This window comes from Squalius cephalus (genome assembly GCF_949319135.1).
Source record: "Squalius cephalus genome assembly, chromosome: 4".
Lineage (NCBI taxonomy): Eukaryota > Metazoa > Chordata > Actinopteri > Cypriniformes > Leuciscidae > Squalius > Squalius cephalus.
The window spans coordinates 9,109,289-9,243,154 of record NC_137125.1 but is presented as its reverse complement, the minus strand read 5'-3'; the positions used below and the strand labels follow the sequence as shown (position 1 = coordinate 9,243,154).

At 38.3% G+C, this 133,866-nt stretch overlaps 1 protein-coding gene and 2 long non-coding RNA genes across 4 annotated transcripts; all 3 read right to left on the bottom strand.

Moving 5' to 3' along the window:
- Positions 1-28,422: 28,422 nt before the first annotated feature.
- Positions 28,423-29,279, bottom strand: LOC307157210. Its single transcript, XR_013820896.1, has 3 exons — positions 28,863-29,279; positions 28,624-28,757; positions 28,423-28,539 (listed from the first exon to the last, which is right to left on the bottom strand). It is a non-coding gene; the product is annotated as an uncharacterized lncRNA (long non-coding RNA).
- A 6,320-nt stretch (positions 29,280-35,599) lies between these two features.
- LOC307156662 lies at positions 35,600-36,097 on the bottom strand. Its single transcript, XR_013820766.1, has 3 exons — positions 35,955-36,097; positions 35,708-35,855; positions 35,600-35,623 (listed from the first exon to the last, which is right to left on the bottom strand). It is a non-coding gene; the product is annotated as an uncharacterized lncRNA (long non-coding RNA).
- Positions 36,098-62,832: 26,735 nt separating this feature from the next.
- Positions 62,833-127,763, bottom strand: LOC307157230 (protein NLRC3-like). 2 transcript variants are annotated; one of them, XM_079869076.1, is made up of 9 exons: positions 127,683-127,763; positions 104,806-105,090; positions 104,607-104,699; positions 102,041-103,856; positions 101,656-101,829; positions 99,912-100,085; positions 81,723-81,896; positions 69,537-69,583; positions 62,833-63,934 (listed from the first exon to the last, which is right to left on the bottom strand). In XM_079869076.1, exons 2-9 carry the CDS (start codon positions 105,068-105,070, stop codon positions 63,420-63,422), a joined length of 3,258 nt encoding a protein of 1,085 aa, XP_079725202.1. In that variant the 5' UTR covers positions 105,071-105,090; positions 127,683-127,763; the 3' UTR covers positions 62,833-63,419. The 2 variants fall into 2 exon arrangements, with proteins under 2 accessions (XP_079725202.1, XP_079725203.1); XM_079869077.1 differs by lacking the exons at positions 62,833-63,934; positions 69,537-69,583; positions 81,723-81,896 and adding an exon at positions 95,321-96,515 and having other exon boundaries at positions 127,683-127,762.
- Positions 127,764-133,866: the final 6,103 nt, after the last annotated feature.

Below are 133,866 nucleotides of genomic sequence, written 5' to 3'. Positions count from 1 at the left end.
CAAATAAAGAAATTCTGGAGAGGCTTTTGGATGTGACCCTCCATTTAGCCTCAAGGAATCTCGCATTCAGGGGAAAAACATCACATTTAGATGATGTCTCTAATGGCAACTTTCTTGGTACACTAGAGTTGCTATCACACTACAATCCCCTTTTACATGAGCACTTAGAAAAAGTGAGACAAAAAAAACCCTCACAATTAGCTCATTATCTAAGTGCTGAAACACAGAATGCGTTCATTGAACTCTGTGGCAGAAGAGTCCTCAAAAATACCCTAGCAGAGAGAAGGGACGCTATCTATTACTCTGTGTTATACCATGGTCTGGGTGAATACTCGATTCTGATTGGCTGCAGGGTGTCCGTTAAAAAGTGATATAGGACACCTAAATTAACCGCCAGGCGTAACCAAGGAAACCAAGTTATTGTTTGTAACTTGTAACTTTAGATTTCGATTGTAAAACTAATTAAAATATAAACTAATGTTTTAAAAATGTGTTATTTGGCAAGTGACCATGGTATAAGCGGGTTAATGCCCTTCGAGGTGTCCATTGTCAGGTATTAATGGACTTCGGCGGAGTTGCGCGTCGGACGGTTCACATCGTCGTCCATTAATACCTGATAATGGACACCTCGTCGGGCATTAACCCTTACATATGCGACTCATCACCAGATATATCACACATAGAACAGAATGTGCTTATGGTGAGATATGTGTATGAAGACAAAGAGAATGGTTTGTGGAAGACTATTGAGAGGTTTATTCAGTTTGTAGACTTCCATAAAAAGACTGGCAGGGAAATTGAAAAACAATGATATATCATTAGGAGACTGTAGAGGACAAGGGTACGATAATGGAGCCAACATGTCAGGGAGGGTGAAGGGTGTGCCTCATAGCCTCAACCTGGTAGGTGTGCATGCAGCTGAGTCTACTCCTGAGGTCTCGACATTTTTTGGCTCTATCAATCGGTTGTACAATTCTTTCAGTCCAGAGCGGTGGTCAATCTTGAAAGAAAAAACAGGCTGCTCTCTACATCGACTGTCTGACACTCGATGGAGTTCCCGCATTGCCAGTGTTCGTGTGGTGGCATCCCACTTGCCCTCTGTCATTGAGGCAATAAAGTCTGTCTTGACCACATGTAATTTAACCAGTGAAGCCAGGTCTGAAGCAAATGGGCTCAAGAAGTACTTCAAAACGTTTGATTCTATTGTCCTTCTCACTGTGTGGGTAAAGATACTACAGTGCATTGAGCAAAGAAACATCATCCTTCAAGCAGGAGATATTTCTCTCGATATCGAGGCAGCAAATATCAGAGCACTGCTAGATGAAATGCAGGGCATCCACAATAAATGGCACTCCTTGCTGGCTGAAGCCTCCCTAGTTGCACAAGCATTGGAGATTCCCGTTCAGTTCCACAAGGCAGACAGACGTACAAGAAAAAGAAAACACATGGCAGCTCTCAAGATGATGCAAGGGAAGACAGTGCAGAGACGGCTTTCAAACACAATGTTTTCTTCGTTGCACTTGAGCGCATCATTAGTGAACTGAGCACAAGGTTTCAGATCACAGCAGAAATATGTGAAGCGTTTGCTCCCATTCTGAAGCTGACAGCTCAGATAACTGAAGAAAATACAACAAAGACCTAACTTCTGAATCTGAAGTCAGTATATTCTGCAACATTTCCAACTACTCTGGCCCCATTTGAGCTTCTTAATGCCCTCTTTAAGATGCAACTGCAGAGTATTTTTGGAGAAGTGTGCATTGCACTGAGGATTTTCTGCACTTTACCAATAACTGTTGCAGCAACACATTCTCAAGCGACAAGCGAACAGATGATGAATGAATGAACTGATCCTTATGTGGCATCAATAACAGGAAGTGACATCATTGAAGTCTTCTGACCAACATTGCATGCAGACACAGGCAAGTTACCACCATGTTTTATAATTATAACTTATTCATATTGTGATATTGTTGTTGTCAAGCTTAACGACTCAACCCCGTTACATCAAATAAAGATAGAAAACTATTACTTGTGAAAATTATCTTTGTTATTTCAACAATATACACAATTTCTTAAAATCATGCATGCCATGTGCTCTCCTGTCATTCACTACATGTAGAGCAGTGGCTATTTTGAGCAAAAAATCACAACCCCGTCACACTCAACCCCGTTACTTATTTGATCATAACGGGGTTGTGAGATTGTGATGGGGTTGCGTTTTTAACTCTTTGGTTCTGACGTTATCCAGTAATTTAAATGAATTAATATATTACTGCCTAGATTTTCACACCTCAGTGTTAAGTAAATTGCTCTGAAAGAATTTTTTATTTAATGATATCAATTTAAACATCTACAGACATCTATGAGTCTGTGATGGCACCGACAACAGCGGCGGAAAGGCAGAGGCAGTATCGTGCACACCTAAAAGCTGATCCTGAAAAAAGGGAGAAATACCTGCAAAATGAACGCCAGAGATGGAGAAAAAATGTAGAGACAGGAAAAAAGAAAGGTATAAATGAGCTAAGTGGAAGACAACAGCAGCTGAAGCGTAGAAAGTGGAGAGCAGCTTACAAAAGCAGCAAGGAGAAGAGAGATGCACTGAGAAACGTAACTACTCCTCCACAAAGCCCAGATCATCCCCCAGAGCAGTATCCACAGCAAGGATCTTCAAGGTAGAGCAACAGTGAGCAGTTAAGAGTTTAAGAAAATGACTAGGCTGAGTGTTAGAAAATTTGAACACTTTAGAAAAAAGTGTAGTTAATTTAGTTTGCATGTGATAGACTGAAAAAAACATCAGATTTATGGCTGCTTGCTGTTTTGGCAGATAAAGATTTGTCAAGACTTTTTACCCGTCAACAGAGCCCTGATTTCTTTCATCCTTTTCCCTGTGTTATTTCCTCAATTATCCTATCATATCCATTTCTCATCATTATTGACCAATATATTGATTGATTGTGTTTGTAGGCAACATGTTGATGGGTTAGAAAGAAAGAAACAGGCTGAAGAAGAAAATAGAAGAACTTCAGGAAAGCCTGGAAAAAGAAAGAAAACAGAAAGAAAAATACAAAAAAAGGTGCCAACGTTTAAAGAAGCATTCTGATTCACCACGGTCAAAGGGGAATGAGCTAACAGCAAATTGCCCTGTAAACCCCAGAATCAGGAAGACGTTGCTGTATCACCAATCACTAATTAAAGACATCAGTAACAAATATCAGCAGACCAACAAAGAAAGGGATAGTGACAAAGTGACAACAGGGAGAATTGTCAAAAAATACAGGTTACAGAGATATGCTGAGGATTCCCTTGGCTTTTCGAGTAAGCGTTGGCAGCATAAGGAGAGTCTTAACTTTGAAAGGAAGAAGACAAACAGGTACACTGATGAATTCAAGAACAGAGTGAAGATGTTCTGTGTAAGAGATGATGTCAGTAGGATCACAACAGGGACCAAACAAACACTCACAAGGAACAAAGTCAAGATGCAGAAGAGGTTCCTGGTGGATACACTAAAAAATCATCACAGAAGATTTTTATCAGAGAACTCTGATGAAAAGATCTCATATTCACTGTTTTGCCACCTTAGACCATTTTGGGTTGTTAATCCAACAATCTCAGAACGAGACACATGCATGTGTAAGTTGCATGAAAATCTGAGCTTTGTGGCTGAGAAGCTCAATCAGCTGAAACTTATTGAGACTAACAATCTTGAAAACTTGGTCGAGAAGGTGTGCTGCAACTCATCCAACAAGAGCTGTATGTATGGAGAGTGTGTAGACTGCAAGGACAAGAGTGTCCCAATTTCTAGTACATATAGCAGTATGACCAAAGTATCTTTCACCCAGTGGGTAACAGAAGATAAAGAGATGGATAAAAAGAAAGAGGGAGAAGAGAGGTCAACTGTCAAGGTCACCATCAAAAAATCTGTGGAGGGCACACAGGAGAATCTCACTGAGCTGTTCCACACCTACATACAGCGGTTCAAACAGCATCACTTTAGCAGTATCAGCAGTCACATCATCACATCACATCACATCACATCACATCAGCAGTATGCATCACATTTAGCATCACATCAGCAGTATGCCTTCTCCCGCGAGCTGAAGAGGAACATGTCAGGGGAATAGGCCTTGATACATATTGACTTTTCTGAAAATTACAGCTGCAAATACAGCTCCCAGGTCCAAGCAGTCCACTTTGGGGCTTCACACCAGCAGGCCACTCTGCATACAGGGGTGTTGTATGTTGGTGGAAAACCAGAGCCTGTGTGCTTCAGCACCATCTCCCCCTGCAGACATAAAGGCCCTCCAGCAATATGGCAACACCTCAATCCAGTGCTGGATTACCTCCAGGCCACACATACACAAGTGTCTGTGCTGCACTTTTTTAGCGATGGCCCCTGTACTCAGTACAAACAAAGAGGAAACTTCTTCCTTTTTAGCACAGAATTAAACAGAAGAGGATTCAAGGCTGGCTCTTGGAATTTTTTTGAGGCTAGTCATGGCAAAGGAGCCCCGGATGGTGTAGGGGGAGCCTTAAAAAGAACAGCTGACATGATGGTGGCAAAGGGGCGTGATATCCCGAATGCACACGAGCTGTTCAAGGCCTTGACTGAGACAAACACAACAGTGAAACTGTTCTTTGTAAAGAATGAGGATGTTGAGAGGGCAATGGAAAAAATGCCAAAGCAAATACCAGCAGTCCCGGGAACCATGAGAATCCACCAGGTGATTACTCTGGCTCCAGGAGAACTGATACACCGTGATGTCAGCTGCATGTGCACAACACGCAAGCAGTTTAACTGCAAGTGCTTCAACACCCAGTGTTTCAGTTTTGGCCAGGAGATACCAACTGCTGTGCCTGTGCCGCAGCCAGCCAGTGAAGGGAATCCACAGACACGGGCAGAAAAGGAAATCCAGTGGGGAAGTCCAGAGCTACTTGGGCAGTGGTGCATGCTCAGATATGATCAAGAGCTGTATCCAGGCATCATCCTTAGCACAGATGAAACACATGTCCAAGTGAAATGTATGCATCGTGTTGGGCCAAACCAATTCTTCTGGCCGGCTCGGGATGATATTCTCTGGTATCTGTTTGATGACGTCCTTGAAATCATTCCACCACCAAAGCCTGTGACAAAGCGCCATGTGGAGATCTTGAAAGAGGTGTGGGCCAGACTTTGAATGCCACATGTACATGCACTCACTCACTCACTCACTCACTCACTCACGCACAAGTTATATGATTTATTTTGAGGACCTATTTAATCAGATTATAATGTTCTAATGCAGCGGTTCCCAAACTTTTTTTCCTGCGCACCCCCTTCTATGTCCTAACCGGGTTGGCGCACCCCCAATCCCCACTTAAAAAAAATAACGCAACAAAGCTTTGTTTTATCGCCATATAAAGACTCATGTTTAATCATGCGCAAATAACCAGAACACGCATGACAATAGCAACATCAACATCAACAAAGTTTCAATATAATGCAACAAAGCTACGCACAAGCTTCCACTTTTAAGAGGACGAGTGACAGACACAGGCTCAGTAACAGAAAGCACGGTTATTTTCAGCCGCGTAAAAGAAACATTGCAGCAATATTAAATTGCCGTGGAGCTAGCATCATCATCATAACACAACGGTTATGGAAATTAGAATGACAGTACATTGAATTAAATTGCAATGAAGTTACAAACGATCCACAACATTAAAGAGAATAGGCTCCGAAATAGATAAAATAAATAAAAACGAGGATCAATCTGATACTTTTCAAGTGCGACAATAAAATTAGCCTTCACACGATCCACAACATAAGTAACAAAGAGCATAGGCTCAAACATAAAATAAACATCAATATTTTGAACAATATTTTATATATATATATATATATATATAAAGAGCTCACCAAAGCTGAATTTGTTTGATCAAAAATACTGTAAAACTTGTAATATTGTGAAATAGTATTACAATTTTAAATCTTATTTGAATATGTTTCAAAATGTAATTTATTCATGTGATGTCAAAGATGCATTTTCAAAATCATTACTTCAGTGTCACATGACCCTTCAGAAATATGAAAACAGCTTAATATTTTGGAAACTATAATTTTTTTCATGATTCTTTGATGTATAAAATTTTCAAAAGAACTTCATTTACCAGTCGAAGACGGAGCCACTTTCTGCTCTTATGTTTACTCCGTGCACTGTCAAGGGCTTCATCATATTTGTCGTGGCAAATAATTCGTATTCGTCGTGGTCTTTGCAGCAATTATTTTACCGCAAATACTGCATCGCGCGCTGTTGGCATCGAGCCTGGAGAAATGTAGCCATACTCTTGATCGACTTTTCCACATCTTTATGATATTGTGTGTGTGTGTGTGCTCGCGTCTCATATGAGTAAGTGCGCGGAGAGTTTGTGTGTGTGTGCTCGGGACACATTGAGTATGTGTATGTGCGCGAGTTTGTGTGTGTGCTCGCGTTTTATAAGTATGTGCGTGGAGAGTTTGTGTGTGCGCGCGCTCGTCTCATATGAGTATGTGCGCGGGGAGTTCCGCGGGTCTCGTGTGTGTAGAGTTTGCTTGTAGGCCTATGTGCGTGAGCGACTTTAGGTGTGTCGTTGTGCATTTCATATGTATTTGTTTTATCAAAAACTAATAAATTATAGTTTTTTTATTTAAAATAAAAGGAAAAGGAATTTACAAAGGAAATGTTTACTGTTCATGTTTTTTATTGTATGGAAAAATCCCACTTAAAAAAAACAGACCGCCATTACATTTTTCCTCTCGCGCACCCCCTGGTGGTAGCTCGCGTACCCCTGGGGGTAGCTCGCGTACCCCTGGGGGTGCGCGTACCACACTTTGGGAATCCCTGTTCTAATGTATAGGCCCTACTGTTACTGTTGTTTTCATACTCACACACACACACACACACACACACACACACACTCACTCTCTCTCTCTCTCTCTCTCTCTCTCTCTCTCTCTCTCTCTCTCTCTCTCTCTCACACTCAATGTAAAACTCAAAACTCATGAATGATTGAATACATTTCACCGGTGAGCTGTAACTGTTGTAACCGGATTGAGTTGAGAACCAGATCAGTCTGATTTGTCAGTTTATAATGTTCTAATGCAGCTGTTATTGTTGTTTTTCCTGCAGTCGGGTTAATAAAACACAGTTCAATTGTAATTTATATTTGTTGTCTTTCTTGGTAACATATTGAAATGCAGTGTTTATAGAAAATCTTACAGTGAATTTGAGTAAAAAACAACTATTTATAAGTTAAACTGTATTTGTCTCTTCAACCCCGTTACCATCTTCAACCCCGTTACCCTAGTCTCAACCCTGTTACACTTAAGTTTTTATTATTTATTTTTTTAAGTTTATATAAAAAGTAATTTAATGTTTGTTGAACTCAGTCTGAAATGTTCAGAGCAATAATAAGAATACTGATTTTAGTTCAAATTCTGAAGTTAAACCACAACTTTGGTAAAAAATGATGAGGTTGCGGCCACAAAAAAGTGACCATTTCAGGCTTTAGTATAGCAAAAGTGAGATTTAATGTAACTTTTATATTTGCAATTATTGAATTAGTGTGAGGGACATCTGAATAAGAGGAAAATGTTGATTTCATTACAAATACATTTTATATTCATATTCAGAGAGCTCCCATAGTGTCCATAACGGGGTTGAAGATTAATAGTGCCCTTACCTTAAAATAGTAACCAATAATAAATAGGGATTTGATGCCTGAGGTGGGAAAATATTTTTTTCTGGAAGTTGAATATGTCATTAATGTTGTGGTGTGTTCAGAAAAGTAATATATATAGGTAAAAAATCTAAAAATGTTTAAGTCCAAATCGTACCGGTTTCGTGGAATGACTCCTTTATTGACTATGTTTCAGTTTACAAATAGACCTAATTTACATTTCAGTTTTCAGAGGTGAAACTCAAGTGTGGATTGATGACGATAGATGCTTTAGTACTGACTCAAACAACATCATAATAATAACATGGCAAAAAGGATTAGATATAATGTTTTATATTTTTGATGCAAATAATTCATTGGCTGTTTAAATAAAAACTAAAACTTATGTAAGCATGATTGATTGGCTTGTTAGTGACATTAAAATAAAGAATAACAAATTTTATTTTTTAATTATTGTGGAAAGATTTAAGTCATGATGACTGACATAGTGTACTTTGTACTTTTAAGTCTACATGAAACTGTAATGGAGTAATAAGTGTTGCATATTTCTTTCTTAAAGACATTGGTGAAGGTGAAGACAGGGCCGGAGTGGGGGAACTTTTCAGCCCGGGAGTTTCAGGCCCAAAACCGGCCCACTTTTTCCATGGTGAAATTCCAAATTACCACTTTTTCCAAACTGGATAAATGAAGCAACAGTTCAGCTCTTACTATTGTGTAGTTTTTATTAATACCATAGTTCAACAAATAATGTAAAGGTTAAATAATAATTCACTTAAACTGAGAAGTTAACAAAAAATATTCCACTATTCCACAAGGATAGGTTGATAAATTAACAAAAGCAGAAAGAAAAAAAGAAAAAAAAGAAAGCAAGCATTTGAAATGTATCCCACTATTCCACAAAGAGGCATATTGAACTAATGTTTAGATTTATTTGTATTAAAAAATATTCAAAAATAATGCTTTTTTAATCAAAAACGGTGATACTTACTCTCAGATAAATGTAGATAGAAATATAAAACCAGTCCTAATTAAAAGAAAACAAGTTGACAAAAAGATTGAATCCAATATTCCAATCCAATATCAACAGTGCAAATTTTTTCATATCTTGAGTTTTGTTATCATCAATATTAAATTGCATAATATTTGCAAAGTCTATGAATCGACATGTATTGGGTGACACAAAAAGGCTATTCTTTTAATTAAATTTTATATTTTGCTTGTGAATAGGTTGACACCGCTACAACAGTAGGCTATTAGCCGAATAATTACGTTGCTAATGCTAATCATTACTAGACCTATCTCTCTTTACCTGTTGCCAATTGTGTTTGTCCTCTTGAAAATAAATCTGTAAGCTTGGCACATTTGGCAGCATCCTCCTCCAATGCCTTTCTTTTTATCAACCTAGCTTTTTCAGCCCCTCCTGGCCTCTTCCTCCCATCCATCATCCATAGCCTACCACGTTTGAGCATTTGATTTGCCATTTTCGATGTGCATTTGATTTATGATTTGAGCATTGACTTATAGATTTAATTATGACAGGTTTATACTGGGTTGATAATGAAAATTAAAAATCAAATCCAAATGAGGAAATGAAATTGCATTTGAGCATTTGATTTATAATTTGTGCTGCCATTTTGAGAGTTTGATTTATTATTTAATATTTTGACCATTTGATTTATCATGTGAACAGTTGTTTTGAGACTTTGATTTATTATTTGATCTTTTTAAGCATTTTAATTTTAATTATGTTAGGAAAACACTTCCATAGTTAGCGACGCGTTTTATGAATTCTGCCAATATTTACACTTGAACCGATCGCTAGTATGGGCCTGCATCATGCTATGATTCAAATTTTAGTTGCTATAGTGCTATAGCATTCTGCAATCTGCATGTATCGATCTACACTCCCCGAGCTCTCTGTCTGTTGAGAGACGAGGCGAAGTAACAGACTTTTGCAGAGAATTTCTGTGCGAAACTTGAGACTTTTAAGCTGTTTTCTGGATTTCTGAGAGGAGACTTTTATTCTAGAAGGACATCGGAGGATATATCCTTTTTATAGAGTTACATTTTTGAAAGCGCCATACAATTTCTGTCATATAATTATAGATATTTTTTTCAGGGGAGTATTTCCGAGGAGATTTTTCTTTTGTATTGTATTTTGTTGTATTTTGTATTGATTTTATTGTAGTTTGGAGGAGGTCGATGGCTCGCAAGCACATGATGGGTGAAAGAGGAAGTGAGTGCTTTAATTTTTCATTTGCTATGTTTTGTGGTGTGATGTTGTACAATGACTGACTGATCCAATTTATTTGATTCATTCGTTGCATGTGAAATAAACTTGAATTGAATTTGAGTAACTTAACTTAAGTAAAAATCTGTAATTGACCACAGACATTGATTATTATTATTAAACTGTGTGAAATGTGAAATATTCCATCCTAAGAGCACTCCAGATCCAGGAGAGCTGCGGCTGGTCAGGAGGTTTGGAGACCCGTTTCGGATGACCGAGATCAGGATCCGCTGCCCAGAGATGGACAAAGTAAGTTACACAATTTCCTTACTTGAGTGAAAGTAAGTTACAGATACTACTGGTCAAATATTACTCAGTTACAAGTAAAAGTTGAAAAGACAGATTTTTACTTGAGTAAAAGTTCAGAAGAAACTTTTTTTTTTTTTTTGTTAATTTAATGATTTAATGTTATACCTTGACAAACTATACATCATTAAAAAGATATACGACTCAAGTTTGAGTATTTGACAACTATTGTATTCTAAGAAACTTATAGTGGCAGTTATGTCTTAATTTGTTTCAGGAGTTATGAAATGAAAAAATGCGTAGATACCTTTAATATGAATTATTCGCGTCATCCTCTCCCATTCAGAAAAAAAAACGTGCTGTTGTCATGACAGCGCTTGACAAAACAACGTCCCTCAGGGCTTTTAGCTCATTTTTTTTATAACTCATCCGTTTAGTTGATTAATATTTACATTTCTCCATTTAAGGGTGTGGCCACTTGAGTGACAGGTGGGTTGTCGCTGATGTCAATGCTAGCCGTTTGTCACTTCACCTCAGCAAATGTTGCTGCTGAACTTGCTTTCGCTGCAGTGTTTGTGCTTTTTTTTCGGGATTATTTCATACAATTGAATACACCCATTACTTTGGTACAAAGCCCACAGCCTTGGATTCCGTCGTTGTCGTTGAGTAACGTTATCGTTCGAGAGAACAACCAGCGCTGTATTTCAGTTGTTTTCCTCTGTGAACATGCACTAATGGATGTCTGACAATTTCGTTGCTTTTTGGAGTTTTCAAATTTAAAAACGTCAATAAAGGCTCGTTCGTTCTGCTCTCACGGAACAGATGGATTATAGTAGGCCTATGCTTATGTAACGTCAGATGAAATCCTGCAGGTGTCGGCGCTTTCTCCGTTCATGCTATAAATGCACATCCATGAATGAGCGCGCATTTACTTGAACTTCATAGGCAATATATCTATGGTTTGGGTTCTCAACCTTTTGCAAGCTGGGCCCCCCCCCAAAGCTGGTTCATTGCAGTAGGGGCCCCCCACCCCCCAGACACAACCCCTATTACACCACCTTAGATAGATAGATAGATAGATAGATAGATAGATAGATAGATAGATAGATAGAAAATATGGCACAATCAATAGTGCATAAAAACATATAATGTATAATGAACTGACATTAAAGGTCCTTGCACACAAATTCTCTTCCGAAATTTTCGCACGTTTAAAAAATAAATATGACCTCACGTTTTATTATTACATTTGCAGACTCTGAAACTTCCGTCCGTCATAAAAAAAATGTATTCGGATGGTTTAATTTTCTGCATTTTTTGCATCCGTAGCAAATATTTTGAGGGGTGTTTTCAGGGGTGATTCTAGGATTGAAATTTTAGGGGGGCTCAGCCCCCAATGAGGGTATGATTTAAAAAAAGTAACACTTTAGTTTAGGGTCTAATGCTCACTATTAAGTTTCATTAACATGCAGCTGGCAGGGGTTCGGGGGATCCGAGGAAATTTTGATTTCTCTGATCTATTATGTGCATTTTAAGGTGTTTTGAAGGCCAAAAGAAAAAAAAAAAGGATAACAACAGCTTTAAAAACAATGGGCAGTCTGTCAGTGTAAACATAGGTCAACTGATAGGGTAGATTTATGAATATTTTTCTTAGACGTGTTCATTTACTGAAAGCTACTAGGAAATCTAGGTAAATAAACTTTATTAAATTCATTCACAATATGTAGGCTACACATTCATCATTGATCTTATGCCTAATACAGGGCCATAGACAAGGCTTTATCATCAAAGACGTCCTAAATTTGAGGTTGTTATGAGGTTCACATTTTTTTCTGATATGTGCATTTTAAGACGTTTGAAGGCCTAAAAAAGGATAAGAAATAACTTTAAAACCATGTCAGTGGGCAGTAGATTAGTTTTCAATACCTGCTGCTCTCTCCTCTTCTCCATCTCCATCACCCTTTCTTTTTCTCTCAGTCTCCTCATCTTGCTCTGTCTCTTGACCGTAAACTGAAGCGTTGAGTCGTGAAGATAACAGAATCTGATTAACAAACCTGAAGCGAACACAAATTTGTGTAGCCTACACTTTATCACACATTTATAGGGGGGATAGGCGGGTGTTTTTGACAATTGAAAGCCACCAAATGACGAATATGAAAAAACGAATACGACAGTTTCGGACTCGGTCAGTGTGCACGGACCTTACTGCTAAACTTTTGAGGCTCGCGCAGCCTCTCGAGGAGAAATCAATCAAATGAGCGCCGAGTCTATGAGCGTAACACACACAAACTCAATTAACATACTGCGGTTAAATTTCTAAATGGGGTGTTTTTATATTTATAACATTTGATACAGTTCAGCAACATCACACGACCGATCACTTAAAGGTATAGTGGAGGATTTTTTTACTTCCGGGTGGATCACCTATACTATTGGTCCTCTTAATTGTCAATCATTCTGTTAAATCAATCAAACTTATTCAAAAAGTGGAGAGGGCGGGTCTTATCTAAAATTCGGAAAGATCCTCCACTATACCTTTAATTAACCATCACGAATGAAAATGTGACACTGATTTCATATGACAGTTCAATAAACAAGTAAGTTAATATTAAGTCACTGAAAAACTTTGAAGCTATTTATAACTATTTTTTTCATTATGACAATAATTAATTCTACATTTACAATAAACTGCCAGCTGTCAGCTTTCAAATGAGATCATACTTGACGTCAGAGATGGGTCTAATAGTTGTTTTCATTTCAGAAAAAGCTCCAGAACATGAGCAGAGACCTGGTCTTTGCCTCAGGCTCAGGAATGCTACGAAGGGTGTTTTCAGCTGCTGTTTCCAGTAGTGCTGTGAATGTTGTGGAGCCTTTTATTCCTGAACCATCATCACCACCTGCTGCAGATCACTCCGGAGTCAAGCCAAATAATGGTAAATCATTATTTCTCCAACATTAAACAGTATTATCTTGTTTTCCACTCAAAATAAGGATAGTTTTTTACAGAATATTAAAATTATTTCCCTCATTATAATATTATTTTCTCGACCAGAGCTGATTTTTTAAATAAAACAATGCATCTAGCAACAGACACTCTACTGAAAAGAAGTAACTTTTCAACTACATGTCAACTTGTTCTAACCCTACAAGTCTACTAATACTGTAATGAGAGTTAGTAGAAATGTTGGTGCAATGTTACTTATAGACAACTGAATGTCTGTTGGGAGGAGCATCACAATAAAGAGTTTGCAGAGGGTCTGTTGCACTATTAAGATTTGAATTGTAAAATGTAAGTTAAGTCATTATATCATTGCTTAATTTGACGTCAGAGATGGGTCTAATAGTTGTTTTCATTAGTTTTTTCTTCATTTCAGAAAAAGCTCCAGAACGTATGAAGAAACCTGGTCGTTTCCGTAAGCTCTTGAAGGGTGTTTTCAGCTGCTGTTCCAGTAGTGCTGTGAATGTTGTGGAGCCTTTTATTCCTGAACCATCATCACCACCTGCTCCAGATCACTCCGGCGTCAAGCCAAATAATGGTAAATCATTATTTCTCCAACATTATTTTAAACAGTATTACTTCAACAAGTATAACTTGTTTTCCACTCAAAATAAGGCTTGTTTTTACAGAACATTAAAATTATTTCCCCCATTGTAATATACATTTCTTAACCAGCGCTGACATTTTTAAAATAAAACAATGGAACAGACACTCTACTGACTATAAGTAACTTTTCAACTACATGTCAACTTATTCTAACCCTTACCAGTCTACTAATACTCTACTAATACTCTAATGAGAGTTATTAGACATGTAGGTGTGTTGGAAACTCAGAATCGAAGACCAGGAGATGTTGGGATCGCATTAAAACAGAAGTTCTTCTTTATTGAGCGTGGCTACAGTCCAACAATCTAACTAAGGGAACGTTCTCTTACAGTTTATATACATTTAGGGGCAGGAACCAAAACTTTGTGATGAGACAGGTTTAGGAACCTGTTCTAGACTGAGAGTGTTGCCAATCCTAATCCACTCAGCATTTCTATTCAAATGCTGAGATTTGAGTACAGGACTGGCAGGACTCTCTTGCTAAAACACAAGCTCCAAAACCATTAAGAGTTTCAGTAAAACAGGACTGGCCAGAGTCTTTTGCTAGAAACTCTGATAATCATCACCTTAACATGCTAAATTCAATGTAAACCTAAATTAAACATTTAATAAATTTGTAATACAACAGGTGCAATGTTACTTATAGACAACTGAATGTCTGTTGGAGGAGCATCACAATTTTGCAGATATCAAGCAGAGGGTTTTCATTTGTTTTTTCTTCATTTCAGAAAAAGCTCCAGAACACAGGACCTGGAGCTTTCTGGAGACCTGGATACCTGATCGTTTCCTCAGGCTCAGGAATGCTACGAAGGGTGTTTTCAGCAGTTCTTCCAGTAGTGCTGTGAATGTTGTGGAGCCTTTTATTTCTCCAGCAGATCCTGTTCCTGAACCTGCTGCAGATCACTCCGGCGTCAAGCCAAATAATGGTAAATCATTATTTCTCCATCAGTATTTTAAACAGTAATATCTTGTTTTCCACTCAAAATAAGGCTTGTTTTTACAGAATATTAAAATTCTACGCAATTCTTCTGCAATGTTACTTATAGACTTATAGAATGTCTTAAAGGGACCAAAATAAAGTGAAACCAAAGTAACAATTTGATGTGATCGCTAACATTGATTATTAATATTATAAAAAATAAATTAAAACAAAAACAGTTTTTGATGTCTGAAATATTCCATCCTCAGGCCGCTCCAGATCCTGGAGAACTGCTTCCACAGATTCTTCTCCGGACATCTCGTCATCTTTAGCTTGGTCACTCCCTGAGGTATGCCAGGGTTTGTCTAGGTCTAACAGAGTCGAAGGGTTTCTGTCTTCTCCGCTGCCGGGTCAAGTTCCAGTCGAGCCAACAGAGACATCAACTGGCCGAACTGCTCAGGGTGCCGTGAAGGCTTCTCCAGTGAACTTAAGTATCAAAAGTAAATTGTTATATTATTGTTGTTTGTAATACTTACAGTACCTAGTGAGATTGAATAAGTGCTCTCAATAACGTCCACAATAGTTTCGGGCTGTTCCCTCAAATAGTGCCCTATTTAAAGTTTTTTGGCTTTTAGTATGAATATGTCAGAACCCACATTTAAAAAAGTAAGGAAAATAACTAATACAAAAAATAGATGCATAATAAACCTATGGAATATTTGTCATAATAAATTAATTGTGCATTTCACTCTGTAAATTCAACACGTAAATAATTATATAATTCAAAATGAATGATTTGTGTATGTAATATTTAAACTATTGTAATAATATCTGAAATGTGTACCTTTATAATCATCACATCACAGGGAAAGAGACAACCATTCATCAAAACCACCGAAATTACACAGTGAGAGTATGAGCAATCCCGACGCTCCTCAGCATCTGATACCATGTAACGCGTGCGGTCGATGCCTTTTTCCAGACCGGGTGGAGAGACACACGAGAGTGTGTGAGAAAACGAGGCCTGAGCGCAATCTCTTTGACACTTTCTTTCACAGAAACATTGGAACCACCAATGAAAGGTTCATGAAAACCACCAACATCTGGAGCAAAATGCAGGAAGGAAAGAGAAGCACCACATCTGTGACCCTGACTCTGGACTAGAGACCTGCAGTACTGAGGGAAAATTTTTACTAATTACTAATAAAGGTAAAACTATCTGGCCAGATTGAATTGTACTTGAGTAAAAGTAAAAAAGTACCACATTAACTCTCCTCCGCCACGGTTTGACTCTCCTCCGCCGCGGTTTGACTTTCTGGTTGCTGTGCTGTGGAGGTTGCTATAATACAAGTTTACTTTCATTAAAATCTGTACATATTAACAAAGAAATATAGATGTATTCTAAATATTCATAATTTCTAAACCAAAACATTACTTACATTTTGTCAAGAAAAATTCATAGGCCCTCCGCATCTTCTCCAAAAGAATTTTAGTGACAGGAGTGGGGTGCAGATGGGTAATTAATTCTGCAACCCATTTATTCGAAGCCCTTTTATCTGGCTTGCCAATAAATAAGATCGGCTTGTATCCCACAGCTTCAAGTTTACTCACCTGAAATGAACAAAAGCAGTAATAACACATTAGTTAAACAAACCGACTGAATTATTCGAAATATCAGTACTGTATAAAGCAATTTTAATTTAAGGACATTTAAGGGAGTTGGAGTACAATGCAAGAAAATGTGTTGTAACTTGTTTCATTATAATTATTTTAGAAGAAACATTACTGAATAATGAACTGTATACAATCAATGGCCAGTTTCAGATAAAGCCAGAGGTACTCCTGCAGTTTCTGCCATTGCCATCATGACTTACTTACTTGACAGAGAACACAACTTATTGTTACTCTTTAGCACAATTTATAGATTCATTTATAGCTTATAGATTCCACAAGATGGATTCTTCTATGCATTAAATAATAAGACTATTTTTTAAAAGGCCAGATCACATTGGTACTTGTCTGATATTCAGAATGAGAAAAATACAGGCTTTCAACTTCACTTCACGTAACACTAACTTATGAAATATTAACACTTTTACTTACTGCAATACGGGCAGAATCAATTATACGCCCAGCATTTCTGCTTTTAAGGACAGATTTCCCCCACTGGCTATCCAGTGACACCACTTTTTCTTTAATTTTCTTTTTGGTGGACAGGCTTGCAAAACAGACATGACAAGTTTTCCTGCTTGCCTGATTGGGAGTCTGGCAATAAGGGCAGGGCCTGAATTTGGGCCTTGTCATGACTAGACACCAAAAATACACAAAAACAAACAGACAGAAAGACTCACAACAAAGAGATGGACAGATAAAACAAATATATATATACAGTACCAGTCAAAAGTTTGGAAACGTTAATATTTTTAATGTTTTTGAAAGAAGTCTCTTATGCTCATCAAGCCTGCAGTTAATGATGGAAACAGTTGTGCTGTTTAATATATTTTTTTGGAATACTTTTTTCAGGATTCATTGATGAGTAAAACGTTAACAGCATTTATTCATAAAAACAGCATTTATTCAAAATAAAAACATTTCTAACAATATAAATCGTTACCATCACCTTTTATCAATTTCACGCATCCTTGTTGAATTAAAGTACTAATTTCTTAAAAAAAAAATAGTTATTGTTCCCAAACTTTTGAACGGTAGTGTATATTGTTACAAAAGATTTCTATTCTAAATAAATACAGTTCTTTTTAACTTTTTATTCATCAAATAATCCTGAAAAAAGTATCTCAGGTTATAAAAAAAATATTAAGCAGCACAACTGTTTCCAACACTGATCATAAATCAGCATATTAGAATGATTTCTGAAGGATCATAAGACACCAAAGACTGGAGTACTTGCTGATGAAAATTCAGCTTTGCATCACACAAAATAAATTACATTTTAAAGTATATTAAAAAAAGAGAACCATTATTTTAAATTGTAATAATATTTCATAATATTACTGTTTTTTTTTTGTTTTTTTTTTAACTGCAGGCTTGATGAGCATAAGAGACTTCTTTCAAAAACATTAAAAATAGTAGCGTTTCCAAACTTTTGACTGGTACTATATATATATATATATATATATGTGTAAACAGAGAGAGAGAGAGAGAGAGAGAGGGGGGGAGAGAGAGGGGGGGGGAGAGGGGGGGGGGGGGAGAGGGGGGGGAGAGAGAGGGGGGGGGAGAGAGAGAGGGGGGGAGGGGGGGGGAGGGGGGGAGAGAGAGGGGGGGGAGGGGGGGAGAGGGGGGGGAGGGGGGGGAGAGGGGGGAGAGAGAGATAGCTACAGAGAGACTGATGAGTACAGGTTAACAAGATGGACGTGGCTCTTAAAAGTGCCTTTGTTTGTTTGTGTGTGTGTGTGTGTGTGTGTGTGTATATATATGTGGTGGGGGGTTAGAATAAAACGAAATTGAAGCTGCCAAATTTGAAGGACCTAAAGGAAAAAAACTAAACAGATTTGAACATTTTACACCAGTATTCTCTTCATCGGTGTTGCCAGAATGGGATAGTGATATTGATTTCATACAGTTCAATAAACAAGAAGTTAATATTGTTAATTACATTTTAGACCAAAAAAATTAATAATGTAAATTTTGCTCTATTTCGCCAAAAAAAGCCAAAGCCACAGCAGAACTTCTAAATATATAAGTTATGACAGCATTACTTATTACATTAATTATACACATTGTTTTATTTCATATTGAAAACTTGTGATGAGCCACAAGGATGTAGTTATGAATTAATTTGTATTGTTTATTATAGATATATTTGGGTGTTTACTGTTTATTATATAATTTTGTGTGGATTTTAAACAATTACTGGGCTGTAAAACAAACCATTCTGGCAACACCGTTCTTCATCTGAACATTTATAATGTTGGATAATAGTTGTGGGCTAATGTAATACTGGAAATCTTACATTCCCCTATTTGTACCTTGCATGATTATATGCGACAAAAATTAACTTTCAGTATTTGATTAGCTAACTTTGCTAGCCTGCACATTTGGTGTAGCAAGAATTAGCAATAATTTGTTGCAATAATGTCTTCTATAATTTACCGTCATAAGAAAAAATTGCCACCTTACACGTCTAAAGGTTCTAAACATAACTTATTGTCCTGATTCAAAAGTTTTTGATGTGTACATTTAAGAATAGTGTCCATCTCTATCAATTAACTCTTCTACTTACCGAGTGGAAAATCGCAATGGACCTTGGGATCGCCCCATACAGTGACGTCAGCGTTATTAATTAAGAGGATTTATTAACATCAACAAACCTCCGATAAAAATACGTTATCCAGCATGCTCTAGTTAAAGCAGTGTCACTGGTATATTTATGGGGTGGCAAGAGGGGGGCAGGAATTTTTGAGGGGTGGCTGGCAACATATGGCAGACGTATATATACTGAATTTAAATCACAGTTAAATTGGCCATAACTTTTAATTGCTGCCAGGGATGGGTATCGTTAAGGTTTTAACGGTATTACTACTTACCGATACTCCTTATCGATCCGGTACTTTAACAGTATTTTTATCGGTTCTTTTTTGTTATATTAAAAAAAGGGGGGAATTTCTTTTAGAAAATTAATATTGCTTTATATTTTGAAATGTTAAATAAATATCTATAGCAAAAGAAAAAAGTAATGCTTTAACAAAACAAATAAAACATGCATCAGAAGGGTGCAGGCTTTTGTGCTTTATATTCAGAAGACATAGGACATCAAAAACAAAGTACAAACACACGGTCAAACAAAAAAAGTATACAATTAAACAAATTTACAAATTGTATACCCAGTGCTTTAATTTCAGTAATGTCTACTGACATTACTGTTCAGGAGTAATATGGGCTAAAAAGACATCTAATAAAGTCAGATTTAAAATAACACTGCATAGTTTATCATAGATAGATTAAAGCTTATATCATTCCAGAGCTGTGACTGATTTTCTCTTTGCCTTTTGTTGTTTGATTCACATTAATGGAGCAATCGTCAGCAGGTTTATTAGTCTGCTGCCTCTTTAAGACCAAAAGCAGATCTAATCATTATTACGCATCATATTTTCTCCCAACTATTAACGACCAATTATAAACATAAACTGTATTTAAGTGAATAAACTGTTTAAGTGAATCTCCAAGACAGCCATTTTGACATATTTGATCGTTTAGATGTGCACACGAAGCCCAAAATATACGTTGCTTGTCTCGTTGCGGTGTGTTTCGGAGCGCGCGCGTCAATTCTGGTACTTTTAATAGCCTTTTATTATCAAACGCGTCCCGCAGTTTAGCAACAGTATAGACTACATTTATTGTGTGTTGTAACGTAACGGCGACCATCAGTAAATGTTATGGATACAAACAATATTTTTTATTTTTTATTAAGTTGTTCTTGTCTTTACTTACGTACTGCAGACAGATGCACTGTGCAACCTGCCCTGCTGCCACTGGTGGTGAAATTTCGCGGGGGTCGCTGTGCTGGTGATGGGTGAAACCATTGTGAGGGGGAGGGGATTCTAAATCGACGATTTCTGTTTGAAAGGAATTTGGTGCGGGTCTCCTTGGCCTTCAAGGTGTAGGCTATGAACATAAAATATACTTAAAAAATATTATCTGATTTATAAATGGGGTGGCAACAGGGGTGGCAGACTGTATCCCAGGGGTGGCAGCTGCCACCCTTTGCCACCCCGTAGATCCGCCCCTGACCATGAGCGTTGTTAAACTCACCGCTGAATGCTGTTGCTCACCATGTGCGTTGTTAAACTCACCGCTGAATGCTGTTGCTCACCATGTGCGTTGTTAAACTCATCGCTGAATGCTGTTGCTCACCATGTGCGTTGTTAAACTCATCGCTGAATGCTGTTGCCTATGAACGCGCTAAACCTTTGCGCAGAGGGCACTTTGATATCAGATTGCGAGAGGTTTTAAACATCAAAAACCAGTTGGAGGGCCAGATAAAGATGATCTGGGGGCTGCCATTTGACTAGCCCTGGCATAGATCATTTATTGTAGCCTATTCCTTTTTTTATTTTTATTTATTGTAGTCTCGACCCATTCACCGCAGACAACGGGCTGCGTTATGCTTACCCAAGACGTCAAATTTCAACGCCGCAGGCTCCAGTTCAGAGTTCTATAGAAGTCTATCGGACTACCCTGCACGTTGAAAATTGACGCTAAAGGTATACCCAGGTCGTTGAAAAGTGACGCCAAGGGGTCCTGGCCATGCGTCCATAGCCTATGTGACGAGTTGGGAGTGAGAATGTGTTGGTTGCAGGGGGTGAGCGAGCTTTTAGCAAGTTGAGACTGGTGAAAACTACCTGAGATGATCAACAATGTCTCAAGATAGGCTAAACAGCGTGGCACTTCTCTCCATCGAAATCCGACTAGCTAAGAAGTTGGACTTCAAAGACCTAATAAGTGACTTTGCTAACATGAAAACTCGCCAGTGGGCTTTGTAAATGAAATCTCGTGTAGGTGTCAAGGATCTAGCATAAGATTTAAAGTTTATTTAGCATTATGTTTTTTATTTATTTATTTATTTTTATTTTTTTGGTTGCTTGATTCAAAGTATTTATGCAGGTCAGGTGTAATATATTTATTATGTTAGTATTATATGAATTTGTTGATATGTTAATGGTTTCTTTTTGACCCTCTGAATTTCACCTTGTGAAAATAAAAAAGAAGTTTTGAATAATCGTGAAAATAAAGCAGTCTTGGGTGTTTGTGGTGTTGTGAGGGGCCCACTCCTTGGTTCTGTGACCGGGGCCCAACATTTGGTGCTACGCCCCTGCCGCCACCTACTGTATACCTGACACATCTTCACTGGTACTTATCCTAATCAACAAAGTAGAACATATAAATACATGTTAATGTAGAACATTTCAGCGTGTTTCTATGAGGATGTTAAAGGGGTGGTAAAACACCTTTTTTCGAAGGCTTGATTGTGTTTGTGGGGTGCACTGTAATATGTGTTCATGCTTCGTTTTTAAAAATTCACATTATTTTTCGCATATTTAACCATTGTTCTACACTGCTCTGTCCCTCCTTGTAAAAACGGTCGGATGATTTCCTGGTTCTATGAAGCCCCGCCCTCAAAAATACGCAATGGGCTCAGATTGGTTAGCTGGCCCAGTGTGTTGTGATTCGCTACTACCACAACAACTCTTTTTCAAAGCAACATAAAATGGCCCTGCCCCCTTTATGTATTGTGTTTCCAGAGGAGGGGTTTATGTAAATATTGGGCTTAGTGATGTCAGCAAGCCCACAGGAATGTCGTGTAGTCCCTATCAGCCGTTTCTGTAGTTCTTAGAAATTGATTTCTTTAAAAGCAAATGTCTCCCTTTGCTTTAAACTTTGAACGTTGTAACTTTGCAGATGTTGTTTATGCTCAAACAGCAACATTACACACTAACTAAAGTTAGACAAGTGAAATCGTGTTTTACCACCCCTTTAATTATTGTTCATATGAGATTTTCAATGAACAAACTGACTTTTTTATTTTGATGCCTGTAGATGTTTGTGAAGCAGGATCAGGCAGACACTGCAGATGTGGTAATTACCCTAAGCATATTTTAGAGTACATTTGTATTTATTTATTTATTTATTTAGCAATATGAATCAGGTATACATTCAATGTACTATAACTGTCTTTATACAACTTTCAATTTTATTTTTAGTATAATCTTTTTTTAACATGTTAAAGATTGTACATTTGAACAGTTTAATTAATGAAATTACTTTTCTTTAATTTGGTGAGCACAGATTACTGAAAAGGAAGAGGAACAATCTAACCCATCTTCAGAGGTAATAACACTAAGCCTATGAACTTTTTTGGAGTGTTGCATAATAAGGTGTACCTGCACTTCATTAGCCTCATAGCATAATTGCCTAAGGCATTTTTTTTTCTTTCTAAGTCACTTAGGCAATTATGCAATGAGGTACTTCATTAGTGCAATATTTTTGTTAACATTAAAGATTGGACAAACTTTTAATAAAACTGCCTATTTACTTTGATGGCTAGAGATTATTAAGGATCAGGATGAACAGTCTGACACATCTTGAGTGGTAATAATCCTAATCCTGTGCATATTGTTGTGATGCATTATGAGAGTTTATTTATTGCAATAAAGTAGAACATATACATACATGTTAATGTAGAACATTTCAGTGTGTTTCTATTAGGATGTTAATTATTGCTCATATGAGATTTTCAATGAACAAACTGACTTTTTTTATTTTGATGCCTGTAGATTTTTGTGAAGGATTTTTGTGAAAGCACAGAGTACATTTTTATTTATTTATTTAGCAATATTAATCAGGTATACATTCGCTGTACTATAAATGTCTTTATACCACTTTTTATTTTATTTTTAGTATAATATTTTTTTGTAACATGTTAAAGCTACACTGTGTAGGAATTACTCCCATCTAGTGTTGAAATTTTATATGACTACAAACTGAATATTACTTCCTAGCCCCTCCCATTTCGAGTGAGTTTTAACTCATACGGTGGCCGTATTATGGTGCGTTCAAGTCCTCCTGGGAGGTTCGTACGTACGAGGTGGGAAGTCGCGCTTATAACGACATGTGCGTTCAAGTCACTTTCATCGGAGCAAGATGGCGGAGTACTTTCTCTTAATTAATTACACAAAAATACAGTAAGGTTATTAAACTCTTGTTCTAGAAAATGAAGAACAAAGAAATGTGCATCAGGTGTACTTTGTATTTTTATGTTTTTAAATAATTTATGAAGCCACTGCAACTCATCGTTACATGTTGCATTGTTATATTATAATACTATCATATTCTGTGTTGGCGATTAGCTAACTGCTCTGTAAATAGAAAAGCCTGACAATATCACAGCTAAATACCTTTACATATTGTGTATTCCGCCATGTTAATCACTGACACGCCCCCAACTCGTTCAGATCGGGGCTTAAAGAAAATCCCGAACTCCCCACTGGTATTTACGACATTGTGGTGGCGTTCAAGTGCGTTCAACTCGTAAATACGATCTATACGAGATGACTTGAACGCACCATTAGTCCAAGATTAACATGGCTTCCAGTTCGCCTTCGTCCCCCGAGTGTTCCTTCAAGTGATGAGGGTACTTTAGAAAACTATTATAAATTGCACTTAGTTAACATGTAGGTTATGCCTCTATGTGATCATCTATGTAAAACAAATAATTGTTTTACGTTTTCGTTATTTTGGTACCATTTCATTGCCAACATCAGCTATTAGGTTCCCAAACGAATGCAAGCTAATCTTAGTGAAGTATGCTATCGTTATTCTGTGTATTGTACGAGATTAATCGTGTAAGGCAATGTTTACAGTGCTACACAATTTTCTCTGTGAGCAGTCGGAGATCAGTTGATCAGTGTCATAGTATAACAAATAAATAAAATATATTTGGAAATTGCCCTTTAAAACGAAGGCTCAGTTTGTGGTTCACAATTATTTGATTAAAAACAACAAAAACAATAAAACAAAGACAAAGTCACTTATATTAAACACTTTTTTATTTATGTTTTTGTTAACAGAAGTTATATCTTGCGCCTTTAATTGCCTCCGCTATCGTCCTGTCAATCATCTGTCTCATTCTTGCGGGTCGCGGATAATTATTAGTTTCAGTAAAAATGTATTTCACCATCATCGGTACCCACCCTCAGCCGATTGGCATTACAGTATTTGCAATCACCATCCCGTGGCAAAACGGAGCGTCTGACTGCTGACTGGACACTGGTCAGTGAGCCTCTCCCGCTCGGCGCTGTCAAGCGCAGCTTCACCACACACAGCTAAATAAAACAGGCTGGTGGCAGACTAATAATTAATATCTCTGATGTAAAGATTTCTGTGAAACGTGTAAAGTTGCACAGAAGAAAGCCCGGACCTGCCCTGTACAGTGTAAGAATCTGTAGCCATAGTAGAGGACTATTATTTTGTTGAACAGACCTGACCTGAGCGACAACTGATGACGTCACATGCTCAGATTTGCTTGACCAATCGGCGGAAGGGGGCGTGTCAGGCCGCCCACATGTGGAAAACCAATTTTGAAGTCATTTATTCGTTTTTTGCCTGTGACCTAAAAAATGAAAAATCAAGCCGAAATCTTGTTTTTGAATAAAGGCACCGTTTTCTCGTTTCTGCTTATTTCATTTCAAATAGGAAAACAAACTACCAAAACGCCAAAAACGAAAAACGGGCCGTTTTTAATTGGTTTTTCGTTTTTTGATTCTGACACCAAAAACGGTTAGCCTATTTGGTTTTTCGTTTTGAAACAAAAAACAGAAAAACGGTATTTTCGTTTTATAATTACAAACGAATTACGGATTATCCAGAGATCCCCTGACCCTAGCCACATCCATGAGTAACTTACATGCCATAAAAGCGGGAGCACTTTCTATGGTGTAAAATCACCATAATATCTTCTCTGACGAAAACTACACAATCAAACATTTTCCAGCAGGAATCCTAAACGAAGTCGAGAAACATTAACAGCGGCATTCAAGATTCCAGGTGTAATGGCTCCGGTAAGTACTCCGTGTAACTGCTGTTTATAAGTTACCTGTCTTATAACGTTGGCTGTTATCTTAGTGCATGAAGCGTTAACATATAACGTTATTCCGTTTTATGTTTGTATTTGCAGGTAACATTACACTTGTTAGAAATCACATACAGATCACAGAGAAGAAAACATTTGTTTAGAGGAGATACAGAGCTAACGTGTTAGCGTGTAAACATTAGCTAGATGTAATTTTAGCAGTGTATGTTAACATTAACGTAAACACAGTTATTCTATCAGGCTGTAGCGCCGTAAATTAGGATATGAAAGACGATTACTAGACAGAGATTAAAGTGATACATCACCTAATAGCTAGTCAGGGAAGAGATAACATGTATTTTAAAAACATTACATTACAACATTTATCCTTACTGTTATACATTTTATCATCAAACAACTACAAAGTAATTAAATTAAATTTATTTTACATTTCTATTTCCACTTACTAGAAAGACGCCTACACTGATACCTAATTTGGGAAGTTCTCACAAAGACACATGTCTGTACATGGGAGCTCGTTCAATTTGCATGTGCATCTCCCTTTGACACATTGTGTTTTTTACAGGAGCAGTACACAAGCTCCAAGATGCCGACAGGGGCTGGGGGAAGTGTCATCCGGTCAATCCTACAGAAGTCTCCCTCAATCTTCCAACCATGGGTCGTTGGTGGGGGAACATCAGGCTGACTCTTCAGGGACCTCCTGTATATGGCTGCCTGGTAGTTTGCCCGCTGGGTGTGGTTATGCAAGGCATCCCTGTTTGGCGGTAGACTTCTATCTGTGCACTTTCCACTCTTGAACAGCTGAGACCTTGCATAATTGACATCCCTACAGTCTTTAACGTCATAGATTGCACAGGTAAATGCTTCTGTAGCTTCATACAGATCTGCTGGCAGTTGAAAAGCTGTTCCCAGCCTACTCATTGTGGCACAATGGTCCTCGTTAGAAAGTAAAAGTAGTAAGTAGAAGTAAAAAAATATATATATCCTTAAAAAAAATTTTTTTTTTTTTAAACTTACAGGATTCCTGTAGGTTATTATTTTTTTTAAGGACAACCGTTTAATTCACACCTAATTAACATACGGATGCACTTTGCACTTCTCTTACAACACTGCATTTTCAAAATTATTTTGCTTATTGGTAACTCGCATATATCGCCACCTATGGGTTTTTGAATAATGTATTATGTTTCCCATCTCTTCCAGGTACCCAACACTGACTGCACAACCGATTCATTTTAATTTGTTAATTACTTTAGTAAATCTAGCCGATTTAGTTAACATATTTATATTCTAAAGTTTAGAACTTATATGTACTAAATTATTGTGGTAAATCAATTTTTTTCAAGGCAACGCAAGGTATCATTATATAAATGTACATTTAAAAAATAAAATAAAATAATATACATTTGTGCGCGTGCCAAGCCCGCGAAACCTGCCAGCGGGGATATATAAGAAGGGGTTGTGACCACCGCGCGCAGAACCCGGTTTTTATTAGGGATGTCCCGATCAGGTTTTTTTGCCCTCGAGTCCGAGTCCGAGTCATTTGATTTTGAGTATCTGCCGATACCGAGTCCCGATCCGATACTTAATACATAAAAAAAAGAATAAAGAAGAGCGAAAAAACAGATCCAGGATGTTCCTTATTTTTTATTTAATTCACCTTATTTTAACATTCAACAACTCTGTTAACAAACAGAGCACTTCTGTGAGGTAGCTTGAACAATCAAGTAATAAATAAATTCTTCACTTTTGGACTTTAGTTTGGACTTTAGTGCAACAGTAAATATAAAAAAGTCTAATATATAAACAAATAGCACCTCAACTTAAAATACCCGGCAGGCATGTGAACAAATAAAAAATAAAAGTGCTACAGTGTTTGCAAAGCCAGTAATGTGCTTTTAGGAACTGCACTCCTAACTCTTACGCCGGTTTCACACTGCACTGTTAGCAGAGCGTGCAGTGCAGCGCGTATTTTTTTCGCCGCCCATGTTACCAGATTAAACCAGGCTTTAAAGCATTCACACCGCGCGCAGAGGCGGCGCGGCAGTGCGTAGCAGAGCAGAGCAGGAGTGCCGCGATCGTTTCGGCGCCGAGTCTATTTTTGCTGCGCCGCTTTTGCTGAATTAAAGTGACAATACATTGATAATGGCCAAAATACACCGCAGTTTTATCCAAAAAGTGCATTGATGATATCTATTGTGTTTTAAACAGTCAATCAAATGACCAACAGCAATTTAAAAAGAAAACAAATGTCCAAAAACAAACTTGTTGCCATGACAATAAAAACAAAGATGAACAAAAAGCTTCTTAAAATAAGCTTCTTGACAAGTCTTTATTCTTAAATGTATTTGAAAACGAAAAAAGCAATGCCAACTTATCCATTATAGAGTAGCCTACTCTGTCTGTAGCCTGCCCTACACAACCCGCGGTTCAGCCGCGCGTGACAAAAGCTGCCAGTGTGAAAGCAAAACGCACGTGTCCTGCCCCTGCCCTGCTCACCATATGAACTGCTCCTGCGCTGCTTACACTCTGCTAACGCGTGCAGTGTGAAACCGGCGTAACTCTGTGCCACCGCATAACTATAGATGTGTTAAAAAATAATGAGAATATATATACATATATATCCGAGTCCTGATCGGGAGGTAACGTCCGATTCCGATCGAGTCTGAAAACACGTGATCGGGCCCGATTTCCGATCACGTGATCGGATCGGGACATCCCTAGTTTTTATTCTAAGAGGACATCCATATCTACCAGCATTTCTGAGGTAAAATACTTTTTATTTAAAACCGATTTAGGTACATTACTTTTAAAACATACGAACCCCATACAAAGGTAAATGACTTAAAACTTTGAAGTAAATAATAAAATCGAATTATAGTAGCCTACTATAATTCGATTTTATTAGCCTATACTAGCTATAAGTTCCCTACTCGGCATAAGATAAATAACTGCCACTTTCACCCAATAAACATTTTTAATTGTCACAAAATGTATTAACTGTGTTTTCCAGTAAATGTACCACTACTTTTCACATAAACAATGGTTACCATCGATGTGCCATAAACTGTTGGGTGCAGGGACTGAGTATTTTCTACGCCGCCGAGGGTTCAGTTGAAGACTGCGCATAAGGACACCCTGAGGATCCACCCGTCTCATGCATTCTTGAACACGTTGCCCTAAAAAAAATTTATTTCATTTCTATTTTACATGCTTTTTACTCAAGGATGCTAAATTATGTCAAGGTACAAAACCCGCCTTACTCTGTACTGGAATGCCCTGTGCACCGAGATGTCCAACCATCATTTTGTATCCGGCATTTGGGTGGCGCTTTAGTGCATCTTCTACCAGAGCATCCAGTTCAGCGTCCTCCAAAGTTAAGAACAGGTCGCTTACTCTATGAGAATAAAATAAACCCATTATCAACCACACAACACACAAATATAAACACTAATGTGAAAGCTTAGTAGGTTATAAGGCTATGCTACTAGGAGCTGCTTACCTTAAACCATGATGCGCCATCCTATTCCGGATAGTTCTTTCAGAGACACCAAACAATTTTGCAATGTTTACAGCAGTTTGACCCATTGAGAGATAAGTTTCAATAGTACTTATCGGAAGCAAGTACGATGGACGTCCCGCCGTAGTACCATCTGACTCGCACAGATTTTGAATGTATTGGGAAATATTTTGCAAAGAACCTAACAATTCAGGCTGTTCTTCGACGTTCATGTCGGCAAATATCTCTCCTAAAACATCGATAAGCACATCTAATCTAAACAACACATAGTCATTTGATGAGTTGTTATCAACTTCATTTGCTAAGCTGCGCAACTCTCTAGCTATTTGTAAAACGTCCGCCATAGTACACACCTGTCACCACCACCCAACGTCACTACAAAGCCAGAGTAATCGAGCGAGCGCCTCAATCAACGATGAACCAATGGTAAGCAAGACCAACCCACCTAATTATCATACAAGAAAAAGAAATGAATCAATGAATAAATAAATAAAATAATAAATGAATGCATAAATAAATAAATCTACATGATAAATGTAAGAATAAATATAAAAATAAATAAATAAATAATTAACGAATAAATAAAAGTTAAAACGATTTTAAAAAAAATGTAAAAATGTATAAAAGCAGAAAATAATACATTAAGGGGAAAAATAATACAAAAATTAATTTGATTAAAAATGAATCATATATATATTTTATCAAGTCGTTTATATCTTTCTTTATTTTCCTATTATCACATTTATTTATCTATTTATCACATTTATTTATCTATTTATCACATTTTTTTTATCTATTTATCACATTTATTTATCTATTTATCACATTTATTTATCTATTTATTTATTTATTTATCTATTCATTTTTAATTTCTGCAGGTTTGGTCCTCCATACATTTGGGATAGAGAAAACCCGCTCAAATTGAAATTAACTTTTTCGTTTCATCAGTCATGTCTGTGATGTTATCTTTACTGTAAAATAAATAAATTATACAATTATTAAAGGGTTACTTCAGGATTTAGCATTAAGCTTTGTATTAGTAGAAAACCTGTAGTATTTTCGAATTACCGTGCTTTCCACCTTCATATCCCCCTGAGACAAGAGATTTATGTATTTTTTGTCTGGAAAAAATCCTCCGATGACGCAAAAATCGTCATTTTGCGTCATCGGAGGATTTTCTGGCCAGAGGCTAAAGACTACAGCCAGTAGATGGCGTTGTTCCGCATGTTTTCAGCCCGCCCATACAGGGAGGGATCTCACTCACAGAATGTACACAGTGTCAGCCGTTTTTCTTTGGAAGCTAAGCTAGCAGGCTCTTGTTCTGTGGAGAAAGCTGAATAGTAGGAGAAAGCTGAGTAAGTAGGGAAAACCATCCTCCTTTTCCCGGACTTGTCCGGCGGGCGAGATCGTTCAAAATGTCCGGGATTCAGCATTTGCGTTCTGCGGTCGCCATTCATTGTTTAACGTTACATGCAGCTCACCTTTTGTTTCAATCTAACTGAATTCATTCCGATTGGTGAATCTGAATGCAGTGTTTACATGAACGCTAAACAAGTGATCGGTTGATGTGCGTTTTACCCTTGCTAAGAAAATTCCCGCTCCTCCGTGAGAGATGCGAGACCCGGCGCGTCTCAGTAATGACGCCATCGGCCTCGCGCCGTTCTCCCGCGGCCGTCAGCTTCGTCCTGCTCGCCACAGTAAACATAATGAATGGCGACTGTAGAACGCAAAAGCCGAATCCCGGACATTTTGGGCGATCTCTAGAGATCCCTGGCAAACTCATCACGTAGGCTTGTTGTTTTCAACTAGTGCGCACTCTTACCGGTAGGCGTGGCCTCCTAAGGCAGCGAAGCAAGTGCATTCTGGGAGTTGTTGTCTTTCATCCACATGAGCCAAAAATACATGTTCTGGCTTTTCTCAGTCTAGAAAGCTCCAAATTCAAAAATTTCTTCACATTTCTTCTACTTAAATGACCTATTTTAAATACACATTCATCTTCCCAGAGGTGAAGTATCCCTTTAATAATACTATCTTTACTTTTGTAAAGATACTTTGTATGGATTTCCATACTTTGTATGCTTTGTTTGTATGCTTTGTATGGAAAGGGCGTTGCTAGGCTACGAGCGCGTGAGCGCACAGTGTGTACACGCCAGCTCATAAGCCGAGAGCGAGAGACGTGCATGGCTTGTAAAGATGAGATCAGAAATAATAATATAATGAAATCGGCCATCCGTCTTGTAATACTATTTATAGCCTAAATATAAATATTGTTTTAGAAATATTGTTTTATAATTAACAATAATTATTATATTTTATTAATAATAAATAATATTTTTATATTTTATTTCAATCATTATTGTTAACAGTGTTAATAATGTGTATTATTCTCTTCTCTTTTTTTCAGTATATATTGCCGTCTGATTATTGTAAGTGTAAATCTAGCAGTCATCCTGATTAGTCAAAAATATATATACTATATAAGTCAATGGGACCAGTTAACTGTTAACCGTCTGTTAAAAAGAAAAGTATAATAAGTATAATAATATAATTACAAAAAATTATTTTAGTTTGACAGTCGTTGAGAGTTGGGGTGCTGCTGTTGACACAAACAGTTAACAGTTTGTGAATTTAATTTTGTAAAATTAAACGTTGTTAATAAATATACATTTTAATTGCAAGTAACGATAGTGTGCGGGAAATATGTGAAGTTTAAAAATCAGTACATAAATAAAACAAAATAAACATCAATATGATTTATTGCTAATTTATGGCCATTTTACCCACATATTGTTAAATGACTTTAAACCTAAATATTGATTGAATAAAAAAAAAAAAATGAATATGTATATAAAATTGTATAAATATCAATCAACACACAAATCATTGATGTCAATGTGATGACCATATGATATCAATTTGACGTCTAATCCATGACATTGATTTGATGTAAACTGAATGTCAAACATATTGATCTGCATATAGCCTACATAAAAACAATTTCAGTGTGGGTAATAACTTTCTCTTTTTACATAATTACCATTGGAAGACATTGCCTTCCAAAACTGACCAATTATATGCAGCATTTTGATCAAGTCTTGACTAACCTTTGGTGTAATTGATATCAAGGAAGAGTTAATTATAAGTGTTTATGTCAATAAAAGCTCAATTTGGCAAAAAATATGCTAAATTAAATTCTGTTCTTTATTTAAAGCATTTGTGTATCTTTAGAAGTCAAGGAATTTGCAGACAGCTGCTAATTAATCAATAATAGATGTGAACTTTGTGACTATTTGTTGAAAGTCTAAAAAACTTAGTTTAAATGTTTTAATATTTAGTTTCACCTTGTGTATCTAAGGGTGCCTTAAAGGAATAGTTCACTTTAAAATTAAAATTCTGCCATCATTTACTCTCCCTCAAGTTGTTTCAAACCTGTATGAATTTCTTTCTTCTGCTGAACACAAAAGAAGATATTTTGAAGAATGTCAGTAACCAGACAGTTAACTGGTCCCATTGACTTCCATAGTATATATTTTATTCTTACTCTGGAAGTCATTTGGACCAGTTAACTGTCTGGTTACTGACATTCCTTTAAGAATTTTTAATTTGTAGAAATGGGATGACAAATGTTCAAGGTATAGTGGAGGATCTTTCCGAATTTTAGATAAGACCCGCCCTCTCCACTTTTTGAAAAGTTTGATTGATTCACCAGAATGATTGACAATTAGGAGGACCAATAGTATAGGTGATCCACCCGGAAGTAAAAAATCCTCCGCTATACTTTTCAGCTTTTAATAGCACAGAGTTTATTGTTCTGTAGCAGATTATGAGAAAGCCAGAAAGAAGGCGAAAAAGGCTGAGACATCCTCAAAGTCAAAAGTCAGCTTTCATGCGCTTCCATGTCCAAGTGTCTGGACCCATGACCCGTTGAAGTGCAGTTTCTGTTCATGTGTGCTGTGTGTGTTAACCCTATAGCCTACCCTACATACAGTTAGGGTAATATTACATGACTTAAAATGTGATATTGTCCGCACACCTCTTGCGTTTCGTTTGGTCACACCACAAGGTGTCACTGTGGCCTCAAAGCTTCAGCACTGCCACTCTGAGCTCGATTGCTGATGTCTGTGGTAAAACACGCCCCCCTCATATTCATTATTACTTATTTCCTCTTTTATTTATTTCCACATTTGTTTATGTATATATGTTTTTATGTCTACATTTATACATAAACAAATGTGGAAATAAATAAAAGAGGAAATAAGTAAGGGATAATGTATAGGAGGATCTTTGTTGACATCTTTGTACGCATGCGCGAGTGGTTGTGTGGCAACAAATCAAACAGTATTGCGGGCTGTAAAGACGCGACGAGCACTTTCAAGAGAGTTAGCGGGCAAAATCCACAATATATAAGCACTTTAACATCTGAAGACCGGAGGAGGTTTGGAGAGAAGCTCAAAATTTGTATTGGTGACAAAATCGAAGTTATTCAAAGCCCATATGAGATCTCCGCTGACTGTGCGTGCAGCTCCCCAAACAGACGAGGCATTTATACTTGACGCAACTGTTTTGTTTTAGACTGAACACCAGACCATACAACTGATTTAGACGCGCAAACTGGGTGATGATGAGATGTACTAATATCCGTCTGCTCGGGCAGATTCGGCTCAAAGTCGTGCATCTGCGGATGCGCGCGCGCGCTGTTAAGCCGAATCTGCCCGAGCAGACGGATATTAGTTTTTTTATTACCTTCGCGCTCATGCGGACGCGTCGAGTATAAACAAGGTTTTACAGCTCAGCCACTTGTTTTTTTCATATTTTTTTTGCAAGTGGAAGATCTTGGTTTACATTTGGACTTGGATGTGATCTTATAGGCTTGAAAAGGTTGGTGACCACTGCATAACGCAAACCCAGTCAAACGTTTGACTGCAGTATCTTCTATTCTATGCGCCTTATCCACCTTATTCTGCTCAGTCTAAACAATGCGCGCTGCCATGACGACGACTCCGGTTGCCTACTTCCGTTCGTAGCGCTTGACCTGTACTAGCAGCGAGAGAATGAGTTCAAGCTCCTCATGTGCTGTTGTTATTTGTTTTAACAATTCAAAGAAGATTTCAAACTTTTTAGAAACTGAGTGTTTCGAGCATAAGATAAGAAGGAGATAATGCCCATGTCCGATTCCGTATCAGATGCATTCAATAAAGTAAACGTTTAGAGTGGTTAGCGTTAAAACTGAACTTCTCTCGCTACTAGTACAGGGGGGTATTCCAGAAAGCAGGTTATGTGACATACCCGGGTAAGTTTAAGGGTAAGTTAGTGGATAACCTCAACTTTCGGTTCCAAAAACGGAGGTAACTTTCTGGGTATGTATGTAACCATAGGAACTTACTCTCTGAAGATAACCTGCTCGGTAGCAGGTTATGTTCCAGGGTTAGTTTGTTTCAGAAGGTTACTGAGCATGGCGTGCCGTTTTAAAGACGATCCAGTGGATGTGGAAGCACAGATAATACGAATTCTTTTCCGCCGTGAGAGGGTGATACGACCACGTATCAATGTGTTTTCGTATCCAAATGAATATTTGCGGGAGCGTTGCCGTTTTTCAAAAGAATCGTTAATTTATTAAACGAAGATAATGGAGTTAAATATTTAACTCCATTTATTTAACTTTTTTGCGACGGTGAGTTTTTTGTATACAATAGACGATGCAGAGCATGTGGGAAAGGCAACTGTGTGTAGGGCTGTTCGTACAGTATGCATTGCACTCAAACGGTTCCTACACACTTTTGTGCAGTTCCCTGGCCATAAACCACTGAGGGTCATTAAAGAGGAATTCCACAGAGTGGCGGGTTTGTCCATTCTATGATATTCTATGAAAGACCATTTTAGTTACATATGACTATACTTAATCTATTCATACTGTATACAGTGACAGTCACAATAATTTTAAAAGTTCCTAATTATATAACTTTCAATTTCAGGGTTCCCAAATGTGATTGGGTGCATTGATGGAACCCACATTCCCATTAAAGCTCCTTCAGTCAATGAAGGAGACTATGTTAATTGGAAGTCAATCCATAGCATCAATGTGCAGGTGACAATAGATTTTTGGGGTGCTAAATGTTTGGGTGTTTAAACCATTAAATCACCCTCATTACTGGTCCCCACTAACTAGGTAATATGTGATGCAACCCATCTCATCACTAATGTTGAAGCCAAATGGCCAGGGTCTGTACATAATGCCAGAATGTTTAGGGAGTCATCATTGTGCCACAAATTTCAACAGGGTATGTTTTGCCTTACACAAGGTTTTTTTTTTTTATGCAATTATACACTTTAACTACCTTTATATGACACTTCAATGGTTACTTGCTGGGGGACAGAGGGTACCCTTGTCTGCCCTATATGATGACACCCTACCCTGAACCTGAGCCTGCACCACAGGCACAATTCAACCTGGCCCACAGCAGAACATGGACCATAGGCATCCTGAAGGCAAGGTTTCAGTGCCTGCGTGGGCTCAGGGTCAACCCAGAAAGGTCATGTGACATCACAGCTGTTTGTGTTGTTCTTCACAACATTGCCACACTGAGAGGTGAGAGGGCCCCCCTTCTCTTGAAGATGGCCAAGAGGAACCCCCAGTGAACCCAGTAGACCAAAGAGATGGCAGGGTGGTACGAGACATGATTTGCCAAAATCACTTTAATTAAAACCAGTTAACAGTCAAGTGTTGTTCATTGTTTCTTTATTTCCTGTAACAAAAGACATTTGTATTTATTGCTTTAGATTTCATTCATCAACCAATGACAGATTACTGTTCACATACTGTTTCCCACCTTAAGCTGGTGCTCCAGCAATTCAAGTCTGGCCTTTTTTTAGGTTAAGCCTTTTCTCCTCCATTTGAAGCTGTATAAGGTCCATCTCCATGTCACTTTTTCTGATTTGCTTTTGAAGGTGGACCTTATACAGCTCTTTGGCAGGCAACTAGAAAGACAGAATAATTAAACATGACTGATAAAGTCTGTAATACAAACACAGACCAAATATTTAAATGAGGAAGGAGAACTGCAGAACATTTCTTACACTGCTAAGATTCTGTGTGGAGGTAGATGGACCCTCATCTGTATTCAAATCTCCTGCCATATTCTGTAAAATGACAATGACAATTTATTTATTCTCTTATGCAAAAAAGGGGGAATTCATTCTATGCATCATACCTCTATGGGCCTCCCCACATTTTCTGTTTCTGTCACAGCAGAAGTGGTCTCTTCATCGTCAGCCTACAGTGAAAATAAGGACGGATGCTTGGTCTAGCAAACAGAAACATAAAGACAATAATCACTTACAACTGTGACAGAGTGTGGTGTTGCAGGAGGATCCAATAATACAATGTGGCCATCAGCAACTGCAAGATAATTAAACCAATAAGATAATCATGCATATTCAATACTCAATGTATATTCTTAAACAAATACAACTAATAAAGAAGGACATTAGGAACATCTAAGAGTACTAGTAATAAGATTACATACAGCATGCATGCAGTCAAAGCAGCATGCATACTGCACAAGTGAATCAATGACTGTAAAATGCATTTAAAATGCCTTTTTAAAATGGTGACAATGTTGATGATTTTCTTTATTAAAACACTGACAAAAACAGTGAAAACATCAATAAATCATAAGTATTAATATGGTACACCTACATTTTACTAAGCCACTTGTCTTGGTAGCTGAGTCCGATGAACTGCCCCTGGAATCCCATCGACCACAGGTCGCCCTTTATTAAGGGACAGTGCCAGCTCCTCAGCTGGGGTGAGGGAAGGTGGAGGTGGACCCCCACCTGTTTTACGGACCTCAGCCTTCTTTCTATTGGCTACATAGAAAACTAAATTACATGGCGTCAGTAACAAGTTTAGAAAATATTACCTTGCTGGAGAATGTTTTTGTGTTTCATTTTGACTTGGCTCACACTTCTTCTGGCTCCAGAAGGAGTACACCTGATAAAACAAGAAGCCAACATACTAGCCAATTATGTGCATTACTACTGTAATATTAAGAAATGTATGGAGGCCAACAAGTAAATACTTGTCTATTTTTACTACATGCCCCAAATAATTTTTGCGTCACAATGAAAGGGGAAAATAGCCCATTTATAATTTTATAAACTCGTGCATTTACTCTGTCCGTTATTTTTTGCCAAGCCAACTCTCTTTCTTTTGCTGATGCAGCAGTATTGTTTTTTTATTTATTTATATTTTTTTTATAATGGGCTTATAGTCTTCATAAGCAAGCATTAAAACCTCCAACTCAGTTTCACCTAAGTATGTAGCTCGCTTTTTTTCTCCCTGGGTTTCCATGGTGACTCCTGAAATCGGCGATCCATTGAAAATGTCTTTATGTACTCACCGTGCGCGCGCATTAACTCTGGGTAACCAGTAGGAGGTTGATTAAACTAACTCTTCTCAGGTGTTTTGGAACCGACATACTCATGGTATGCGGGTTTGGGGTAAATCAACCCAGAGGTTATGATTTACCAAATGGTAAGTTAACCAAGCTTTCTGGAATACCCCCCAGGTCAAGCGCTACGAACCGGAAGTATGGAACCGGAGTCGTCGTTATGGCAGCGCCCATTGTTTAGAGCAGAATAAGGTGGATAATCCGGTGCGCCCTATATATGAAAACAGTTATAAAATAGGCCATTTATTGAAGGTGCGCCTCTGCTTATAGTGCGGAAAATACGGTAGTCTGGGTGCTGTGGATCGCGGTTTGGGACACCTGAATCAGAACGCGAAAACATATGACTCGGTTGATTTGACTCAGTTTTATTATTTTTTATTTTATTCAATCTTCTATAAATACATAGTCACTAAGACTTAGGCCTAACGTTACCATGAACAAAATGAGCCTCACAAACTCGATCAGTAACGTTAGGAATCCAGGCTTCGGAGCGTCCAGGTTCAATCGCCTAATTGCACGCAACCATTTCTTTCGTTTTTCGCGATCCTTTTCGGAGGGAATTCGAAAAAACTTTTTATCAGGCCCCCAACGAGCCGTACAATCGACCACACAGCAAGAGTGAACCATCCTCTTCTCTAAATCCTCCTCCAAACGTGCAAAACAATCAAATTACAGGTATCTAGCGGTGTTTCCTGCCACACGATTCCCGTGATGCAACGCGGCAAACATAAACAATGACGTCACAAAAGATCCGCCTATAGGGAGGCGGTTGTTATAGCGAATAACAACCCCGACAGGCTGAACGGGGTCTTGAATCAGCCTGAAGGGGTTGTTATTCGCTATAACAACTGCCTCTCTATACATTATCCCGCTTATTACATGGCTACCTACCAAATAAATCAATAATTTGACACAAAATATTGATTTAAAAAGGAGTTTATTGATTTAAAAACGATTGTATTGCTTCCGCTAAAGAAAATAGTCTGTTCCGTCTCTACGGTTGCGTCCATAGCAACGCTCTGTCTTTCATGGCAACGGTCTGTTATACTTCGCAGCGTCTGTTATGTAAGGGTTATGCCCGACGAGGTGTGGTAATGGACGACGGCGAGGCGTGAACCGTCCGACGCGCAGCATACCTGATAATGGACACCTCGAAGGGCATTAACCCGCTTATACCATGGTCACTTGCCAAATAACACATTTTTAAAACATTAGTTTATATTTTAATTAGTTTTACAATCGAAATCTAAAGTTACAAGTTACAAACAATAACTTGGTTTCCTTGGTTACGCCTGACGGTTTATTTAGGTGTCCATTATCACTTTTTAATGGACACCCTGCAGCCAATCAGAATCGAGTATTCACCCAGACCATGGTATAACAAGAAATAACACACCGCATTCTACATTGGAATTCAACCAAGCCATGTAATAAATAAATATATAAATGTTTCAATAATTTTTTTTTAAAAAAGTGTTAAAAATACAATTATACATAAATAAGGAAATAAAAGTATAAATACTCATTAATTTGTACTTTTTACATTTATTTGTATATTTATTTATGTATTTTTGCTTTTTTTTTTTTTACATTTTTTCGTATATTTATTTATGTATTTATTTATTTATAATTAAGTCAGCTTTGGCATTCCATATTGAGGGAGTCATTCATTCAACCGATTTGTTCAAATGGCTGATTCATTCGGGAAAAGAAGCAAATGATTGTTCATTGAATCATTAAATTGATTCGTTCAAAACGCATTCAAAAAATCCTCGCTGTCTGTTGCATTGAGACTCTGCTATGGCTTCATTTTGAAATTCTCGTCGGCAAAATAAAAGGAAAACAAACTATTGTAAATATTAATGTAACTCACAATTTTAATTTAATGGGCACCATGGTGTTTGACACTTAAATAAATAAATAAATGTAAAAAAAAATCTAAATGTGCATCTTTAGAAGTCAAGGAATCCACAGACAGCTGTTAATTCATCAATAATAGATTTGTTGTGTGAACTTTGTAACTATTTGTTGAAAGTCTTAAAGGGGTCATATAATGGTACATGCACTTTTTCAAGTTGATTGAACTGAAATGTCTGTTGGCAGTGCCTGTACACAACCATCCTATCATGATAAAAATCCATCCAGTGGTTTTGTTTTAATCTCCTTATATGTTTTCCCCTGTCTCAAATCAAGCCGTTCGATATTGTGACGTCATAATATCCAAAGCCCCTCCCGCGATTGTTGATTGACAGCCGTGTTTCAACACAAGACCCGCCCTGAGCGAGCTTTGACAGCTATCGTCATAGTAGTCCGCCATTGTTGATATGCTGGAGCAGAATGGCGTCTAAGCGATTGTGGTGTTCTGTTCTTGGATGTAATAAGGAACACAGCAGTCATTTTACTATTCCGAAATCCGACCCGCTGAGTTTTGTTTTTGAAGGAAATATTCCCAACGATCAATCTAAAAGCCATTATGTTTGCGCTAATCATTTCTCACCAGACTCCTTATTAAACGAGTGTCAGTATAAAGCTGGGTTTGCTAAGAGGCTGCTACTGAAAAATGAATCTGTACCAACTATTTGTGTGCCTGCTGCAATTCCAGAAGAAGTAAGTATAACGTTTTATTAACCTGTATATTAATCTTTGCAAATCGCTTGCACTTTATGATGAATGTGGCTAATGTTTACACTCATTACTGCATCGTAGGGTACATTACGGCATGTTTTCTATGTAACGACGTTCTCAAAACAACTCATAATCCTATACGTAAGGGTTAATGCCCTTCGAGGTGTCCATTTTCAGGTATTAATGGACGACAGCGAGCGCGTCGGACGGTTGCCTCCGCCGAAGTCCATTAATACCTGACAATGGACACCTCGAAGGGCATTAACCCGCTTATACCATGGTCACTTGCCAAATAACACATTTTTAAAACATTAGTTTATATTTTAATTAGTTTTACAATCGAAATCTAAAGTTACAAGTTACAAACAATAACTTGGTTTCCTTGGTTACGCCTGACGGTTTATTTAGGTGTCCTTTATCACTTTTTAATGGACACCCTGCAGCCAATCAGAATCGAGTATTCACCCAGACCATGGTATAATGTATAATATTGAACAACGCGTTATGGTTAATGTGTTATAAAAACTGTGTACACAGGTGTTATAGTTAACGTGGTAACGTTAACTATAACGTTAACGTACTTTACAACAAATTATTAGGTATCTTTCAACTACTGCTAGAAACAGTCAACACAGAGATAACGTTACGCAATACGCATCATTGAGAAGCCTAACATTTACAAAAATAGTTTTTCAGCATCAATCTGTCAATGTATAAACCTATACATAATTAAAGTTAAACACATAGCGTTTGTATCTCACTATTCTACCGTGCCAGTACATACAAAAATAGATCAAAATGACATTACGTTAACCAACCATTCAGAAACGTCCTGTCCGAGCCGTAATGGTCGAACTTCTTCGGGGCCGTCATCTTGTTCAGAGTCCGAATCAGGTTCAAATTGGTATGGTTGCAAAGACGTATCCCCAGAAACTCCCATTGCCATTCTTGTTCCAAAATATAACCTCAACTGTTGTCAAGGCAACGGTCCACGTGCGTTGTTTCAGAACGCCTCACAGAACAGAGGGGCGGGGTGAGCAAAGCTCATTATCATTTAAAGACACATGCACTTAAACGGCGTGCTGAAAACAGAGCAGTTTTTGACCAGGTAAAATTAGTGTTTTCTTACAATACTAATGAGAATTTTTAATTAAAGTATATTACAAACTTTTAATTTAGACCCTAAAGAAACATATTAGCTTGTACAAAAATAGCATTATATGACCCCTTTAAAAAACTTAGTTTAAATCTTTTAATATTTAGTTTCACCTTGTGTATATAGGGTGCCTTAAGAATTTGTAGAAATGTGATGACAAATAGAAATGTGTTGACAAATGTTCATCTTATGATAGCTCACAGAGTACTGGTTTATTGTTCTGTAGCAGATTATGAGAAAGCCAGACAGAAGGCCAAAAAGGCTGAGACCTCCTCCTGTCTCAATTCGGAAAATGACATCATGCTGGGAAAAAGTAATCGCAAAAGGAAGTAAGTTTCTTGGTTTTCGCATTGATTATAAAACTTACACAGGAGAAAGAAGTACCCAGAGTGGGAATGTAGAGTGTGAAATTTCAGATTACAAAAATCTAGGATTAAAGGTTCACTATGTGACTTTTATTTACACCAGACCAAACCCACGGTACCCTGATCAGGGCCACTCTTCTGAAGAAGAAGAAACAAGTAAAAGAAGAAAGGGCTCTGTACCGGTTCCACCATCCCCACCATCCTCTCCGTCCCCACCATCTCCGCTGTTGACACCACACCATCGAATTTCACCAGCCCTGCCTATTCCCCCTGCACCACCTGGCCCACCAGTACCAGTTCTGTTAAGAGGGCAGACAGTTACACGTAAGCACCTATTTTCAGGTTTTTACATCTCATGAAAAGAGGATATTGTTGTATTAGTTGCAGAATAATTGTAAATTAACACAAGGCTCGAAATTGCGACCATTTTGATCGCATATGCTCCTGAAATTTAATCTGTGCGACCTAAAAATATATTTGGGAGCATTTGTGCGAGTGCAAATAATGGTTGTGGTGCAACCTGTTTTAATTTCTCTAAAAAAAAACCGTTTGCAATTGCAAATTACTTCACAGTGTGTACCTTATGTGTGATATAAGCACGAGAGAGAGCCCCGGTTGCGCGTCCGCACTCTCACGTCTTCAAACAACACGAGCGCTGTCTTGCTCTCTCTCCCTCGCGCATATTAATCAAAATCAATTGACACAATAGAAAAAGGGCGGAAGACCGAAGTTTCACGTGAAGCATTCGGAGATTTTTTTTCTCCTGAATTACCGTGGAGTGTGAATTGTGCTAAAAAATAAACTGCCAGGATAATCACAACGCGTGCCGTAGGCTACACGTCCACTAATGACACGTCCGATTCGCGAACTAATGACTCATTTGAACTGATTCACTTTAATGAATGGTTAAAACAACTGATCTGTCCAACACTGAACTCACGAGACGTCTGAATCGGTGTATAACAAATCGGTAGCACCTTACAATAATGTTCCATTTATTAAATTCTAGTTAACTACATTAGTTAACATGTGCTATTAATAAACTGTACTTTGTTCATTTGTTAACCATTGTTAATGTTAATTTCAACATTTAGGCTACTAATAGCCTACATTATAGGCTATTGAAGTGTTTTTTTAAATATATTTTTTAATTTGTTAACATAGTTAATGCATTGTGAAGTAACATGAACGAATAATAAACAGCTGTATTTTTATTAACTAAAATTAACAAAGATTCATACAGCATATTAATAGCAATAAAGTGCCAAGCAAAAAATGCAGGGACGTGTGTGGCAAACAAATCAGGTTTATCAGGTTTGATTATTAAGGCTTTTAATCGGCAGGATGCTGCTGGTCGTTCTGCTCTACTGGCAGAGCTAAAATATAACACCGCATACACCATCGCCAAAGAAGAGCTTGCCTTCACTAAATTTAAACCTACTGTATGTTGCAGCTCATGGAAAAAGAACGGAATTGCGATAAACATGACGTGCAAATGACAAATCATGTGCCAATATCATCGGGGTGAGATGATATAGAGCCAGAAGACCAACTTTCAAACCTTGGCCACAGGATGCGTAAAGCCCCAGTGAAATGAAATCTGTAGTTGTGGTGCTCCTTAATTTTTGGTGGGTGCTCCTAAATTTTTTGCTGGTGCTCCTAACTTTTTGAAGTTGGGAGCACCAGTGCTACCAAGTAAAAAAGTTAATTTCGAGCCCTGTAACAGTACATTAATGATTACAATGAGTTTTTGAAACTTTTTTCAAGATTTCATATTTTCTCTGTCTCACTGCTTCCTTGTATGTCTGTCTCTATCTCTCCAGCAACAGAACGTCTAATAATCTCTCAGTTAGAACACCTGAAAGGGGAGGTTGCTGTTATTAAGCAATTGCTTTTAAAGCTCACATAACAGAGCTCTGTGAATGCAGACCTGCCAGAGGGTGTCCATTTGCCTTTGAAAAACCTACTAGACCTTCAAAATCTAGAACTCCAACTGAAGGATGAGGCGTGCTACAGTGCAATGGTACACTTGGTTTTATTCAATATTTGGTTCTTTAAAAGTTGCTTTTGCTAAATGAATAAATGCATTTAAATAAATAAACTTTTGTACTTTTTCACTACAGTTTCATTATAGCTGTCCTGTGAATACACTGATGTGTTACTGCTTTAATTTAGGCAAAGTATCTGGCAACAGTTGGGGGTACAAGCCCAACCTCCAACACCAGACGTATCCTGGTCTGCATGCTGACCACCCCACTTGCCCAGCAGCTGTGCTGGAAGGGCTCTCGCCAAAGGATGGCCTTTTGGCAGATGTTGGTCTGCAAAGCAGTTATAGGTACAGTATATAATGTTTATATGTGATAAGCCCTTATAATAGGAATACAAATAAGACAGCTGTCTATACCCTCACCAGTCAGCACTTACACTGCAGTACACACTACACTACACTACACTACACTACACTACACACTACAGAAGACAGCTGTCTATACCCTCACCAGTCAGCACTTACACTGCAGTACACACTACACTATACACACTACACACTACACTACACACTACAGAAGACAGCTGTCTATACCCTCACCAGTCAGTGTAACAGAGTTAGAAATGTAAGTTAGTCTTAGTATGTGATTTTCACCGTGATTAAGCAGCTGTATTGAGTTTGGTGTTTTGGAGCCCCCCTTTGGAGAAATGGTGTACTGCAGCTCTGCTGTGTTTTGTCCTTGTGTTGTTGCCGTACCTGATCAGAAGCGGTATGCTTTACATCGGGTAGGTTGACTGTATAAAGCACTTCCCACTTTGTTTTAATGTTGTAACTGTAAAATGTTGTTTAAGTTGAAAACTTCGACATATCACCTGTGTTATATTACTTTACATGTATTGTTAAGATTTGGGTGCAATTCTAGCAACTTAGAGAAAGTTTATTAATGGTTTCATTATGCCCACGAGTTCATACACACTGAGTCGTACGTGACTAGCTGCAAACTCTGCTAGCAACTTTCCATGTATTCAGTGCAATTCTTTTATTTTGTATGTGCAGATGCTGTTTAATGTACTCCAGTGCCTGAAGGCATGTTTTGTGTTCTGATTTTCCAAAGGTATGTTGCTCCATATGTTAAATGTGAATTAGTTACAGAATGAGGAAATATTTTCCTGTGTATTTTTCTTAAGTTTATTTTATCCCTGTCTAGTATGCTAAAGGTGTATCCTTCTGTATGAATGTTTCTATTTGTAATAATTTACAACAGAAGATCAGAAGCGGTATGCTTTACATCGGATGCTGTTTAATGTACTCCAGTGCCTGAAGGCATGTTTTGTGTTCTGATTTTCCAAAGGAATAAATGTGAGAAAAGCCAGTTTTGGTCTCAGTCCCTTCACCGCCTGACCACCGTTACATCAGCACTTACACTGCAACTGAACATTATTATAAAGTGTTACCCAATAAACCGCAGCTCTCTCATTGTCCCATTCAGTCATTCTCTCAGTTGAGCAGAAGACGTTTTCTCAATTCCTCACTCAAAAGTGCAGGTTGAAAACTTTCTTAGGTTGAAATGGCTTAACAGTACTTGAACAACCCTTATTTTGTTTTTAACATTTGTATTTCAATTGATCCTTTCTCTCTTAGATGCTGTGACAAAAAGCAGTCAAGCCACAGCATGTGAGACAGAAGCCTCTATAAAAACGTGGCTCCGTAATGCCAGGGACAGAGATGGGGGAAGGCAAGGAAGGGCCAGAGCTGCAGAAATGCATCCTGGTGCCCCTAAAGGGGATTGGTTTTTAATTTACTTTGACGTGTTTTAAGTGTTCTGTGTTTCTGTTTTTGTGGTTGCTGTTTTACACTGTATTATTATTAATTATAATTATTATTGTCCGTAAATAAATTATTTAAAAAAAACATGACCCTCGATTTATTGCTGCTAACAAGTGCAATTGTTCTGCATATAGTAATATGGGTGTACCTACACTCTTTTTTGTGTGGTATCTGGCTGCCCACAGTGGCCCCTAAGGGGTTTGCTGTGGGCCCACAACTGGTCCCACTCTACTTAGTGTGGGCCAGCCCACAGTCAGCCCACACTTTGGGCTGTCCCGATGGGGCCCCACCTGGGGCCCACATGTGCCCCGCATTTCACGCCGGTATCTGGGCCCACTGTGGGCTGCCCGCAAGGGCCCCATTCGGGCCCCAAAGAAGCATGTTTGCTGGGTTGCGACAATTTTGCATATAAATTACTACTTATAGGGCTTGAATTACAACCTGTGGGCAGTTGTTCTACATCCCTTTGTGAACGTCGTCTTACACTGTATGCTGCACATCGGGTCATCTTAAAAGTGCCGTCGGAGTGACCAATCTCTGTATATCTCTGTTGGAGCCCTCTGCTGGTAGGGAATCGTAAGATGGCCGCTCGAACACTTCCGGTGGCTTCACTGCCTAGTTTAGAACGTCATGAGCTATCCAGTCATTATATAGATCAGTGGTTCCAGTCCACTTTTAGACACGCACTTGCGAACTTCCCTAAGCACTTGCCCTCGGGGGAATCCCTGCCGCCATTTTGAAGTGCGTTCCACTTCGTGAAGTGGACGAGGGAAGTTTATATGGACAGACCCTAGCTCCCTCGATTTTAACCGAGGGAGCGAGTCTACTTCATATGTACACTTCAGGCACCTATATGGCCCACAATGCAGTACGAATGTGACGTCACCACAGATCTCGTCTAATCACCACCACAACAGACAACTCTATGATATATTAATTATATATTGTTTTATTTAAAACAACCCAAACACACCTATAAACATTTGGATGCTGCATTAAACAAATTCTTAAAGGAAAAAAAATGTAAATAATAAATCAACTCCACAGCTGATTACAAGTGATCAAGGGCTTAGGACGTTCTAGTTCAGCCCATTGCAGCTTCCGCCAGTAGTGGGCACTCATGCAACCTAAGCAATGACGTACATCCGAGTGAACGAGACGGAGGGAAGTTAGCGAGTGAAGGGCATGACAATCTTGGACTGGAACGCAGCACGGGTTTGTTCTTGGAACAATGTTTCGCCTGTTTTTTGCGTCAATATGTTGAGAATATCAGCGCTGTTTCATCTGGCTTTTAACAAGCTTAAATCACATAGTCATCTGTGGGTTTATAAGAGAGATTCTGCGCTGAATTGAAATGCTTCTCAGTGGATCGTGCAGCTCTGACCCATACACAAAAAATATATATTTTCAGAGTATATTTTGGAATATATGCAAATATTTGAAATTGGCCCAATAAATATATTTCACACTTAACATCATGTATTTTCAGAATATATTTCAATGTATTTGGAATATATGCCACATATATTTTTGACACTTTTGGGAAAAAAATACATTGAAATATATTCTGAAATATAAGAAAGATATATGATGTTAAGTGTGAAATATATTTATTGGGCCAATTTCAAATATTTGCATATATTCCAAAATATACTTTGAAAATATATTTCAAATATATATCTTTTGTGTATGGGGTGTAATAATGTTGATGAGAAACATCAAGTGGCAAACGCTCAAAAAGCGGAACAAATCTTTGATCTGTGCAGAGCGGAGCATTATCAGCTCGGCCCAAACAACAGCGATCGCGGCCAAAGCAACTGTGCGGGCTGATCTCGATCACGCGAACAATATAACACGGAGACCACTGCTATACTATAACTTAACTATTCAAATATAATTTAAAAGTGCAGTATAGGTAAGCCTTATAAAACTAACTCTCTGTCAGTGGCTAGTAGGCCGACTCTTCTTCCTCAGTTGTTTTTACACGTAGCATAAATAAGTGATGGTATTAGTGCCCCTACTGTTGGCTGTTCATATTGCTTTATTACACTTTTTAGGTGCCGACGGTCCTCGGTTGGACGGCCGTTCTGGACTTTTGTCAGTCTGTCCCTGAATGAAAGCTATTAATCAAGCCAACTTCACTTTTATCTGGAAAAGAAAAACACACTACATTAGAAAAGGGATCTTTGTTAAAGAGTATGAAGAAGGAGGGCTAAAAGCGATCGACATTGAATGTATTAATAGGTCCGTGTCCTTTTGAGGCAGTTTCTATCGTGTAATTTTAATAACAAGTGTCAAGAGCGTATTATTGTAACACTAGAGTGGATGTTAATGCGAATCTCTTCACTCTCACACGAATCTCAGGGCGCGCTTTCAAAGTTCGCTCTGCTCTCGCTGAGATATTGCGAGTGCACGCTCAATCTCGGTCCTTTTGACTCAATCTCAATACTTTGTTATCTAATCTCTTTTATTTAATGTGTTCATAAGTTGTCGACAAACAGAATAAGACATCACAGATTAAATAAAATAAGGATTTATTAGGCTAATAGCTAATATAAGTCATCATTAGTAGGCTAATTATAGGGTGAATTCAGGGTTTTCCAAGTCACTCCAAGACACATTTCTAGAGAGAGAGAGAGAGAGACAATATTAAGTCAGATAATAATAAAATGCTAGACAATAATGATGTCGTCTATATAAGCTGGTCTCAACTGCAGCTCTGGTTGTAAAATGGGTACTGTAACATGTAATGTTGGCTATATACAAATACAGACAGATCAAAAGATCCAATAGCAGGATCCAGAGGAATTTCAGATCTAAGTGTAGAAAAGCCCAGGGGTTCCTGAGGGCCACAACCCTGCGGAGTTTAGTCTCAGCCAAACAAAATCGCTCATAACTCTTAGACCGTTTGCCCTAGACTCAAGTGTCCTAGACTCTTACACCACTGTGATCCCGAGGCGGACAAAATGTGCATCTCCAAAAAAAATTCTGCCGTGTCGAATTTTGTCCGAAACCTACTTTTGCGAACTAGTCCCTGGTTTTTGGCCCGATCGGAACCAAACCAGTCTAGGACAATTCTCTGGACTCTCTAGATCAATAGTTATTGAAAAAAAGTTGAACTTTTGCATTTGGGTGGCTGTAACAGGGTCAACCCTGCTCTGACACCGTCTTCAGATGATGTTCTGGTGTAGAGCTGAATCAGACGAGTTATAGGATCAACATGGGTAGTAGAAATAAAGCATGACAGAGTAGTGATATGTTCTGGGTCAGCATCATCATTAAAAACAATATCTGCTCAGAAATCGCTTAGGAAAGATTTGATGAATGAAATATTTATGCTTTTGAAGGACGGTCAGATTCACATAAAGGGATTTCTGGAAATGAAGCTGCTGATAAGGTATAGCACAGAGGGGTTTAACTTAGTTCCTGGAGGGACACTGTCCTGCAGTGACGAGACGAGACATATAGCGAAGTATGGTGTCAAATATGTGGAATTTGTCGTGGCACATTCACTCCCTCCACCGACAGTTCCTTCCAGTACTGAGACTCGAACCCATAACCCTTGTGTTGCAAGTCTGAGTCTCAAACAATTAGGCCACAACTGCACCGTAGCTACATCTCCAACCAGCTACCAAACCCCAGCCTGGAAGTGTCTATAACCCCTGAAGAGCTCGAATATCTGGTTCAGCTGTGTTTAAAGTCCGCGTGAACCGGAAGTTGCAAACGATTTTTCTCCAGTGAAACGGCATATTGAACAGAGGGCAGGGTTTTACTCTAGCGCTCCTCCTCTCGCTCATAGCAGACTAACGGTCTGAGGGAGTGGTTAATGGGGAGCTCATCCTTATAGTCAACTTATTATAAGGTGATTCTGATGTTGATTGTGATTAAAAAGCACCTGCATCTACTTCAATAGGAAAGCTTTTAAGGGCGGAAGGGAGCTCATCCTTATAGTCAACATGCTATTAGGTGTGCTATCTGTGCTTAGATATTAGCTGTGTCCCAATGTGAAGGCTGCATCCTCCGAAGGCCGTATTTGAAGGCCGCTTGGCCGTATTTGAAGGCCGATTGCGTCACAGTGGCGCGACGAAGGACGTCCCAATTCAAAGGCTGCATCCTTGGAAGGTCGCATTTGAAGGCCGATTGCGTCACCGCACGCGATGAAGGCTGTCCCAATTCAATTTTGTATCCTCCGAAGGCCGTATTCAAAGGACGGTTGCGTCATCGCGCCGCGACGAAGACTACTCTGATTCAAAAGCGACGCCAAATGCGCACTTCGTTTCCCCGTGAAAGGAAGGATACATAAATGGACACTTAGCGGCCTATCCTACCCTATTCTACCCCATAAGTCATTGCGCGCCGTTGACGACAACATTTATTTATTTATTTTTAAAGGCGGCCGAGACTAGAGATCGGTGGTGGACAGCAAATTCACATTTAAATGTAAGTATTGTGTTTTCATTTACTCAAATAGCTAGCAAAACCAGAGTTAAAGTTTATTATAAACTTCATCTTAACTCCTTCGTCACCATTGCGTGGCTTCATTTGTCAGGTAGTTTCAGGCAAAACTTGTGGTAATAACGTTATTAGTTTAACGACCTATTTGTAATATTTGCACTAGTCTATCTCATTTGTGTATTATAAGAAATATCACTCACCCTATAAAGCCCACAACAATAAGAAAAGCAGTAGATAAGGCAATGGGATTTCACTTTTATGTGTTTTTGTAGTGCTGTCATGCAAGCTATGTGGTTTTAACCAAATTTGAGTATACAGAAATATTAAGTATATTTTGCATGTCTTCATGTGTCATATTTTTGAAAAAATAAAAAACTGGGGAACGTAACTCCCATACAGGCACAAAATTTTATATATATATATATATATATATATATATATATATATATATATATATATATATATACAAAAATGAATACACACATCTTTGCTGAAATGTATTGTGCTGTTGTTAACAAGCCATGGTTAATTTGCTCTGCCTTAGGATTGCACGTGTCCTGGGACAGGAGAGGGTGTGAGTGGGCCATTGCTGAAACCTGGCCCTGGTTTGTCCTCATGGATGAGGTGTTGGGACAGAGGCATTGCCCAGGACAGACCAGGGCCGAGTTAAGCAGTGTGTGACAAGAAGAGGAGGAGCCAGGGGCAGCAGCATCAGCACCACAAAGTGGGCGAGACAGAGAGGATGAGTTTTTGGACTTGATTAGAGAAGACATGGGACTGCAGAGGCGAGGAGAGCACAGGAGAGGATGGACAGGCTGTTTTCTCTTCTTGAAAGAATGATTTAGAAAAAAAAATAAAAATAATATATATATATTATATCTATTCTTTAACTTTTTACTTATATTTTTTTTAAAGGAAAAAAAATTCTGTACATTTATATATTTTTATGCAACTTTAAAGCTGCTGTAGGTAGGAATGGTCTAAAAAACTTCTTTTTCAAATTTGTTTAAACTTTATGTATATATCAATACATAATTTAAATGTAAGTATTCTGAAAAAGAAATTATAAAAATCGAGTGTATGTAGACCTCTCACGACTGTTTTAAAGAGAGCTCATTATTTCCATTCAGTCCACCCTCTCCCTTCTGGGCTCCTTCCAAAGCCACGCCCCCAAAACACATGAACGCGCGACCGCTGAGGTGGAGGACGTATTATTTACCTGAGACGAGCAGAGAGCGCAGTGCATGCAGTGACATCATGTCAGAATCACATGTAATAAAAAAAATCTAACTTTATCATTATGAATATAAACAAATAAGATGTATTTTAGTAGCCTACTCACTATCAAGCTAGCATATCGATATTGGTAAAGTTAAAAATATTTTTTTTTTTGATTCGCTAACCAGCTAGTTATAAAGCTGCAGTAGGGAGTTTTTAGAAAACGTTGACCTGAAAATTATTCTAGTGATATGTAATGCTAAATAAGGTTTGCTAGTACATTATTTTTGGATGTTTGGTTGGTGTTGATGTTTATGCAAAGCACAACCCTGAAATCTACAAGAAATCATGCCATACATAATTTGTCAGGCCTGTTTTGAAATTATCTTAGTTGTGTAGTTCTTAAAAAATGAAACAAATCAAGCAGGGATACTTACTTGTCAAGCAGAAATGTGGCTAACTCGGCATCGGTTTTAAATCCTTTCAGGACACGTAGCTCCCTCCACCTCTGAAAAGCCGCTCCGACCCTCGTTTTATTTCGGACTCTATCAAATTCTTTCTTTTTGGATTTTTTTTTCATCTCTCATCTGTCTTTTTCCGTTTATCCGTTATTTTATGAGCTGGTGTCACACGAGGAATTGGCAGTTTGGATTGTTTATCCGTCATTAACACAGCTGCGGCACAACGGCAGTATTGATTTTGAATGGCCGCACGCGCTGTGCAGGAGAGGGGGGTAATCAGCGCTCACACGAGCATGATTGACACTCCTAAGACACTCCTCCTGGCTCTGATTGGTTGTTTCTTACCGGGAGCGGTGTATTTCTGCAAATGGCAATAGGACCACTGGGAGGAGCCTGAGGGGCTTGATTTTTTCACAGATTATCTGTCTCATATTCTACTGTCAGGACATAATGACAGTTTTAATAAATATGTAAAAAATACATTTTTACAAAAGTTACCTACTGAAGCTTTAAATGTGTAAATAAAAGAGAATTCATTGCTCTGGACATTGTTTATTTTTGTAATGACAGTCATAATTTCTACATGAAACAAATTCGTCTATACCCCCCCTTTTACCCCCGTTTTGCAATTTATATTACTGCATATGTTGCACTTTACTTCTGAATATTTTCAAGGTTGATACATTTAAACTATATACTTTTGTGTAGTTTAATGTAAAACAATGCATCATTGTAAAATAAGATAATTTTGTAGTGCTGTCCTGTGTGGGAAAATTACTTTGAGTATTAACGAAGCATGTAGTTCCTTACATACCACCACTGGTTATTTTGAAAATTAAAGTAACAAAATGTAGGCCTATTGTCACAATATTAACAAATTGTTGCTAACTACAGCTCCGTCCCGTTTCAAAGGGTGCATCTGAAGCGCTCGGACCGGTCTAGCCTACAGACGATTGTTCTTGTCGCCTAGCAACAGTGACTGACAGCTGCCGATGACGAACGGGAGTAACATTCGCACTGGACTTTTTATATTCAACTGGGTTTTATATTCAAATAGGGTTGAAAACCTGTGTAAATATATTCACCAAAGTCCATTTATGTGCATAATAAAAAATAATACACTAGCCTACAAATAAATGAACATTTGAATATTCGGCTAAGCCGAAAGTACATGACCTGAAACATCCTTAATACCATGTCCTCCAGTAAAATATAAAACATAAAAATTCTGGCTCCATAGCTGTTTACTCAATTATATCAAATGAATTGTCAGGATGGCAGCATATAGGCTACTCTCGCACCGTTGCTTGGCGCCTGGAGCGAAATCGGGAACACCTGGCTGCACAATTAGGAAATCCTACGAAGGCTACATGGTGTGCCGTTCGAAGGACGCATAGGCTGCATCGTTTGAAGTCCGCAGCCTTCGAAGGATGCAGTCTTCACATTGGGACACAGCTAACGTGTTTGTTTGCTTGGTTCATTGATTGACCCATGGATCCTTTCATTTATAAACAAATTGAAAGTCACAAGAGCACTGGAAAATACCCTGATTGTCAAGATACAGACAGAGGTAAGTGAATCCAAACACAGCTTTATTCAAATAGACAATAGAGCAAGGGGAGTATTCAATAGTGATGGGCAGATCGAGGCCTCGTGAAGCAATGAAACAGTTGAACCAAATGTGCCATATTGTTTCGAGGCTTCGAATCAATCCGACACCCGTCTCAACGGTGACACCTAGTGGTCACTTGCAGGTGTTGATCTGAAACAACCTTGACGAGCATTAAAGAAATGTGTTGTTTTTTTTATTATTATAATTTTCTAATATGTGAAGCTTGTAACCTATAGGCTCCTCATTGTGCATAATGTTATATTGGTCATGAAAAATGAATATTAATAAAAGAAATCAAGCCACAATGTCTCACTTTTTTAGAGATTTTTATTCAAAAATATTAATTTCTCTGCTGTGGAAGGACTTAGCCTACTTCTTTTTTACAGATCATTTCTCCAGCCTTTGAAAAAATTCTCTCACAAGGGACATACAAGGGTTGATGGCATACAAAGATATTTTTTAGCAAGGACATACAAATGAGGAAAGATTACTGCTCTCTCTTTCCAGTAAGTTAGTGGATCATGAGTTCTGGGCAAATACGCATCGTTGATGTAAACAAAACCAACCAAAAGGTTGTAATTATATTTAAATTATAATTATATTTCAAACAATGCATACCTTGCATAGATGGCCCAACAGTGTCAGTAGCAGGCCTGGGTACAGGGGGAATGCCATCCTCTGCACCCTGCAAAATGGCAGGATGAGTGCTCCTCAAATGGCGCATCATGGATGATGTATTGTTGCAGTAGGCTAGCTGCCGATCACAATACACACATCTCACTTTATTTGGGGTTTCTAAATGGAAATGCTCCCACACCACAGATGTACGGCATCTCTTCTGGGGAGCCTCCATATCTATCTATCCAAATCTATCTATCTATCTGAATCTATGTATCTAGATATGCAATCTATGTATCTAGATATGTATCTATCTATATGTATTTATATATCTATAATCTATCTATATATGTAATATGTATTTATATATGTATCTGTAATCTATCTGTATCTATTAATCTAGCTGTCTATATATATTTATATCTATGTATCTATTAATGTGTCACTATATACTCTGTCTGTCTCTAGCCTATCAGTCAATATGTTGTGTAAATTTAAATGTAAGCCTAAATTGCCTATAACTAATCAAATCGCACTATGTCACTATATCACCAAAAATCCGCTATCTCAAAGTCAAACTCCTCTCACAAAAACCCACGAGGTCAAAATGCGTTTATTTCACTTTTATACAGATGTGCGATTGTGTGGTCTGTTCCCGACCGTGTCAATCAAACGCTGATTCGGCGGACCACACCTAATGAAACACTTAGTGAAACACTTCGAGGCTTCGTTTGGTCATAGCAGAGACAATTTATATAAGAGACATGCCACTTCCTCAATCCTCAATAGAACTATATAAGGAAAACCCGTAACGGCAAAGATGGCTGTTGTATGAACATGTCCCGCCCTTCCCGCTGGAAAGCCAATCATCTGCTTTTAAAAGTCAAGCCGCGAAACATTTAAACCTATCGTCTGGTTCCACTGACGCATGCGCACAGTTGAGGTTTTGCGACAGCCGAGACGATTTGGGGACAGCGAGTTGTTGTGTGAGCAAGATCATGCAGTGACAGGGCGCATTTTTAAGTTAAAAATGCCCCGTAAAAATTTTAACTGAAAGAACCATATGGAAAGGACAAGCAGAGAGGGAGAGCCCCGGTCGCGCGCGCGCGCACCCTCTCTCTCTCTCTTTCGGAAGCCAGGCGAAAGTGTAAGTAAGACTTCACCGTCTCCAAAATAAGCGCTGTCTGTCTTGCTCTCTCTCCCGCACGCATATTAATCAAAATAAAACGACATGATGGTAAAAGGTCAGAAGACCAAAGTTTGATGTTGGAGCATTAGGAGATTGTTTTCCCCTGAATTACCGCTGGGTGTGAATTGTGCTAAAATACGTTGCCTTATCTTCTCTGAAATGCGTTCCGCACATTCAGCTGACATAAAATTACTCTAAATAAACGAAAAAACCTATCCAGTGATGTAATGTTTTCTGTGTTGACACTAACCTTGTGGGATGTCCATGTCCTAACTGCTGGGATAATTACACAACCGTATGACACATCCAATTCGCGAACTAATGATTCATTTGAACCGATTCATTTTAATGAATAGTTAAAACTACTGATCTATACAATACATTGTTATTACTGATAAAGTGCAAACCTGCTTATATTTAAATAAAGGAGAACAATATTGACATTGAATATGCACAACACCGGCATTCTGGATAGAGACGTAAATTAAGTTGTTGTCGTGAACCCTTGCGCATGCGTAGTAAAAGTATAACCTGTGGGGGGAAAGGCGTTTTAAACCTTATTTTGGGGCAAAGTCATCAAACTTTTTCAGCGATTTTTATCATATTTTACTGCTGTTTCTATACATGCAGTTTTTATGTCCCAGTGACCAGTGAAAGTGCAGTTCTGACTCTGAGCTCTGCCCATTCATTTAGATAGGAGCCTGGTCTTGTTAGTCCAAAATAGCTGCCCGGAGGCGTTGCCAAGATGGCGGCCGAGTGGCACGACTTGCCTAAAATGACTTTGGTCATAGTCACGTGACATGGGTGTTTCGAATCACGCTTCGGATCAGTGTTTCGACACATCTGCGCTTCGGGATCTCGCAAAGCTTCGGAACGACTGTTTCGCGTCAGCCATCCTTAGTATTCAGTGAGTTTAAATCAAGCACAGCGTTAGTTCAGACAGGCCACGTAGGCATAGGCTGCGATCAGCTGACGCGGTCAGCTGTCAAATTGCTCCAACCACTACCGTTCTCCTATTAGACCGGAAGGATATATATACGCGGCACTTCCGCCTGGGAAACATGCTTAAACTACTCGCAACCCCCCCACCCTCACCACTATAAGTATCAAGCATATTTCTGTGCACCTTTTGGCTGTCGTCTTCTTTGTTTCAGATTATCAAGGCTTCCAAGTCCTAGAGCCACAGACATCATCGTGAGAGAGACACCCTTCCTCATAGCAAGCTACAGCATAGACGTCCCGGACTTCACTGCTACGTCTACATGTTTAACCACGGCTTAAAGACATTACTAAACTGTCTTAATCATCTGTGTATTGCTCAAGCTGATGGTTCCATAGGGGGGTTAATGCTATAGCTACGTATGTCATTAATTATGGAGCAAGAACCCCCATAAGGAACCATACCGCCAAAGATAAAATTGTGTTCAATAAACTCAAGTAAACCTGCCAAAGTGGTCTCGTCTGAAATGCAGATTCAGTGAAGATCACTCGGTGCGGGGCAGACAGCAAGTAAGCACAGATGTTTCGAAACACTGATCCGAAGCGTGATTCAAAACACCCATGTCACGTGACTATGGCCAAACGAAGCCTCGAGGTGTTTCACTAAGTGTTTCATCAGGTGTGGTCCGCCGAATCAGCGTTTGATTGACATGGTCGGGAACAGACCACACAATCGCACATCTGTATAAAAGTGAAATCAACGCATATTGACCTCGTGGGTTTTTGTGAGAGGAGTTTGATTTTGAGATAGCGGATTTTTGGTGATATAGTGACATAGTGCGATTTGATTGGTTATACTGTAGGCTATTTAGGCTTAGCTACATTTAAATTTAACTGGAATTTAAATTAAACTGGAAAGAGATAGCAGTAATCTTTCCTCATGTCTATGTCCTAGCTAAAAAATATCTTTGAATGCCAGCAACAAGTGTCCCTTGTGAGAGGATTTTTTCCTTCCACAGCAGAGAAATTAATATTTTTGAATAAAAATCTCTAAAAAAGTGAGACATTGTGGCTTGATTTCTTTTATTAATATTCATTTTTCATGACCAAAATAACACTATGCACAGTGAGGAGCCTATAGGTTACAAGCTTCACATATTAGAAAATTATAATAATAAAAAAACAACACATTTTTTCAGATCAACACCTGCAAGTGACCACTAGGTGTCACTGTTGAGACGGGTGTCGGATTGATTCGAAGCCTCGAAACAATATGGCACATTTGGTTCAACTGTTTCATTGCTTCACGAGGCCTCGATCTGGCCATCACTAGTGAGTATACGTTACATCTTGGACGCATCAGAAGTTCAGGAGACAACGGATCATGCTCTGTTCCTGTTGGAGGCTTGACGTTGAACTGAGGCTGTGGTGAGTATTTTAAAGAGCTTGCTGATGAGGCTGCTGATGGTGAACAGGTGCAGGTGATTATACTCAGGGGAGAGTAATTGCAGGTGCGCCAAAGAGGATCCTGGGGAATGTAGTGCAGGAAAGACAGACGGTGAACGTGACACTGATGGACTCACAAAGACGAAAAAAAAACACTTTCTGAAAAAGAGCAAACACATTTGACATTGCAGATTGATTTGATAGTAGGTGAGGGGTGAAGTGCGAGTCACATTAGTGTCAGTGAGGGTCATTTACAAAAGTCAGTAGATGGTGAACTGCTGTACAAACAGAGGTGCACCGACAGAAATAAGTTGTTTATGGAGCAGAACGGGCAGATGAAATCTATGCATCATGTCATAAATGATCAGTATTGGGTGTAACGCTTTACAAAGTCAACAACGGCAAGTACAAGTACAGTTGTTTGTAGTTATTTGTGCTAGACAGTGCCGGTCTGTTGTTGGCGTAATAAAGACCCTAAAGAAAACTCCTCCTTTGTATGTTCTCCCTCCATCTGATGCATCTCAGGCAATTATAGAGTAATTAAGAAAAAAATGTAACTAGTAATATAACTAGTTACTTTCTCCAGGGAGTAATAAAGTAAAGTAAGGCATTACTATTTTTGAGAGTAATATGTAATATATTACTTTTTTGAGTAACTAGCCCCAACACTGTAAATGATGAAAGGAAACTTTTTTTTTTGTGCATTTTAACGGAGTTTAAAAATATTGTGGCAAATTAAAATACCGTATTTACGTTCTTAATGTAAAAAATTAGTATGGATTGGGTTATAAAACATTGAAGATATTTGTGTAAATTATTTTGCAACAATTTGATACAACTTTTGTATCTTGAATATCTTCGATGTACCTTGTGTGTAATACTATTATTATATATGGCCCCGGGCCACACTACCGGAGGAACCTCTTCATCGTCAACCTCTTTGTTCGCATCACAGGAACGAGGAACAATATGAAGGTTTTTTTTTGGTGCAAATCCACTGAACGCCTGTGACAGTGACATCTGTAGTTGTAGAGAATAGCCACACATGTGTATCAGTGAATGTGAAGTCACAGAGAGAAATGTTTTAATAGTTGCAAATTTGTAGACTTGTTCCACTTCTTCCACAAACACAACACAACAGTTACACCTTCTCTAATTCCTCATTACAGGCGCACAAATCCTATTCTACAAATCAAGATTAAGAAATTAAGAAACTCGTACGCTCACATTTCTCTCTTTACTTCAGATTCACTGATACACACGTGTGGCTATTCTCTACAACTACAGATTTCACTGTCTCAGGCGCTCAGTGGATTTGCACCAAAAATACCTTCATAGTTTTTGAGCACAGTTGTATATCTATGAATTGTGTTTTGCATTTGTGAAATGTATTTTACGAATATATTATTTTATTTTGCGCAAGTGAATTGTTTTTTGTGAATTTTAAAATTTTTTGTTTCATGCATGTGAAATTGTCTACGCATGTGTATGAGGTGCCCCTAGGGACATTATTCAGAATTACCATACATGTACTTTTCCTCTCACATACACAAAAATCATAAAGAATATAAATTTACAATTGTATATACAATTTAAAATACATTTTTACCCAAAATAAGTGTTGTAGTGATCAGGGCATCAGTGATGTGTAAACTGAATTTGGCAACAATACAGTGAATTACAGTGCAGTTATTGAATATTTTTCATAGATAATAATCATAAAAATTATGCAAACATATATTTATTCAAAATAAGTGTTGTAGTATAACCATCAGGACAGCAGTGATGTGTGAACTGATTTTGATGACACTATAGTGATATAACGTATATAATAGTATATAACGTTATTGACTGTTTTCGTAGTAACGCTTTAATACCTTCATAGTTTTTGAGCACAGTTGTATATCTTTTTGTGTATGTGAATTAGGTTTCATGCATGTGAAATTGTCTATGCATGTGTGAATCAGGTTTTTGTGTGAATTATATTTGAGACTAATTATATTTGAAACAATTCTGCCTCCAAGATGAAGAAGAAGGCGATATCGTCATAGGTCACATGATGTCCGGATCGCATTCATACTTAATGAGATCTGGCTATATAGCACCGACTCTTTTAGCGCTCGTTCAGTAAGTACTTATTGAAATAAAGTCCCTCCTCATTGAGTATGCGGTTTGGGACGCAGCCCAAGAGTCCATGTGTGTGAGAGTGTGACAGTGTGAAACTGTGTGTGGAAGAAGTAACAGATTTAGAAGATAAAACTTGTTTAATTCAATTCACATTTATTTGTACAGCGTTTTACAAAATACACATCATTTCAAAGCAGCTTTACAGAAAATGCATGAGTCCACATTACAATCTAGAGTCTGTTATCAGAGGAGACTGAGTCTGTGCGTGCGTGCGTGCTTGTGTGTGTGTGTGTGTGTGTGTGTGTGTGTGTGTGTATGTGTGTGTGTGTGTGTGTGTGTGTGTGTGTGATGAACTGAACTGAGAACAGAACTGAACAGAAGCAGGAGTGTAAATAAATACACAGAACAATAATCAGAAACAGAGGAATGAAGATCAAGAGGAAACTCAAATATGAACAAAAACAGCAAAACTAAACACAACCCTGACAACAACTATAATAATAACATGATAAATGCTGTACATCAAATGACAACTACACACACACAGGTTTCTATAGAGAATCATGAGATCCTTCATTCACACACTCATTGATCAACAAACTGTGATATTGATTCATTCTCTTGAATATGTGTCTTAATTCCCTTTACTTTAACTTTCTGTTCCTGTATTTCTTTCATTGTTGCTTCTAACTTTAACATATTTGTCTTCTGACATCATCTTTAAATGTCTCTGTTTAATTTTCACAGCAATAGAGAGAGAAAATAAAAGAGAGAAAACAAAGATAATAATAAAAAGATAAAGATCAATCCTAGGGGAGCCTAATTTAGAGATCAATTTTCTTTTTTTTTTAACCGATGACCGTTTGACCGATGTTTGACCGTATCAACGTTAACCGATCAAAGCTGTCGGTAGTCGGTTAAAAAAAAAAGAAAATTGATCTCTAAATTAGGCTATTATAGACAGTGGACTAAAGGCTACTACAGTTAGCCATCTCATTCCAATATCTTTTTGTGTGAAGTGAATAAATCCCTCACACTCAATTTTTCATAACTCGCCTTTTTGAACTTAATCAACCAATAAAAACATTTGGCGCGAGGTCACAGCGTTTGGGTTCGCGCGCTCACAAGGTTTGCGAAAAGTAAAGTCTACAGACTAAATCACTCGAGGTTAGAGCCAGGGCAGACGACAGGATGAAGCGTGCAAAGAAAGGTAGTGTGTGGGACCATTTCACCAAAAAGAATGACAAGATGTAAGTTGCAACTTGCGTGATACAGTGCTATCATCATCTTTCTTTATTATTGTTGTTAGCATTACCTCAAACTAAAGCGAGGTAATGTCATTTTATTAAATGAGCCGCGGCAATGTTTCAAATGAGCTTTAACGCTAGACAAACGCCTTTATTTTCAAAGCGATCACCTTGTACCCAAACCATTTCGAAACTAAGGAGCCATTTGTCCTCCGATTACATACAAGCTCCTCGGCACCGCGTTTGCGGGACTCGTGTTTCGCGCTGTAGGGGATTTAAAAAAAAGTTACGTCAGAGTTGAAGGGCGGTGCCGGGGCAGTGTGCCTGTGTGAGCGGTAGGCAGAGCGGCAGAGAGATGCGACAGATTTGTGAAATTGCAGGCGCGGCTCGAAATGGCTGTTATTTCAAATAGCGTAGTAGCATATTTTAAACTAATCGGTTAACCGGTTTCAACCGGTTAATGAGGCTCGGTGGTCGGTCAAGAAAATTTTTAGTTTTCGCCATCCCTAATCAAAACAGAACCCCCCACTAACAGGTTTAGTACAGTACACAATATATTACAGCAGAAGCGTCTTTAACCCTCTGGAGTCTGAGGTGTTTTCTGGGCCCTGGAGGTGTTCTGACATGCTCTGACATTTGTGCTTTTTTCAGTTATTTATAAACATGTTAATGGCAAAGGTGTAAATTCACTCTATATAGCACAAACAGGGCTACCAAAATATCTGATCAACATGCATGTATATATTTTTATTTTTAAGAGAATAATGCTTATGCGTGGTTATTGAAAAAAATAAAAATGAAAGTTGCTGAAATAAGACCACAAAACTCGTAATAAATATGCATGAATAAGACTTTTGACTAATGGATGTTCTTCCTTCGAGTTCTGGCTTCAAAATTATGTGAAAATAGTCTTGCTTTATCGTTCACATAAAACAATACATTGATTTAAATTGATGTAAAACAGGTTTTGCTTGGAAAGCCAATATGCGAGTGGGCGTGAACGAGGAGTGGTTTACACCTTGGAATACAATGTTCCACCCACTCTGCATAATGACTCTGCATAATGAGCCATTCATTCAGGTGTGACACTGACTGAGCCACAATGCAAGGACAAAAGATATATTTAGAAGAAGACTTATATTGACCATTTAAGATTTTGCTTACATCTTGTAAATATGTTTTGCTATTTTATTAAAAAGGTTACAATTACAACAATAATTAAAATTTCAACAATATTTCAAGTGTACTCTTTCTTTGTAAAAAAAAGATGATTATAGGCCTACATTTTATCTATGTATTCATTAGTTTGAATATAGCCAAAATTGGAACAGCTAACATCTTAGTTGATGACTTTATTTTTGACAAAAAAAGTATTTTATATATATATAAAAATTGCTAAACAAAAGCTTATTTGACGTGGCAGTATATTCTACAGTAAAAACTGTACTCAAATCTAGTCAACAAAATGTTGTCTTTCATATTTCGCCTGACTGTAACGTTGTTTTTATGAAATATTAGGGCATATAAATGTTAATTTGCAGTTTAATACGTATTGCTTATACAAATAGCCTACATTTTATTTCAACATATTTCAGTCGATTTTTACTCATCTCAGTATAGCAATACAGTTTGCTAAAACATCATCATTCATTCACACATGCGATTTAAATTTAAACTGTCTTTTTGCGAGCTGTGGTAAACAGCGCGCATCTCTGCCGTTCATTCATTCATAAACAGAAACCCGATTCACGTGAGAAGAAAAAAAAACTTACAGTATTCCTCAGCTCGCTCCTCGATATACCCGCACTTCTGAGGTACTTTTTTCATTATTGTTATTCCTCACAGCGCTGCGAGACGGTGTAAACAAGTATGATCTGAATAAACTTGTGTTTTCTCGAGCTGATATGGGGGCGTTCACAGGATTGCGCAGATTGCCTCATTCATTTGCGTTTGAATAGCGCGCGCTCTTCGTAGGCGGAGTCACATTACATTTGAATTAGTTGTAATGAGGTCGACTGGAATCGCTCTTTTAATACAGATTTCACAAGATGAGAATATTTGTTTTTTATATAAATTACTTCATTTAAAAGAAGAGAATTCAAGCTTCATGCCTGTATGCCTGTTTGACTGAGTATTCGCTGAGTTATTGTTCATTTTCGGACACGTTTCAGAATGGATTTAACTGACAGAGAGAAGGCAGAACTCGCATCACGTTTATTTTTCTTTATTTGGCAAAAAGCACAACACTTTGTTTTTATTGTGAGTATACACAAAAATAATACACATTTAACAGAATCGATTGATGTATGAAACTCCTATGGAAAATCAAAGTCAACAGAGTATTTATGAGTTTCTTTTACACTGATAAAAAAAAAGCGACCTGGTATCGCCAGCGATACCGCCGACCTCAGGGGGTTAATAATACACACATAACCCAAAGCAGAGGAATCATGCCCCAAATCATGTTCCGTGTGTGTGTGTGTGTGTGTGTGTGTGTGTATCATGTTCTGAACAGATGGAGAAGTTGAGATAAAACATCTCTGAATGTCTTAAACTGAGTTTAGAGCTGAAAGTCTAGTTTTGCTCGTATCATCCAGACATGTTTCAGTGAGTCTCATTGTGTCTCATATTTCCTCTCTCTTCTCTGTGTATCATTGTGTGTTTCTCTTCATTTCACTGACAGAAGTTCAGCTGTGTTATTAATGTAATGAAGAGACAATAAGAGACTCTAGTCTAGATAGAACATCTCACTGTCACTGATTTATCATGAGCTCAAAGCATTATGGGTAGAGTCTCTCATCAGGCTATTCTCATTCATCAACACAGTCTCACTGATCCATTATAAACCCAAAACCCAGGATAGAGTGTGTGTGTGAATGTGGTCTGGACTGTGTGTATGAGGCTCAGTGTGTCAGAGACGCTGTAGAAGGACAGAGTTCCTGCACTGTGATCCACACACACTCCTACTCTGCTGATGGGCTTTACAGTGACTTCAGTCTCTATGCTATTGTGCCTGAATGTGTATCTGGAGGAAGAGCAGTACAAACTCCAGGACTGGTCATTATATCCAAACTGACACTCATCACCCCGTCCCTTCCTGCTGATGCTCTTATATGACACTGATATACACACACGTCCACGCCACTCAATCTCCCAGTAGCAGCGTCCACACACACTCTCTCTACACAACACCTGAGGATACACATCAAATCTGTCTGGATGATCAGGATACGGCTGACGCTCTGTGAATGTGTTAGTAATCTCTCTGTCCCTCTCAAACAGACAGAGGTGTTCATTCACTGTGTTCGGATCCAGAGTGAACTGATGAGAATCTGATGGAGAGAAAACACACATCAGTGAATTACAGAAACTTTCTATCTTGAGTCTTCATTTCAGATCTGACTCGTTCATTTAGGATTGTGTGTGTGTGTGTGTGTGTGTGTGTGTGTGTCTGACTCGTTCATTTAGGATTGTGAGCAACCGATGATAATAAAGCACTAAAGAAATATCATTCTGTAACAGCTTTTGTCCTGAATGAGGTTCTGACTGAAATCGCCATGGTTACCAAACCGAAAACAGGATTCTTATGTTCAGATTAGGACCGGGACTCGATTAAAAAAATTTATCGAAATTAATCGCATTTTAATTGCAATCAATTTGCAAAACCGTAGCATAATTCAACATTGGTTCAACGTCGACATACAATCTTTATTCACCCATATTGAAAGAAGAGACGGTGAAACAACGTCACGAAATCAACAATGAAACAACGTCACGATTTCAACGTTGATTCGTTTTGCACAATCGAAACATAATCCAACATTGATTCGACCTTGGTCCCTTACGTTCACCGGTGAATCAATGTTGAAATGCCGGCTGTTTTTTTATACGTAAATGTTCCAATCAATGATCCAGGCAGCGCCAGCGCGTTCTCATCTCCCTCCTTCATTTTACAGTCGAATGGTGGCTAGAACGGCTCCAGGTTCAAAGGTCAATATGGAATGGATTAATCTGCGCTATTTTTTTTAACGCGTTATTTTTTCTCAGATTAATTAATCGAAATTAACGCGTTAATGTCACAGCCCTAGTTCAGATATTTCTGTAATCATGAATTATGGAACTGTCTGATCTTTTACAGTTTTTTTAATTGCTTTGCCACAATTTTCACAAGCAAGTTTTACTTTCATTCATTTCATTTCATTTCATTAAAAAAAAAAGAATCTCATTGACAACTTTGAACGTTCTTGTTAGAATCTCAGCCGATAGAAATATAGATACTCAGATGCTCTCCTCCTCAAAATCGATTTTGTCAGCAAGTACAGTAATCCTGTTCACATAGAGTGTGTGTGAAATCTGGGGCCCCAAATTTAAACTAAATGACGATTCCTGGGACAAAACCCCTGTGGAAACCTTCCATTTCGAGTTCTGCAAGAACATCCTGGGAACTCACAGAAACGCTCCAAGTCTGGGTTGGCGGGCAGAATTGGGCAGATTCCCTCTCCTATCTGAGATCCAGAAGAGAGCCGTAAAAGTTCTGGTTCCATCTATCAGACGCGCCGACAGAGAGTTACCATCACTGCGCTCTCAGACACAGGGCAGGACACCCCGAGAGCGACCCCATGACACATTTAGTGGAAAAACACCAACTTAATCCAACAATTCAGTTCAGACACGCAAAAGTAAAAGAAATAGGGAACATGACCAAAGAAGAATACATACAAGACTGGCAGATAAAGGTCACACAAGTAAATAAATTAAAATACTTCCACAAAATAAAGTCTGATTACAAATTGGCCCCATACCTGAGCGATATCAGTAATTATGGTCAGAGAAAGCTCCTGACGAGGTATCGCATCAGTGCCCACGGTCTGTGTGTGGAGACGGGCCGGCACAAGCTGAGCTGGAGAGCCAGAGAGCTCAGACTGTGTTCACACTGCACTGATGGAGTCGTAGAGGACGAGCTGCACTTCCTCACCCAGTGCAGCAAGTACAAACACATCAGAGACTCTTATTTCACACTAATAGCACAGATTTTACCCCAATTCCAACAAGCGAGCCACATAGACAAACTGTCTTATATTCTGGGAGAGAAAGAAGAGTGTGTTCTCCTGGCAGCGCAGTACGTGTCTTCCTGCCATCATACAAGGGACAAGGGCTGAACCCTCAAGGGCTGACTTATTTTTTTGTTACCATATATATATATATATGAAGAGTTCAGATGCAAAAACCTCTAAATGCCATCTGAAATTTTCTTCTAGAATGATCATTTTGATCAAGCTCGTATATTTAAGTTCAATAATTTCACTTAAATGGCAATTAATAAGTTATTTTCATTGCCATTTAAGTGAAATTACTGAACTTAAATATACGAGCTTCATAAAAATGATCATTTTAGGAGGAAATTTCAGATGGCATTTAGAGGTTTTTGCATCTGAACTCTTCATATATATATATATATATATATATATATATATATATATATATATATATATATATATATTAGGGGTGTAACGATACGCGCATTCGTATCGAACCGTTCGGTACGAGGCTTTCGGTTCGGTTTTCGGTACGCATTTTGGCTTTCAGTTTGGTTTTCGGGACGCATTTTGGCTTTCGGTTTGGTTTTCGGTATGCATTTTCAAACCGAACGGTTCGTTGTACCATTTTTCCTGCCGACCAAAATTTGCTTATTTCAAATGTAGGCGCATGGCAAGCGCGCTCATAATGTAAGAGACGCCGGCGCGACCACAACATTGTCCAACATCAAATGGCAAACGTAATGCAAACGGAACAAAACTGCTCATTATTGCGTGGTTGAAGGACCGTTTATCAGTTTGGACCAGTGCAGCGCGAGCATATTGTCTGTGAGCGTGAGCCGATCATGATCAAGCGACACTGTTACTTAAGGCCATTGCACACTGAGTCCGAAATTTTCGTATGCGTTTTTTCGTGTTCGTCAGCCTTAAAATTCGTCACGCACAGGAAACCTTGCACACTGAGTCCGATGCGTACTTATTAAACCTTTGCGGAAAAAAACGCAAAAAATACTAAATGGATTCGTCAAGCAGTGAGGATGATTTTGCGCCGAGAGGAAGGAGAGTTTCACCTCCTTATCAAGGAGTTGCGAAATTATCCCGAGTGATTCAAAATTTACCTCAGAATGTCTGTGGAACAGTTTGATGCTTTGCTAGCGATACTGGAGCCACATATTAAAAAGAAGACCACCAATTTCCGTGAACCAATCGATCCTGAACAGAGACTGTTCAGACACACACACACACACGGCCGGCGGAAGCGCTGGGCAGACAGAACAGCTGTATCAGGTTATATTTTATTCAGTGTCTTTGTAATCCACATTTTGTTTTTCATACAGTACTTTGTGCTGCGAGACGAAGTGTATCAACTTGTCAGACGCCGTTCTGGATTTTGTCGTTGGCTTGTACACGGCTCTGAATTGTCAAAAAACCTCTCATAATACTGGCTGTGGATGTGAAAAACGCAGAAAATCGAACCCAATCCGAATTTTTTTATTACGGACTAAAGTTTCGTAGACAGTGTGCAAGCGTGATTGACAACGTGCGAAAATTTCGGATGCGAATTTCGGACTCAGTGTGCAATGGCCTTTACACAGCGCTAATAAGAGATCCGGTAAAGCAGGGGTCACCAAACTTTTTTCTCTGGGGGCCACATTATCGTTCCTGACTGTGATGGGGGGCCGGGGCCGGGTCAGCTATATAACATAGAATCGTATGACCCAGACCAAAATGACCACCAGCAGGCCTCATTGTGTAGTAGAGATTATAGCCTGGCACAGCCATCCCCACTACTATATCCACACTACTATATCAACACTTGATTCCTGGCACATATTTGTTTATCTTTACTAGTGGTTTGCAAAAGTTGTAATCGAGTCTTCACACTTTTTTTTATTTTAAGTTATTCTTCACAAATAATCGTTGGTCCACTGTTCTTTGAAAACTCTGCACTCTCTTTTAGGGGTGGAACTGTACACAGAAGTCACGGTTCGGTTCATACCTCGGTTCAGACATCACGGTTGGGTACAAGCAAAGCAAAAATGCAGAAGGCTTGTGCATGTCTCAGGCTGGACCACCAAAAGAAAAATAAATGTCTTAAGCCTTGTATTTATTTTTTTTTAAATAAGTTTTATTAATAAAGTAAAGGCATAGTACCAGTTTATTTGTAGTGCACTGACAATAGTTTTATATAATTAGTTAATTAATTCAATTAAAAAAAATACCTTGATATGTTAGGTAATTGTACCTGAATTAATTGAAAATTAATCTGCTACATTTCAGATTAATATATTTGTTTTCCTTAAAAATGTAATTAACAGTAACTTAAACACTTTGCAGTTTGAAAGATGTCCTGCATAAACTAAATGACGGAGTATGTTTTTATGTTTCCACTGTTCGATCGTGGCCGCGTCAAACACACACGCACACACACACACACACACACACACACACGTACACACACACAAAGTAAACACTTTACGACTTTTCGATCGCGCCCACACCTCTCTCTCAACATAGCATTGCAATCTTTACACCGCAGCCTGCTTCAGAGCTTCAGAGCTAAGGCGGAGCTACAGATTAGGTGTCCCTAAGAATCCGCGTATCTAACAGTAGTTCCGCATTACATTAATTAAATTGCACGCAAGTTTTATTTATTTTTATACCGTGTATTCTCCGTGTAAATGTATGCACCAAACTGTGACGCCCATACCATGACGTACCGTCCATGACAACTTTTGGGGATTGCCTCATAGGGCCGGTTCAAGTAGTGGGGGGCAGAGGGGCTGGGGGGCCAGTCAAAGGGGGGTGGCGGGCCTGAGTCGGCCCGCAGGCCTTAGTTTGGTGACCCCTGCGGTAAAGAAAGCATTTGAATTCTCCACAGAATAAACGTTTACATTTCTCCGTTATTAACGGATCAAACAGCGCTGACATGGAAACCAGGAAGAAACATTGTGCCTTGAATGAACTTGTCCACAGATCAGCAACATTCACTATGGATATCTGAACTAAAATAAACCTGTTTATAACTAGCCTACTACAATATTACATTTCATTTTTTCCAAGGAGCTGTTTGTTTTATATGGTCCTAGTCAATCATAGCTCCAGAATTGCTCAAAGTAATAATAATAAAAAAAAACATACTTTATGATGTTAGTTTTAATAAAAAAAAAAAAAAAAGAAATAAAGAAAATTTCTCTGGCATTTCTTTCTTTTTGCTGTATCAAAAACGTACCGAACCGTACCGTGAATTTTGTGAACCGTTACACCCCTAATATATATATATATATATATATATATATATATATATATATATTTATATATCTTTTTTCTTTTTCTTTTTCTATTGTGATATATTTATGCATAATATTGAAATGTTATTTTTATAATTTTTTTATTGTTCACTTTTATCTACCTGTACGTATATGTTTGTATATGTCTATTGCTTTGGCAATATTGTGCTATTGTGCACAGTCATGCCAATAAAGCTCATTTGAATTGAATTGTGTGTGTGTGTGTGTGTGTGTGTGTGTGTGTGTGTGTGTGTGTGTGTGCGTGCGTGCGTGTGTGTGTGTGTGTGAGAGAGAGAGAGAGAGAGCATGTGTTCAACACACACAATCACAGTAATCCTGTTCACTGTTTATATATATATAGTGTGTGTGTGTGTGTGTGAGAGAGAGAGAGAGAGAGAGAGAGAGAGCATGTGTTCAACACACACAATCACAGTAATCCTGTTCACTGTTTATATATAGAGAGTGTTTGTGTGTGTGTGAGAGAGAGAGAGAGCATGTGTTCAACACACAATCACACAGTAATCCTGTTCACTGTTTGTATATAGAGAGAATGTGTGTGTGTGTGTGTGTGTGTGTGTGTGTGTGTGTGTGTGTGTGTGTGGACATACATTTTCGTGGTCCTGCTGTAATCCTGATCTTTCCTCCATGATCCACACTACAAAACACACAGAGACAGAATTGATTTATTTTCTTTTGGATGATAGAATGATACACTGTCACAGTTGAACACACATGAACACCACCACAATATCGTAAATTACAAGTTGTGGTCGTGTCAGTGAGAAACATGGCGGAATACCACAATAATTAAAGGTATTCAGCATTGATATTATCAGGCTTTTCTAGCTAATTGCCAGCAAAGAAAATGATGGCATTATATTATAACAATTTAATATGTAACGATACAGTTTGCAGTGGCTTCATAAATTATAATTAAAAACATAAAAAAACTAGAAATAGAGTTTAAGAACCTTGCTGTATTTTTGTGTAATTAATTCCCACCCAGCAAAAACTCGTTGAAAAGACGTCGAAAAGACGACATTGCCAGTCGTCTAAACAACGTTAAAATTTGGTTGAAAAGTGAAAGGTGAAAAGACGTCTTTTTCAGGTCGTTGAAAAGACGACAATAAAATGACGTCCCAATCGCGTCTAAATTAGGTTGTAAAGTGAGTTGAAAAGACGTCTTTTTCAGGCCTAATTTCAACCGTGAATTCATGATTATATTTAATATTCATAATACGAAAATTCACAAAAGAGTTTATAAAACCATTTATTGACACATCAAATACATCTTTCACATAAAAAAACACTTTCCTGATCACATCTTAAGCCTGCATTTTATCAAGCATACCCTAAAAAAGTTATATTGTGAAATATTACTACAATAAAAATAACTTTTCTTAAATATACATGTAAATATACAGTATAAAGTGTGTAATTTATTCCTGTGATCAAAGCTGAATTTTCAGCATCATTACTTCAGTCTTCAGTGTCACACGATCCTTCAGAATTCATTATAATATGATTATTTGATTCTCAAGAAACATTTATGATTATTATAAGTTATACAGCTTCATATTTTTGTGGAAACTATGATACAGTTTTCAGTATTCTTTGAATAGAACTTTCAAAAGAGCAACATTTATTTGAAACATTATTTTTTTAAACAATTTTTAAAGTTTTTACTGTGACTTTTCTGTATAAACATTTTTTCAAAACAATAAATCTTTAAAATATTTATAAAACAGAACAATGACCAATTATAACCACATTAGAAAACATTAAAGGGATAGTTCACACATAAATTTAAATTCTGTCATTAATTACTTACCCTCATGTCGCTCCAAACCCATAATACTTTTGTGGAGAGCACAAATGAAGATATTTTTAACAGATGCCTTGTGTGCGTAAACAATTACATCTTTATTCACAAATGATGTATCTCCGACGCATAAGAGGGTCGGCTCTCTCGCCAACACAACCCTGATGAATCGTGGTGCTCCATGAACACGTGTCAGAGACGTATATTTTGTGAATAAAGATGCCATGGTTTTTTTTTTTGCACACACAAAGCATTCACTTCGCTTCATAAAGTTGAGGTTAAACCACTGGAGTCATATTGATTATTGTTATAATGTCTTTACTACCTTGAAAGTTGTAGTGGCATAAACTGTGAAATGGAGGGACAGAAAGCTCTCAGATCTACATTTGTGTTTCAAAGATGAATGAAAGTCTTACAGGTTTGCAACGACATGAAGGTGAGTGATGAAAATGTTTGGTTAAATTTGACGCATTAGGTAAATCAGTTCCTCAGGGGCACGAGTATCTCTTCCTGATCTCTGATCTGCTCCTTCCTTCCACCATCCCAATCCTGGATTATTGAGCCACGACAGAAGTTTCCACTTTGAATGCTTTTAGCCTGGCTGTTTTTTCTTCAGCATCTAAAGTGAGAAAGAAAACAATAACCAAAATGTAAATGTAAAAAAACAATGGTTGTCCAAAATGTGAAGTATACACTTGAGGTTTCCCTCTACATATTTGTGCAAGATTTCAGTCATAGATAAATTGTAAATGTTTGCTTGATTAGACATTACCTGTCTAGCGACGTATGTTTATGCTGAAATATAATATTGGTTTGTGAATTGGTTTGGTTTGTTAAAATCCCCTATCACATGTCATTTTGTAGCGAACTGTCTTGTGTGATTAAAGTTTTGAGCTTCAGAACTGTCGATAACATAGTGAGTTTTTAGGGAGCGAATGTTTCAGTGCACTTTAAGAATTTTGTGATTAAGACGGCCTTTAACCACTGACTACTGAGCTAGAGACCTGAGTGATATGCACCCAGAGTTATGCACCTTGATTAGCTTGTTCAGGTGTGCTGGTCTAGGTTGGAGTAAACCTCTGCATGTAAGTGGACCTTGAGAACAATGTTGAGATCTCCTGCAATATGTTCTGAACTTACAACACTGGTGTCCAGACCAAAGTCCTGCAGAGTTTCTGGTGGTCCTGGATCAGCTGCTCAGGTCTGCTTAATTGGGTTTGGAGCTAAACTCTGTGAAGCTAAACAAACTGTAAAGGGGAGAAGACAAACAATATTATTATGTTATAAATAATTTGTTCTGTGTTCATCTGCTTACCTGTACAAAGTATGCATCATGAATAAGCGGTATATATTGAATTTGACCTTTTAATTACACTGTTTTACTACATTAATACTAACTACAAACCTGATAAAAATGGCTGGTGGGCGTAATGGTGTGACGTCACGTGATAACTATGAATTAACCATACAGTGCGTACTTTTAGGTTAAATAAATTAGCTTATTTCCATTCATCCAGTGACCAATTGTCAGCAAAACCTTTACAAAACTATCAAAATATCTCATCTACACATAAGATGTGATTACAAGCCCAAACTTACAGCTCAAGTCTATAGTTAACCTAACGTTACCTCTAACGTTAGATAGCTAGATGCTAACGGACTTTTTCGAAGACACTAAACCATTTCTATAAAATAAATATTCAACGGAAGCGAGTGATTTACATGAAAGAAAGTCTCAGAAACATTTGTATGTACTATTTGTGTAATTTTATGGACTGAACTTACCTTAAAGTAGTTAAAACCACAGTGAGAGACGTACGTTTCGCTGATTGTCAGTTGAGCTGCAGTCTCGTTTCCATGGTAACGCCCTCCGCTCCAGTTCAAATGCGGCTTGAATGTTCAGCTCGCGCGCCCATTAAAACACGTAGAAGTCACGCAGCATTTACATACATTTAGATTGATGGAGTGAATTATTTGATAATCAGCTAAAATATCCTGAAACCTGATGTATTATTAAGTGGATAGTAGGCCTGTGGCCATCGCAAACTGTAAATGGAATGAAAATATGAAAGCATTGAAAATGTAAAACATGTTTGAAGTCATTTATATATATAATAGGCTACATTATAATATAATATATAGGTCTACCTTTAGAAATGGTAAACGTGGTGTAGAAATAAAATAGCAAAAACTACATGATATAATTATGAACATATTTTCTCATAGGCTACACAAATTTACAGATGTAACACGAGGAACAGCTTAAGTATTTTTAAATGTATTTCAAATATACAAAATGTATTTCAATATATTTAACAGTGCTTCACATATATGTGAATATATTATTAGTGCTGTTGTTTATCGGGGTCTACGCAGTGCTTCATTTGTAAAGGGAGGATCCTCCCCTTACACTGCCTAGTTTACAGTGCCAGATAATTTTTAACATGTGCTGAGGGAGTGCTAGATCATTGACGGGGGGGAGCTGCGCAAAACTTGGCCACTAAATATTTAATATTCAGTTATGTTATTAATCACAATTAAAGTTTTAATTTCATTAAATTGAACAAGCGCAACATTCAGCATTCAATCAAATATTCTAAAGGCTATTATTAACAATACTGTTATTTTAACACAATATCTCATTATTTCGACATAATATGTGTGCGTGCAACAAAGATGTGCATTTGTAAATCCGGTGACGCGTGTATTGATTTTTATTAATAAACAAGTGTTTTCTCTGATAGTGTCGACTCGGCTGCAAAGATGAAGTTGACGATCGCCATCTCCGTGTGAACGCGCCTATAGAGAGAAATGCACATAAATAGGCCTAATGGATTACATAATCATAGAGTAGCCTTTTTCTTTTTTCGTTTTGAATTATTTCGTTTAAAGACATTTCAAGCTTTGTGTATTTGATGTATTTTTCATGTCTGTGTGAGGCATACACTGAGTTTCGTTAAGTTAGGATGAGATGCGCTCCAGTTCACGTGTAATGCAAGTGACCGCACGGGCGCCTCCATGCTTGTCTGTTATATTTGCTTCTTATTAATTAAATCCAGGCATGGTTGATGAAAAATTGATTAAAATTAAGATACAATTTATACAAAACGAAATTCACTTTAAAGAAAGGTTTTCTACAAAACAAAACTTGATGAAGTGGTCAAAATCATGTCTGACCTGCATGTTTCATATTGCGCATCCTATCTTACTCGGTCGTGCTGTTCACTTTTCATAATCAACATAAATGGAAAATAAAAATAACACTATAATATTTTAACAAATATGAAACTAAATGCACTTTTTTTAATGGCTACAACAGTATAGTAGGCCTACATACTCTCTCTTTGTACAAATTGCTGCACATTCATTTAATTCTGAATTTTGCACACACAAGTTGAAAGGCATTTGTTCAAAATCATCAAGTTCACGGATAATTGTGCGTGCATTTAGGCTATACATATATTTAACTAAAATATATTTAATTATCATTATTATGATACTAAAATCATAATGCTATGTACAAAAAATCAGATGAGCCCAGAATATGAACGCAATTACACGTTAGGCATTTTCCTCCCATAGAAAACCATTATAAGAACGCTTAATGTGGCTTAATGCAGATTAGAATGTCCCCTATTTTGTCGAAATAACGAGATATTATGTCAATACTAGGCTACTGCTGTGTCCACCGTGGTCTCCACATTCTTGATCAGCGGAAACGATTTTTGCTTGTTTGGGATCTGACTGGCCAGGATTATTGCCAAATCATGTAGGTATTTATATGGTTTGCGAACGTATAGGTGCTTACAAATAATGTATTTCTGGCATGTGCAGTGACACGTAACTTTGAAACTATTTCTACAATATTTCTTCACTTGCTACAATAGACTTTAATTGTATTTATGCTACATTAGGGCTATATGTGGTCCAAAACAGACGAGCGTCTTGGGTTAAATAAACAAAGCCAAATTTTCAAGTCTTTTTTGGGCTAAAATTGGACCAAATCAGACGGACCAAACAAAGCCCAATTTTCAACGTCTACGTTTGGGCTAAATTTGGACCAAATCAGACGGACTAAACAAAGCCCAATTTTCAACGTCTATGTTTGGGCTAAATTTGGACCAAATCAGACGGACTAAACAAAGCCCAATTTTCAACGTCTATGTTTGGGCTAAATTTGGACCAAATCAGACGGACCAAACAAAGCCCAATTTTCAACGTCTATGTTTGGGCTAAATTTGGACCAAATCAGACGGACCAAACAAAGCCCAATTTTCAACGTCTATTTTTGGGCTAAATGAAGACTATGACGGGCCGACTTGATTTAGCCCAAAAAACAACGTCTTAATGACGTCTGGTGCTGGGTGGGTTAGAGCAGCGGTTTTCAATAGGTGAGGCGCGCCTCCCCTGGGGGGCGCCAAAGAGTCACAGGGGAGGCGCGACATGTGAAGAAAAAATAAAAATAAACCATATACTCGCGTCGCGGTATTCTGGGTAAAAGCTACGCGGGATACTTGCGTCGCGGTACAAACGAGTGGACTGATTACTGACAAGTAGTAATGCTGACAGATTAAGCAATGACTCCTTCTGGCTCAACGTGTGCCGTTGCACAAACAACACTCGAAAACTGAAGGATTTTATGAATGGCACCTGACTGTTTTCAACACAAAAGTTAGTGTAGGCCTGTTATGTATCCTGATTGACTTTATGATTAGTTATCTGTTTTGCACATGCATCGCCACAGAGTTAACCATTTCAGACAGTACCGGACAGCCTCTGTCTTGTTCGATTCACGTGTGTGGGCGTTACGCACAGCTCAGTGTGGCCGCTCCAATTTACCTTCAATGAAATCTGTCAAAACGCGTCAAAAGAGGGAATGCATTTACGCAGAACAGGGCCATAAACGCGCAGAAAACGTGGCCGTGTGTGTCTGGAGTTCAGCGAGCTATGAAATATCTGATATTCCTATTGTCAAATACATGCAAGTGGAAGTGTATTGTTGTTTAAACGCCTTTATAAAGATCGCGTTAGTTGAGCTGTATGCGCGATGGGCGCCGGCATGTTAGTTTGTGCCGCAGACGCAGTTCAGAGAATCGGATCTGTTGGATTTACAACACGTGAAATCATCCACTTCTCCCGAAATACATAAAAGTAAGTGGCTGGTGAGCTGGGAGAAGAATAGAGTAAACATTAAAGTTACTTACACAATGTATAAATAAAACGAGTCGAATTATAATGGAAAGGATTATTAGGCCTATTACCTCTTCCATAGACATCAGTGTGTATTTTACAAATTCTAAATGTATTGTTTTTTTAGCCTAGCCTACGTATGTGAATTTATATGTCTGAAACCTAAAATAAACAGTATGTGGTTGAAAACACTGAAAAGTTGCGATATATGACAGCTCTGAGCGCGCTTGTCTCTGGCTAAATTCAACATTTGATTTTAATGTGATGCACTGACCGTTCTGATCGTACGTGCGAAAGGCTAAAAACAAGAAATGTTATGATACAAAATTTTGAAATGTAGGCTTAAATCAAACACATTTTAATTCAAATTTTGTATATATATATATATATATATATATATAACGGAAAACAAAAACAACGAAAAAAACAGCTGGCTGACCCCTAGAGGGGTGGGGAAAAGGGGGGATCCAACGTCTATTCCTTGACCTGTTGCCCAGCACTCTACGCAGAAAGAGTGTTTCTTGTACTTAGAAAAAACTGCAATACAAAATGTATATATTTTTTTTTTTTTTTTTTTTTTAAGGGGTAGGCCTATGTTTATTTTTTTCAATCATTTGAAAATTAATTTGAGAATTAACTTGAATGTGCCTAATAGACTGTTGTAGCCATTATATAAGTGCATTTAGTTTGTTAAAATATTATAATGTTATTTTTTTTTCATCTATATGTTGCTTATGAAAAGTGAACACCATGAGTAAGATAGGATATATCGGGGACATGGAGTGGGTCAGACATGATTGACCACTTCATAAAGTTTTGTTTTATAGAAAGACTTTTAGTTTAAAGTGAATTTCGTTTTGTATAAATTGTATCTTAATTTTAATAAATGTTTTAATAAATCAACAAATTGCCTGGTTTTAATAAATATAAATATAGCAGTCAATATAAATCATGGAGACGCTGGCGCGCCGCAGTCACTTTGCACGCGTGATCATAAATTCATATCTCATATCTCTTTAATTTAAACTATAAATGAATCGAAACTCAGTTTATGCCTCTTAACGTTATACATGAAAAATATTTAAGAAAGCTTTACATTTCTTTAACGAAACTATTCAAAACGAAAAGAAATAGCTAACGTTACTCAGTGTAATCCATGATGTGCATTTCTCTCTATAGGCGCGTTCAATACGGAGATGGCGATCTTCAACTTAATTTTTGCAGCTGACACAGACAGAAAAGACTAACTTAGTTTACTGATACAAATCAACGCACGAGTGTCACCGGATTTACAAATACACATCTTATTCTTGCTTGATGCACACACTCTCAGCACGCATACTATTATGTCGAAATCAAACTTTTTTAAAACAAATTTTTATTAAGCTTTAACAAAAACAAAAAGGTACATTAACAATTCAATATAACTGTCGAAATCGAACTGATAGCAGTAATTCAGGCCAACGCAAACCGGAAGTTTGTTATCGGCTTGTTGTTCTACGTTGCCATAGCGATCATTTGAAAACAGCTCTACTGATATCTGTAACTCTGCGTGTATTAGCTTTAAAAAATGCATCGTTTCCTTGTCCAAAGTCAACAGAAGTCAGCATTAAAGGAGGAGACAGGACCCAGCAAAAAACGTAGGAAATATGATCCTGAATACTTAAAGTTAGGATTCACCTGGTCGGGGTCCGAGGCCGCACCTCTACCGCAGTGTGTGGTCTGCAAGGAGGTGCTGGCAAATGATAGCATGAGACCATGCAAACTTCGGCGTCACATTGAAACCAAGCACACAAATTTAGTGAACAAGCCCGTTGAGTTTTTTGAGAGGAAGCGTGATGATTTGCAGTCACAAAAAACAATAATACAGTCGTTTGGCACTGTTAACATAAAGGCGACAGAAGCATCGTATCATGTCGCGCTACGTATAGCGAAGGCAGGCAAACCCCATAACATTGGCGAAACATTGCTACTCCCTGCAGCTAGAGATATGTGTTCAGTGATGCTGGGAGAAGCAGCTGCTGCTAAACTTGACGCGATCCCCATGTCTGACAATACCATCCAGCGACGAATATCAGACATGGCTTGTGATGTTAAAGAGCAGGTCCTGGACTGTGTTCGTGAAAGCCCCTTTCATGCCATTCAGCTGGATGAGTCCACTGACGTCGCACACTGTGCTCAACTGATGGTGTACGTTCGCTTTATCAAAGACCTCAGTGTGCAGGAAGAATTTTTTTTTTGCGTTCCTCTACCTGCCCGCACAACAGCTGACGAACTTTTCAAGGCTTTGAATAACTTTTACCAGTCCAATTGCCTTGACTGGGGCCGGTGCTGTGGGATATGCACTGATGGGGCAAGAGCACTGACTGGCCGTCACAGCGGTCTGGTAAAACAGGTGCAGGCAGTTGCCCCTGCGGCTGTCTGGAAGCACTGCATTATCCATCGTCAGGCTTTAGCAACAAAAAGGATGCCCCAAGAATTGCGTGCAGTTCTTGATGAGGCTGTCAAAATTGTGAATATAATTAAATCGCGTGCCTTAAACGCCCGTCTATTCTCAATTCTCTGCAATGAGATGGGCGCTAACTTCCAGCAGCTGCTCCTGCACTCCGAGGTCAGGTGGCTCTCTCGGGGCAAAGTCCTCACCAGGCTGTGCGATTTGCGCGAAGAAGTTCTCCTCTTCCTCACCGAGATTAACTCCCCACTGGCAAAACATCTGGCAGACATGAACTGACTTGCTATGTTGGCCTATCTCTCCGACATCTTTGATAGGATCAACTCCCTCAACACCTCTCTCCAGGGCAAAGAGTGCCACGTCTTTTCGGCACACGACCAAGTGTCTGGGTTCAGGAAAAAACTGGACTTGTGGTGTGCTCGTGTTGAACGAGGTTCTGTGGAAATGTTCCCAACCCTGGAGGATGTTGCGGAGAAGACAGGGCTGCCTCTTAATTCTGTCCAACCGGTCATCATTGCGCATTTGAATGGGTTGCGTGAACAGTTTGGCGAGTATTTTGGAGAGGACGCAATGGGAAATCAGTGGGTGAGAAATCCGTTCTCTTTCCCCACCACACCCAGTGATGGACTGAGCCTGCAGGAGGAGGAGGCCCTGGTCGATCTCAGCTCGAATGTGGACTTGAAGCAGAGACTGGTAGAAATGCCGATCACGCGTTTCTGGTTGTCTGTGGAGAGCGAGTTCCGCCAGATCTCCACTAAGGCTATGAAAGTCCTAATCCCCTTCACCTCCACTTACTTGTGTGAGTGTGGGTTTTCCGCACTGACCATGATTAAAAACAAATACAGATCAAGGCTGCAGGTGGAGGACGACGTCCTCATTGTTCCCACTGATATGGGCGGTTAAATTCAAAGTTCAAAATTCAAATGACCTGAATGACACGTGCAAATGACGTGTATGACACGTGCAAATGACGTGAATGGTGCATTTTGTTGGCTGTTTAAATCTGAAATTTTATGTGGCTGAAAAAAAAAAAAAGTAATGCAAATCTGTTTGATCTGATAACATGCCTTAAATGCAGTTGACTGTTATGTGTTATTATGCGTTCCGTGAACAAAAAGCGTTATCGTTCATTGATCAGAGAGCTGTCCATTGTGCTGATTTTGTTTGAGACGATGTGCATTCAAATGTGCGCTTAAAGAGATAGTTCACTTTAAAATGAAAATTCTGTCATCATAGGCTACTCACCCTCAAGTTGTTTCAAACCTGTATGAATTTCTTTCTTCTGCTGAACACAAAGGAAGATATTTTGAAGAATGTCAGTAACCAAACAGTTAACTGGTCCCATTGACCTCCATAGTGTATATAGTGTATACACTATATACAATAGTGTATGTTTGTTCCCACCAATCGCTGCACAAGTTAAGGGTACGTATGATGACGTAAGCACATTAGTGCGAGCCCTCCCGGAACCCATAGAGAATGCATTGCAGTGCCTGCAGTTCGAAAAAAAACATCTTTGAATGTAAGTCTATGGGAACACTCTGGGCGATTCTCAGCCAGAGTGAAATCGCCCAAAAAGAGGCGGTACCAGAGAATGTCACAGAACGTGACATGGCGCTGATTGGACTAGACATTATCTGACTATATCCAGAGGCAGATTACAGTGACGTCTAGCGTAACTCTGTGGTTGAATGCGATTGTGAATGTGATTGAAAAAGTCCCTTTGACACTTTGGTGGTGCGTGGCCCAATCGCCCTAATGAAGGAACCGCCCCTGGTTCTGTGATTTTTAAAAGTAGCCTCAATTAGGCCTGCATAAAGTTGGAAGTTATTTGCTGTTGCAAAGAATCATTTATGAATGCACTTCTTAAAAAAAAAAGGTAAATAAAATACAATATTAAAAAATATTTACATTTTATCAGTTGTTATTGAAACTCATCATTGCCTGGATTTCGGAACACACAGAAGATGGCATTTACTGCCAAGGCGTGTGTGGGTTAGGGCAGGCGGACAGGATTTTGGGGAAGGGGGGGCTCGGTTGTCCTTACCTACTCTAAGGGGAGGCTCACATTCACCCAATTTGAAAACCCCTGAATTAGAGAAAGTACACTGCAATTTTACTAAGAGGAAAATGACTTGAACGCAGTGCCGTTGTAAACATGAACTTCCCACCTCATAAGTATGAACTTCTTTTAGATTTAAGGTTAACACAAGCCAGAACTTATTCTAAACAATGGAGATTTAGGTCACATTTACTTTCTGATAACAACTTCAAATATTTCCTCACATCTCATTTAAATATATATTTTGAAATAAATTACAATATTTCTATTAGCAGCATCACACTGTGGGAGGCATTCAAAGCTTATATCCATAGACTAATAATTTGCATGCGTGTCAGTTGAGGAGATCTGAGGATGGCAGGATGGCAGAAAAGTTAATATTTAACTTTCTAAACTACACCTCCAATATTCTCTGACCCTTTCACCCACAATTTATAAAATCAACCGTCTCCAATTTCATTCAAAGTATAGCTTACTTCTAACTCACAAAGTTGAAAAGCAATTGTTGAGTGTTAGGCAGCATTATTTTTGGTGAAAAAGCTGGCAAATCACTTGCTTTTTCAATATTGAGATCTAGACTGGTCCCTAAAATTAAATCTTCTAATGGTGAAAATTTTGACCCAGAGGAAATTCATTTCAAAATACTATTATTCCTTTATTCCTCAGAATGTAACTCAAAATTGTGGAATGGCCCAAGCATTTTGATCAACTAATATTCCCCTGTGTTACCGATGGCTCCACAAATGATTTGGACAGGCCTGTGTCTACCACAGAAGTACAGACCACAGAAGAGGCAATTCATTCACTCACCAGGCAAATCTCCTGGCCCTGATGCCTTTACCATCGTATTTTATACGTGAATAATAAAGTGAATAATTTATTTTTGTAGGAAAATCATGGAAATGTTTTTTTTCTGTTATATTTTTTGTAATGTTTTTTTCTGTTATTTTATTTTCTTTTTGGTTCTTTTGCTGTTGTAGGCTGTCAGTACCTCTGAAATAACTGAACTTCAATGCAGTCAAGACCTGCCTAGAACTACTTTACCTGTGCGTTTACTGTAAATAATTGCACACCTTATAATGTTCGTTAGCCAATCAGAATGAAGCATTCAACAGCCCTGTTGCATAACTAGAGCTAATCCTCTGTAAATTCTCAGTCAGAACGTTTGTAAATGTAGTAATATGAGTAATTGTAGTAATGTGAGTAATAAGTGAAGATTGAAATGCTGTGTTTGGAGTTGTTTAATCAACTCTTCATGCTCTACATACTTGAGTTTATCCAGTCTGTAGTTTGGATCATCCAGTTTATCAATGAGCAGCTTGACTCCTGAATCTCCTGGGTGATTGTAGCTCAGATCCAGCTCTCTCAGGTGTGAGGGGTTTAAACTCAGAGCTGAAGACACATAACCACAGCCTTCCTCTGTCACCATACAGCCAGACAATCTACAAAGATATACAGCAACAGTCCACATGACATTAGTTTGGCAATCAGACTTTACTACCACACATCTTGGCTGTGTTTGAATCTAAGAATAAATATATATTTATATATTTTTATTTTCAAAATTACTTTATTTTGAATTGAAAATATATAATTTACATGTAGACAACAAACATTAACAGTCATACAAATAACAGTGAATGTGTGCATATTTCAAAATAAATTATTATTTGCAAATATTTCAAATGCATTAATTTACAATGAATTATAGTTTCTACTTGCTAATAAATTCTTAATTTCCCTTAAATTTCTTCAAAAACGATTTAAAAAAAAAACAGTTTAATGCACTTTTACAATAATACCAGGATACATATACTGGAGAATAGTGAAAAAGATATGAAGCTCAAAACATCTCTCAGCCAGTCATCAAAAGATGGAGGGGGATTTTGTTTCCATAGCAGAAGAAAGCGCCGTCTAGCTAATAATGTTGAGAAGGCAAAAGCCTTTGCAGCATTTCCAGACAAGCCAGTGACATTTGGAGAAAGTCCACAAAGTGCAACCAAAGGGCAAGGCTCAATCTGTCTCTTTGTCACTAATATGCCAAAAAGAAGTTAAGGATGGACATAACCAAAACATATGTAGTAAATCAGCAGGGTCATGATGGCAACGATCACAGAGATTACTTATTACTTATTACTAATCTCCTAATTAAATATTACTTGTGGACCTGATGGTATCAGCTGCAGGACACTAAAGGTGTGTGCTGATCAGTTGGCACAGCCCTTTCATAGGATGTTCCAGCTGTCACTAGATACAGGTGTTGTTCCCAGTTTATGGAAACAATCCCTAATAGTGCCTGTGCCTAAAAACAATAGACCTAAGGAACTCATGGATCTGCACCCTGTTGCCCTTACTTCTGCACTTATGAAATGTTTTGAAAAAATCATTTTAAAACAACTTCTCCATGAGGTTTCACCTCCTTTAGACCCGAATCAATTTGCCTATCGTGCAGAGAGAGGTGTTGAGGATGCGCTGCTATCCTTGATTAACAGCACTCATGAGCACCATGAGCATGCTGAGAGCCTGGTCAAGATTGTGTTCATTGACTTCAGCAGTGCTTTCAATACGATCCAACCCCACCTGCTGGTGAGAAAATTGGTGCATTTGGGAGTAAATCCCCAATTGATTTTATGTATCTATGACTTCTTGACGGACTGTAGTCATTTATACTGTATCATCCAAAAAAATTATAAATATACAGGGGCACCACAAGGATGTGTTCTGTCGCCCATCCTATACACATTATACACCAATAACTGTCAAGCTTCTTCTTCAGCCTACACCTATTTTAAATATGCTGACGACACAGCACTGGTTGGTTTTTTAAAGTCTGACATTTCTTCTGTTAGTGGATTTCAGAGGGAATTACTGGGTTTCACTCAGTGATGTTCTGATCATTTTCTTGAAATCAATGTGAGGAAAACAAAAGAGATGGTCATAGATTTGAGCAAAAACAGAATAATAGTTCCCCCCTCTAAGATCAATGGTGAATTAGTGGAGAGTTAGTAATTAGTGGTCTCAATCTATAAATACTTGGTTATATAGTATACATACTTGGGAGTTGAAATTGACTTTTAATGAATGTGCACTGAACAAAACTAAGAAAATGCATTAGTGGATGTACTTCCTTAGGGAACTATATATTTTTTTCTATATAACTATATAATAAAAGACAGACACATTCTTGTAATGTTTTATAAAAGTCTCCTCCAGAGTGTTATGTCCTTTGGCCTTATCTGTGTGTTTGGCAACATGCATGTTAAGGACCAAAAGAGACTGCAGCGCATGATCAAGATGGCCAGTAAGATCATCGGACTTGACCAGGTGTCTGCAGCTCAGTTGTCCAATGAAAAAAGACTTATCTTAAAAAAGACTGATCAAATCCTCAATGACCCCACTCACTCTCTCTATCACAAATTTATGAAAAGTAATAGGTCAACTGGTAGAATTTTACAACAGAGAATTAGAACAGAAAGGTACAATAAATAATTTGTACCTACGGCGATCAGATTGTATAATGATCAAGCACATCGCAAGCTATCACATTTTTAGCTACCTGATAATATTAGTCATTTTAATGTTAGATGTTGGACTGTGATTGTCATTTCTGCAGTATTGTTATTTTTGTATATATTGTCACTGTTCATTTCTGTTATTGTTAATTCTTTTTTTATAAATATGTTTACTGGTTTGACTGTCACAGTGTCTGGTTGGTGTTCCCTGGGTGTCCACTAGAGGTCTCTTCCAATACCGTCACCATCACATTAGGAACTGCATTTCCCATAAGACTATGCCTGTACTCATTACTGGTAATTTGCACACAGCTGTTTCCACTCACATTGTTTGTATCTTCTTATTTATACCCTGTCTGTTTCATTCATTGTCATGGAATCCTTGTTTAATGTCACTCGCACTTCGGAGATCTTTTGCCTGTTTTGTTTCTTGTTTTGGACTGCCTTTGTATGGATTTTTGACCCTTGGCCTGGATGATTTACGATTACGGATTATCCTATTAAATTTGCACTTGGGTCTATCTATTTGTGTGCGTGTCGTGACAGACTGTGGTGTCTCTGTTTTTAGAGAATATGTTGTGACAAGGGCACGTAATGAATGACCACATGAATTTCCCCATGTGGGATAATAAAGTTCAACTTGACCTTGAGTAAAATATTTCTGCACTCGTTGGAGGAGCGTGGTAAAGTTATCCTTGAAGAGATCAAAGCACTTACGTGTAAATATTACTCCTAAATATTTAAAAATATGGGAAGCAACTTTAAACATTGAAGCACTCGTTGGTAAATCATAAATTGGAAAATGTATTGGATATAACTCAATTTTATTTATATTCAATTTATAACTGGAGAAGAGGCTAAAAGAATAAAAAATTCTCAAAACTTCGGGTAAAGAAACATCTGGATCGGAGATATAGAGCAACACATCATCGGCGTATAAGGAAATGGTGTGAACAGCACCAGCTTTCCTAATTCCCTGTATGGCCTGCTCACTACGAATGGCAATTGCCAAGGGTTCAATTACCAATGCAAAAAGCATGAAAGTGACAGTGAGCAGCCTTGTCTAGTGCCACGTTTCAAAGGGAAAAAAAAAAAGACGATACTCCATTGGTCTGGACTGAACATATTGGGGCGGAATATGAACGTGTTGCCAAAACCGAATTTCTGTAGCACACAGAAAAGGTAATCCCATTCCACCCGATGAAAGGCTTTCTCTGCGTCCAGAAGAGCCACTGATGGGTGAGAATTAGAGGAATAAATTATATTCAATGCCCTTCTTATATTATGAGACCGTAGTCTGTTTTGAATAAAACCAGTTTGGTAGTTGTGTATGATTGCCAGTAAAATCAACTCAAGACGCTTTGCAGGCATTTTAGCCAGTATCTTTACATCTATGTTCAAAAGACTGATTAGCCTGTACGAACCACATTCATGAGGGTCTTTGTCTTTTTTCAAAATCATAGAAATACAAGAATGACGAAGGGTTGGAGGCAGCCATTATTAATGGAGTCTAATAACATGTTTAGGAGCAGTGTTTTAAGTGTTTGAGAAAACATCTTTCTGCACAGGGAGCCCATCGAGCCCAGGGGTCTTGCCATTCTGCATACTCTGGATTGCTAGCACTATCTCCTCTGTGGAAAACGGTAATTCTAGCTCTTCTCTCATTGCGTCCGTTATTGTAGTTATGGGCAAAGGTTTTTACATTTTTCCTTTAACTGAAGCGCAAGAAGTTTACTTGGCTTGTCACCATACTCAAAAAAATGCATGTTTAGTCTTTAGCAATAACTTTTCTGCTTGATGAGTTGATAACATTAAAATCAGTTTGAAATTATCTATTTACACAGTCTGAATTTGAAATGATTCGACCCCGAGCTTATGCTTTCAAAGATTTGCAAATTATGGAAGATGAGGTCTCAGGGGTGGTATTTATCTCCAAAAAAAATATCTAAATGGGTTTTTAATGAATCACAAAATGCTTTATCAAAGAGCAGTAGAGAATTAAATCTCCAAATTCGAGAACCAAACATCTTATCCTGAAACTGTAGAGAAAGTGAAAGTGGAGCATGGTCAGATATAAGAATGCTGCCATATGAACAGGCCCCCACTTTAGACAGCAATTTATTGTCTAAGAAAAAGTAATCACTGCGAGAGTAATATGGTGGACATGAGAGTGGTACATTGCGGGTGTGTATTTGCAGCCTCTTACCGCTAAGAGGCGCTACAATCACAGCCTTTACAAAGTGTCAGTTTATTCTCTCTATTGCATAATCTGCCGCCGCGCCGCGGCTCATTGAGAGCGATTGAAAGCTGGTAGCAGATCAATTCAAATAAAACATTTAACGAATTCGTAATTACAATACTGAAATTTAATAAATATAATAATGAAAACATTTTCAACATAAAACATTGCAATAGAAAAAATATTAGGCTACATCAATGAGGCTTTGCATGACCATAAGATACTATATCATCAGCATTCAGACGATATAGCTCTGTGGTCAACGCAACAACATGAGCCTCGCGGAGCTTCATGCGATCCGAGATCGAATCTCAGTGTAGCCGACAGCGTGTTTTTCAAAATAGATCGAACAAATCAGAAAAAGACTTTCAATACAGTATTGCTTTCAATTAAAAAAATAAACGACTTCCGGTTATGAGTGCAGAATAGTCGCGCGCTCAGCCTGCTCCCGCAGTTTCATTTTTAATTTTGTTGCCAAACCTTAGAATTTTAATTTATACTGTCAACAAAAGTTTAATAAACTGTTTGTAATTGCTCGGAACACTTCATCATGTCTAAGGCTAAAGGAAAACACGCAGAAAAAGATAAGGAGAGTTCTTCAACGGCTAGCATTTCCATGGCTGACATTAGCTCACTGCTGGATGAACACAGAGAGGCCCTTTCGACTGATTTTAAATCCTCATTCGAGTCTCTTGCATCTACACTGGACAGCATTCATTCCACCATTACTGATCACGGGCAACGCATTGATTCTCTGGAAGTTAACGCCACCTCAGTTGACCAACGGCTTCAGCATCTCGAGGGCGCCTACTCCGCTTTGCAGAAAGACAACGAGTTGCTCAAGCTCAAAGTAGCTGATTTGGAGGGATGTAGCAGACGTCAAAACATTCGGATTATAGGCCTACCTGAATCGATTGAAGGTCCTCGTCCATCAACGTTCTTTTCTCAACTACTTGTTGATGTTCTTGGTACGGAGGTCCTCACTTCGCCCCCTGAGTTAGATCGTGCGCACCGGAGCCTCGCTCCTAAGCCGGCTCTGGGAGGAAGGCCACGGCCTGTTATCTTGCGTTTCCACGAATTCCAGGTTAAAGACGTTGTAATTCGCGAGGCTCGTAAACGGGTTGTCCTGCTTTATAAAGGCCATACGATTCGTCTGTTTGACGACTACAGCCCCGACGTGGTGAAGCAGCACGCCGAGTACAGAGGTCCCATGACTGAGCTATACAAGCGCGGGTTCAAGCCGGCTCTTCTTTACCCGGCCAGACTGCGCATCACTCTACCCAACCGAGATAAAACATGGCTCCAGTCCGCTTCAGATGCTGTTAAATTCATCCAGGACCAGGACTTAAATGCAATAAAGTGTTTGATCACTTAAAACATTTAAACGCTAGAATTGCTTTTTTGCAGGAAACCCACCTTAAACCATCTGATCATCTTAAACTTCGTAGAGGTTGGGTAGGCCAGCTCTACCAAGTAAGCTCTTTTCAAGTAAGGTTCATGGGGCTGCAATATTAGTGCATAGGTCAGTACCTTTATCTGTCTCTAAAATCATATCGGATACCAATGGTAGCTTTATTATTGTTACAGGTAAAATTTTTGGCATTTCTCTGACGCTAGCTAATGTTTACGGTCCAAACTGGGATAATGAGGATTTCTATAAAAAAAAATCTTTTTTCAATTCCTGATATAGTGTCTAGTCAACTTATTCTCGGTGGAGACTTTAATTGCTGTCTGGACCCCTCACTCGATCGCTCATCCACTAAGCCCATCGCTCAATCTAAATCATCTAAAGTTATTCAACTGTTTATGGAGCAGTGTGCTGTCTCGGATGTATGGCGCTTCTTCAATCCCAGTGATAAGCAGTTTTCTTTTTTTTCTCCCGTACATGGTACTTTTATTCGAATTGACCTCTTTCTCATTGACAACAAGCTGCTTTCTTCTGTTAACAATTGTTTCTATACTCCTATAGTTATTTCATATCATGCTACTATCATAGTTGATTTCTCATTTCCTGGTGTGTCCTTTACGCGATCCCCGTGGCGTTTTAACTCGTTTCTTCTTACTGACCCGGATTTCATAAAAAACATTGATGGTCGCATTGATCTTTTCATTTCCACTAATGTTAATTCTGACGTGTCAGCGTCAACAATTTGGGAGGCATGCAAAGCTTATTTACGTGGAGAGATAATTTCTTTCTCTGCCTTTCGAAAAAAAAAACACTGTTGAAAGGAGTATCTCTATCTCCAGGGAATTGGCTGAACTGCAGTCCAGATGCGAGGATGCACCTGAACCCGAACTTATAAAATAATTGCTTACTAAAAAGTCTGAATTTGATATATTGGCTTCCGACGGTGCAATAGAAGCATTACTTAAGTCTCGTCATAGCTATTATGAATCTGGTGATAAGCCAGGCAAAATATTGGCTCACCAAATCCGACAATCTACCTCGGCTCAACATATCTTAAAAATTAATACTGTCAATGGCACAACTATTTACCCTCAAACTATTAATGACCAATTCAGGAATTTTTATGCCTTGTTATACACTTCTGAGTGTTCATCTGATGAGGCTCAGTTAGATAGTTTCCTTGGGCCCCTAAACATTCCTTCCATTGACCCTGAGACATCTTCTAGGATGGATGAGCTTTTTACGGTAGACGAATTTAAAGATGCGTTACACTCCAGGCAGAATGGGAAATGTCCGGGGCCTGATGGTTTTCCTATTGAATTTTTTAAAGCCTTTACAGATAAACTTTCCCCACTACTGTTAAATATGTTTAACGAATCTTTACAATGCGGCATACTCCCTCCTACTTTAAGACAGGCCACCATTTCACTCTTATTGAAGAAAGGCAAGGATCCACTTCTCTGTAGTAACTATCGCCCTATTTCTTTATTATATGCGGATGTTAAAATATTAGCTAAAATGTTGGCAAGGCGTCTAGAGGCTGTTTTTCCTTCAATCATTTCTACAGACCAAACTGGGTTTGTCAAGGGAAAGGCACTCTTTTCACAATTTCAGGCGTCTATTTGACATATTGTACTCTCCCTCAACTTCTACCACCCCTGAGCTGGTTATTTCAATGGATGCAGAGAAGGCATTTGATCGTGTGGAGTGGCCTTATTTGTTTCATACATTAAAAAAGTTTAGATTTGGCTGTAAATTTATCTCGTGGATTAAACTTCTTTATGCTTCTCCTTTGGCCCGTGTCCGCACAAACAATGATTACTCCGATTATTTTCCCCTTGGACGTGGTACTCGGCAGGGCTATCCCCTTTCCCCCTTATTGTTCGCCATCACTATTGAACCGTTGGCAGCGGCCCTTATATCTAGTCAAATGATGGGCATTATAAGAGGGGGCGCTGTGCACAAACTGTCTTTATACGCTGATGACCTTTTACTTTTCGTCTCTGATCCAGACAGATTTATACCCCACGTTTTAGATCTACTGAAGGAATTTGGACAGGTTTCAGGGTATAAACTGAATCTTCATAACCACTGGGTGGTGGTTGAGGAGAGACCCCTGATATGATTGTAAAGCGCTTTGGGTGTACAGTAGTACATATGAAAGCGCTATATAAATGCCTCATTCATTCATTCATTCATAAGAGTGAACTCTTGCCCATAAATTCCGCAGCCATAGCTTACCCTCTTTCAAAATTGCCATTTAAGACATCATTAAATCAATTCAACTATTTGGGCATCTGCGTAACTAAGAACTACTCTGACCTGTTTAACTGTAATTTCTCTCCTCTGTTGGATCGATTGACCGAAGATCTTCATCGTTGGTCTCTATTGCCTCTTTCTCTTGCGGGTAGGATAAATTGTATTAAAATGAATGCACTGCCTAAATTTCTGTATCTTTTTCAATGCATACCGGTTTTTATTCCAAAGCGTTTCTTTCACTCTTTAGATAGCACTATTTCTCAATTTATTTGGAATGGCAAAACTCCAAGAATACAGAAAGGCATTTTACAAAAAACTAAGGAGCTCTGGGGGGTTTAGCACTGCCTAACTTCTTGTTTTATTACTGGGCTTCAAATGTTCGTAATATGTTATTCTGAGGCTGTTCCAACGATCAGTCTCAACCATGGTTAAGGATCACTTCGCTTACGTCTCTTTTGTGTCTTCCTCTCTCGTTATCACCTTTAACCTTCTCCAGTAATGTTATAGTTAAAAATTGTCTAAGAGCTGGCGTCAACTCAGGCGGCATTTTACTTTACAGTCAACACCTCTTCTATGCCCTGTTCATTCTAACCCCCTCTTTCTTCCCTCTCTCATTGATAAGGCTTTTGCAGCCTGGGTGGACCACAGGATAATTTCCATTAAACATCTTTATATTGACGGAACATTCGCTTCTTTTGAACAATTGACTCAAATTTTTAACTTACCAAGGTTTCACTTTTTCAGATACTTGCAAGTCCGTGACTTTGTCCGTAAGCATTTTCTGAGATTCCCCTCGATCCCACCCTCCACCATTGTCGATACCATATCAAAAATCAATCCTTATCAAAGAGGAGCCATCTCCACGATTTATAATACCTTTTTCACATGTTGCCCTTTGGATTCTGATAGTCTGCGGATTACCTGGGCTAGGGATCTTAATATAGAGATAGAGACAGAAACATGGCATTCGATTTTGAAACGTGTTCACACGTCATCCGTTTGTGCTCGCCACAGTGTTTTACAGTGTAAAGTGGTCCACAGGGTACATTGGTCTAAAAGTAAATTAGCCCGTATGTTCCCTGACATTGATCCAAGCTGCGACAAGTGTCAGCTAGAACCGGCTAATCTAGCTCATATGTTCTGGACTTGTCCTGCTTTATCTGTTTTCTGGGAGTCGGTCTTTGACTCACTTTCCGCTATTACTTCTGTCAATATCCATCCCTCTCCGCTAATTGGCTTGTTTGGAATTTTACCTCCTAATTACTCATTGCCGTCTCATTTCGCTGAGTTGGTAGCTTTTCTTACAACACTAGTGAGACATTGTATTTTGATGAACTGGAAGGGTCCTCGAGTCCCTTCTCATACTCGGTGGATAAAAGATGCCTTATTTTTTGTTAAATTGGAAAAAATTAAACACTGCCTTCGTGGTTCCATGATTAAATTTTAAAGAATTTGGTTACCCTTTTTTGAGCATGTTAAATCTCTGCAGCTGGATGCAGTCTCAATTGACTGAGTGACCGCCCAACCCTGAACTTTCAGTGGTTTTTCAGTTTGCAACTGGTATTTTCGTTAGCAGCACACATTATTTTCTAAGTTTTGAGGTTACTCAACTTTACTTGCTGGACCTAGTTAAGGCTGACCTTGTCCTATTTCTGTATTATGACATAAAGCTCTGTTATATATTATATACTATACTAAACCTGTTAGTACTGTGAGGGATTTTGTGTTTAATGTTTTTTTTTTGTCTGTTTTTTTTTGTGCTTTTTATTATATTATTATTATTAATTTTAGTTTTTATATTGATTGTTTGTCTTTGGTATTGTGAAAAATTCAACAAATAAACCATATATAAAAAAATTAACAATGAAAATGTAAAATAAAATAAAAATAATTAAGTTTGAAAACCCATCGAACATTTCAAGGTTTAAATGAAGTGTCGGGACAGTTAATTTATTTAAAACAGGGTTGCATCAAGTTTAAAGTTTATTCCCTTTGCGATGCAAAATAAGAAACACAGAATCTTATTCTTGCAACATTTAAAATTTCTATTGTCAAAGAAATTGCAGCTAAGTTAAAAAAATTAAAACGGTACAAAACGAAAAAAGTTAAAGCTAAATAAATTAAGAACAGGCGTTTTTCTTTGCCTCTCTCTCTCTCGCTGGATCTCTTTTTAGTACGTTTATTTTGTCTCCCTCACTGCGCGCGCCGGGTCTTTCTCGAAATTAAACATTTCAGGGTAAAAATACACCATACAGCTGATAATACTGTATATGTCGCTGCGTGTCATCCACACAAATCACGAAAGAAAAAACTGTAACAAATAGCCTTTGTTGCTTCAAAGACGCAGCATGCCTTGCTGAATTCACCAAAACGAGGTTGATCGCGAATTAAAGAGCTCTGTATCTGCTAAATTGAAATTGTGTGTGGAAAACCTTTAAATACAATAAATAAAACTACAATATTTATAATTTAATAAGATATAGGGCCTGCTTATGGACTTTTGGAGATTTTGATATTTATCCTTAAAAGAATTTTGCCTTTTCCTGCTCTTCAGGCTGGCTATCCGACACGCTCCATATGAAAGACGAAACATTAACACCTCTTGTCCTGCACTCCCACTAAAGCAACTATACGCTCAGTTCTGCCTTCTCCAACCCCCCCACAGGCTATAGTTTGAGATTAACTTAAAACAACGAGAAGTCGCAATTCACACTTAAATCGCTAAAAGGCTATTTCTGTCATAAATGTTTATTACAATATATTTAATTATTTAAATAATTTAAGAATTAAAACGCTACTTCGGTTTGGGCCAGCTTTTTCAACGCAAAACTAAATACAATCTTCAAACGCATGTTCATTTGTTGTCATGAACAAAATGTTCAACTCAATATTAAATTCCACAGGATCTTTGAACCCTTACAACCAGGGTGCGATTTGTGAATACATTTTTTTTTTATTTTTTTTTTTATTCAAATAAATCTTGAACCACAGTGCTTCGTGCTACTGTTACACTAAATAAAATTTATAGAATAATTATGAACTTAAATGAAACAATATCGCAACATTGACAAATACATTTATTTGATCTGTTTTTACAATTTAATTCAGGGCGATTTAGTCTACATTTAATTAGCGCGAGATTTTCACCCTTTCCTTGTCCTTTCCTCATTGGGAAGTGCTCACATGATAGCTAAAAATGTTTGAGTAGATCCTCTTCCTCTCGGGTTTCATATGGATTACATAATCAAGCTTTAGACATAGCCGATTTCTTATCGTGACTGAGCTGAGGCAAGTGGCGTTCGGTTCATTTTCGGACAAACTGTTGTCGTTAGCCTAATATGAATATAGGTTTACAGTTTTTAATGATGTAGGCTACTCTACTCTTATCTGTATGACCGAAAAATTATAGAGTAGCCTATTAAGTTATTTTAGCTTTTATGAGAAAAATTAATCCAATGAACGCACCGCCGTGTTTGTCGAACACTAATTCAACATCCCAGAATAAAACCCGACTTCAGAACAATGCATAGCGCCACTCGTCGTGGTATGCCAAAATTATAAACTGCAATATTTAATTCAAAACAATCTCAAAACGCTTTGTGACATTTTGAAAAGCCGTGCATGCATTAAGGCCACTGAACCATGAACGTAACAGAATACTGGTTCTGATTTTGTTTGTCGTTTAAACGTGCCTGTTGCATATCTTTATTTTATATATTTAATATGGTCTATTGAATTAGCATTGATATATATATATATATTAGGGCTGTCAAATGATTAATCACGATTAATCGCACCAAAATAAAAGTTTGTGTTCACATAATAATATATGTGTGTGTACTGTGCATAATTATTTTGTATATATAAATACACACACATGCATGTAAATATTTAAGAAAAATTTGTTATTTATATATAAAATATTTATATTTATTTAAATATTCAAATTATATATAATATATATACAGTATATTTAAGCAAATATTTCTTAAATATAAATAAATATTTGCTTAAATATAATTTAATATAAAAATATATATAAAATAAATATATTTTTATATATTTATAGGGCTGATTTATATAAAATATAAAAAATAAATTTAGAATGATAAACTTGTCCAATACATTTCTTACAAAGTCTGGCATGATCTGAGTTTTTTTGAGACCCATGAAGTGGGTCTTCTTGCTAAAAAACAATAAGAGTATTTAAATGTTCTAAATGTGACATCATCTTTCTGTGTTTGGTTACATTGTTTAAACCTTTGAAATTCCAACTGGTAAAGTGAACACATGAACCACCTGACTGAGCACTGAGTGAGCTAGTGGACATTAGTTACAACAACAACAAAAAGACTAATGATGAAAACATGAATAATGGGACTTTCTTCTGAGATTATGTGAAAGGACAAAGAAAACGCAAAAGGAAAGGAAAAAAACATGTACTACATTAGTACGAACATTACCCATTATCACACAACACAAACTTTCTCTCTGCTGAACTTTCGGAGAGAGCTCCGTAACAAATTGTAAATGCATTCAGAAATAGAGAACAAACCCACAGTTCACAGACTGCATATGAAATTGTAATTAATCAAATAAAAGTCAAAGTTTCATGGTCAGTAAATGTTCATAATGCAAAACGTCAATAGAGTCTGATACGACGTAGATCTATAATGACATGACCAATCAGGGTTTATCCCGAAAAGTTCCGGGAAGTATGATGTCATGAGTGAGAGGGCTTGGACGTTTCAACATTCTTGGGAATACCTAATATACGGAGGTTCTCTACCGTTGTAGGCGTCATCTTAAAGTATTAAGGCAATTCATTGTTCCCGTTGACTATTGAAAATAAATTACATTTACGGAGCAGCTCCTGGACGTGCCTCACTCACTCAACTGCATGCCGGAAATAAAATATCTTCAAATTTAAAATAACAAAAGCTTTTATTTTAGCAGAAAACTTCAGGGAGCTTATTACAATAAAACACAAATGACACACCTTTGTTTACTTAAAGGGATAGTTTGGCCAAAAATGATATTAAACCCATGATTTACTCACCCTCAAGCCTTTCGAGATGCATATGTCAATCATTTTTCAGACAAACACATTTTCAGTTATTTTAGAAAATGTCGTAGTTCTTTCAGTGGTTATAATGTCAAGTTATGGGGTCCACCTCCTTCAAGTCCCAAAAATGTGCATGCATCCTTCACAACAGTGATTCCATTACTTTATCATCAGCCTTCTACATTCAGCCCTCACAGTCTAGCTCTAACCTTGGTCCTCACAGTCAGAATGTATATTTATATGAATACATCACAACCTTCACAATTTGATATTCATACTAATGTCACAGGCAGGGGGGCGCGCGCTAGCCGCCCCTCCCTAAATTGTGTACCACCCTGAGGAGCAAGACCGTATTCCCACAAAGTCAAGACAGGACACAGAATAGATTCAAAAGGTTTTTTTTTTTTTTATTGATTAAAAGTCTTTGAAGTAAGCAATTACTCCCAGAAGGAATCGACCAGCAGTTCCTCGTTCTCTACTCAGACAGAGACAGCTTTAGTAGGTTCTTCAAGCTTTAGCAGGCTCTTCAATGGACTCAGACAGAGAGTGTAGGATACATATGACTCACAGCATTAGCAGGCTCTTCACTGGGCTCAGACAGAGGTGGAGGATACATATGACTCACAGCATTAGCAGCTCTTCACTGGACTCAGACAGAGGGTGGAGGATACATATGACTCACAGCATTAGCAGCTCTTCACTGGGCTCAGACAGAGAGTGGAGGACACATATGACTCACAGCATTAGCAGCTCTTCACTGGGCTCAGACAGAGAGTGGAGGATACATATGACTCACAGCATTAGCAGCTCTTCACTGGACTCAGACAGAGGGTGGAGGATACATATGACTCACAGCATTAGCAGCTCTTCACTGGGCTCAGAGGAGGCTGTTTTTCTGGAACTGTAGATGCAGACCAAACAATCCGAAACCGTCAAAGCACTCGTGCACACACATCCCCTTCCCAATGTGAACACTTCAAGAACAGGACACTTCAAAACAGTAAACTCACTGTGACCACGGCAATTGAGCAGTGTCCAAGAAAAACATCTCCTTAAAGTTGGGCTGGGCTGGCTAGTTGCTGTGTTGAGAGAAAATAAGCAGCACAACAGTAAGGTAGTAGAGCGGCAGAACAGTAAAGCAGTAAGGCAGACGGGCCGAGGGAATCCCTTAGGGAGCATTTGTTTCAACTGGCAGAGAAAACAGGATATGAGCAAAGCTCACCATACCATGCAGGTCAGGGGAGTCACAGGCAGACGCACATCTCCTCACATTGAACCACGAAGCAGGCACACACGCCTCTCAACCCGACAATCGGGGCCGTGTCCACGTGACGGCGGCAGCCGTAATGATCGCGTTGATTTCGCGTTATAAACGCACTCGATCAAATCGTCGGCCGAGCGCCCCTTCCTGGGCGCCGGTCTCTCCCCCGCATCTGCTGCACTCTCATCGGCCGAGCGCCCCTTCCTGAGCGCCGGTCTCTCTCCGCGTCTATTGCACTCGTCGGCCGAGCGCCCCTTTCCTGGGCGCCGGTCTCTCCCGCGCCTCTGCCGCGTTCTCTCCGCCTCTGCTGCCCCCAGCTGTCGGCAACAATGAACATATAAAGTACTCCCGCCTCACATGCGGGCCAATCGCCAGCGTAGATTCTTCCCGCCGAACACCTGAAACTGATTTATCAATTAGATCGCTAGATTGTCACTGTTTACATCCAGGCACAGGAAACAGCCATTTGGCTGGGGGTCACATTAAAAACATTCCCTGAGGGAAACCCTTTCCCTGGCGTGTGCGTTCTTCCCCCACTGAACATAGTCACCCTGTGACACTAAGCCATATCCTGTTGTCTTAAAAATGCATTGTTTAAAAATCCAGGCCAACTGATAAGTTACTCTGTTTCAGTTAGTTGCCATTTGGTGTGTGGTGTTAATTTTGAACCCTGGCTGATGCTGGGTACACACCAAAAGATAATCGGGCTGATTTTGGGCTAATTTCCCCCCTTTCGACAATCCTAGCTATGTCCTGATTATCTTGATGGTTCTACAGATTATTTTATCAGATTTTCCCTTGGTGTGAGGTGTGTTAAGAGTGTCCGAACCTGCTCGGAAGAACGTTGGAGCCGCCCGATCAGAAATCCTGATGTGTGAGGGGAACCCAGAGGACAAACACGCACACGCTCTGGAGATTATCACGTGAAATGAAACAATATCCAATCAGAAAGTGAGATGATGGAAGACAGAAGCTTAACAAACGCAGTCATGGCGCAGCACAAAGTGAAATTGAAGTGGACAGCAGAGATGGAGAGAGGGGGAAAAAAACGTTTCTTTTTGTCCCGTGAATTTTCTGTGAAAATCACTCCAAACACTATCATCGCAATTTGTTCCTGCATCATTCTGAAGTCTTGCGAGATTTGGTGAGATTTCCTGTGTTCACAGTCGAGACTCTGGTTGAAAATCTGTTTGTGTGGTGTGCTGTCTTTGTCACATCACGGCACACCACACACTATAGGAGCAAAACGCTTAAATCTAGGATTTTTTGTCCGCATGTTTGTGGTCTATCACATTTTGAAAATCTTATAAGTTGTAAAAAATATTTTGGTGTGTACCCAGCATGAGATGCTAACTGTGTCCTGTGCACAGCCACTAGATGGCGGTGCTAGCTTGTTCAGTGCTGTCGGAAGCAAATCATGCATGAAATAGAAGTGTTCTACACTTTTAGTAACTGTTGCAAATTCAATCTTCATACAGTCCATTCCCTTCCCCTCACCTCAAACAATATTTTTCTTAAACTTATGCAGTCCATGTGGGTCATATGTCTATATAAATATGGAACAATATCACATTCCTGCAAATGTTTTGTCTCTTGGGGTGCTAAGCGGCCACTTACCACCCTTATTGTTTAACCCCCTGAGGTCGGCTATCGCGCCGGCGCGATAGGCTCGTTTTTTTTCCTTATCAGTGCAAACAAAATCAAAATTCTAATATTAATTTTTATCTTATATGCTTGTGTTGTACATCATTCAAAACTGTTAAATGTCTTCTTTTATTTGTGTACACTCATAATAAAAACAAAATGTTGTGTTTTTCGTAAAACAAAGAAAATAAACATGATGCGCGTTCTGCCGTCTCTCTCAATGTGAAACTCATTCTGAAACGCAACAGAAAATGACCTGTAACTCAGCAAATGTTTGTCTCACAGACTTGAAACACATGTCTATACAACGCTTGGAATCTCTATTTTTAAAGTATGTAAATTATATAAAAAACAAATATTCTGTTTTTAAGTAATCCATACGAAAGAAGCGGCATGTACAGTTTCTCAAACGCGTCCTCATTAAATTTAATTTGAACACGCCCAGGCGCGCACGAGCGATTGACATGCAAATGATCCATGCGGAGAAACGCAGACCTGTAAATCACCTCAAAACAAAGAAGCAGAGACTTCGTAACTTACTCCTTACTGTGTTTGAAAGACGCGCCAGAGCTTACATTGGATTTAGGCTACCTCAGAAGAAGAAGAACGCGATTTGAAGACAAGAAAGATTTAAGGTAAGAAATTTTTACATATTAGTTTGTTATTGTTGCATAAATGTCACATTGCAGTTGAACTGTTGCTAGATATATGGGGAATATTATAATATTTAGACCCGTGTTTACTGTTAAGCCTACTATGTTTGTGGATATCTGGTCAAACGTAGATATGTATGGTAACCATAATGTTTTATATTTGAGCGCGATCGCGTTTGAATGTATCAGATTTTGCAGCGCGATCGCGTTTGAATGTATCATTTGAAAATTTGAAAAGCAAAACACGCCAAACGGCTTCATGTTTTTACTATTATCTCATTTCATATCATCATAACGAATGGAAAAAATTTTAAGTAACATGATAATCAATATATTTTTCTCTAGCTTGGTTGTTACTGAAATATTTTGAAAGATTTATACTGCTATCTATTGTTATTATTATTTTACCCAGCACTGTGCATAGCTTATGCATACAAGGCACAACAAACCTGGTGTTCATTATATAATATATATTTGGAAACATTTGTGTGTGTGTGTGTGTATTTTGTGAATTTTAAAAAGCAATTTTAACCAGAAAAATCTAATTTTTATTTGCAAAATCCAGCAGGCCTTTCTCTTGATATCAGTATGTTCACTTTTTTTCAGGGCCCAGATGCCACTGAGTCCTGCCGACTTCAACATTCACATGAGTCTCTGGAACATGAACATGGTAAAGTGAAAATCAAACACCTTGGAAATGAAAGGTATGTACAATGTTTTTAGGAATGGCACAAAGGTCTGTCTTTGAAGGGTTTTTTGGCATTTGTTGTGTATCTTTGGATTATGTTGTGTTGTAAATAAATCCAAACAATTTAAAAGCCATTCTTTTTTAAATCTCCTCATTTACAGTATTGTGCAAGGTTGCTCAGAATGACAGGGCTATTAGGAGCTATATTAGGATAGCTCCTAATAGGGCCGTTGGGGAGGTTCTTTGTCTTTCTCAGGTGAGAAAAGCTTACATATTAATGAGGTCCCGCATAAGGCGTTGTAAAATTTTTAAATCAATATATAATCTTATCTGAATGAGCAGTCAGGGTGATTTTCACATAGTTTTGCAGCAAATATTCTAGGCTACGTGATACAATTTTCAAAAGTCTTGTGAAGAAATAATCAGTATGGGTTTCATGGCCTTATTTCAGTGAGAATTTTTTTTTGTATTTTCACAAACCACGCATAAATGTAATTATCTCAAAACTACAAACTTTTACATACATGCTGCTGATATATTATTGTAGCAGAGTTTGTGCTGAATACAGTGTAATTAGACTTTACCCATGAAAATGTCACAAGTAACAGAAATAACCAGAAATGTCAGAGCATGTCAGAACACCTCCAGAGCCCAGAAAACAGCTCAGACCTCAGAGGGTTAAGTCAGCCTCTGATTATAGCATAGTTAATTATTTTAAAACCATTCACCTCAGTATCTCCAGCTCACAGTTTGGACTCTTCAGTCCATCAGAAAGAAGCTTCACTCCAGAATCCTGCAGGTCATTGTTACTGAGGTCCAGCTCTCTCAGAAAGGAGTTTGAGGATTGTAGAGCTGATGATAAACTCTCACAGGACTGAGCTGTGAGATTACAGCTGTGTAGCCTGTGTAGAGAACAAAACAAAGAACAGTAATAATCCTATTAGCATTTATAATCTGGAGCTTGAAAAAACTTTAACTGTAGTGAATTAAGCACAGCTAAAACAATTATCTCTTCATAAAACATCAAACCAGCATTTATTTTCACACACATTACTTTATTCATTTTTCTGAACTGTCTAGGCCTGCAAGATGTTTTTAATTGACCTTTTTGGGAAACACTCACCCTCTTGGCTTTTTGTATTGACCCCTTGGAACAACTGGAGTTACAGTTTTGGAATAACTTTATCATTAGCCTTCTACATTCAGCCCTCACAGCCTTGCTCTAACCTTGGTCCTTAGAGTCAGAATGTTTATTTATATGAATACACCACACCTTCACAATTTGATATTTATACTAAGCCATATCCTGTTCTCTTAAAAATGCATTGTTAGTGTTAATAAAAAAAAAAAAAAAAATCCAGGCCAACTGATAAATTACTCTGTTTCAGTTAATCCCCATTTTGTGTGTGGTGTTAAATTTGAACCCTGGCTGATGCTGGGTACACACCAAAAGATAATCGGGCTGATTTTGGGCCGATCCCCCCCCCCCCCTTCCGACAATCCTAGCTATGTCCTGATTATCTTGATGGTTCTACAGATTATTTTATCAGATTTTCCATTGGTGTGAGGTGTGTTAAGAGTGTCCGAACCTGATCGGAAGAACGTCGGAGCCGCCCCGATCGTGAATCTTGAGTATTCATGTTGAATATTTACAATCAGAAATCCTGATGTGTGAGGGGAACCCAGAGGACAAACGCGTGCACGCTCTGGAGATTATCACGTGAAACTAAACAATATCCAATCAGAAAGCGAGATGATGGAAGACAGAAGTTTAACAAACGCAGTCATGGCGCAGCACAAAGTAAAATTTATGTGGACAGCAGAGATGGAGGGATGAAAAAAAAACTTTTCTTTTTTTCCGTGAATTTTCTGTGAAAATCATTCCAAACACTATCATCGCAATTTGTTCCTGCATTATTCTGAATTCTTGCGAGATTTTGCGAGATTTCCTGTGTTCACAGTCGAGACTCTGGTTGAAAATCTGTTTGTGTGTGGTGTGCTGTCTTTGTCACATCATGGCACACCACACACTATAGGAGCAAAACGCTTAAATCTAGGATTTTTTGTCCGCATGTTTGTGGTCTATCACATTTTGAAAATCTTATAAGTTGTAAAAAATATTTTGGTGTGTACCCAGCATGAGATGCTAACTGTGTCCTGTGCACAGCTACTAGATGGCGCTGCTAGCTTGTTCAGTGCTGTCTGAAGCAAATCATGCATGTAATAGAAGCATTTTACAGTTTTTCTAACTGTTGCAAATTCAATCTTCATACAGCCCATTCCCTTCCCCTCACCCCAAACAATATTGTTATTAAACTTATGCAGTCCATGTGGGTCATACGTCTGTATAAATATGGAAAAATATCACATTCCTGCAAATGTTTTGTCTGTTGGGGGTGCTAAGTGGCCGCTTACCTTGCTTATTGGTCAGCCTCTGATTATAACATAGTTAATTATTTAAAAACCATTCACCTCAGTATCTGCAGCTGACAGTTTGGACTCTTCAGTCCATCAGAAAGAAGCTTCACTCCAGAATCCTGCAGGTCATTGTTACTCAGGTCCAGCTCTCTCAGAAAGGAGTTTGAGGATTGTAGAACTGATGATAAACTCTCACAGGACTGAGCTGTGAGATTACAGCTGTGTAGCCTGTGTAGAGAACAAAACAAAGAGTAGTAGTAATGCCTATTACAGCTAAAACAATTATCTCTTCATAAAACATCAAACCAGCATTTATTTTCACACACATTACTTTTATTAATTTTTCTGAACATTCTAGGCCATCAAGTCACCCATTTAAAATGAAGGCAATTACAAAAGACTAACAGTGTTTATAAATGAATGTAAATGAGACTCTTACAGTGCTTTTCTGGTATTTTTGATCACCGGCAGCAGTCTCACCAGTGCTTCATCAGATCTTCTGTATTTCTGCAGTTCAAACTTCTCTTGGGTCTCTTCTGACATCAGGAGCACAAACACCAGACCAGACCATTGAGCAGTGGAGAGATTCTGTGCTGAAAGTTTTCCTGAGCTCAGATTCTTCTGGATGTACTCCACAAAGTCATCTTTCAGTTCACTCAGACAGTGGAAGAGATTGATGGTTCTTTCCACTGATTTCTCTGTCTCTATTGTCTGTTTGATATAGTCAACAGTGTCTTTAACATTCTGTGTTTTCAGTTTCAGTTTTGGTAGTAGTCCCTTCAGGTCACTCTGATTGGACTCCAGTGAGAGACCCAGGAGGAACCGGAGGAAAAGGTCTAGGTGTCCGTTCTCACTCTGTAAAGCCTTGTTGACTGCAGCCTTATGAAGCTGAAACAGTGGCTTTTTGGACAGTTTCCATGTCAGTTTTTCTCTCCAGGATTGAAGAAATGAGTTTGTTTTCTTGTCTTTGCCCATTATAAACACATACAGAGCAGCAAGGAATTCCTGTACACTGAGATGTACGAAGCTGTAAACTTTTATTGCTGAAACCTTTTCCTCCTGAAACATTCGAGTGCATAACCCAGAGTACAACGACCCTTTTTTGACATCTAGTCCACAATTCTCAAGATCTTCTTTGTAGAAAATCATGTTTCCTTTCTCCAGCTGTTGAAAGGCCAGTTTCCCAAGCTTCAGAATAATCTGATCAAAAGACACTGCGTTGGAATTAGGTTCGGGCTCATCACAGTATTTTTCTTCCATCTGTTTCTTCTGAGAAATTAGGAAACTTGTGTACATCCCTGTGAGAGTTGTGGGAGTTTTGGCATTGTTCTCTCGAGCCAGTAGAGGCTGAAGAACAATAAGAGAGATCCAGCAGAAGACGGGGATGTGGCACATGATGTATAGACTCCTGGATTTCTTGATGTGACTGATGAGGTTTCCAGCAACCTCAGGACTGCTGTTTTTGATGAAGTATTGCTCTTTCTGCTCATCGTTAAATCCTCGCACCTCTGTCACTTGATCAATGTAGTTTCGGGGTATCAGACTGGCTGCTGCTGGTCTGGATGTGATCCAGATGAGAGCAGAGGAAACCAGGTGTTTCTTGATAAGGTTTATTATTATCTTACTTACTGTTGTTTTTTCATTTACATTTGTAAATGTGTCATCTTCTTTAAAGTTCAAAGTAAAGCGACATTCATCCAGCCCATCAAAGATGAACATAACTTTACCATCACCTTCAGGAAGAGAGGGCAATTCTTCAGGACTACTAAAGAAGTATTTGTTAAGCAGTCCCATGAGACTGTACTCTTCTTTAATTAAATTCAGTCTACGGAATGGAAGTGGAAATATGAAGACTAAATCCTGATTTTCTGTTCCTTTAGCCCAGTCAAAGATGAATTTATTGACAGAGACAGTTTTTCCCACTCCTGCAATCCCTGTTGTCAGCACTTTTCTGTTTCGTCGATCTGTGTCACACTGGACTTTAAACATGTCATTACACTTGATTGCCGTCTCCTTGGCAGTCAGTCGGTTGTGATTTGATTCGATCTGTATCACTTCATGGTCGTTCACTCTTCCTCCAGTCTCATTCCCCACCACATATAAATCAGTGTAGATGTCGCTCAGATATTCCTTATGACCCGTCTCTGAATTACCAACCAATATCTGCTCGTAGTCCCGTTTTAATTTGTCCTTCAGTCTACAGCTCGTCTTTGTGTATTCATGAAGAGTAACTTCTCTATTGTCTGCAGTTGAGCCTTTAAGAAAGAGGAGAAAATACAGCAAAGACTAAGTGATTGTGTTTTTCATAAATTCATGCTTCTACTATATTCAAAGGAATCACAATCTTACTGCTATAATGTTCACATGCATATCTTACACTGATTATGCTTAAGTTGACAACATAGAAATGCCTTGATTAAAACTTGAATGCAATTGGAATTGGTTTTATCGGATTGTCACTATTGGACTCAGACCAACTTAAAGGAATAGTTCTCACCCTCAAATTGTTTCAAACCTGTATGAATGTATTTATTTTTTCCTACTGTGGAAGTCAATGGGGCCCATCAACTGTTTGGTTACCGACATTCTTCAACATATCTTCCTTTGTGTTCAGCTGAGGAAAGAAATTCATACAGGTTTGAAACCACTTGAGGGTGAGTGAATGGCAGAATTATCATTTTTAAGTAAACTATTCCTTTAAGGCCATGCTGACCAAAATGATTACACAATTTTTGATCAAACCATTGAAATCTAGCACACCAAACAAGACATGGCACTGTATTAGGGTTAGGTTGGGGTTATTGCAATGACCATGCGTATGTAGAAGTTGCTTGTAGAAGTTTTAATTCAGGGTTTAAAACCATTTAACCATTCGTAAAAATGACTAGACAGTCTGTTCTAATAAATGTACATCAGTAAGATCTGCTGCTGTTCTTCTTGGTCCTGTAATTGTTGCTTGCTGTTATATTTTCTCTTGTGTCCATGTACAGACAGGGATTATTTACCCCTGATCTCTTCTGAATGAGCTCCAACAGTGGCAGACGTCTTCATATTGCCTTCAGCCTGACTTGAGTGTGTGTGAGAGAGAGGATCACTCACTGGGAAACATAAGTCACACAAACACATCAGCAAGAGCAAAGAGCAAAGTTCAAGTCAAACCATTACAATGGTAAACAGTCACAGTCATTGTGAATTAAATGTTACCTGTCTTGTGTTTGTTCTCCAGCTGCTCAGCCAGATTGTTCTGGTTCATCTTCTTCAGGATCTTCACTGTGATCTTCACAGCTTCTTCTGGTCCAAAACATGCTACCATCGTATCCACTGTGTCTAAGATATCTGCATTCTCCATGTCTTTCTTTTTTATACACTCATTATCTTTCTCTAAGTGCCACTTAAACTTCTTCCATTTAGCTTCGTCCAGATCACTCAGTGATTTCTCAAGCAGATCTTCAACTTTAACAGACGCCATCGACCTTCACAGATTCACAGCTGCAGGATAAAAAGAAAAAGATCTGAAGTAGTTTCATTCTTAACATGTTGACCTAAGTGCTCAAATGTTATATGGATTATGAAATGACGCTGTGATCGGATCAGGACTCGCATCCAAACTCATGTGTTAAAGGGGTCCTATAATGCTCCTTTATGCATGGCATCTATCTGAAAACATGCTAGCAGTGAGTACCCTAGTGTTGGATTACATATTTATTAAATGTTTAATTTAGTTTTTCCACTGCAGTAGTATATAAACTGATAAAGTTTAGTAGACTGATTTATTGAGTCTCCAGCAAGAGTCTCCTTTTCCTACCAGACATGTTTTCTCTATTGTGTTTTAAATGAGTCAGATCACTGAGATTCTCACCTTTCGGAACCCAGACATTGAATCGTTAGGTTGATTGACTTTCACCTTTTGTCTTTAATGGCTCTGAGATGGCTCTTTGGAACTGGAGTTCCTGGCCAGTATCAGCATGTGAATAGTTATGCTAATTCAATTGGACTGGTAGTGCTCTCAGAGTAGTGTGTGTTCCCACTTCATTTGCATGCTTTATTCAGAGTTTAATCCCTCCCCCTTGGAATTTATATAACCACAATGTATACTGTTTTAGTTAGACTAGTTTGGAAGACCTGCAGCCACGTCATCTCAATAAAGAATAACTTCTTGAACGTGATCCAAACGTCTCCTGGTTTCTTGCTTTGACGAAGAAAAAGTTTTCAACAACTTGGTGTCGTGACCCGGATGGAGAAACTGAAACTCAACAAAGAATGAACTTTCCAGACGGAATCTTGAAACTTCAAGAAACAAAGAACAAACTTTTCAAGATCTGAATCTTGAAACTTCAAGCTCAACAAAGAATGAAAATTGTCAGACTGAATCTTTCCAGCTTCGTCCAGGTTGAAAACTTCAAGCTCAAACAAAGATCTCAAAGCCTGACTGAGTTCCAGACTGAATCTTGAAACTTCAAGCTCAAAGATCTCAACAAAGCTGACTGAGTTCCAGACTGAATCTTGAAACTTCAAGCTCAAAGATCTCAACAAAGCTGACTGAGTTCCAGACGAATGTTTTCTGTACAACCAACAATTCGGTGAGTTTCACTCCATTCAAAGAACCAATGCAGACCAGTACAAAGTAGTTAACAAACAGCTGTAGAGTTTGGTTAACTAAGTTATCCTCTAAAGTTGTATTTTAGAGATGAAGTTTATCCTCTGTTTTCAGGCAGGGAAGTTTAACATTATAGGTTAATATTGTTTATCCTCTGCTTTGCCAGGGAAGTGTTTCATCCTCTTGCTAGAGAAGGTTTTATCCTTTATAAAGTTAGAGAAGAGTTAGCATCAAGTGCTAATTTTTTGTATCCTTTGCTTTAGGCAGAGAAGAATTAGCTTTACGTGCTAGTTATTTCTGTTGATCCTCTGTTCTTATCGGCAGGGAAGTTAAGTGTTAAGTGTTTGTAACTTGGAAAGTTTACAAGTGTACCCTCTGTTGAAGAGAGAAGTTTAGTGTTTGTTTGTGTGGTAACATAGAAATTCACAAAATGTTTAGGAAAAGTACTAGACTGATTCCCACAACTGTGAAAGCTACACCTTCAGATAGTGAATTCAAGTCTTTGTTATCAGAGCACATGGACTCCATCGTGACTGAGAAAGTCAGATTGAATTTAACAAAGAAATTTGGCATTGATGCAGACAAAGTATGGTCAATTGAAGATTGCAATCAAGTGTGGGTGCATGTATCAGGAAGAAAAATGTGAAAGGCATTATCTGTTGTCACAGAGAATTTAGCTTATCCATTGTACAAGAACAATCTCAGTGTATTGCTAAATTAAATGAACAGATCAAACAATTGCAGACTCACGTGTCCTGTCTCACAGACAAGGTGGGCCATAACAAGACCTCAACCAAATGTGACTCAGAAGACCAACAGTCAGATGAATGCTACCCTGATTTACAGTCTTTTGATAAAATAGAGGACAATGTCAATGCTGGATTGATGAAAGATGTAAATGCAGTTGAAGTGTGTGGAGCATGACAAAAGGCTCAGAATAGGGAAAAGGGGGTTCATCCAGTTCCATCGGCAACCCCCATACAAGCAGTCAAAACATCTTTAGGTCCTAAAGATATTGAGAGAATTGCTGAAAGTTTGCCATCAGTGCAAAGAAATTTTTCTGAATTTAGAAGAGCATTGATCAGTAAAATGCGTCTTTACGACATGTCGTTGCCAGAAGTCACACAGCTGATGTCACAAATTTTAACTGAATCTGAATTCAACAGTTTTGAGTCTGCTGTTACTTCCGAACTGCTACATGCCAGTAAAGGAGATTTGAGAGAAGGTGTTTTGAAAATTTTAAAAAACATTGTTGGACCGAACGTGGACTGGTCAAAGATTTCCAATTGTGTACAGAAGAAGGGTGAAACTGTTTGTGAGTACACAGAACGATTCTGTCAGTCAGTTGCAGCGTACAGTGGAATTGCAGAAACTCCAGAGAAGGTGTAAGGTGATAATGGCCCTTTGGTTCGCACATGGTTTCATTGTCTTTTGCCAGAACACAGAAAGGCATTGCCTTACTTAAACATCATATGGTGTACGGGAACCCTGCAAGACAACGTGGACAGTTTAGTTACTTGGAAAAGAGACTCTGATGTCAAAGAGAGAGTAAGAATTGCAGCAGTTTCTGTTAAGGGCAACTCAGAGAAGCAAAAGAAACACAATAGTCCTAGAGAAGCCAGTTGTTCTTACTGTGGCAAGCACGGACATTTTAGAAAAGAATGTAGAAAAAACAAAAATAACTTAAGACAAGTTAACAATGTTATGCAGCTGTTACTACATTTGTTTGCTACTTTGAAGCAACCCCTCCCCTCGTCATTGGACTTGTGGGTAAGCTTTTTGAGGTGTTAACCATTTGGGCTGTGATTGCTTAAAGGGGGGGTGAAATGCTAATTTTCACTCAATCTCCTGTTAATCTTGAGTACCTACAGAGTAGTATTGCATCCTTCATATCTCCAAAAAGTCTTTAGTTTTATTATATTTATAAAAGAAAGATAGGCAGTACCGAGAATTTCCGAATAAACCCGAATGGCTGGAGGCGGGCCGTGTGGGCGAAGCTAAAGCTGTGCTTTAGACCGACCGCGAACCTTTAGTCAAGTCAAGTCAAGTCATCTTTATTTATATAGCGCTTTTAACAATGTAGATTGTCTCAAAGCATCTTTACAGAGATAAAGATATAATTTAATGTAAGATTGTTTTGGCTTTATAGTGGTTCTTTAATAAAGCTATTTTCCAGCTAAAGTTGGTTTTGATTGATTCGCTTCCGTCACAACGATCATTTGTTATTAAATTAGGGGCCGCCAAGACGACACCATTCTCTCTACACAGACTTTAAATGCAAACCTGTGAGAAACGCTGATGGCGTTCACATGCGCATTAAGAACGGGTTCAATAGTTATGTGCGTTTGAATATATGTGTGCAGGTTTGGAAATCCCTACAAACCAAGCCTAAACAAATTACTGGTGTTTCCTTATAGTTTTAATTCAGAATTTTATTTTATTTTATCAATTCGGGGTAGATACGCAAATTGAGTTTTCCCGACGACGCTTTATCTGTAGAGTGGTAAAGGGATCCTCCATAGGGAGAGACTAGTTGGCACTTCAGCACTGCGTTGTCATCGGGTCCAGGCGAAGGGCCTTCGTCAGATCTGGAAACGGCCTGGATCCGGCAGGCTGCGGGAAAACCTCGGGATAAACACAGACACTAAAATTAGCGTAGATGCCATTCTTCTCATGATGTAAGTACATCAGGATTTATGGGAAGTGTTCCCGGTTCCAGCTGACCTAATCTATGCAGCCTAACATTGAATGATAGAAGTCTATAATGTATTATGTATTAAAATTGATGCGATGTTTAATAGGGAGCCAGTGCAGTTTTGACAGAACTGGGCTAATATGGTCATACTTCCTGGTTCTGGTAAGAACTCGAGCTGCTGCGTTTTGAACCAGCTGTAGTTTGTTTATTAAGCGTGCAGGGCAACCACCCAGTAGAGCATTACAATAATCTAGCCTTGATGTCATGAAAGCATGAACTAATTGTTCCGCATTTGTCAATGAGAGCATATGGCGTAATTTAGATATATTTTTAAGATGGAAAAATGCGGTTTTACAGATACTAGACACGTGACTTTCAAATGAAAGATTGGTATCAAAGAGCACACCCAGGTTCCTAACCGACGACGAAGACTTAACAGAGCAGCCATCAAGTGTTAGATGTAGAGATGTTCTCAATGTTACTCAGAAAACGGGTTATAAGTTTATTTCATTTGAAGTACTTGTACTAAATGTTAAGCTCTTAGATGTTCGAAAAACATCCCTATTATCTCTAGCCTTGGCTACCGTATATAGACCGCCTGGGCCTTACGCTGATTTTCTAAAAGAGTTTGCAGATTTTCTCTCAGACCTATTAGTTAATTTCGATAAAGCATTAATTGTTGGAGACTTTAATATCCACATAGATAATCAAAATGATGCGTTAGGGGCTGCGTTTACAGACTTATTAAACTCCTTTGGGGTCAAGCAAAACGTTACCGGACCAACTCATCGATTTAATCGATTTAATTATATCGTATGGAACCGATCCAATCGATATAGATATCATTCCACAAAGTGATGATGTCACTGACCATTACATGGTAACTTGCATATTACGTACCCCTGTAATATATCATGCTGCACCGCGTTATCGATTAGGCAGGACAATCCTTCCATCCACCATAGATAATTTTTCAAATAGTTTATCGGATCTGTCTCAGCTGCTCAGTGAACCCAAACAAACAGATGAACTTGAGGAATTAACTAGCACTATGATCACCATTCTCTCTGGATCATTGAATACTGTTGCACCCATTAGATTAAAAAAGGTCAGAGAGAAAAGTAAAGCACCATGGTACAACAATACTACGCGTGTTCTAAAGAGAGAAACTCGTAATTTAGAGCGTAAATGGGAAAAAACTCACTTAGAGGTCTTTAGAATTGCATGGAAAGACAGGATGTCACATTATAAAAAGGCCCTAAAAGAGGCCAGGGTTGAGCATCTCCGCAAACTAATAGAAAACAACCATAATAATCCTAAATTCTTATTTAACACCGTGGCTAGACTAACAAATAAGCAGATGTCTCCTGAACAAAATACTCCGTTACAGTTTAGTAGTAATGATTTCATGAAGTTCTTCACTGAGAAAATAGAAAACATCAGAACCACAATTGTAAACGTTCAATCCTCAATCGCGCCTTATAATTCAGCCTCAATTAGCACCCCGCAAGAACAATTACAGTGCTTTACAACTATAGAACAAAAATAATTAAATAAACTTATCACTTCATCTAAAACAACAACATGTTTACTAGATCCTATACTAACTAAACTATTGAAAGAAGTGTTACCTGTAGTGGAAGAGCCTCTCCTCAATATTATTAACTCGTCTTTATCTTTAGGTTATGTTCCAAAAACATTTAAACTGGCAGTTATAAAACCTCTCATTAAGAAACCACAATTAGATCCACATAATCTAGCAAATTATAGACCCATTTCAAATCTACCTTTTATGTCTAAAATACTAGAAAAAGTTGTGTCCGCTCAACTGGGCTCTTTCTTACAAGAAAATGACACCTATGAAAAGTTTCAGTCTGGGTTCAGGCCGCACCATAGCACTGAAACTGCGCTCGTTAAAATCACAAATGATTTACTTTTAGCTTCTGACCAAGGCTGTATCTCAATATTAGTTTTACTTGATCTTAGTGCTGCGTTCGATACTATAGATCACACAATACTCTTAGATAGACTACAAAATTATACTGGTGTTCAAGGACAAGCATTAAGCTGGTTTAGATCGTATTTATCTGACCGCTACCATTTTGTTTATTTAAATGGAGAAAAATCGATCATAACTCCAGTAAACTATGGAGTGCCGCAAGGATCTGTGTTAGGCCCTCTATTATTCTCAATATATATGCTGCCACTTGGAAATATTATAAGGAAACATGGAATTAGTTTCCATTGTTATGCTGATGACACTCAAATCTATATTTCATCACTGCCAGATGAAAACGCTAAATTATCCAAATTGACAGAGTGTGTTAAAGATATAAAAGATTGGATGACGTGCAATTTTCTTTTTATTAAATCCAGATAAGACAGAGGTACTACTTATCGGTTCAAAAAACCGCCCCCACAAAACCTCTCACAATACAACTTTAACATAGTAGGATGTCCTGTTACTTCATCCTCTACAGTAAAAGACCTAAATTCGAGGCTTTTGGTCATACCTAGGATATCCAGATCCACCAAAGGAGGGAGAGCATTTTCACATTTAGCACCAAAACTCTGGAATAGTCTTCCGGATACTGTTCGTTGCTCAGACTCGCTCTCCCAGTTTAAAACTAGATTAAAGACACATCTCTTCAGCCAGGCATTCATATAATACTTTTAATCTTACAGTTAAATCCGACCTCTAGTTTATAAACGCCAGAGGAAAACTGGCCCCCGACTGAGCCCGGGTTCTCCCAAGTTTTTTTTTTTTTCTCCATTAGGTCACCTGATGGAGTTTTTCGGTTCCTTGCCACTGTTGCCTTTGGCTTGCTCAGTTGGGGATACTTAATTTAATTAATCAATCAATAATACTATTGATCAGCATTACCAAACGTGGACGTTCCACTAGAAACAAACATTGATGTATTGTTTTAATTCATTACTGTGAAGCTGCTTTGATACAACCTGTGTTGTGAAAAGCGCTATATAAATAAACTTGACTTGACTTGACTTGTTAGACAGTATTCTAGGTTATTACGTGAGGAAGTTTTTTGTCCAATAATTAGAATCTCTGTTTTTTCAGAATTTAGAAGTAGGAAATTACGAGTCATCCAATTTTTTATATCAGCTATGCATTCTGTTAATTTAGTGAATTGGTAAGTTTCGTTAGGTTTTGAAGAAATATAGAGCTGTGTATCATCGGCATAACAGTGAAAGCTAATTCCGTGTTTCCTAATGATATCTCCTAATGGTAGCATGTACAGAGTGAACAGCAGCGGTCCTAGTACTGAGCCTTGTGGTACGCCATACTGAACTTGTGATCGATAAGACATCTCTTCATTTACTGCTACAAACTGATAACGGTCAGATAAGTATGATTTAAACCATGCTAGTGCAATTCCACTAATGCCAACATAGTTTTCTAGTCTATTTAAAAGAATGTTGTGGTCGATGGTGTCAAACGCAGCACTAAGATCGAGTAACACTAATAGAGAGACACAACCACGATCGGATGATAAGAGCAAATCATTTGTGACTCTAACGAGAGCTGTCTCGGTACTATGGTATGGTCTAAATCCGGACCATACCAGATATACCATGTCTAGACATACCATGTCTAGAAAGGAACATAGTTGTGAAGACACTGCCTTTTCTAGTATCTTTGACAGAAAAGGTAGATTCGAGATCGGCCTGTAATTGACTAATTCTGAAGGATAAAGTTCCGGTTTTTTAACAAGCGGTTTAATCATAGCCAGCTTAAAGGTTTTTGGTACGTATCCTAGAGACAAAGACGAGTTAATGATATTAAGAAGAGGATCTATGACCTCTGGAAGCATCTCTTTCAGTAGCTTAGTTGGTATAGGGTCTAACATACATGTTGTCGATTTAGATGATTTAACGAGTTTAGTAAATTCTTCCTCTCCTATAGCAACGAATGAATCAAATAATTTTTCCTCAGGGAGACTACAATGCACTGCCTGATGCGATACTGTAGTAGACGGTTGCATAGTTATAATTTTGTCCCTGATATTATCAATCTTATAAGTGAAGAAGTTCATAAAATCATTACTGCTGTGCTGCTTGGAAACTTCTGTGTTTGAAGCTTTCTTTTTCGTTAGTTTAGCCACTGTTTCAAATAAATACCTAGGATTATGTTTATTTTCTTCTAATAGGGTTGAAAAATAAGCAGTTCTAGCAGCTTTTAAAGCCTCTCTGTAAGCAATCGAGCTCTCTTTCCATGAAATGCGAAATACCTCTAGTTTTGTTTTCTTCCAGTTGCGCTCCATTTTTCTGGCTGCTCTCTTAAGGGCCTGAGTGTGCTCGTTGTACCACGGCGTTGGATTATTTTCTTTAATCTTCTTTAAGCGCAACGGAGCAACTTTGTCTAAAGTGCTGGAAAAGAGAGAGTTAAAAGTTTCTATTGCAATATCAAGTGTTTCTAAGCTATCCGGGATGCTAAAATGATGAAACTGATCAGGAAGATTATTAATAAAGCAATCTTTAGTGGCAGAAGTGATAGGTCTAACATATTTGTAACACGGAGTCGGCTTTGCAGCCTTGGCTAAATGAAGTTTACACGAGACTAGATAATGATCTGAGATGTCATCGCTCTGCTGCAGAATTTCAATGGCATCAATATCTATTCCATGTGATAATATTAGATCTAGAGTATGATTACGACGATGAGTAGGTCCTGACACGTGTTGTCTAACTCCAATAGAGTTTACAATGTCTTTAAATGCCAATCCCAATGCATCTTTTTCATTATCTATGTGTATATTAAAATCACCAACAATTAGTACTTTATCTGCAAAAATCATTCTGACTGCTCGATCCTTAAGCATTAGACGATCTGCAAATCCGTCGATCTGGGCTTTGTTTATAAAACAATCATCGTCGAAATGCAGGGAACAAACAGTCTTGGACATCTCCGTTGATGCTCTGAAAAAACAAACTCCATCCACTGGTCCCTTAATGCTGGGTTCTTTGGGAATCTGTGCAGGGTTGTCTTGCCCTGGCAACCAAAAACACACTTCTTCTGTGACATTGACTTCCCTAAAGCCGAGCAGAGCGCTTTGATGAGGTACTGCTTTCGCTCTCTTCTCTCTCTGGTCTACGAGTGAGTGCGCGCGCGCCCGCACTATTCCGGGAGAAGTGCTTAGGACCCATATAAGGAAATTCCTCCCCAGCTGACGTCACGAAGACCCATACTTGAAAAAAACTTTGTGAAACTTCAATTTTTGAAGGGCAATTTTTGACACAGAAATACTCCTTCAAACGTACAATTTAATTTTTGAAACTTTGTCCATGTTTAGCATGGGAATCCAACTCTTTAACAGTGTAAAAAATTCAGTATGCATGAAATAGCATTTCACCCCCCCTTTAATCACCCCAGTAACTTACAAAAAAGACGAAAGACTTATTGTCTGTCACAGCCTTTGTTTGGGGGACATTCAGTAAGACTCACAGCCTTAAATGTTATACCACAGAATATTGCAGTTAGACAACCATCCTCTGTTTTGATGTTTTATTAGGACTGATGATTCACTGGAGAATGGAAATGTGCCAATTTTTCTCACACACTGTACAGTGTGCACACAACAGGGACAGAATAGGACACACAGACCAGTGCGGAGCCCATGGAAGAACCGAAGTGCAACAGGCCTCGGGGGTCAGCCATGTGGTGAAGATTTCCTCATCCCCCCTCTTATCCCCACCTCACTGGTCCATAGGTGTCAAATCAATTAAGAAATAGGGAAAGAATGAAACAACAACAGCAGACTCTGAAAACGATACAACCCTAGTGTTTGGACAAATACTGCTCTGTCGTCTTTTGTTTTCTTTCTTCCTCTGTGCAGATACCATTTGATGGCCATCCCGAGATCCATATGCAAAGACCTCCTCACCTGCATATGAAGCCACAACCTCAAGAAAACAACTAGACCCACTGCCGAGCCAACCAACACAGAAGAAAAATACACAACGCAGAGATTCATATACGAAACCTTCAGTCATCCATCGACATGATCAAGAATACAAGCCTGCACCATTACATGAGTGCTGCACCGGGTTAATGTCGGGTTAACCAACAAGCAATCTTGATCTTTCAACAAAATTACACCAGATGACTGAAGACAATTCTTCATGGTTCGGAAACTTGATTGGTAAACCCTGGCTGTGGATTAAAGAAATAGCAATGCTGCTGTTATTTCTTCTACTGGCGTTCTACGTATGCTTCCACAGTATAAAGTGTTTCATTCAACAAATGACTCACGCCTCGCACGAGAACATGACTGGTCCAACCATAAAAGAATATTACCCGTAAGACTTCACGGACCCTAAGTGCATGTTTGTTTCTGTGTCAAAATGCAATAGTGTCAACAAGCAATTACAGATGAACAACACAGAACATGCTATGTACCTGTAACGATCAAGTTACAAGAATTAACTTTTAAGTGTTTCAATTTGTATTTTTGTGAGAGTTATTAGAACTCTCAAAGGGGGAAGTGTTGGATTACATATTTATTAAATGTTTAATTTAGTTTTTCCACTGCAGTAGTATATAAACTGATAAAGTTTAGTAGACTGATTTATTGAGTCTCCAGCAAGAGTCTCCTTTTCCTACCAGACATGTTTTCTCTACTGTGTTTTAAATGAGTCAGGTCACTGAGATTCTCACCTTTCGGAACCCAGACATTGAATCGTTAGGTTGATTGACTTTCACCTTTTGTCATTAATGGCTCTGAGATGGCTCTTTGGAACTGGAGTTCCTGGCCAGTATCAGCATGTGAATAGTTATGCTGATTCAATTGGACTGGTAGTGCTCTCAGAGTAGTGTGTGTTCCCACTTCATTTGCATGCTTTATTCAGAGTTTAATCCCTCCCCCTTGGAATGTATATAACCACAATGTATAATGTTTTAGTTAGACTAGTTTGGAAGACCTGCAAGCCACGTCACCTCAATAAAGAATAACTCCTTGTACGTGATCCAAACGTCTCCTGGTTTCTTGCTTCGATGAAGAAAATTTTTTTAACACTAGCAACCATCCAGAATACCATAGCAACGAAATAGCTACACCCTAATGTCCACCCAGGTTACCCTAACAACAAAGTCTCCTAGAAACCGCATAGCATCCACCAAGAATGCCCTAGCAACCAAATAGCCAACACCTTAGGATCAACCCTGAGTACCCTAGCAACCATCCTAAGAAGCCGCATAGCAACACACTAGCAACCACCCCAAGTACTCATGCAACCGCATAGCAACACCCAAAAATCAATCTACCTATCTATCTTGTCTGACAGACTGTATTGCCTTCAAAAACTTAAAACTTTAAGCATTTAAAATATCTTCAAACGTTCTGGTCTGGCTTTCTCAGGCCAACTTCAAAGTTTGTCTCGATGTAGTTTTTAAATCTAGCTTATTATCTCATCCTGTAAATGTAAATGCAAAAATGTGCTGTTTTTGTCTCTTTAAATGTAAATTAGCTGTCCTGCATATTCTGCATCGTCCTGTGATGCTAAAAACCTTGCAATGGAGATATTCTCTAATCTCTAACTCATGGAGACAAACATCCCTTCAAACCACACAATCATGAGGTGTCAAACAAATATTCTCAGTTTATGTAATCTGTATGAAAAGAGAGAGATGTCAGTCGATCTTATTTCAGCTCATTATAGGTCATTAAGTGTTAATGTGACCCCGCCCACGGAGAGTGTGCGCTATTCAAACGCAAATGATCTGAGGTGATCCATGCAAACGTGTCAATGCCCACATCAGCTGGATAAAACACACTGAGTTTAATCAGAGCCCATCTACGTAGAGCCTTGGCACTTCCTATTAGCCCCATTGTATCGATCTTGGTTGCAGTTCCATTAGAATTCCACTGGAGGTAATCGCGGGCGAGTGCAGACTGAATGGGAGTCTATGGAGCTAGACGGCTAAATGTTTCTTTCACCCGATTGCCGTTGAGAAATCTCAGATTTTATTATACAACATGGGTTATAGGTCAAAAATTGAATGAACAAGTACTTATGTCCTTTCGATTTCTTACAGGTTGAGTTATTGTTACCCATAACACGCTAGCATTCTGCTAATGAACGCTGATTGGTCAGTGAAGGACTGATTATGACCAGAGATACCGCTTTATGGCATCGTGGCATCCGAAGTGGGACCAGAAACAAACAAAACAAAAACTCTTCTAGCACGTGTATTTACCTGTTGTCGATGCCTTGAGAGAAAAGAAAGTGCAGAGCGCGAAAGCACCAAAGCGACTGAAGGATTGCCGTAAAGCAGTATCTCTGGTCGTACGATGTGTATGACATCATTGACATTTTAAAAGACTTTTTAAAGCAAATAAGTGACTCTAAAAAATCTAACACCCAGCAATGTGTAATCTCTTTGCATCTCCTTTCGAATACAACATTCAAATTACTAGACAAAAATATATCCTGAGAAAAGTGGATTTTGATGGGTATAGCGCCATAGACCTCCATTCATTCTGCACTTGCCTGTGAGCGCCCCCGCATGGACAGAGACGTGTTACTGCAGCCAGTCCAGAAACCGGAAGTAACCAGAGAGTGCCAATTCTCTTCCTATTAGACATTCTCTGGTTTAATCAGACTCATGTACTTTACAAGGCTGTGAGGAATAATACTATAGTAATAATAATACTGGGAAATTTACCTCAGAAGTTCCGGTTTAGTTACACTTCGAGGAGCAATGGATCCAGCTGAGTATTGTGAATAGTACGTTTTTTTATTCTTATGTGCTTTGTTCTAATCACAATATGCAATAGTGTCTGTAAACCGCAAAAAGACTGTTTAAATATGAATCGCATGTCTGTGTGTGAATGAATGAACGGCTCTTACCGAACTATATTGCTATACTGAGATGAGAAAAAAACGACTGAAATATGTTCAAATAAAATGTCTTTGTATCAGCAACGTATTAAACTTGCAAATTAACATTTATATGCCCTAATATATCATAAAAACGATAGGCCTATGTTACAGACGAAATATGAAAGATAACATTTCGTTGACTAGTTTTGGATAGATTATAAAGTTTTTACTGTAAAATAGACTACTGCCACATCAAATAAGCTTTTGTTTGCCAATTTCTGCTCATATGTTACATATTTATATTATGTTTTGTCAAAAAAAAAAGTAATTAACTAAGATGTTATTGTAGTGTTTGTTCCAATGTATGCTATATTCAAACTAATTTGAAATACGTATGATAAAATGTGTACTTTATTTTTTACAAAGAAAGATTACACTTGAAATATTGTTAATATTTTAATTGTTGTTGTAATTGTAACATTTTTAATAAAATAGTAAAGAATATATTTACAAGGTAGATGTAAACAAAATCTTAAAAAAAGGTCAATATAAGCCTACTCTTTAAATAATTTGTATTGTGTTTTATTAGTGACAAATTTGGAGAGAGGATATATCCAAAACTTTCTAAAAATACAACAAGAGAACAATTAACTGCACAATTACTAGAAATGTTTACCTTGGATATTATACAATTTGCAAGCAAAAATTAAAAAATTTTCAAGATGTTTCCAACTGTGAACCAGTTTTGTAGTATATATACAGTGTAAGGCTCATTATGCAGCTCATTATGCGGGTCATTGTCTTCTCAGGTGTGAATCGCACCCCTACGCATATTGCCTTTCCAAACAAAAAGTGTCTTACAAAATTTTAATCAATGTATTGTTTCATGTGAATGATTAGGCAGGATGATTTTCAGATCATTTAGAAGAAAAACTCTAGGCGACAACATTCATTAGTCAAAAGTCTTATTGACACATATTTAGTATGTGTTTTGTGGCCCTATTTCAGAAACTTTCATTTTTAGTTTTTTCAATAATCATGTATAAACATTATTCTCTCAAAAATAAAACATGTATATACTGTTGCTCACATATTATGGCAGCTCTGTTTGTGCTAAATAGAGTGTAATTACACCTTTGCCATTAATAAGTTTATAAGCAACTGAAAAAAGCACAAATGCCAGGGCATGTCCAAACATCTCAAGGACCCCAAAAACACCTTAGACCCCAGAGGGTTAAACAACAATAGCGAGCATTGCAAGAGCAAGGAAATAAGTAATATAAATTATAAAAACATAAAATGACAAATGAGTAATAATATGAATTATAGACTTCTATAATTTAATGTTAGGCTGCATATAGTAGGTCAGCCGGAACCGGGAACACTTCCCAAAAATCCTGATGTACTCGTTACATCATGAGAAGAATGGCATCTACGCTAATTTTAGTGTCTGTGTTTATCCCGAGGTTTTCCTGCAGCCTGCCGGATCCAGGCCGTATCCAGATCTGACGAAGGACCTTCGCCTGGACCGATGACAACGCAGTGCTGAAGTGCCAACTAGTCTCTCCCTATGGAGGAGCCCACTACCACTCTACAGATAAGGCGTTGTCGGGAAAATTCATCTCACGGTCCTACCCCAAAGCAACAAATAAAATAAAATTCCTTATCAAAATTTATAAGGAAAGACAAGTATTCTGTTTAGGCTTGGCTTGTAGGGAATTCCAAACCTGCGTATATTCAAACGCACATAACTATAGAACCCATTCTAAATGCTGTAGCGACTGAGACAAATCAGACACAATTATTTGCCATATGCACACACCAATCTTTAAAACTTCCATCCGAGAGCAGGGTCCCAACCCCCAGGCGGGGCGAAAGGGGCCTGGTTGCCATGGCCGCGATCAGATAGGATGTTTTATGACTCTCAGGAATGCTAACAAGTAACTAACTCTGCCACAGATATCAGAACAAACTCTCCTGCATTCATTTATTGATGAACTGACTGACATGAAATGAACAGGCATTCCAGAACATTTTGAGAATGATTTACTGTTGTGTGTTTTGTCTTTTAATAATTCTGTTGATACTATGATCTCTTTGATACTATGTAGTTATTACAAGACCAACTGTCTATGTAACCATGTTTGGTCTCGATAAATTGGTGCTTTGAAGATCGAAATGATTGTGTACATGATATGCCAATAGCTGTGCAACACATTAGAATTACTAAGAATCTTCCTTAGTAGTGTCATTAAACACCAATCCAGCATGCCAGTCCGAGTGAGCACGCTTAAGACAAAGGCTTGTAAATCCTGGTGACAGAAGAAACTCCCGCCAGACAGTCCACCCTTCTCATTGGTACAGCAAACCCAGAGAGGGGTGGCCATTCTCAGGCTTTATTAGAGACTGACCACAGTGACCGTGCTCTCTTCTCAACGCTTCTCATCCGACAACAAGGCAGCTTCTGCTGTTACTGGGGGAGGGGCTGGACCCCTTCCCCCCCCCCACTTGGGCCCAGCTCCCTGGGCCCAAACAGGCCTGAGCAATGCCTGCCATGCTTTCATACTCCAAAAAGGGAGTCAGACTTTTCTTCAATCTAGAAAACAACTGCAACTTTACCATCACTGACTCAACGATCCACTCCTGGTCTTCAAGCCAGGACAGCAGGCTTCGACTCACAACAGCCATGTGCTCGAAGCCACCATGCTTTTCTTCAAGGCCATAGACCCAATCAACGAATCCAATCCAATCCAAGAATTTTCCACGATTGCAACTGCCATGCAAGTATTCTTTGATGAGATTGCTATGAAATAAGCTGATGGTTCTTCTTCTCATACTGAGATCTTATTCCATAGTTCTATTTCCTGTTCCACACCACTCACCCCTTTACCTATGCATGTATGTATGGATGTATGAATGTATTTATGTTTGTTTAGTGTTAGTTATGTTTGTGATTTAGTTAATAAAATGTGTGCACGATTATGAATTTGGTTTCTGATCCTCTGTTTGCATACAAAGTCCCTTTTACGATTTTGATCTTGCTACATGCTAATTGCTGTACATAAGGAATAATTATTTTTCAGCGACCATGAACAATACATTTTCCTTAGAATAAATGAATAATCAAAGAGTTCTTTGGAACTGATTAATTGATTGTAATATTACTTTGGCTTACCTCAAAGTTAATCTGATTAACTGACCCAAATATTAATAATTAATCATAATTGGTAATTATGGATTATTATTAATATTTCCCCTTAGAGCTAATGTCCTTACAATGCGCATGTGAACGCCATCAGTGTTTCTCACAGGTTCGCATTTAAAGTCTGTGTAGAGAGAATGGTGTCGTCTTAGCGGCCCCTAATTTAATAACAAATGATCATTGCGACGGAAGCAATCAATTAAAACTAACTTTAGATGGAAATAACTTAACTCTGCTGTACAGCCGAAACAATCTCTGTTGCCTTAAATTATACGCTTATCTCTGTAAAGCTGCTTTGAGACAATCTACATTGTTAAAAGCGCTATATAAATGAAGATGACTTGACTTGACATGAATAAATCAAATGACAACTACTTAAATGAATATGGAAGTAAATATAAAAGGAAATAAAATAAAACGACACCAATGTCTGGTGGCTTAAATTAAAACAGGTAGTTATTGTAACCCTTAGATCCTTCATTCCTCCTCTTAATCGTATATGAAAACACTGGATTACATAGACTGATTAAATGCAAGCAAACTTTCATGATCATGATCAAAACATACTCTGAAAAGCTTGTGTGATCAGTTCGTACTCTTCCTTCCACATGCTCTTTAACAGAACAGCTCTTCTCTGTCATACCGCATACCAGCGTCAGTTGAGAGTGTGTCTGACGATGGATGAAAGCCTTACGACAGTTGAGTGTCTCACAAAACAAACCGATGTATGAGAAACACTCCTGAAACGGTAACTAATTTGTATTTGTATTTATTTTGATCTCCATTAGCTGTCACAAGTACAGCTATTCTTCCTGGAGTCAAACTAACATGCTTCTCTTCAGACAATTTTACACCAATTTTTCACAACACCACACACCTAAACAATGTTTAAAAAACATTGGCATGTCTAAACACCACAAACCCCCCCACCCACCCATTCATGCACTCCCACACACATATACACACAATATATACAATACATATACATAGGACCTAATTTCTACAATTATTTCAGCAGTAAAAGAGAGATTACTTGACTCATAATTAATTAGTACTATCTTATCATAGCTCTTACAGTAGCAAAAATTCATCATTTAGACTAAAATATTAGACAACATTGTGACTGACTGCAACCTTAAGTTTACATTCAACTAACACGAAAGATGTTTTTTCACAAGGACTTTAAATTGGTATTTACTATTTGCTGTAATAATATCACTTGGCAAAGTGTTCCAGTTATACATTGCTCTATACATTACTGTACTTTTTCCACAGTTGGTTTTCACTTTGGGTAGTTTAAATCTACCCTCTGTGGCATGCCTGGTTTCATAGCTGTGTTCATCAGAGCTAAAACATAGCTTTTGCTGAAGCACATTTGGAATTTTGGTAATAACAATGCTTCTTGTTAAATTTAGCAATGAGGCCAATAATCTCTCCTTTACTTTTAACCATGACAAGACATTATGCATCATGTTCACATTAGTTCTTAGTGGGCATCGAAGTGCACACCGAGCTGCCCTGTTTTGGACTTTTTGTATGGCCTTTATATGTGCTGCTGCAGCACAGGACCAAATCTCAGAACAGTAATCTAACTGTGACAGTACAACAGTTTTTATAACATCTGCAGTCATGTTAAAAGGCAACATGTTGGAACACCTTCTAACCATCGAGAGACCTCTACCCATCCTACGTACTACCGCATTTATGTGACCAGACCATGATAATGTATTGTCCACTTCTATACCAAGTAGTTTGACCTCTTGTACTTGTACAACATTTATATCCTTGACCACAATATTCAGTTTGGGTTCATTCAACAGCATATATCTGGTTCCAAAAATTATACTTTTTGTTTTACTAATATTTAAAACTAACTTGTTATTTGTGACCCACTCAAATACAGATTTTAATTCCTCCATTAAAACAATTTCCAGTTCTTGCACTGTACTTTGTGAAGAATAAATAGTTGAGTCATCAGCATACATTGCGATCTTTGCCTTTCTTAAAACCAGTGGCAAGTCATTTATATATATAGAAAACAGGAGTGGTCCTAGGCAGCTTCCCTGTGGGATGCCACAGCAAACGGTTCTTTCCTCTGAAAAACTTCCATTAAAAAAAACAGTTTGTCTCCTGTTTATTAAATAATTCTGAAGCCAAATTAACGCTGCTGAACTAAACCCATAACATTGCATCTTTCTTAACAAAAGGTTGTGATCAATAAGATCAAAAGCTGAGCTGAAATCTAACAGAACAGCTGCTGCAAACTTTCTGTTATCTATTGCTGTCAACCAATCAGTTGTCATCTGAGCCATAGCAGTAGTGGTTGAGTGACCTGCTCTGTATGCATGTTGGAAATCTGTATTTAAGTCATTATCAGTAAAATATTCTTGAATTTGTTCAAAAACAATCCTTTCCAAAATTTTGCTCAGAGCAGGCAACAGACTGATTGGTCTACTGTTAGAGCCGCAGAATGGTACAGTGCTGCTTTTTGGTAAAGGTACAATTTTAGCCATTTTCCAAGCAAATGGATAGAAACCCTTATCAAAGCTCAAATTTAGAATATGAGCAACTGGAACCGCAATTAACCTTGCAACAAGTTTTAACAATCTTACATCAATATTATCTACACCTGATGGTTTTTCTTTACATTCTGTTAGTAACTTTTCAACCTGGTTCACAGTAACATTCATAAACTCAAAACTGCAAGTCTTTCCTTCCATAATGTTATTTGTAATTAAAATTTCTGCTTTTGTATTATTTGTTTGTTCCATATCACCTCGTAGTTTTTCAATTTTATCACAAAAATAGTTATTTAAGTGATTGGCTATATCCACTGGCTTTGTAATAAAATGACCACTAGACTCCAGAAATGATGGAGTAGATCTAGCATTCCTTCCCAACATATTATTTAGGATACTCCATAATTTCTTGTTATCATGCCTCTCATTTATAATCAGATTTTTATAATGCCACTTCTTTTTCTTTTTGTTTAATTTAGTTACGTAATTCCTTATCTTTCGGTATACCTGCCAATCTGATTCATAATTAGAAATATTTGCCACTTTCTTAGCCTCATCTCTTTGTTCCATACAGTCCTTAAGTTCAGTATCAATCCAGCCAGCTCTTATGTTCCTTACTGTTCTCTTTTTCAGAGGGGCATGTTTATTACTTACTTCTAAAAACTTTTTGTTAAATGTTTCAACTGCATGATCTGGATTATTACTCCTCAAGACATCATCCCAACAAATATTTCTGACATCCTCAATAAAATCATCTTCAGTAAAATGTTTATATGATCTTTTAACTATTATTTTGTGCCCTCCTTTAGGAACCCTGGTTTTCCTCACCATTGCTATTAGGTTATGATCGCTGCAGCCGACTGGGATTGATATTGCTTCAGTACAAAGATCACCAGAGTTTGTGATAGTAAAGGTGCTTTCAAATGATTCCACAGTGGCCCTGTGACGATGAGATGCCGTTATGATATTGTCACCTGGTCCGTGTGACAGAAACACATGAGCGCAAGGTACATTTTTTGTAATTGTACATTTTTACAATTACAAAATTGTACAATTGTAAATAAATTACGCCTGACCTCCTCAGCCTTTAGGAGAGAAGGGGTCAGTGAGTTAAGCTGAAGTTGCGTTTATGCTGTTTAAAGCAAATTTACTTTGTAAAGTAGAAAAAGTGTGAAAAAGTGAAAACATCCTTGTCTGACCCCCCTATGAACTTTAAAAGGAGCACTTATACCACCGTTGATCTTTTAAATACGTTCAATGTCAATATACAAGACTCAAAACATGTTTATAAGGCCAGAGCTGAACCCAAACGCATCTAACGTTTGCCACAAATACTGGTGTTCGACTCTGTCAAGGCCTTTTCTTGATCAATTGAAATCAGGCAAAATTCACAACCCAATGAATTGGTGAGGTCCAAAACATCACAAATTAAAATGATAGTCAGATATCAACCAATTGGGCATACAATAAGTCTGGTCAACATGAATAAAATGCTCCATAACTTTTTTTCAGTCTCATTGCCAACACCTTTGACAAAAGTTTGTAGCAGAGCAGAGCCACTGACCGCCAGTTCTTGATCTTTTGTAAATCCCCTTTTTTGGGGAGAAGAGTGAGGATTGCTCTCCTGCAGCTCAATGGTAAATGTCCTTTACTTAAACTGTCCCTGAGAACAAGCAACAAATCCCAGCTTTATGTCACAAACAGCAAATGTTAATTTGCATTTTAACAAAACAGAGTGGTTTTGACACAAACAAAGAAAAACAAAAACAAAAGACACTTAACCGTCATTAGCTATTTAACTTTTATCATAAATGATTTAGATGAAAAATGTCTTGGTCTGTAAAGGTCAGTTAGCCGCGGTGTTCTGTATTTTCATGAATAGTTAAACTGAATCAAGGAACAACTTTAAATCTGGGAAAAACTCATCAACTTTAGCTAATCTCAAGCCTTTGGTTCTTTGTAAAAAGGACTGAATTTTGGTGAAAGAGTAAGCACTCTCCACACCCATCTGTGTGTCTCCACTAACATCACTTTCAGACTCTTCGTGTTCATCAGCCCATCATCTGACTGAGAAGAACAGCTCATGGGACTCGTCTTTGACACTTTTGTAACTTGTTCAGTGTTTGATTTATTTTCTGTATTTTTTAAATTTGAAAATGTCAGCGTCCAACAAAACCTCTTACTCATTAAACAACACTGACTCAGCTACTCTAGTCGCGGTTTGACCAGTTCTCTGCGGTTCGCCAGGTAAAGAGTCTCCGCTTTCGCCCCGAACGTTAACAGCCCGCGTCTCACCTGCTCTCTCTGGGCATGAGCGAATCACATGCCCTACAGTCCCACACCCAAAGCATTTCATCATCTCTGATGTTACATGCACAGTGTAGTCAAAGTCATCAACCTTAAACTTAAACACCAAATTCAATTCTTCTTCGCTCTTTTTGTGAATCATGTGTACATGTCTCCTAAAAGACACAACGTGTTTAAGATGAGGAGATTTACAGCTGATAGAAATCATCTTTATCGGAGACACTAGTTTTCCGTGTCTATGATAATGTGCAAATGAAGAAACACAGACAGATTTGACCAACACAACCTACCAAGAGCAGCGGAAATGAAAAATAGCGATGCTTGGAAAGTGATATTTTCAGATGAAGTCTTCCTCTGGCGTTCCACATAAAGGAAGACGAGTGGAGTAAAAGAATCGGCTCAAAAGATTTGGTCATGAAGTCGTCTCAGAGATCTCGATTTATATATGTATATTTATATCCTCGTCAGAAATTAGCTTAGCACCGGCGCAGCCCTGCCTTCGCATTTCCTAATGCTTTAAATATACTTTAAAGAATTAGTTCACCCCAATATGAAAATTTCCTAATAATTTACTCACCCCAATGCGATTCAAGATATCCATGTCTTTCTTTCCTCAGTGGGAGAGAAATTATGTTTTTTGAGGAAAACATTTCTGGATTTTTCTTCTAACAATGGACTTCATTGGTTACCATCATTTTTAAGTCCAAATCAATGCAGTTTCAAAAGTCTTTGAAGTGTTTAAACAGGCTGTACGCGATCACAGCTGAAGAAGAGGTTGTTATCTAGCGAAACGATTCTAGCGAAAAATATCTAGCGAAAAATTATAATTTGTAGACTTTTTAACTTCAATAGTTTGAGCTGATCAACAAACGGACAGGGACCTACGTCATCACGTTGAAAGGTCACGCCGGCAGAAGTACCCCCCCAATGTTTACAATGTGACCGCACGAAGGAGGATAGTTCAAATAGTATTGTTTGCTATTATATATATAGTAATTGTATTCAGTGAATATGAATATGAATAGTATATGAATAACATTCTGATGAATATGAATAGTAGTTCAAATAGTATTGACGGCGTGACCTTTCAACGTGATGACGTTGTTCCCTGTCCGTTTGTTGATCAGCTCAATCGAACTATTGAAGGTAAAAAGTCTATAATTTTTTTTTTTTTAAATGACCTATCGTTTCTTTGATAACAACCTCTTCTTCAGCTGTGATCGCGAGTACAGCCCGTTTAAACACTTCAAAGACTTTTGAAACTGCATTGATTTGGACTTAAAAACGATGGTAACGAATGAAGTCCATTGTTAGAAGAAAAATCCAGAAATGTTTTCCTCAAAAAACATAATTTCTCTCCCACTGAGGAAAGAAAGACATGGATATCTTGGATGGCATTGGGGTGAGTAAATTATTAGGAAATTTTCATTTTGGGGTGAACTTATCCTTTAAACTACTTTTAAACTTCAAACTACTTTAAACTTCTTCAAACTTTCTGGTCCAAACTTTCTCAAGCCAACTTAAAGTTTGTCTCGACAAACTTTTTAATCTAGTTTGTTATTATTATTATTATTGAGTATTTTCACATAGGTGAAATAAAAACATAAAATAATTTATCATATTATTTACTCAGGCTTCTTCCTTTAAATATCACAATCCAGACACTTTAATTGGAGAGTATAGATTTTCTGTAGCCATCAAAACTACATCTGTTTGTCATAATCGATCTTCTCACTAAAGCTGATCGTCTGTGAACCAACGCCTGGCCAAAGGAAGAGCGGAAGTGTTGAACATTAATGTTTACTTTCCACCTCTGTATATTTCAGATTGTAAAGAGTCTGTAAATGAATCTAAACTAAAAGCAGAATCCCTAGAGCTTGATATCATTATAGTCCTGAAGATTAATTCCTGAAGACTTACCGTGATGTGATATTTGTGCCAGTGTTAAATCTGTGTTGGCTCTCTGTCACCCTGTTTGAGTTTGCATTCTGTGCGCTGTCTACGCTTTCTCTTCCTCTTTATGGTTTTCCTGCCTGCAACTTTGACGCAAGCAGAAAACAGGCTAACGCATGTATTGACACACGTATCCTCTGTCCAACTGTATTAAACTGAGAAACAACTGAGCAGAAATCTGGTCTCTGTGTCTCTTATTTGGTTCTCCAAGTGCACTGTCAGGCTTCACGAGATTTGGAGGGCATTGCAGAAGACTGTAGATAATCAAGAAGTTATTATTGGGTTACTGTGTGTGTGCGTGTAAAGTAAGTGATTATTGCTGTATTTCCTGCCTAGTGTTGACAGAGCGTCTGCTTATTCTTATGTTATGAAGAGTAGCCAATTAGCACATATAGCTTGTTTAATACTTGTGTGAGTCCATGTAGTCTAGAGTGTTTCTACATTATGTTGATGTGAGATGCTTGTGTATATCTCATACATCACGTTATTGTGGATATAAGTTAGCCTGGGTGCCAGCCCGAACACCGCCCACAACATTTTTTGGTCGGGAAGTTCGGTCTGGACTCGATCCGTTGAGGAGTAATTATGCTCGGCTCCCAGAAGGCCGAGCCAATCAAATTGCCAGGGCGGGCTTTAATCGATGATGGACAGATGATCTGCGGTCACCAAAGAGCGCTTGATTTGAATTAGTTTACAACAAAGACGACTGCCGCTGGAGAATTGAGATTTCATGAGTTCACACTTACAAATAAGTCAGATAGAATAAATGCATATATGACGTGCTGTCCGAGGAGAGGGCTGTGGGCTCGGTAGCCAGGCTTCGTGAAACACTGAAACAGTTGAAGCAAATGTGCCATATTGTGTCGAGGCTTCGAAACAATCCGACACCCGTCTCAATGGTGACACCTAGTGGTCACTTGCAAGTCGCTCCGTGGATCACAATACTTTACTTTCCTGCACCAGACCAGAGAGAATCGAGTTACATCGCAGAAAAACTCTGGTAAGTGAAACAAACAACCATTTAAATGTGCTGCTGTATTTAGTAGCCTGTTAATTTTATGCCAGACACGGCGCTCTACTAACTTTCTCTGGTAACGTTAGATAAGTATGTATGTTAGTTTGAACATGTTAACTTGGTGTTAGCTAGCTAAGTTTACACAATATGTCGACGTTAATCAATTCCTGGCCGATTTCAAAAGGGAACATACGTTTAAAGAAAACCCGTGGCTTATTTTGATTTTACAATGGTAACGTTAATTAACGTGAACGTTTAAGCATTGAACAGAAAGCTATCTCGAGTCAGCCATAAGAATAACGTTAAAACCGTTAACTTGATCAACTAAGGCCCTGTCCCAATATCCGCACTTCCGCCCTTGTGCCCCTCAACGCGCGTTCTCGCTAAGGGGTGCAAGACCGTAGGGTGTCCCGATCCTCTAATGGTGTTCTCCAGGGGTGATCATCAGCGCACTTAATGCACCCCTTTCGCAAGTGCGCATCAGAGCTCACTTTGCTATAGGCTATTACCCAGAATCCTTGTAGTGTCATGACGTTTCGAACAGCTAACCAATGAGGGAGCAAAACGGTTGCTATGGTCGGACGCCAGGAAAAACTGGCCGGCAAGAGGAAAAACAAACGGAGAACAAATTTATATTTAAGTGTAAGTGAAAATAGTTTTTTTTTATCAGAATATGAGCGAAAATAACAATACATGATGATACAATGATTTCACTTTCTTTTTTCAGGGTCCGACGAGCAGACTTTCAATTTTATAAAGTTCAGGGCAGATGAGCGGCTATTCACAATGACAGCAATGCCTCTAGCCAGGGATATGAGTAAGTTAACATGGCCATAAACATGAGCAGACAAGTTTTTTATTTGAAAGTAAGGGCTTCATTGCAAAGTGATCTAATGCATGAATGTGTGTCTTTCAGTGAAATTATCAAAATTATGGGGCTGGAGGGGAAAGTGACTCAGCAGCAGTGTAAAAAGAAGTGGGAAAATCTGAAGAAAAAGTACAAGGTAATTGCTCTTTCACATGTTTTGTAATTCTTATATTGTATTGATAATACAACAATACAATCGTTTTTAAATCAATAAACTCCTTTTTAAATCAATATGTGTCAAATTATTGATTTATTTTGTAGGTAGCCATGTAATAAGCGGGATAATGTATAGCGAGGCGGTTGTTATAGTGAATTTCAACCCTTTCAGGCTGATTCAAGCTCTGCTTCGCGTCGGGGTCCCTTTCAGCCTGTCAGGGTTGTTATTCGCTATAACAACCGCCTCCCTATACATTATCCCTTACTTAATGACTGTTTAGAATGTAAACCCATGTAAATAATGTTAATTTCCCCCTTAATAACTATTACAATTTACAAAGGACTTAACACTGCCAAAAACTGGGTCAGGGAGAGATGCAGGAGAGGTCACTGCTGCCTCATGGATTTTCTATGCAGCCATGCATGAAGCCATTGGCCAGAGAGCCTCAGTCAGGCCAGTCTATCTGTTCTCATCTGGGCACAGTAGCGTAGAGAGAGCCCAGACACCTGTCAGTGATGTTGAGGTTGAAGTAAATTCTCCAACAGGCTCGGATACTTAGACAGCAGACCCCCCAAGTGATCAACCAGGTACAACAGCAGACCCCCCAAGTGATCAACCAGGTACATCAACTGATGTCAGACCAGGAAAGAGAAAGAGGAAGAGGGAGAGTGTAGATTATCTTAAAGGCTGCTGTGAGCGGCTAGAGAAAACACAGAAGGAAGAAAATGAAAGGGATAATGCTTGGCTCCAAAAGTCTCAGCAGCAAATTGACAGGATGTTAGATTTATTTGGAAAGCTGGTTGACCATATGACAGAGAAGTAATAACTTCCTGCATCTAGTTCTGTTCTGTTTTTTTTGTTTTTTTTGCTGTTCCTGTATAAGTGTTCACGGTGTTAACACCATTGAGTGATTTAATTTATATTTAAAGTTTCAGAGGACTTTGGCTGTATTTCTTGGTTTGTACAAGACATTTGGAAATTGTAATTCTGTATATATGCAAATTATTATTCTTATAATCTATTATTATAATTTCTGTTTATCAGTAAAAGTCTGATATGCGTCACAAATAAAGAGAAACATTTATCATTTAGAAAAATCACTTTTTTTTTTACTGAAACAAAGTACTTTAAGACTTCAAGTTTATAACAAAATAAATGAGCTGACAATGCAGAACAATACCGCCAGGTACAAGTGTAGGCTTATAACCATAGATGTATTAACATTTTTCAGGACAGATAAATTTGGTATTTACAGATGCTAGGTAATCGACAACATTTTTCATTTTACAAAATATATAAACAGAACTGTAAGTAAAATAGATAGATATAAATAGATAAATAATAATAAATAAATAATAATAGAAATAACTAATAATAAATAGATAGGTACATGTTGATGTTCAATGTCAGGCCAATGGAATAATTAAAGGTTGTATCAGTGATTTCAGGCCCAAACATAAATTATCACATTCATCTAATCTTTCCTAACGATCCGCTAACTGCCCGCCCCATAAGCATGCCGTCAAAAAACCACGTCTCTGTAGGCAGCCTAGGCTCTGAGATCTGCACACAAAAACAACTGGTTTCACCAACCACTCAAAACCAAAACAAATCACCGACAGGGGTGGGTGTTGTGAGGTTTTCGTGTGCAGCCGTCATAGGCAGCCGGTCACGAGCGCAAAGCCTCACAACATGATTGGTTGGAACACTATTTATTTAGGTTTTGAGTGGTTGGGGAAAGCAATTGTTTTTAGAGGTAAATGATATACAATTGGTAGTATTAGCTTCATAATAACATTTGTACAAACACATTTACCATTAACACTAAAATGCCACAGCTGCGGGAGTCCTGCTGCTTGTTGTGCTGCATTGTGTGCACGATCCATTTTACTCCCTGTTCTCCACAGCCTGTCAGCTTCAAGAAATTCCTAATTATTGTAAAAAAAAAAAAAAAGATAGAAATATAACAGAGACAGCATCAGGCAGATTCTCTTAAAGGGTACATAACATACACAGTTTCACCTAATCTCATGTTAATCTTGAGTACCTATAGAGTAGTAGTGCATCCTTCATATCTCCAAAAAGTCTTTAGTTTTATCATATTTATAAAAGAAAAATACAGCTTTCCGATTCTCTCCGGAAAAAGCCGAGCTCCTGGAGGCGTGCCGTGGGCGGAGCTGTATAGAGCCAACATATATTCACTTATGTGCTGATTTCCAGCAAAAGACAGAAATCTGATCCAGTTGTACTTACATGAATGGGGTCTTTTATCACTGGGACCGCTCTACGTTTTAATAGCAAACGATGTGCAAATCCAGCGTCGAGGCCTTGTTAATAAAACATTCGTCACTGAAATGACCAGAACACACAACCGCACTTGGTACACTCAGTTGCTGCCCCGGAAAAACAAACTGCATCCACTGTTCCTGTAACGCTGGGTTCTTTGGGAAGCTGAAAAAACGGTAAGCTTTCCCTCACATCCAAAAACACACTTTGGAGACATTCTTGAACAAATCCTATGCAGCGCTGGCGCCGATGATTTCCTGTTGAAGCGCGTTGATGTGCGTGGTCTCACTCTCCTCTGGTCGACGTGTGCGCGGGCGAGCTTTTCCGAGAGAAATGCTCATATAAGGAGTTCCACTCTGGTCTACGTCATTAGATCCACGATCGAAAAAAAAACAGCCGAAACTTGTACCAACCCAGAAGGAAGATTTTCAGCACAGAAATTCTCCGTTATTCGTCCAAAATATATTTTTTTAAACTTTGGCCATGTTTAGCATGAGAATCCATCTGTTTAACACTGTAAACAACTCTGAATACATGAAACACCATTGTACCCCCCCTTTAACATAAACTCTGATCTAAAACATTCTCACAAGCACTGTTACCTCTAGTAATTTTCACTCATAGGCGCCTTCGTTTGCCAGTGGATCTCTCAGCAGAAGGACCTTGTCAGACATGTTGACGATCTAAAGATATTTAGTAAATGAATGTTATTCTCTCATCACATTATGACATTTATATTTATTTAAGAGATTGTTGTTTTCAAAGTGACTGAGCTGTGCTGCATCAAAAGTCAATCAAAATATCTTTATAAATGATAATGATTATGTAAATAATATTGCAGTGTAGAATGAACAATGAAAGGTAACCAAACCACTAAAGTCCAGTGACCCCCAATGTTTACTGGGCATATCCACTCTTCTTCCACTGGACATTTCATCTGAGGAATGGTTTTGATAAAGATTGTTATTGATAATTTATATGGCAAGATAATAACTGTGACAAATAAATTGCCTTTCTGATTCCCTGGAATTTTCCAGAAAACAATTAACTCGCAACAACAGCACAGAGCCGGTGAATAGGTTTCTGTGAAAAACAATAACATTTTATTATGCAAAATTGGTAACGCTTTACAATAAGGTTCATTAGTTAACTACATTAGTTAACATTAACTAATAATGAACTGTACTTATACAGCATTTATTAATCTTAGTTAATGTTAATTTCAACATTTACTAATACTTTATTAAAATATTGTTAGCATTAGTTAATGCACTGTGAACTAACATAAACAAACAATGAACAGCTGTATTTGTATGAACTTTACAACAATTTACAAAAGATTAACAAAACCAGTAACAAATGTATTGCTCATGGTTAGTTCATGTTAGTTAATACATTAGATATTTTGCACATGAGTTAAAGTAAGAAAAATATCTATAAAGTATGCAATATAACAAAGTATGAAAAATATCTAAAGCTAAATGAATTTATACCATGGTCTGGGTGAATACTCGATTCTGATTGGCTGCAGGGTGTCCGTTAAAAAGTGATAATGGACACCTGGGAAAGGCGTCCCGTCAATTTGCCTGATGACAGTTCTAAATGATTGCGCTGGCTCAAACTCACTGATCAACTGCTGCGGTCGGGTCACTGTGGCCCCGTTGCTTGGCAACGCCTGTATACTAGGGCTGTGTATTGGCAAGAATCTGGCGATACGATACGTATCAAGAACTGGACGCGCGAATGAGGCGAACCGCGCCGCGCTAAACGCCTCGTGCCACAGGACCCTGACCATAGACTGTAAAAAATAGCTCTAGACGCGCGT

Coding starts and splice junctions, on each gene's coding strand:
- LOC307157230 (XM_079869076.1), bottom strand. CDS start 105,070: ATGGCGTCTGTTAAAGTTGAAGATCTGCTTGAGAAATCACTGAGTGAT. Junction 101,830..102,040: donor AAAAATACCAGAAAAGCACT/GTAAGAGTCTCA, acceptor TTCTCTACACAG/GCTACACAGCTGTAATCTCA. Junction 69,584..81,722: donor TACAGACTGGATAAACTCAA/GTATGTAGAGCA, acceptor TGTGTTTTGTAG/TGTGGATCATGGAGGAAAGA.